Source organism: Histomonas meleagridis, assembly GCF_020186115.1.
Source record: "Histomonas meleagridis strain 2922-C6/04-10x chromosome Unknown contig_60, whole genome shotgun sequence".
Classification (NCBI taxonomy): domain Eukaryota; phylum Parabasalia; order Tritrichomonadida; family Dientamoebidae; genus Histomonas; species Histomonas meleagridis.
In genome coordinates, this window is record NW_027150903.1 from 39,672 (window position 1) to 183,850 (window position 144,179).

The 144,179-nt window shown below is 27.4% G+C and overlaps 35 protein-coding genes across 35 annotated transcripts; 17 read left to right on the forward strand and 18 right to left on the reverse strand.

Annotated features, from left to right (window-relative positions):
- Positions 1–5,800: 5,800 nt before the first annotated feature.
- Positions 5,801–6,112, forward strand: GO595_008148 (60S acidic ribosomal protein P2; the record flags this gene model as incomplete). Its single annotated transcript, XM_067921690.1, has 1 exon — positions 5,801–6,112. One exon carries the CDS (start codon positions 5,801–5,803, stop codon positions 6,110–6,112), a length of 312 nt encoding a protein of 103 aa, XP_067771627.1.
- A 146-nt stretch (positions 6,113–6,258) lies between these two features.
- On the reverse strand, positions 6,259–6,912 carry GO595_008149 (MBL fold metallo-hydrolase; the record flags this gene model as incomplete). Its single annotated transcript, XM_067921692.1, has 1 exon — positions 6,259–6,912. The coding sequence occupies one exon, from the start codon at positions 6,910–6,912 to the stop codon at positions 6,259–6,261; it is 654 nt and encodes a 217-aa protein (XP_067771628.1).
- Positions 6,913–7,729: 817 nt separating this feature from the next.
- Positions 7,730–9,346, forward strand: GO595_008150 (Alpha amylase, catalytic domain containing protein; the record flags this gene model as incomplete). The annotated part of the gene is made up of 1 exon (XM_067921693.1): positions 7,730–9,346. The coding sequence occupies one exon, from the start codon at positions 7,730–7,732 to the stop codon at positions 9,344–9,346; it is 1,617 nt and encodes a 538-aa protein (XP_067771629.1).
- Positions 9,347–9,823: 477 nt separating this feature from the next.
- On the reverse strand, positions 9,824–11,311 carry GO595_008151 (uncharacterized protein; the record flags this gene model as incomplete). Its single annotated transcript, XM_067921694.1, has 1 exon — positions 9,824–11,311. One exon carries the CDS (start codon positions 11,309–11,311, stop codon positions 9,824–9,826), a length of 1,488 nt encoding a protein of 495 aa, XP_067771630.1.
- A 1,933-nt stretch (positions 11,312–13,244) lies between these two features.
- On the reverse strand, positions 13,245–14,390 carry GO595_008152 (dnaJ-like subfamily B member 4-like; the record flags this gene model as incomplete). The annotated part of the gene is made up of 1 exon (XM_067921695.1): positions 13,245–14,390. The coding sequence occupies one exon, from the start codon at positions 14,388–14,390 to the stop codon at positions 13,245–13,247; it is 1,146 nt and encodes a 381-aa protein (XP_067771631.1).
- Positions 14,391–15,610: 1,220 nt separating this feature from the next.
- GO595_008153 (uncharacterized protein) lies at positions 15,611–16,189 on the reverse strand (the record flags this gene model as incomplete). Its single annotated transcript, XM_067921696.1, has 1 exon — positions 15,611–16,189. The coding sequence occupies one exon, from the start codon at positions 16,187–16,189 to the stop codon at positions 15,611–15,613; it is 579 nt and encodes a 192-aa protein (XP_067771632.1).
- A 2,044-nt stretch (positions 16,190–18,233) lies between these two features.
- Positions 18,234–18,896, reverse strand: GO595_008154 (Bromodomain containing protein; the record flags this gene model as incomplete). The annotated part of the gene is made up of 1 exon (XM_067921697.1): positions 18,234–18,896. The coding sequence occupies one exon, from the start codon at positions 18,894–18,896 to the stop codon at positions 18,234–18,236; it is 663 nt and encodes a 220-aa protein (XP_067771633.1).
- A 57-nt stretch (positions 18,897–18,953) lies between these two features.
- GO595_008155 (uncharacterized protein) lies at positions 18,954–20,756 on the forward strand (the record flags this gene model as incomplete). Its single annotated transcript, XM_067921698.1, has 1 exon — positions 18,954–20,756. The coding sequence occupies one exon, from the start codon at positions 18,954–18,956 to the stop codon at positions 20,754–20,756; it is 1,803 nt and encodes a 600-aa protein (XP_067771634.1).
- A 247-nt stretch (positions 20,757–21,003) lies between these two features.
- On the forward strand, positions 21,004–22,314 carry GO595_008156 (MBOAT family protein; the record flags this gene model as incomplete). The annotated part of the gene is made up of 1 exon (XM_067921699.1): positions 21,004–22,314. The coding sequence occupies one exon, from the start codon at positions 21,004–21,006 to the stop codon at positions 22,312–22,314; it is 1,311 nt and encodes a 436-aa protein (XP_067771635.1).
- Positions 22,315–22,963: 649 nt separating this feature from the next.
- On the reverse strand, positions 22,964–24,010 carry GO595_008157 (CAMK family protein kinase; the record flags this gene model as incomplete). The annotated part of the gene is made up of 1 exon (XM_067921700.1): positions 22,964–24,010. The coding sequence occupies one exon, from the start codon at positions 24,008–24,010 to the stop codon at positions 22,964–22,966; it is 1,047 nt and encodes a 348-aa protein (XP_067771636.1).
- Positions 24,011–24,817: 807 nt separating this feature from the next.
- GO595_008158 (uncharacterized protein) lies at positions 24,818–26,071 on the reverse strand (the record flags this gene model as incomplete). Its single annotated transcript, XM_067921701.1, has 1 exon — positions 24,818–26,071. The coding sequence occupies one exon, from the start codon at positions 26,069–26,071 to the stop codon at positions 24,818–24,820; it is 1,254 nt and encodes a 417-aa protein (XP_067771637.1).
- Positions 26,072–27,343: 1,272 nt separating this feature from the next.
- GO595_008159 (Clan SB, family S8, subtilisin-like serine peptidase) lies at positions 27,344–30,013 on the forward strand (the record flags this gene model as incomplete). Its single annotated transcript, XM_067921703.1, has 1 exon — positions 27,344–30,013. One exon carries the CDS (start codon positions 27,344–27,346, stop codon positions 30,011–30,013), a length of 2,670 nt encoding a protein of 889 aa, XP_067771638.1.
- Positions 30,014–30,619: 606 nt separating this feature from the next.
- GO595_008160 (aldo/keto reductase) lies at positions 30,620–31,642 on the reverse strand (the record flags this gene model as incomplete). Its single annotated transcript, XM_067921704.1, has 1 exon — positions 30,620–31,642. The coding sequence occupies one exon, from the start codon at positions 31,640–31,642 to the stop codon at positions 30,620–30,622; it is 1,023 nt and encodes a 340-aa protein (XP_067771639.1).
- A 6,474-nt stretch (positions 31,643–38,116) lies between these two features.
- Positions 38,117–38,848, reverse strand: GO595_008161 (Ras-related protein RABD1; the record flags this gene model as incomplete). Its single annotated transcript, XM_067921705.1, has 2 exons — positions 38,117–38,697; positions 38,845–38,848. 2 exons carry the CDS (start codon positions 38,846–38,848, stop codon positions 38,117–38,119), a joined length of 585 nt encoding a protein of 194 aa, XP_067771640.1.
- A 440-nt stretch (positions 38,849–39,288) lies between these two features.
- GO595_008162 (nuclear transport factor 2 family protein) lies at positions 39,289–39,708 on the forward strand (the record flags this gene model as incomplete). The annotated part of the gene is made up of 1 exon (XM_067921706.1): positions 39,289–39,708. The coding sequence occupies one exon, from the start codon at positions 39,289–39,291 to the stop codon at positions 39,706–39,708; it is 420 nt and encodes a 139-aa protein (XP_067771641.1).
- Positions 39,709–41,431: 1,723 nt separating this feature from the next.
- Positions 41,432–42,187, forward strand: GO595_008163 (uncharacterized protein; the record flags this gene model as incomplete). The annotated part of the gene is made up of 1 exon (XM_067921707.1): positions 41,432–42,187. The coding sequence occupies one exon, from the start codon at positions 41,432–41,434 to the stop codon at positions 42,185–42,187; it is 756 nt and encodes a 251-aa protein (XP_067771642.1).
- Positions 42,188–42,312: 125 nt separating this feature from the next.
- On the reverse strand, positions 42,313–42,945 carry GO595_008164 (OB-fold nucleic acid binding domain containing protein; the record flags this gene model as incomplete). The annotated part of the gene is made up of 1 exon (XM_067921708.1): positions 42,313–42,945. The coding sequence occupies one exon, from the start codon at positions 42,943–42,945 to the stop codon at positions 42,313–42,315; it is 633 nt and encodes a 210-aa protein (XP_067771643.1).
- An 80-nt stretch (positions 42,946–43,025) lies between these two features.
- GO595_008165 (RabGAP/TBC) lies at positions 43,026–43,919 on the forward strand (the record flags this gene model as incomplete). The annotated part of the gene is made up of 1 exon (XM_067921709.1): positions 43,026–43,919. The coding sequence occupies one exon, from the start codon at positions 43,026–43,028 to the stop codon at positions 43,917–43,919; it is 894 nt and encodes a 297-aa protein (XP_067771644.1).
- Positions 43,920–48,466: 4,547 nt separating this feature from the next.
- Positions 48,467–49,858, forward strand: GO595_008166 (AGC family protein kinase; the record flags this gene model as incomplete). Its single annotated transcript, XM_067921710.1, has 1 exon — positions 48,467–49,858. The coding sequence occupies one exon, from the start codon at positions 48,467–48,469 to the stop codon at positions 49,856–49,858; it is 1,392 nt and encodes a 463-aa protein (XP_067771645.1).
- Positions 49,859–61,940: 12,082 nt separating this feature from the next.
- On the reverse strand, positions 61,941–62,669 carry GO595_008167 (Rap/ran-GAP family protein; the record flags this gene model as incomplete). The annotated part of the gene is made up of 1 exon (XM_067921711.1): positions 61,941–62,669. One exon carries the CDS (start codon positions 62,667–62,669, stop codon positions 61,941–61,943), a length of 729 nt encoding a protein of 242 aa, XP_067771646.1.
- Positions 62,670–65,552: 2,883 nt separating this feature from the next.
- Positions 65,553–66,128, reverse strand: GO595_008168 (ribosomal protein L13e; the record flags this gene model as incomplete). The annotated part of the gene is made up of 1 exon (XM_067921712.1): positions 65,553–66,128. One exon carries the CDS (start codon positions 66,126–66,128, stop codon positions 65,553–65,555), a length of 576 nt encoding a protein of 191 aa, XP_067771647.1.
- An 8,067-nt stretch (positions 66,129–74,195) lies between these two features.
- On the reverse strand, positions 74,196–77,180 carry GO595_008169 (Clan SB, family S8, subtilisin-like serine peptidase; the record flags this gene model as incomplete). The annotated part of the gene is made up of 1 exon (XM_067921714.1): positions 74,196–77,180. The coding sequence occupies one exon, from the start codon at positions 77,178–77,180 to the stop codon at positions 74,196–74,198; it is 2,985 nt and encodes a 994-aa protein (XP_067771648.1).
- Positions 77,181–80,165: 2,985 nt separating this feature from the next.
- Positions 80,166–80,657, reverse strand: GO595_008170 (flavodoxin; the record flags this gene model as incomplete). Its single annotated transcript, XM_067921715.1, has 1 exon — positions 80,166–80,657. One exon carries the CDS (start codon positions 80,655–80,657, stop codon positions 80,166–80,168), a length of 492 nt encoding a protein of 163 aa, XP_067771649.1.
- Positions 80,658–81,083: 426 nt separating this feature from the next.
- GO595_008171 (CAMK family protein kinase) lies at positions 81,084–82,217 on the reverse strand (the record flags this gene model as incomplete). The annotated part of the gene is made up of 1 exon (XM_067921716.1): positions 81,084–82,217. One exon carries the CDS (start codon positions 82,215–82,217, stop codon positions 81,084–81,086), a length of 1,134 nt encoding a protein of 377 aa, XP_067771650.1.
- A 14,571-nt stretch (positions 82,218–96,788) lies between these two features.
- Positions 96,789–98,852, forward strand: GO595_008172 (Kinesin motor domain containing protein; the record flags this gene model as incomplete). The annotated part of the gene is made up of 1 exon (XM_067921717.1): positions 96,789–98,852. One exon carries the CDS (start codon positions 96,789–96,791, stop codon positions 98,850–98,852), a length of 2,064 nt encoding a protein of 687 aa, XP_067771651.1.
- A 3,783-nt stretch (positions 98,853–102,635) lies between these two features.
- GO595_008173 (uncharacterized protein) lies at positions 102,636–104,102 on the forward strand (the record flags this gene model as incomplete). Its single annotated transcript, XM_067921718.1, has 1 exon — positions 102,636–104,102. One exon carries the CDS (start codon positions 102,636–102,638, stop codon positions 104,100–104,102), a length of 1,467 nt encoding a protein of 488 aa, XP_067771652.1.
- A 551-nt stretch (positions 104,103–104,653) lies between these two features.
- GO595_008174 (Phosphatidylinositol 3- and 4-kinase family protein) lies at positions 104,654–105,757 on the reverse strand (the record flags this gene model as incomplete). Its single annotated transcript, XM_067921719.1, has 1 exon — positions 104,654–105,757. The coding sequence occupies one exon, from the start codon at positions 105,755–105,757 to the stop codon at positions 104,654–104,656; it is 1,104 nt and encodes a 367-aa protein (XP_067771653.1).
- A 3,635-nt stretch (positions 105,758–109,392) lies between these two features.
- On the forward strand, positions 109,393–111,174 carry GO595_008175 (ubiquitin ligase; the record flags this gene model as incomplete). Its single annotated transcript, XM_067921720.1, has 1 exon — positions 109,393–111,174. One exon carries the CDS (start codon positions 109,393–109,395, stop codon positions 111,172–111,174), a length of 1,782 nt encoding a protein of 593 aa, XP_067771654.1.
- A 274-nt stretch (positions 111,175–111,448) lies between these two features.
- On the forward strand, positions 111,449–112,828 carry GO595_008176 (Mannosyl-oligosaccharide 1,2-alpha-mannosidase MNS1; the record flags this gene model as incomplete). The annotated part of the gene is made up of 1 exon (XM_067921721.1): positions 111,449–112,828. The coding sequence occupies one exon, from the start codon at positions 111,449–111,451 to the stop codon at positions 112,826–112,828; it is 1,380 nt and encodes a 459-aa protein (XP_067771655.1).
- A 3,892-nt stretch (positions 112,829–116,720) lies between these two features.
- Positions 116,721–117,968, forward strand: GO595_008177 (uncharacterized protein; the record flags this gene model as incomplete). The annotated part of the gene is made up of 1 exon (XM_067921722.1): positions 116,721–117,968. One exon carries the CDS (start codon positions 116,721–116,723, stop codon positions 117,966–117,968), a length of 1,248 nt encoding a protein of 415 aa, XP_067771656.1.
- A 1,380-nt stretch (positions 117,969–119,348) lies between these two features.
- Positions 119,349–121,568, forward strand: GO595_008178 (DNA replication licensing factor MCM3; the record flags this gene model as incomplete). Its single annotated transcript, XM_067921723.1, has 1 exon — positions 119,349–121,568. The coding sequence occupies one exon, from the start codon at positions 119,349–119,351 to the stop codon at positions 121,566–121,568; it is 2,220 nt and encodes a 739-aa protein (XP_067771657.1).
- An 852-nt stretch (positions 121,569–122,420) lies between these two features.
- Positions 122,421–123,281, forward strand: GO595_008179 (uncharacterized protein; the record flags this gene model as incomplete). Its single annotated transcript, XM_067921725.1, has 1 exon — positions 122,421–123,281. The coding sequence occupies one exon, from the start codon at positions 122,421–122,423 to the stop codon at positions 123,279–123,281; it is 861 nt and encodes a 286-aa protein (XP_067771658.1).
- A 790-nt stretch (positions 123,282–124,071) lies between these two features.
- GO595_008180 (m7GpppN-mRNA hydrolase) lies at positions 124,072–124,785 on the forward strand (the record flags this gene model as incomplete). The annotated part of the gene is made up of 1 exon (XM_067921726.1): positions 124,072–124,785. One exon carries the CDS (start codon positions 124,072–124,074, stop codon positions 124,783–124,785), a length of 714 nt encoding a protein of 237 aa, XP_067771659.1.
- Positions 124,786–130,479: 5,694 nt separating this feature from the next.
- On the reverse strand, positions 130,480–132,555 carry GO595_008181 (uncharacterized protein; the record flags this gene model as incomplete). The annotated part of the gene is made up of 1 exon (XM_067921727.1): positions 130,480–132,555. The coding sequence occupies one exon, from the start codon at positions 132,553–132,555 to the stop codon at positions 130,480–130,482; it is 2,076 nt and encodes a 691-aa protein (XP_067771660.1).
- Positions 132,556–133,706: 1,151 nt separating this feature from the next.
- GO595_008182 (Pkinase-domain-containing protein) lies at positions 133,707–134,681 on the reverse strand (the record flags this gene model as incomplete). Its single annotated transcript, XM_067921728.1, has 1 exon — positions 133,707–134,681. The coding sequence occupies one exon, from the start codon at positions 134,679–134,681 to the stop codon at positions 133,707–133,709; it is 975 nt and encodes a 324-aa protein (XP_067771661.1).
- Positions 134,682–144,179: the final 9,498 nt, after the last annotated feature.

The following is a 144,179-nucleotide window of genomic DNA, read 5'->3' on the forward strand; positions in this document are numbered from 1 at the left end:
TCTATATCATTTTCATTAAAAACTGCTTCGGCAATTCCATTAAAAGTTTCTTCGCATTTTATCATTAAGTTGACGACAATTGATGCGACGTTTTTACCTCTATTTCTATCATTACCAAATGTGCGTAACATTTTTAATGAAGAAATTGCAACTTCTTTAATTACCTCTTTATTATCTTTGAAATTATTCACAATTAATTCCAAGAAATAAAGGTAATTAATGCAATCTATTCCTTCGATTCCATTTAACACTTTATTTAGAATTCCTCTTTTTAATAATTCGATACCAATTTTTGGTGCTTTTAATATTATGTTTCCAATAATACATAAAACTTCATTACTTAAATTATTCATGAAGAATGAAGCGACTTTATTAATGGAAACAAATGATTGGTTTCTTAAAATCGCTCTTTTATAAGCAATTATTTTAAACTTTGGCTCAATTTTATGTTCGGATTCGAACAAATGATAAATCACTGAAGGAATTGCATCATTTGATATTTCATATATTATTGTCATTAAAGCTAATGCTTCATTTACATTTATAATCTTTTCATATAATTCAAGTATGATAAAATCAACAAATTTACATATAGTTGGAATAATAATTTCTTTCGAACAATTCTTTAAGATTAATCCAATCGATTCAGCATTACATCGATAATTAAGTGCTGTGAATGCTAATGAACTCCAAAGTTTAGAGTTTTCTTTTGTAGTTCGACAAGAACATAATAAAAAGTCCGAAACTAATGAACTTAAAAGTAATGAGTTTTGTTTACATGAATTTACCATTGAACTTGTAATTAATTCATTTAATTCTGGGATTAATTGATGACCATAATAACGTAATATCTCTGTTAATGATGAAAACGCTGCAAATGTTCTCCAACTTTCAGATGATGATGTTAATTCATATAATAAAAATGATGAAAAACTGACATAATCAATGATATCATTAATATCAAATTTCTTCTTTAACCAAATATAAGAAGTTAAAAGATTTGTATAAAATGGTGAAATTTGTTTTCGATATTCAGTGATTTGTTTCCAATCTGTTTGTGATGTTCTTAATTTAATAGAATCAATGATTAATGAACAAAATGATTCCGGTAATGATTTATAAAAATCTTTAAATGTATTAAATATTTCATCATTATTCATTGATATTCGACATAAATTAGAAGCGATTTTATAAAATCCAGTAGTTTTATTCTTCATCATTCGTAAACCTTTAGTATAATTCTCAACAATCATTTCACATGCTTCAGGATTTTTATTATATTCTTCGAAACTAAAATCTAAATAATTCACTAAGAAATCAGATGATATTTCAACAGAATTAGGAAATGCAAAACGTGAAGCAACTGAAAATTGTGATTCATAAAGTGATAATAAACGAATACCATTTTCTGTTTTATAATTTGGAAAGTTACTAAATACTTTCGATATTATTGGATATGAAATCTCTTGTAAATCAATACGATTAGTTTCAATCGAACGAATAACAGATGTCATTATATCATCTAAACATGAAACTTGTAATGGTTCATATTTTACAAGAATTGGAAATAAAATAACTATTAATTCTAATGAACATTTTTTAACAGATGGATTTGGTTCAACTATAAATGTACCAAAACCAAACATAGAATTATTTGATAAAATTCGTTTCGTTAAATTAAACCAATGATTTAATTCTTCGGATGTAATTTCATTAATTGGTTTCTCTGTAAATAATTTTGCAGCTGAAATTATAAAATTATGAACTCGTTGATCTTGAGTTTTTTGTAATAATAAAAAGAATGATGGAATATATTTTAATAAATCTTCTGAACATGGAGTAACTTTTAATCGATCAGATAATGCACCACAAGCTGAAAGTTTAATCGAAGTTTCTTGATATAAAGAAATAGGAATTTTAATATCGAAATGTATTAAAATATCTTTCGAAAATGCTGCAACTCCACGATATAAATCTAAAAAGAATTTTTTACAAAATGGAATTTGTGAAAATAATAATAATTGTAATGATAAAGTTAATAAATTTGTCGTACTAATTGATTGTATACTTGGGAATAAAATCGGAATTAATTTTTCGAAACATGAATATATTAAATAATATTGATAAACAGATTGTTCTTGATTTTGATAAGAATAAGTTAAAATTTGTTGAAGTTGTTGTTCTCCAATCATCATTGATACAATTTGTACTGATTTAGTTTCATATATTACTGATAATTCATAAAGTCCATACTTTGCTATTGTTGGATTTGTTAGACGAATTGCTGCACCTACAAGATAATCAGCTAATTCTCTTTCACTTAAATTATTATTACGAATGATTGATGCTTCGATAAAACATGATGAAACATTATTATTTTGTTGTATATATTTATAAATTGGTGTAGAATTATTATATTTCGATATATGAATTCCAATACATTCACATATCATTTGTAATGATAAATCATTGTTTTGATTAAGATGATTTAATAAATTTAGATGTAAATCTTTTGGTATTTTCTCAAGTGATTCTTTATTCTGATATAATGTTAATAATATATATTGTATTGATTTATTATTTAATAATTGTTGGATTAAATTAATAAATGTTTTCTTGTTGCCTTTATCAAGTTTCACAAATATTTTTGGTATATATTCACATGAAAGTTGAAGTAACATCGATTGTGGAATATAAAATGTCGAATATTGTGTATTTGTAAGTTGATTTGGTTTTTCAAATATTTCTTCTTGTGTTTTCATTAATGTTGGAATTCTTTGTCGAACAATTTTATTAGAAACACTTAACGATGAAATTTTATTAAGATAAAATGTTAATAATGATAAAATAAATGATGAAGTTAATTCGATTTTTAAAGCAAGTTTTAATAATGCAATTAAACCTGAAACAGATAAATTATTTGTTACATTATTAAAACAAAATTCTAAATATTGATTAACAAAAGGATAATCCGAATCAGTTGATAAATATATTAATAATGATTCAATATAATTAATTGGGAATTGTGTTTTCGATTTTTTATAATTTGTTTCCATATAAAATTTTGCATATTTTTCTAAAATGGGTTTGACATCAATATTTTCATAATAATGTTTTGGCACAGCTTCAATAACTAATAATAATGGAATCAAATATGTTTGATCATTAGCGCATTGTTCAATTGAAGTTTCGATAAATTTCCGTAATAATTTAATATCTGTTTCTGGTAACTCAAATTTCGTCACAGAAAATAATATGTTTACAATTGTGCCCATTCCTTTCATTTGTTGCATTACTGTCGGTTCTCCATCAGGTGGCATTGCGAGGAAATGAATCGAAACATGTAATGTTTCAAATGCTAAACTTGGATATGATTGTGCTAAGTTCAAAAAGAATGAACGTGAATCTTTACGCTTTTCACCTTTTTCATTCCATATCATATCATTAAAAATTCGCGTCGCTTCACGTGCTGTATCATCATCATATGTCGCTAACATTAACATCTTTAAGTTTACATGTTTTTGATCATATAATGACTTAAAAAAGGTTAAGCGAACATCCTTCGAGAAAAATGATGTAAGTTTAGGGAAATCAGTTGGCGAATGTGTTAAAAGATATTGGAAAATTCGATTTGCATTTGAATATATATATTGCGGTGGACAATAATCCAAAAATCGTTCAAAAATTAATGAAAAATGATCTTTAAATTGTAATATGATATCAAATGCTCGATCTAAAGATGTGTCTTTCGTCTTTTCTTTGGTAATAACAAAATCAATGGTGGATGGATTGTCTGAATCTGTGATTAAACCACTTTTGCCTTTTGTAATGTGTAAAGTTGACAAAATTGAGACAAGTTGTGATGCGGCGCAAGTAACAAAAATGCTTTTGGAATGTGTAAATGCAAGTTGTATGTATGAAATGACTTTCTTTTGATCAAGTTTGAAGAGACTAATTAATGTTTGGACAAGACGAATGGATGCAATTTGTGTTGCTTCATCTGATGATTGGATTTGTGATTTCGAAAAATTAAAGGCAGAGTTAGAATAATCTTTAAGTACATCACCACAGACCTTAAATAAGGTGCGTAAGGCTAAAAGTGATGGATATTGAAGATTTTGTCGTTTGATGGAAATTAATGATTTGGTTACTTGAGTAAGAGAGGATTTGGAATATTTGCCGATTTTTCCAACAACACGTTTAAGTGCATATATGTTTGCTTTATTTGGCTTATCAGAAACTAATGATATTAAATTCCATAAATGTTTGTTTTGATCATGTTGATAAATAGAAACTAAAAGTTCTCCAATATATGTGGAACATTGTGGTGTAAGATCACCTCCGTTTACATTGAGTAACGAAAGAAGGATTTGTTCTGCTCTGGATAATATTTGATGATCTTGTTGATTTAATAATTCTTTATGAAGAGGTAAAAGTTGAGTTTGAATTGTTTGATTTGGCTGGAGTACTATCTTGGATTTTGTGATTAATTCAAGAGAATTAAGCAAAGAATCCATCGATTACTTGTGTTGGAATAATTTGCAGCACTTTTATAACTGGTCGAATAGATTTTTTATTACATAAAGCTGAAGCTAACACATTTTTAACGAAAATACTGTGCAAACATCAGATTAATAAAAAAATAATAAGTTTTTTGATTAATTAATTAATATTAATTTATATTCAAATTAAAGATATAAGGTAACTTAAAATATCAGAAAAAAATGTATAAATCTTATTTAACAAATTGCAAAATAAAATGTATGCTACATGTTTAATCCTGTTTAGCGTTTCATAAAATTATTTGACAGTAATTATACAGCAAATGTATACATTGTTACAACAAATTACTTTGAAAACAAAAAAACCAATTTTCAACCGCTATAATTCTATAGATGTCCCGGTTAATTTGAATGCATTCCGATCATCTACTGCACCAATTTTGTGAATAAAGCCGTCCAACTAAGAACCTAACATCATCATACTTCATGTTTGATGAAAATATGAATCTTAATCGAATAAATATCAAAAATGTATTACATGCTTTTCTTTATTTTACTAGTTTGATATGGTCAATTATTATTTTGGCATTATGGGAAAGCAATTCACCTAATTTTACATATTATTCAAAAGAAGGAGTAGCTTACTATAAAAAAAATTTTGAACCTTGCACAATAATTTTACTTGTTACCACTGCACTTGAAATATTGTTTTCATTTATTTCTTTATGTATACATTTTAGCTCATGTCATTTTAAAGACATTAGACCTTTTGTCTGGTTAAATGTCCTAAATACCATCGTTTCAGTTGTAGTACAGATTATATCTATAATTCAAACGTCGACCAAAACCTGCGTTGAAATTTTCAATATTTCGGAAGATCTTAGAAATAATGTAATTGGGGGATGTTTTGAAGCTGGACGAAATATTTCCCTTTTGTTTCCATATTACGTGTTTACTCATGTATTATTTTTAATATTTTTAATATTAATATTAAAGACAAACTATGGTATGCCTCAAGAACCTGAAATTTTTTCAAAAAATCCAATTAACAACTGTAATAATCAATACAAGTAGAATCTTTATGAAGCATAATTAACAATTTGCTAAAAATATTTTCCAATCAATGTAAATATATAGAATAAACCACATATACGGATATTAATAGTTTATTTGAGGACTTGAAATGTGTTATTGTTAAATATGTGGATATTAATAATGCAGCTATAAAAATGAACGAAATGCAACAAATTTCCACTTTTTAAACGATTAACCGTCAGCCATGGCTGACCTTTTCAAATATGAAATACATTGCTGCTTATCTTCTTGCACAAGCTGGTGGTGATGCTTCCCCATCAAAAGAAAAGATCACAGCAATTCTCGAAAGTGTTGGAATTCAAGTTGATGCAAAGGCAATTGATGCTCTTCTTGAAAAATTAAATGGCAAGAACATCGAAGAACTTATCAAAGAAGGATCTTCAAAACTCTCCGTTGTTGGTGGAGGTGCTGCTCCAGCTGCTGCTGCCACTACTGCAGAAGTTAAGGAAGAAGAAAAGAAGGAAGAAGAAGAAGTAGTTGAAATGACTGGTGGCTTCGATGATCTCTTTGATTAAATTACGTAAAAACTCCATCTTTATGCCTTCATAAATTTTTAAGAAATTATTTTTTTTTTTCATCAATAAAAAATATTTTTGCAAGAAGTACTTAAGACATATTTTATCCTGTTTAAGAAATTTCTTTTGTAATTTTACTCAAATGTTTAATAAAATAATGAATTATTTGCTGATTCAGCTGCTATAGTCGTTGACGGCCCATGACCAGGGAACACAACAGTTGATGGAGGAAGCTTAAATAAGACATTTTTAATGCTTTTTTGAATTTCTTCATGATTACCTTTTGGAAAATCTGTTCGCCCAATTCCTCCATTAAAAAGAGTATCTCCTTCAAATATAAGACCATTTTGTTCATCATACAGACCAGAGCATCCAGGGGTGTGACCAGGTAGTGCAAGAACCTTTAATTTGCCATTAATAATACTTTCATTATTATTAACCTTTTGAACTTTTGTGAGATCTTTAACATTAATAACTAGGCCGCCAAGTGCTGATAGGTTGAGACTAGGATCTGATAAGAATTCAAAGTCAGGTGAATAAATATACACTTGTGAATTTGGAAAAGAATCTAGAAGAGAATTAACGCCACCAATATGGTCAAAATGGCCATGAGTTAGATAAATATGAAGTTTTCCACCTTTAATATTCGCTGAAATCCAATTAGTTAAAATAGGAGATTGAATTGCTGGATCAATAACTACACAACCACCTTCTATTGGAAAACAGTAGCAGTTAGTTCCAAGTGCACCTAATTCAATTTGAGAAAGAAAAATGCCATATTTTTGTTCATGTGATTTCATTTGCAAATTAGCTTTCGAGTGAACCAATTTTTGAAAGAAAAACAATCGTAACATTGAAAGTTTTATCTTCCAAATCTTTAGACAAACTTAGTCAATTCAAATCAAGGGCGTGCGATCATTGACCAATTGATCAAACAAAATCAGATGGAAACACAAGAACGATATCCCAATAAGTTATTAATCTTTTTGCATTATGTAATTCCACTACATCGATGTACAGAGTGATTAGTTGACGTTTGGAAATATATTAAGACCAATATTGTTTATTTAGAATTTTTTTAAGTAATACAAAGATGTAATAGATATTGCACTAGATATGTTCTCTAGTGAAAGTGTTAAAAAATCACAAGAATAATTTTATAAAAGTAACAAATTTTTGGAATTGCATTAGTACTGCTGGTAGTGTAATTACATTAGTACTGCTGTAGCAGCTGATCCTATTGTTGTAGCTGTTGTTATTGTTAATTGCTATCAGGAAAAAATATAAAAAATATATTTGCATGTAGTGATAATCAAATGGTATTTAAGCATAAATAAAATTTATATGTAAATAATTTGTATTTACAACTACGATAGCATATCTAAATCTTATATTTAAATTGAGAAATTTTATTCAAAGTAACGATATTTAATTGTAACAACTAAGCAACAATACACAACCTGTTTCTTAGTATGTTTTAAACAAATTTGTTTCAAAGAATATATTGAATGCATTCGATAATAACCTTAGTTACGATGATTATTATTTTGTACAGCTATCGTTCGAAAATTTCTGAAGGGGAGTTTAGGTTTTGAATGCAATTCAGGTGCTCATTTTATGGAAGAGTTCCAGAACGAACCTCTCCTTCCCAGAAACCAAGAAGATAAAAAGAAGGGTAGGAGGATGCATTGGATTGCTGCATTATGTGTTGGCATAGGTTTAGTCGTTGGAATGGTTATAGGTTTTGTTTCATTTAGAAGCAATAAAACATCAACAACCACAACAACAACTAACACAGTTGGTACTTCCTCAAATTCAGTATCAAATGGATTAAACACTGATTTTAATTCAATTACAATTTACCAAGTTATGGTTTCATCATTCCAAGGCGATGGTTCAACATGCTATTGCACTGGTTATGGACCAAGCAGTCACAAAGGAAATCTCAAGGGTATTATTAATGCACTTGATTACATCAAAGGTCTTAATGTCAATGCTCTTTGGCTTACACCAGTTTTCGACTCCACTGGCGGCAGTGGTGGTGAAAAACTTCAATCCACAGGTTACTTTGCCACTGATTATTTCAATGTTGATCCAAAGTTTGGTACCAACGATGATCTTCGTAATCTTATCAAAGGCTGTCATGACCGTGGCATGTACATCTTCCTTGATGGTGTTTTCGGCCATCATGGTGGCAATGTTAAAGCATCACCAAATGGCAATTATCCGCAAGGAAGCAGTAATCCAGTTTCTTATCCAGGCAGCCTTGAATTTTACAAGGAAGTTGCCTTATATTGGATCCGTGAGTATGAAATTGATGGTTGGCGTCTTGATCAATGTTATCAATTATTCCAAAACAACCACAACTATTGGTATGAAATCCGTACCGCAGTTCAAGATCTTTGTAACGAACGCAAGAACCAAGGCAAACAATGGGGTACGCTCGGTTACATGGTCGGTGAACATTGGAGCGGCACAAGTGAAATCCAATCACAAACATATTCACAGGACGGCCTTAAGTCTGCCTTCGACTTCCCAGCGCGTTACAACCTTGTCCAAGTTATTGCGCAAGAAGAAAGTGGCGCTGGAGGCTATGGAGTTAGCACACTTACCAATGTATTTAAGACGCCAAGTGAAAAAGGATATTCATCTGATGTTTATCCTAATCTTTTCATCACGAATCATGATGTATGGAGATTTGGTAATTTGATCCGTAGTAAGTATGGCTATGATAGAAGTAACGAAGCATATTGGAAGCGTTATAAGATCGCATTGGGTTGTTTGGCCGCTTATACTGGACCAATTACTATTTACTATGGAGATGAAGTTGGTGATATAGCAGATTGCTGGCAATCTTATGGCTGTGGTGATGGTACAGCTAGTGATAACGTAGCGAGAACAGATGGCCATATTTCCGGATTTAATACTAATGAACAAGATTTACACGATTATACGGCTAAGTTAATGAATATACGTCTGAGCTATCCAGCAATGTATAGAGGTTCTAATAGTGTGTCTACAAAGGATGGCGCACTAATTAATGTCAAATGGGATGACCAAACCCAAACTAAAATTGTGTTCGTTGTAAACACAGGAACATTGCCAACAACTGTCTACGTGAACTGTGGTGGCTCAAGCTTCAAGGAATTGATCACAGGCAAAGAATATAGTGGTAACGGTGGATTCAATTTAGACTGTGATGCATTAACATGCTACATCTTCGAGGCTAAGTAAATCACCTTATGAATGAGCTGTGTAAATTAATGACTTTTGTATTTGTTTTTTGTGGGATTGAGATCTCATTATCGATTGTCTTTGTATAGAATGAATAAATTTAATCATATTATGTTTACGCACTACCATTTCATTAGCTATATAAGGTATTGTTTTAATGTTTGCACGCAAACTGAATTTAAATTTTTCTTGTAATAAAAATGACCGTTTAAATTTTTGTTCTTTCTTTGTCCAAAATAGAAATAGTAAAATATTAATTTTGATTTGTATTATTTAAAAGTTCAATTTATTAATGAAGTGTTCAAGATTGTTTCGGGTATTAGACATACAAAAATTATAAATTACTAATAAAAGAGAAAATAATCAATATCTTCTTAGTAAAAATATAATTTCAAGCTTAACATCATTTGTATATTAGTTTTAATAATTTTATTTATATACATACAGTGTTTATTAAAAAAAAAAAAATATTAAATATTATAACGCTCCACTTTCTAAAAGAGACTGAAATTCGTTTTCGTATACCCACTTTTTTCCATGAAGTTCCAATGGGAAACTTCGTTCGTTTCCTCTATTATCAGTTACTGTTAATCCTTTTCTCGTTGTAACATCCGTAATTTTTAACGGTTTCGAGTAAACGTGTTTTCCTTTTATGTAAATAATTTTTTCACCAATCACAGAACAACTTCGGTTTTTAGGAGACAAAGACTCTACCAATCTTGCAGGAACACATTGGAATGAGTTATCTGGTAATTCTACGTAGAGATGTTTATTATACATTTGAATGATTTTTCCTTCTTTTGTTTCGTTAAATTTTACTCTATCTCCAATAAATAATTGCGTTTTGTGACAATCAATAACTTTTGGCTGAGGAGACAATTTTTTGACAATTTTATCTTCAGTAACAGTTTCGATTCTATTGTTTTGTAGAATTATTGTGTCATCTGTTTCAGTTATATTAATAACAGTTCCAACTAAATTAGAATTTAGTCGAACTAAATCATACGGCCAATACTTTGGTTGTCTTAATTCAGTTTGTTTTGGTTGTTCTTGTTGTGGTGTCTCGTGTTGTTGTTTCATTTCATCTAGTATTTTATATATATGACGTAACTTTGTGATATCTTTCGAATTTTTGCAATACTCAATAAGCTTCTCGAGAGCTTGCTCTGAACTTGTTTCTGCTTGATCTTCTTCATTTGAATTAATTTGAAATTGTTGTAATGCTTCAGACAGTGTGTGCGAAATTTGTTGTTGATATAAAATATCTTCACATGTTTGTGGCATTGGTTGTTGTTGATTATCTTTATTTGATTGTTGCTTTTGTGGCATTTGCCGCTGTGATATTTTATGTTCTGTATGTGATATTTGTTGTTGTTGATTATCTTTATTTGAGTGTATCCTTTGCTGTATTTGTGGCAGCACTGTTTCCTGTACTGGTTGTAGTTTATGTGTATTTGCTTCTGCTTGAACATGGTAAAGAGTGTATTCTTCTCTATGTTGTTGTGGCATTTCTCGTGTTTCTTGCGATCTCTTTTGAATTTGTTGTTCAGTTATATCTTTGTTTCTTTGTTGTGTCAGTTCTTGTACTGATAGAAGTTGTGGCATTTGTTGTTGCTGGTTATCATGAGTTAATTGTCGTCTCTGTTGCATTGGTTGCTTTTGTGGAATATCTTTATTTATTTGTGGCTTTTGTTGTGTATTTGATTTTGCTTGAACATGATAAAGAGTGTATTCTTCTCTATGTTGTTGTGGAATTTCTCGTGTCTCTTGCAATCTCTTTTGAATTTGTTGTTCAGGTACATCTTTGTTCCTTTGTTGCATTGATTGTTGTGTCAGTTCTTGTGCTGATTGAAGTTGTGGCATTTGTTGTTGCTGTTGATTATCTTTATTTGATTGTGGTTTTTGTTGAATTTGTTGTATTTGTGGCTGCACTGTTTCTTGTACTGCTTGTGGCCTCTGTAACATTTGTTCCTTTGATATTTCTTGTTCTGAATGTAATATTTGTGGTATTTGTTGCCATTGATTATTTTTATTTGATTGATGCCTTTGTTGTGTATTTGCTTTTGCTTGAACATGATAAAGAGTGTACTCTTCTCTGTGTTGTTGTGAAATTTCTCGCTCATTATCTTCATTTGTTTCTCTTGGTTGAAATATTTGTTGTTCCTTGTTTTCATTTACTTTTTCTAATAGAACTCTTTGCTTTTCTTTGTCTTCATTTATTATTTCGATTATTTGAGATATTCGTTGTTCTTTATTTTCATTTGTTGTTTCGATTATTTGAGATATTTGTTGTTCTCTATTTTCATTTATTGCATTTCTTATTTGTGAAATTTGTTGTTCTTTGTTTTCACTTATTTTTTCTGATTGAACTCTCTGTTTTTCTTTGTTATCATTCGTTATTTTTCTTGTTTGCGATATTTGTTGTTCTTTGTTTTCACTTATTTTTTCTGATTGAACTCTTTGTTTTTCTTTGTTATCATTCGTTATTTTTCTTGTTTGAGATATTTGTTGTTCTTTGTTCTCATTTATTTTTTCTCTAGCTTGAGGCTTTTGCTGTTCTTTTGGTTCAAATTCTGTTTGTTGTGAAAAACTTTTTTGTGTTTCTTTTTTAATATAATTTTCTATTCGTACAGGTTTTCCTTGGTTATTTTGTGAGTGCCATAATATATTTGGTTTTATAATATTTTCTTCATTCACTTTTATCTTTGCTTCGGAAATATGACTTTCATTTTGATTCATTTTTTCTTCTGAATCGTTTCTAGTATTCAATAAAGAGAAATTATTTTGTTCAAAAGTTTTTTTAGTTTTCCTCATATTTTCATTAAAAATTGGGTCATGACCTTCAAAATCAGCTCTATTATTTTCGAATATGGAATATTCTTCTTTAGTTATGTTTAAGTTTTGAATTTGTAAATCTTCCATTGAAAAATATGAATATTGAAATATCCCAATAAACAAATCACCATCCCACTTGATTGCTTTTGCGACGCCATTGTGTGCATATGGAATTGGAATTTCTTCTTCATCAAGTTTGATTTTATAGCGTATAAAAAAATTTTTTACAAAATAAATTTTCTTAGGTTTGTAATCACTTGGCATTTTCATGTTAATATATTTTTGACTCTTTATTTCCGACGTTTTGAGCTGTTCATAATCAATGCATGGAAGATATTTTACCAGAATTTTTTGAGTTGTTGCATCAGAAGTAACAACTTGACCTGCTTCTTTCCCATAAATTCTAACTATAGTACCAGGAGGAAACTTCAAAAAACGAATAGAGGAACCAAAATCAATTGCATTTCTAAGAAAATTTTCAGAAAAATCAAAGTTATGTTGAATTAAACTCATAAAAGAACTTTTATCATTAGATTCAATAATTATTGTATTGGGCCTATTTGGTGATAACGTAATGGATTTGATAGAATTTTTTAAATTTCTTTTTTTAACATCATCAACCAATATCTTAAATGCATTATATGGATCTTCGTTATTGATTGTGATTTCAAATATTGATGAAATGTTATTAGAAATTAATTTTTCTTGTTCAATGTAAATATCGAGTTTATGAATATCACAAGTTGATGGAATTGAATAACTTGGAGAACACTGAGTTCTTCCCCTTGGTATGTTTGCTATTTGTTGATAAGAAGATTTTGAGAAAATCAACCTTTTTTAGTGAATTTTGGTAAGTGATGTCACTTGGACTCAATTTTTATAAACGGCCTCTTTATAGAGTCAAAAATACTAAAACCGTTTGTTTTGTTAATGAAACGATCATTATAATTTCAAAAATATTTTTATGTCAAAACATCCAAATATTTTGACACAATTATTCTCATTTGGTAAAAAAGAATTTATAAACAATTGATATTTACTTCAATTCTAGGTTTCATACAATTTAATTTGGAAGATATTCTCTTAATTTTGCTTTTTGGTCAGGTGATAAATATGTTGGATATCGAACATTAAATTTGACTATTAAATCACCACGTTGACCATTCTTTGTTCTCATACCTTCTCCACGGATTCTACGTTCAGAGCCATTCTGAATAACATCGTTAATATTTAATCTGATTACACGACCATCAATACCAACCTTGCTGAATGTGAATCCACAAAGTGCATCTTTTAAACCAATAGTTTCTTCGCAATACAAATCATCTTTGACACGTTTGAATACACTATGTGGAACTTCTTTCACAATGAATTGAACATCTTGTGGTGGAAGTCCTTGTTTTCGATCACCTTCACCTTCGAATGTAATCTTTGTTCCATCCTTCCACCATGGCTTCAACTCGACCAAAAGAATCTTTTCTTCTTCTTTTCCATATACATTTCTTCTTACCTTCAACTTCCTTGTAACGCAGTTATTCAATTGTTCAAGTGTACATGGTAATTCTATTCTGAGTGGTGGGATTGTTTGTGGTTGCCTTGAGAATCCATATCCTTGATTTCCATCATCGACAAATGAATCATCCATGCTCATATTTCCAAATCCAAAATGATTTCCAAAACCATCACCGCCTACTCTATGACCTCTTCCTTTATAAGGACTATCGCCCATTTGATCTTGGAACATATCAAAATCATCGAAACTTCTAAAGTTTCCATTTTGTCCACCTACGCGGTGACCATTTATTCGGACATTTGGATTTCCACCCATTCTTCTTCCGAATCCGAAACCTCCAAGATCGCCAAATATATTTCTAAATAAGTCTTCTGCTTGTTGTTGTGTAAATTCGTATCTAAAGTTACCATTTGGTGAACCTCTTGTGAATCCATCCATATTTGGACCAGATGGATTTGGATTTCCTCCAACTTTGAGACCTTCTTCTCCATATTGATCATATATTTCACGTTTCTTTGGATCACTAAGAACATCATATGCTTCTGATATTTCTTGGAACTTTGCTTGTGCGACTTCTTGATTATTAATGTTTTTATCAGGATGCCATTTCATTGCTAATTTACGGTATGCTTTTTTTAGTGTGGTAGCATCTGCATCACGTGGAACACCTAATATTGCATAAAAATCTTTTCCCATCTTTAAATAAAAATGATAACCAAATTCAGTTCATCTATTTTTTCAGTGTATAAGTGGCCGAAGCTCTGAAAATTCAATGAAAATTTAGCTGCCCAATCTTGCATACAAATAAACGTTCGACATGATTTCATAGTTTTTCTTTATGTCGATTTAATTTGAGAACTTATTGTTTTGTCATATATGAGTTTTGTTGAGCCTCCAGATATTGATACAACAGTTCCACTTAATACTGAGATTTTTCAAAATTATAAAGAAATCGATACAATGAAACATGAAAGAAAAATGGCATTGAATGCAGTTAATGAAAGAAATTCAGAATATTCAATGACTTTTAACTATGGAGATGAGTTATACTTTGACCCTTCAACAAAACTCGTTTTGGAACAAATGGATCAAGAAATTCAAAGATTAAAATTTCAGATTCAAAATTTAAACAAAAAATATATTCCAAAGAATGAAGATATAGATCAACTCAAAAAAAGAGTAATTGATGCAGATAACTTTGTTCAAGCACAAGATCCATTTATTCAAAAAAATTCTATCGAAGAAATTGTTAAAGAAACATATCAAATAAATTATACTGAAATTCCACAACTTTCTGCTACATATACAAAGCTTATAAATAAGAATCAAAAGCTAAGAAATAGGTTATCACGCTTAAGCGGAAAACATTAAAAATGTTATATTCTATTATAATCAAATACAAATTATTATGTTTTTATATATTTATTAAAAATTTGATTTTAAAGTAAAAAATCCAAAATAAACATTTTTTATGATAAATTTAGGTAAGTACAACTCACAAAATTTTTCAATAAATATTTTTATCATTCGATTTATAGAATAAGTTAAATATTTTGTTTGCATAACTTGTAAAAGAAATTTTCGGTGTTTTGGTTTTGCAGGATGTCTTGTTTCTCTTGAGAACAGCAAGGAAGTGATGCTTAACGAAATGAAGATTAACATTTTTAATGATCATTGTCCATAAATATAAAAATGTATTCTCAATTCATTAAAGAAATTTTTTAAAAAAAATGGAATTAGTTAAGGTTTGCGATTAACCTAGAAAATTAATGTGAACTCATAATGATCATTAAAATAGATGAAACTATGAAAGTCAATACTTACAACATATCATGATACATCGGAGAATTTACAATTAGCCTGTCTTATCTTTGATGACAATCCAACAGAAAATGGATATTTAAATGTGAAAGGAATCATGTTATCCTTGTAAAAATACTGTAACATTTAGGTTCTTCGAAGACAATTTTGATATTTGATGGGACTGAAGAAGTATCGATCAAATCTCTGAATCCATCACCAATACATAGTTTTAGTTCAAAGTTTTGGACATTTTGCCAGCTTTCACCCACAAAATTAATATGAATTGCAAAGTTTTCTATTTTAGATTTAATAGTTGTGAAATAAGATAAAGCAGAAGCAGATAAGTAACCTATTGGTGCGTAAATTGGATCATCGAAATATAACACTAAGTTTTGTGGTTCAGATACATTTTCTCCTAATGAAATGTCGATATTTTTAGCAGCACTAATATATGGATTAATTAGAAGTGATTTACCATCCTGAAAAGCACGTCCTTGAGTTGATCCAATTGAAGGAACATAAAATCCATCTGTGGATGCTGTGATTTGAAGTTGTGTCTGATCTCCAGTTTGAATAGAATAGAGAGCAAGTGGAGCAGTGCTTTGAGAAACAGTTTCAAAATCATATCCAACGAAAAGATTTGAAGAATATTCACCTTGATAATACATCGCTGTGAATTTGTTGAATGTCATTGGGCTATTTGAATTCACACGACCCATAAGTCCTACAAAACCAACAGAAGAAAGATCTGATCCTTTGATTTCCAAGCTTTTTTGGTTATTATTATTGTAAACAAGTATACCTTCACAAGAAATACCAGACAAGTCGATAGAAATTGCATAGTCAGTTGAAGTATAGAAATAGATAAGGTCAGAATTTCCAGCTATTTCTGAAAGAACAGGATTTGTATTATTGCTATGGAATTTACGAGTCTCGGTTTTATTAAGATCACTTTTAACCTGGGAAGAAATGGCCAATATTTATGTATCATTTCCAAGTTCTGGATAAGCTTTATTGATTGCTGTCTCAATTTGTTCGAAATACTGAAGATCTGATTGAGGGCCCGTAATGTCACCATAGTAAATGACAGTTTTGTTCGAACTTGTAATTAATCCAAATAAAAGGAAGAGAATAACAAGAAAAAATTGTGAAGTGAATTCACTCAAAATATATTTTCAAAGTTTTGATAACATTGAACCGACAAGAATTTCAGATTGACTTTTTAAGCACAGAACCTTATAAATTTATCAAATTTACACCAAATTGATAACATTGAATTTTCATTAAAAAGTTTTTAACTGATTTTTTTTGCTAACCCCCGAAACAGCGGTTATTTTTCTGTGAAAAACCGGTTTTCTGGTATTGAATTTTACACGTTAACCTTGATCAAGACAAGCAATGCATGAGACATTTTTCCACCATTTTTCAGCGTAGTAATTTCAAATTCCAAATATATGTAATATAATAAAAATCCTATTTTGTCATCTCGTATAAATCTGGTAATTCATTCAGATATGACAATATTCATATTTATTATGATATATCAAATTGAGGGAATTTTAACATGGAAATTAACTTCCATTGAAATAGCAAAGTAAAAAAACATGCCAAGAAAATGAAACTTATAGGGTAATCGTTTTTTATGACAGACAGACATTGTCAATTATTAAAGCAAAACAACACACAATTTCGTGTATCGTAAAACATTTATAATTCAAATTGAGGGTGTTTACGAACCTATTATTGAAAAAGTTAATTTAAATAATTTTATTTAAGTCAATTTATTTTATTTGGTTCTGAACAAAAGATTCAAGTTTAAGTAAAGAATTTCTTCCTAAATGAGAAAGATCAATTTCTCCGACCTCACTATATTCTGCATCTGGATTCACTTCCTTTAGCACAGCAATGATTTCTTTTGTTATCTTATTTTTTTATGAGCAATCTCCAAAATTTCAAAATGCTTTTTTGGGCTTTAGAATAAAATACAGAAGTTTGGCTGCAAGTTCTTGTGTTGAAGTAATCTTTGAATTTGAAGTATGCCTCGGAAAGTTAGGAAATTTAAAGGAACAATAACAATATCATTGCTTCTAGAAATGTAAAGTTTACAAATGTTACAAAGAAAAAAAAGTGATTACATTTTATTGTTATTGAATTTCTCTAACTTGTTCTTGATATTGAGTATTTTTGAATTGGGAAAAGATATAATAATTATTTCTGAAACAAATTTTCTATCAAAATTTTAAATATTTGCATGTATATTTTTATAATTTTATATTATGATAATTTCTTACTTACGTAAGGGTGTGTAGCTCAGTGGTAGAGCGCTACATTTGCATTGTAGAGGCCTGGGGTTCGATCCCCCACACATCCATTTTTTTGGGTATGGGATTTAATATCATATTTTAGATGTACCTGTTCAAAATAATTTTCGATTTATAGGTAAAATTGTGTTATCTTGTATAAATTTTTCGTTCCCTTTCCCATTTTGATTAAGGATAAAATTTTAATATTAATTCTTAGATTCATTTATTCTTAATTTGATCATTAAAAAAATTGTACCCTTTTATAGTAGTTAAATAATAAAAATTTTAAGATGAATTTACTTTTAAAAGAAAATAATAAAACCATTAAAACACGTTTACACCTTTACTATTGATAACACATTTTTTCCCTTATAATTTTTAAATTTTTTAGAACTAAATTTAAATTATAATATAAAAATCTGATTTATTACATTTATTTATTCTGGTTCTGAACAAAAGATTCAAGTTTAAGTAAAGAATTTCTTCCTAAATGAGAAAGATCAATTTCTCCGACCTCACTATATTCTGCATCTGGATTCACTTCCTTTAGCACAGCAATGATTTCTTTTGATCTGCCTTGTGAAGCGATTTGAGTCAGTGCAGATTGAAGTTCTGTTATTCGACTTATTGTGAAATCTTCATTGTCATTAGTTCCAAGATCTTCTCTAAGTTCAACATTTAATCCGAGTGGAAGATCTTTTAAAATATTTTCAAGGCGTTTACCAAGTTGAATTAATTGATCTTCATAATTCCGTAAGTTCATTGCTTCCAACTGACGTATTCTTTTGTCAAGCCTTTTACGCAAATAAACAGCAGCACCACCAATAATAGAAGTTTCATCATTAAAAAGTATAGCATTATTAAAAATGAGATACATATCATATGCCCATTCTTGAAGGTTAGAATAGCAGTTGTCTTTGAGTTTTTTGTTGACTGTTTGCAAATCCATTTGTTCTTTAATTTTAGATGTATATTCAAGTTGACTTTTTTTGTCAACAAAAGTAAGAGGATGAACAAAAAGCATACAGAGCGGATTGTTTATAAATTCTCTTGTGATCTTTTGACATTGATTCAGAACAGCTGATTTTTCACTCATTTTTATGTAAGACCGTTTGTGTCTCTTTAACGTTCGTATGAGACCGTTAGTTACAAAATGGCATCTGTTCCATATGGCTACGCGCTGCCAATTGCTTCAACATTTTTAGGCTATCAACTACTTAAATGTATTTCAAAGCGAGGAGGTCTTGATATTTTAGGAGCTTCATTCCCAGTTGGAATGACATTAACATCAATTATTTCAATGCTTAGTAATTTCATTGGTGTTACCTCATCATTTGTTGTTGCTCAAATATTGGGGGCTATTACATTAGGCGTAATTTTTTTTATGATTGGGAGAAAGCGAACAATTTATTTGAAATTCCCAAAAACAATCACTATTATTATTCTTATTATTTACATTGTTTTACTTTCTTATATTTCTTACATAGCATATGGTGAAAAAGGAAAAATCATTTCTACAGGATTAAATGATTGTCTTTTAGAATTTGCTTATATAGCTTCTTTTGCCAATGGCACAAACAAACACAGCAACTTTATCAATGGTGTTAAGCTTCCACTCTTTTCAGAAAACCAAGCCAAAACAGAGTATCTTCCATCATTTTATTCTGCAATGATGGTAGTCACAGGTTCTCTAACTGAGCATGCCGTACTTATTCAAACTGTTCTACTTTTTTCTTCTATTGTTATTCTCCAATATTATCTTACCTATAAAATATCTAATAATGAGTTTGTCTCAGTTCTTTCTGTCCCTGTTGCTTTCTTACTTGGTGGGTTTGGCTTTCTCAATTTCATCAACAACACTGAAGATAGGTACAATGCCAATCTTGATTTTGTTTTCAACTATGGTAAGAATAGCTACAATGTTTGGGGGCACCCCATACTTCACTGCTTTATTACATCTCGTCCAGCCCTTTTAACGTTCTCCCTTTCACTCACTGTTCTCAATTTACTTCAATCCAACGGCCTTATATTTTCTGGGATTTTAGTTCTTTTCTGCACAATTGTTCGTGTTCAATCAGGTTTTATATTAACAATAATGTATTTATTTTATTTTCCATCAACCTTTAATCTTAAGCATCTTCTTATCAAAGCAATTTGCATAATTCCAACAGTTTTATATATTATTTATACTGGATTTAAACCCAAAATTACTAATCAATATATGTTTAGTTTTCAATCATATAGTAAGTCCTTACTTCCTCCTGTTAAATTCTCTTTATCTGTATTTGGATTTCTATTTCCAGTCTTAACATTTAGTTTCTTTAATAAGAAACTTATATATCGAACCATTATAAGTTTAATAATCTTTTATTTATTTACATTTGTAACACTTCATAATGAAATTCGTTATAACTTCTTTGAACTTATATCAACAATCCTTCCATTAATAATATCATTATCATATTCAGGAATGATATCATTTACTAAATTATTTAAGAAAGAACATCGAAGTATATTCCATACATTGATATTCTTCATTACATTTTTCATGTGTATATCATCCATAATTGGAATATATCAAAAGATTCAACAGAAAATGCCAATTTGGGATGACGTCGACTATGAAACAGCAGAATATATCATGAACAACACAAATGAAACTGACGTTTTCGTGGGCGCTTCGCATTATGGATGTGGTTGGTCTCCTGCGATTGTCATTGCTGGAAGACAATCATTTTATGAAAATAGCGCTGCATTACATTCTTCGTTGTATGATAATAATGATCACTTTAATAGGATTACAATGTTCATGAATACGAAACAAGGAAAGTTAAACGCGAATTTCTTCATCGCAAGGAAAATGGACGAATGGGAGGGAAGACTAAACCAAATGATCGGAACAATTGTAGATGTGCTATACGCTAATGATAAGTACACTATTTATAAATATGTTTAAATTGATTTGCTTGAATTAACAATAAAAAACAAAATACAGAAAATGTTTTAAAAAGAAATAAATTATCAATGAAAAAAATTTAAAAAATGGAGAAACTGAGGAAAACGATCAAATTCAATTGAATTGTATCTCAAAAAGTTTTATCGTGTTTTGACGAAAGAAATGAGGTGAACAGATACGATCAGAAATTCAAAAGTGAAATGTCAGATACATTGATTTTGAATGGTTTATAAAAAGATGAATTCTAATGAAGTTAGCAACATTATTCCACAATGGATTGTTCGCGTTCACAATCCTTTGTGAGTGCCCTCTTTCATACTTGATAAGAAGGTATGTAACACCAAAAAAAAGACCATATTTCCATATATTTTTCGGTTTCTTAATTTGTTCATATTTGTACGGATTAAAATTTTTACTCGTTCTTGCAAGTTACTTAGTAACATATGCTATGCTTTTCTTACCTGGTAGTTACTGTTTACTATCCTTAATTATCCCGTTTGTTTCACTTGGTATTATTCATGCATATAAATACATGCATGTTGGAGAATGGGGAAGTGATATTTCTGGACTTATCATGTTTAATGCATTAAGATTTTGGACAATTGCATTCAATTTAGCAGATGGACGCAAAAAAGAAATCAAACGAAAACAATGGAAAGATATAGCTATTTCTCGTCCTCCATCTTTTCTTTTATATATTGCTTATTTATTTTCATACAATGGTTTATATTCAGGTCCAGTAATTCCAATTACCACATTTGATGAAATTATGCAAATGAGTAATGATGAAGCCAGTGCCAAGAGTGATTTCAAAGATAGTTCAATTATTTGGCTACAATCATTTATAATGTGTTTAACATATGGAATTGGCATTCGAATAATTCCAGCCGAATTCATTATCTCCGAAAAGTTCATAAGTTTACCATACATTATAAAGCTGTTCATAGGCTGTCTTGAATGCTTCCTCCACATCTCTCGCTACATGTTTGCATGGCTTGGAGGCGAAGCCGGATTTCGAGCTCTTGGTGCGGAGCACGTTAAAACTGTCGATTTTGAGAACTGCCGTTCAATTCGGCTATCGGTCTTTTTCCGTTTACGTTCAATTTCCGAACTTTCACGAGAATGGAATCATACTGTTCATTTTGTTTTAAAGGAGTTTATTCATGTTCGTTTATTGACAGCAGGGTTCCCATATGTAGTCGCACGTGCTGCCACATTTTTGTTCTCAGCATATTGGCATGGCTTCTTGCCCGGATATTACATATTGGCATTTGAAGAAATGATTTTCGGATATTTCGATGATTTAAGAAGAAAATGGTTTGATAAAGTCCTTGAGAAATATATTGGAGAGAAATATGTGTATTATTTCGATATCGCTTGGACACATATGCTGAACTTCTTCATGGGAGCGCCGTTCGACTTGTACTGGGCAGAGCCATACTTTAGGTTTTATAAGATAATGAAATTCGGACCGTATATAGTATTGGCAATAATGATATTGATCGGATACATATTTAAGCCAAAGCAAAATGTTGTGAAACAAACAAAAGTTAATTAGTAAATAAAATCAGATTTTTAATTTGCAATAATTCTTTTTCGTACTTATAAATATAAAAATCAATTTATTATAACGTAATTGCTTAAGCAATTCAATTGAATTAATAAGAAATAAAAATATCACAACAATCCAATGAAAAATATTATACTTTGTGAAATTTGAATTTGATAAAAATACTTATTTTTGATGAATATGGTGTATTGCTTGATGAAAATGGATTTGAATTGTTCAAAAGTGAAATGACCACTTCCTGTGCAGCGGTTGTGTTAAAAAATCAGTAACTTTTTGATTATGGTTTCAAGGGGCTTTTGAGTACTTTATCAAGGACAAGTCCGCAACATGGAAAATCAACAGAACTCAGCTCAATCCCAAGAGTGGAGAAAAGACAAAACAACGCCACTAGAAATTGATCCTGCCGTTCAGGCCAACCTAAGGATACCTACAGATTCCGATAATTTCAAAGATACAGATTCTGAACCTGATTCAATTCCAACAAAACAAACGCCACTTGCCACATCTCGCAGCTCTCCTCCTAACACTAAATCTCAGCCACCAAAAACGCAATCCAAATCTTGTTTTCTTTTGTGAATAAAAAACAAATATCAAAATCAATTTTAATGAACAAACAGCAAACACCGCAAATCAAACATCACCCAAACGAAGAAAACTTTGGGATTATAGATTCTGACCGCGGCTGCTTAAGTTTTCTTGTTCCAACCGCAAATACATATCCTTCACCACAAACTTCACCACTGATTTCCCTGACTGGTAGCAATGGGTTATCATTTGGAGTTATTGGTGGTTTAAGTTGTATTCGCACTGCCTGTGCACCTGTTACATATGGATGCTTCCTTACTTGATCGATATTATATCTGTCATGGATATCAGGCTTAAGCATATGCATTATCATGTCCCACAGAAGTGGGTCACATGTCTTAGGAGGTGTGAGTTCAGTTGTGATAATTGATCGAACAATTTCGAAAACACTTTCACCCTGATATGGAAGTTTTTCGAAGGAAAGAACGTACAGTGTAACGCCAAGTGACCAAATGTCTTCTTTGCCAGGGTCATAATCTTGATCATTTGGAGACCGATCGATCACTTCAGGAGCTTGATAGGCTGGTGTGCCAACAACTCGTGCACAGCTTTCAAAGGAGTGACCAATTCCGAAATCGGTGATGAGTGGAGTTCCATCATGACGCATAAGAATATTCTGTGGTTTTATATCTTGGTGAACAACTCCATTTTTATGTAAGTAAGAAACACCTTCTACAATTTGACTGAATATATAACGAATCTCGTTTGAATTGAATTTATGTTTGGTTAAATTCCCGCAATCAGCGTAATCCATAATGAGGTAAACTGATTGATTTTCTTTGACAAAAATTACTTCATGAAGACCAACAATATTTTTATGGTGAAGCTTATTCATCATTCCAATTTCTCGTTGAAGAAGAGAAACACCAATTGCTGTCTTTGCTAATTGACGAATTCGAATCCGCTTTGCTGCATATAGTTCTGATGTTTCGGTATTGAGTGCAAGAAAAACTTTAGAATATGAACCTTTTCCAATTTCAGTGAGGAGTTTGTATTGGTTAATTTTTTTGATGTAATTATGTTCGCCATATGTTGTATCGATTGCTACGCTGTGTGTAAATAAGCAGTGATCAAGGCTGATGGAACGTTTCGCCATCATATAGGCCAGAAAGACGTTTGAAATTGAAACCTAAAAAGCATTCAAATCTGAAACGATAACATTCAATTCCAACAAAAAGTGCGACATTTACGACAGTTATAACTTTCAGAAAAGATAGGCCATTCTGCCAAAATAAAAAAAATGAAATAATGATCATCGGACCTCATTTTTTAGAAAAGTTTCAAAGGATTATCGCCAGCCTAAGAACAAAAAATTTATTTGTGTCCCTAAAGAGATAAAATTTTTTGTTTTTATATATGCATTTAAATTCAATATTAAACTAGATTTTGGGGTTAAGGTAAAACATTATAATTTTATGAAAAGGAATCAAGTAAACAGTCCTGAATATTTTTTGAAGCTGATTAACATATTTACTTGTTTTGAACAAGAAGGAATTAATGTTAGTGCTAAAGAAATTTGTTTTGTAAGAAATTAACTTTGCAACTTAGCGAGGGGACCATAAATATAGATAAATTATATTCCCTACTAAAAAAGAAACAAATCCTAATGTCAAAGATGTAAAATTGTTTCACATAATTATCAATTTCTTAATTTGATGTATAAAGATAACCTAAGGAAATTAACCAAAATTTATAAATTACATGTTATAACAATGTATCGATTAGAAATTGTTCGATTGAACTAAAACAATTCATCATCTTTAATTAGAGATATTCCAAGAGATTTTTATAAAATCACAGAGAAATTTATATTTTTTTTTTTTTTTTGTTCTCACTTCCAAAAACAAATTACATTAAAATTAATAGATTTATTGACAAATTCCATGGAAAAGTTAATAAATCGAACTCAATTTCCCATTTGTTTTGTATCCAACTCGAACCAATTCATCAAATTTTGGATTTTCTTTTTGATTTTAGCACCAAACGGCGAATCCTCGATTCCCATTTTTTGCGTGTAAATTATTTCGTAGAACTTAATGAGCATAAACCTAAAGTAGAACGGCTCTTTATGGTCAAACAAATATGACAACAATTTCCGATGTTTGCCACCATAATCATCGATTTTCGGTAACATTTCCTCTATTTCGAGAACAAGAATTAATTTGTTACCGATGAAGTTATCAACAAGTGATTGCTTAATGTCACGTTCAAAAGATCGCTCAGTAAATATCATCAAAGATTGTAACTTTTGCGATGATATCGCTATTGGATATAAAATCGGATCTTGAATGATGTTATATTTGGTCGTTGACTCATCAAATAATGGTTCGACTTTAGATTTAATACGAACAAATTCTTTGATGTAATGTTTGGGATTGTCAACATCATTTGGGATAAGAACAAATGGATAATTCGAAAGTTTCTTGAATATTAAATAAAAATATATTTCGGTCATTACATTCATGAAGAAATTAACCTGAGAGATCATGGTCTTTGGTATCACAGAGTCATTGTATTTCTTTCCTTTGGCCGTGTTGTAATATGTTTTCCATTTATTGATCGTATCAATTGTAACTTGTGGAATAACAGAAAAATCAGAAAATGGATTCTTCCCTTTGATTAAGTTCGTAAGGTTTTCAAGTTCAGCGTCTTCAATTGTTGCTGCTTTTTCAGTTTCTAATATGAATTTAACTAAGTCACCTTTAACAAATGACTTAAAATATGAAAATGCAAACAATCCGATTTGAGTCATTACATATTCCTTAGCTGTTTTATTATCAGGGATTGTAATTTGATTTATATAAAGTCTAAATCTTAAGGTGAGAATGTGCTTAACGGATTCAATGGCCTCTTCAAATTCAGGGAAATTGTCGGCGGTTTCATACAAAAAGTCGTGTATCTCCTTTTTTTCAATCAATTTGCCGTACGTTTCATCGGACTTTTCCTTCTTTTCAGGCGGAATACGTTTAGAAGTAAAATGACAAAACCGTTTGATCGAAAATGCATCTTGTAGGACAGTCGAAAGATTTGGTGGTGTAACTTTCTTGTTTAATATCACAGTATATAACTGTAAAATAATTTGAAAGTCAAGTTCTGTTAAACTTAAGAATTGCCCATCTTTGAAAATTATATCACCAATTTGTGGAAGTTCCGAATACATTAATGGCTCTTGCAAGAAGACTCGAGCAACTTCTTCTATTTCTGACTCTTTTGGTGAATGTAAAATGTATTTAGAAAATAAATTATTAAATCCTACTTCGCCAGTATTTTCTTTGAACGTAGTGATTATTGTATTTGTTGATGATATATATGAATAATTCCATACTTTAACTGTGATTTCTAAAAAGTATTTAATGGCCGATACGAAATTTGCATGGTTTATTTTGTTAAGTTCTGAAATTAGTTTAAGTTGATGTTGAGTTAAAAACGATAAACAAAATCGAATTGATTCTAGAAACATACTTTTAATAGAATCATATTTAAATGTAGTATTTTGATCGAATTTTTGTATTAAATTTTCAAGAAGTCTATCTCTAAATTTGAAATTATTTGCTAAATAAGATGCAAGAAGTTTAGGAGCAAGAGGATCTCTTATGTTTTTCATTATGTAATTATAGCCTAATTGTGCATATTCTTCAGAACAAAAACTACCATAAATACTTGGAAAAGTAATTAAAACAAAATAATCTACTATCCAAGGTAAACCTTGATAAGCATTTTGAAGAATAGTAGCTATATCTTGTTGTGATTTATCTCTTGGTTCTGAGTCAACTTCAAATAAATTATTTAAGTAAACTTTAACTTTCCAGTCATCATCCTGATTGTTAGAGAATGTAAAAAGCTCTTTTACAACTGATGTTTCATTTGGATATAAACTTCGAAATAAAATGAGTGAAGATGATTTTGCAAGTGATACCAATTTATGAAATGTTTCTTTACCTTCGTCTATGTATACTTGTGATAACCTATCAGTATCAAAAGAATATAAGTTTTTAAGTATCTCATATGAACTTTTTTCTTCCATTAGATTTCATATGACATTTCGTTTCGACGCTGTATTATGTAAACTTATCAAAACCTATAACGTTTGATGGGGTACAATAATATACCACATCTTTTACCCATAAATCATATTTCTTCAAGAATACTTCAAGTATCATCAGGTTGGTATTACTTACAAATTCTTCTTACTCTTACATCAGTTACTTTAAATGATTATCAAGCAAAATATAACATTTCATTATCAACTTCGAATAGAGTTTCACCATATCTTCATAAATTATATCTAACTGAGAAACAAGTATCATTAATACTTAAAGATAAGACTATTAATCTAATACCTTGTCAACATAATTCAAAATCAATTAAATCTTCTGAATATGGAAAATATATCATCAAATCCACAAGCGATTGGACACCTACTGATTCTAATATGAAATATCGAAAATTCTATTCAGATACCTATGTTGTTGTTGGTGATAAATCTAAACTTATTTCAGATAATCGAATTCTTTCCATTGATGAATATCATCCCCCATCATTTAAGAGCCGATATTCAACAGGATACATCCAAACAGGCTCTGAGTCAGGCACCATCGTAAACGGCTCCCTCGTTTCCTATCGTCCATTGAATTCTGAGCTTGGATTAAATGGTGAAAATCAAGTCATAGGTATTATTGATACTGGTGTTGATTATTATCATCAATTCTTTTATGATCCAGAGCATCCAGTTCTTGAAGGTGTATTTCCGTTAACACATCGTAAAATTATTGGCTATATAAATTATGCTGAAATTTTAGATGGAGCAAATGGCCATGGTACACATGTTTCTGGTATAGCATCAGGGGAAGCATTAAATCCAGAAGATGGCATTTCATTATATAATGGTGTTTCACCAAAATCGAAAATATTTTTTGTTGATATTGGCGATAATAATAATAGTGGAACATTATCAGGGACGTTAGATCTCATGGAGATATTAAATGGGTATAGTAAGACAGGCGTCAGTATTTCATCTAATTCATGGGGCTTTGACGCAGGCCCATTTAATTACACGGCATATATTAATCCATTAACGACAATATTTGATTCTATTTCATATTTATATAACTCTTTACTCCTTATATTTGCTGCAGGTAATGAAGGTATTAATGAGTTAACATTTACTCTTTGTAGTCCTTCTGATAGTAAGAACATATTATCAGTTGCTGCTACTACTTCAACTTCTCTTTCGACAATAGAATATATCAGAAAATGGATATTAGAAACGCCGAATAATGAAAAATATGACTTGAATATTAATTCATATGGTAATGATCCATGGGTTACTACACTTTCAAGTCCAATGAAGAAACTTTGTAATATTTCGATTTTAATTTATAATGAAACAACACAATATTATAATGACACAATTGTAATTGTAAAAAATAATGAAAACATATGTAATGTAATTAAAAACATCGAAAATAAAAACGCGAATGCTATACTTCTAATTCCGGAAGTAACACTAAATAATTGTAACAAAGTTACAATTCCAATATTTACCTTATTAAATGATATTAATTTTACATCATTTAATAACATATCAATTTATCCACTTAATAATTATACGCAAAAAATAGAAAGAGCGTATTTCTCGAGTGTTGGTCCAACATATACTGGTATTTATAAACCAGATATATCATTACCTGGATATCAAATTGTTAGTTCACGTGCTTCATCACCAGATAAAAAAGTTCCAGGTCCAACAAATGTAAAAGAAGCGTTATTAACATTAAGTGGTACATCTATGGCTACACCATCATTAGCAGGTTTAACATCATTAATTCATCAATACTTTGAAGAAGGTTATTATCCTCATTTACAAAAAGATTTACAAAACAAAATAAATCCAACATCATCATTACTTCGAGCGATAATAATTAATTCTGCTAAACCAATTGATTCTGAATTAAGTGGCCCTAATATTTATACAGGTTTTGGTATACCAAATATATCGAATTCATTATTAGCACCTTTACGAGTTCTTGATAATGTTGAAATTAATTCTGATGATAAACATACATATAAATTAAAAGTTAATAATAATAACGAATCATTAAGAGTTACTATGGCTTATTTAGATCCACCAGTCTCTGAAGAATCAACACAATATTTGTTTGCGAATTTGGATTTGTTAATAATATCTCCAACAAAGAAGTTATATGTTGGTAATGGAATCGCGAATAATCAAACAGAACAAATGAATACTATTGAACGAATAATAATTCCGAAAGAAGAAGTCGAAATTGGAGAATATATAATTATTGTCCAATCGAATAAATTCGAAACTTCTTTATTAGGATCAGTCTTTTATTCGTTAGTTATTAATGGTTGTTTTAATCATTCCGATTATAATAATAATCCAATAATTTTACCGAAAGTTATTAATGATGAAAAATGTGAATTCGAATGTTTAAATGAAGGCGAATGTGAAAATGGTAAATGTAAATGTAAAGATGATTACTTCGGTGTTAATTGTCAATCAGAATTCAAGTCAATTAAACCGGATAAAGAAATACAATTCACTGCAAATCCGAACATGTTAAACTTATTAAAAGTTGAGTTAGATGATGATTATGATCAATATGTACCAATAATTAGCACTGAATTTGTATCAGAAGAAAATGTTAATGGTACATTTCAAATTTGTTTGTCACTTGATAAGCCATTTAAATCTTTGTCTGATTATTACGTAGTATGCGGTGTCCCATTACAAGTTCCATCTTTGACAACATCTGTCGATATCCCAATTCCTGACTCCGGCGATTTGCATGACATAACAATTTACATGAGCATTCGATTGATATATCACTCGAAAATCAATATGAGATTCAAAATGATTTTGAATCGAATTTCTCCTTCTGGTAAATCAGGAAATGCGAAAAACACAGTCGCGTTGGTGGTCATTTTGATTGTGGTGCTGCTCGTAGCGTGCGGAGCAGCGCTGCTGTATATGTTCGTGCTGAAGAAGAAATTGAAGAAGGAAAAGAAAGAAAACAAATCGGACTCAAGCGACGAAAGACAAACGCCTTTGATTGACGAAGCAGCAACGCAAATTTGATTAATAAAAGTGGTTTCAAGTTGTTTCATTGTCGATTCGAATTTTCTGTTTTACATTTGGAGAGAAAAGAAAGAAAAGAAATCGGATTCAAGTGATTAAATAGTGACACAAATTTAATAATAAAAATAGGTTTCGAGTTGTCTTATAATTGATTTGCATTTACAAGATTCACATATAGGGAGCAAAGGGGGAAAAAGAAATTGGATTCAAGTGATTAAATAGTAACACAAATTTAATAATAAAAATTGGTTTAGAGCTGTTTCATTGTCGATTCGAATTTTCTGTTTTACTTTTAGAGAAAGGAAATAAATTGGATTCAAGTAACAAAGCAGTAACACAAATTTAATAATAAAAATAGGTTATGAGTTGTCTTATTATCGATTCGAATTTTCTGTTTTACATTTGGAGAGAAAAGAAAGAAAAGAAATTGGATTCAAGTGATGAAATAGTGACACAAATTTAACTATAAAAAATGGTTACGAGTTGTCTTATTATCGATTTGAATTTACTGTTTTACATTTAGAGATCATAGAAAGAAAAGAAATTGGATTCAAGTGATGAAATAGTGACACAAATTTAACTATAAAAATTGGTTTCGAGTTGTTTTTATTCTCGGTTTGCATCGCCAAGTTTTACATCTGCAAGCTTAGCAATGTCGGCATCTGTGCGGTTACCGCTGATTGGAATTGTTTTGAGTCTTTCTTCGATGCTTTCATATTCTTCTTTCGTTAATGTGACAAATGATGCGCCGAAGTTTTCTTTGATACGTTCATCAGTTCGCATTCCAGGTATTGAAACCACGAAATCGCCTTTGCACATAATCCAAGCTAAAGATATTTGCGCAGGTGTTACATGTTTAGATGCTGCAACTTCTTTGATGTAATTAAGTAATTCTTGATTCTTTTGAATGTTTTCTTGTGAGAAACGAGTAATGACACGTCGAACATCATCACCTGTGTACTTAGTTTCGGCAGTGTACTTTCCACTAAGGAATCCTGAGGCTAATGGTGAAAATGGAACAAATCCAATTCGTAATTCTTTACATGTTGGAATAACTTCTTTTTCATACATTCGCTCCATAATTGAAAATTCACATTGAATAGCAGTAAGTGGAGTAATAGCATGGGCACGTCGGATTTGATCAGCATCTACTTGAGACATTCCCCAACATCGGACTTTTCCTGTCTTGATAATTTCACCCATAGCCCAAGCAACATCTTCAACACTTGCATGTGTAGGACGATGCCAATAATATAGATCGAGCCATGTGGTACGAAGGCGTTTTAGAGATGCATCAAGATGCTTAGTGATCTCTTTAAGAACTCCTTCACGTCCTGGTTCTTCAATTGGCCCAAAAAACATGAACTTTGATGAAAGAACAACTTTGTCACGTATGGGTTCTAAAGCTTCGCCAACAATTTTTTCATTTTCACCCATTGCATAAACTTCTGCTGTGTCGAAAAACGTACAGCCTTGTCTATATGCTTCATGAATTAAATGAATTGCTTGATCGTGTGGAGTTGGATCACCATAGCCATGAGATAAACCCATTGAACCATAACCAATGGCTGAAACTTTAAGATCACGGAGCATCCTTGTTGGAAGCGTGACTTCTTGCTTGATTTCCATTTAAGTGAAGTTAATGTTAAGACGAGTTTACGAATTCAAATTTATCGGATATTCAATATGAATTAGCACGAAAAAAGCAAATTGAATGATTATAGAATTCACTGAAATTATTCAATACCGTTTGGCTCAATTTTGGTTAAATTTAAAATCTTGAGCTGATTATTTCTTGTATTTTCATTTATTTGCATCAATTTTTTAAATAACATGAGTTTTTCAATTTTACATGATGGTAATCATTTGCTATTATTGATTTCATATATTTTTCTTTTTGCTAATTTATTTTGAATATCAATTGGCCCATATTGTTTTAGTTGCGTTTGGAGCGCTTGGTTATGTTCCTTATATATTTCTCGTGATAATATTTTTTGGTGTTCTATTGCTGTATTTATTTTACGCATAAGAATAAACATAAATAAAGAAAATATTATTGAAAAGAGTAAAGTTAAAAAGAAGGAATTTGATAAAAAACTAAAAACAACTGAAACAGGAGATAGAAAAATAAAAATGCTTTGATGCGTACTATCAATATCCCACTGCATTAGTTCTTTGTAATTGATTTTTTTGTTTTGTGATGAATTTTTGGAAAAGAAATTTTTAAATCGATTCTTCCAATTCATTGATGAATCAATTACAGCTTCTTTCTTTTGTATAATTACTCTTTTTGTGTTAATAGGACTTGAATAGAAAAGTTGTCTTTTTTTGTATTTGGTGAAAAATAGTATCATATTAATAATTGAAATTATTAAAAATCCAAAATTAAATTCTACTGGCGCAAATAGAAAAACAAGCCAAATAATATATAATGGAAATCCTGGGAATAATTGTGATTTAAAGTCAACTTCCATTCTTCAAAACGGACGTTTAAGATTAATTTGATTTGAATAGTTTATTAAAAAGTCACATTGGGATTATTATTAAAAGTGACGAAACAAAAAGTGACTTTGCAACGTATTCCAAGTTTTTGGAATGAATGAAAGCCAAAATCCTTTGATTGGTCCTAAAAACATGTCCAATCAAAGGATTGCAAGAGAACTCCAATGCAGGCTTGTTCCTGTTCAAAAGGTTCGTTCACGAGCCGTGACATTATCCGGAACTTTACGAAAAATTCCTCGTTTATCAAATCAAAAGCCCAATTATACTAAAAACATACTCTTGCCACCTCTTCTATCCAAAGAACCCGAACCTTTATATACACTTCAAAAAGAAATTTCAACTGATGATCCAATACAATTTATTAAATCTGCAAAAGCTCGAAAAATTAAAGATGAATATGTTTATTTATCACCATCAAAAGTTACAGAGGATTCTGACCATCCAACTAATCTCAAAATCATTCCATCAACTGAAGCTTCTCAAACAGAATTTTGGACCTTATCATTAAAAGGTCTAACTCATGTAAAAAATGGGTCTGTTGATTTCATACCTTTAGAACAATGGCTATCATCACTTCAAACATTTTCATTAATTATGCAGATACCATTTTTCAAATATCAGCGTCAGTGGCGTCTATTTCGTCAATGGAAATCATACGTAGTAATTTCTAAGCTCCGTAATTCGCGATCTTTAATCAACAAAGAGCTCTTTTTTGTAAACAATTCAATGCGGCTTTCATTCTTAAAAATTCGAAGTAAATTAAATGAACTTCAAAATAAGCGACTTTTTTCACTCACATCTGAAAAACCATATACCATTGATGAATTAATTAATGAGAATTTAAAATACAAAGAAAAAGTTTCAAAATATTTGGAAGATATGTATCAACAATTAACACAAATTGTTCAAAACTCATGTGAAAAGACATTAGAACTTATAAATGCACCTAAAAATGAAAAATATGAAATGAGTTCATCAATATATATTAATCCACAACATAAATCTAAAAAAAATCACAAATCCCAATTTGATGAAAAATCATTTCGTTTCACACAAAAGGCAATACAGAGTGCAATATGCACGAAACTTGTTCGATACATTCGATTGATTGATTATAATATTGTTTCATCAGCACGGAAAGTATGTTTTATATCATTTTTAGAATTCTTTGCTATCTTAAAGACATTGTATGATAAAGGAATCGAACAAATAGGTTACAAAGAAGACATTAAACTTGAAGATTTGCCAGTGGAATATTCGCAAATTTATTCGGTGGTTTACCAAAAAGTGTCTTCAACATTCGAAAAACCGATTTTCAGAATCGACGTAAACTATTCAAATGGAAACATCACTTTTACACCAAAATTTGATGAATTTAATGAGAAAGTTGATATTTTACGGGATTTCTTTATAGAGATATCAATGAAAATTCCAAGATTAATTACTAATCCTTTATTTGCATCTTATATTGATGGACAACAAATTACAGATTTAACACATAATGTAACAATTCCTTTACCTAATTTGGATAAAATCATTTTTGATGATCCGATTTTTAAAGAGACGCTTAAGAAGCAAAAGAAATTATTTGAATCCTCATTTGATATATTAAATTATTATTTAAATTCTTTATCGAAAATTTTTGATTTTTATAATGAAAACTTAAATTATAATTTTGATTTTTTAGAGTCAAATACTCTGAAAATTACTGATGTTAAAGATAAAATAAAATATTTTAATGAACAAAAAGAAATTGTACAAAATATTCCAAACAAATCTTTTGTTGGAATTTTTTGTTGTTATTTAAAAAATGTTAAAAATAAAATTATAAATTCCGCAAATAAATGTTTAAATATTATAAATGAATATATTCCTAAAATCATAAAAAAGTTATTTAGTGAATACAAAGAATTAATTATAAAAAATCATTCCGAATTAACTAAAGAAATTAATTATAACATTGAAACGTATTTTAATTTTATAGATTCGTGTGAAAAATTCGCTGAAGTTGAAAATGACCTAAAAAATAAATGTAATATAATAAATGATTTTTATTCTCTCGCATCTGATAAAAATATTATTTTATCTTCTGAAGAGAAAAAAGATTTTAATGAAATTCAACAAAAACATAAAATAATTGAAAAAGTTTACAACGATTCGAACGATACAATTATATCGTTATCGTCAAAGTTCTCAAAAATCATTGAAAATGAAATCAATACTTTACATAACGATGAAACCCAATTTTCGAAGGAATTACAAAATCAAGTTTTATCGAATCCTAAATCATCTTTGAATGAAATAACACATGTTATAAATTTTATTACATCCAAAGCAAATGATTTAGAATCACGTGCGAAAAAAATTCAACAATATCAAAAATCGATTTTGCATATTCAAACTCGTTTCGAAGAGATTGAAACAATAATAAAATACGTTAATAACATCCAACGACTTTGGGATACTCGAAAAAATTGGGAACAAACGATATCGAATTGGTTTTCATTAGATTCGAAATCAATTCATATCGAAGAAATGAATAAAATAATTCAGCAATATAAAGAAAGTGCATTATCTATTGCATCATCTTTAAGTGGAAATTTGGCTGCAGACGATTTGTGTTCACAAATTTCGGATTTCGAGAAACTTTTACAAGTTTTTGTGTATTTGCAAAATCCATTGATAAAGAAAAATGATTTGGAAAGAATTTTCGGAGGAGAAAATGTTGACGAATTGACGTTGAAGAAGCTGTTTGAACTTCGTGCATTTGAGTTGAATGAAGTAATTAAAGAAATTGCGGAACAAGCAAAAAATGAAGAAATATTAAGCGATTTGTAAGTAAAATGTAATTATATCATTTATTAGTTTATTCAAAATCGATTTGGAATTAATTCAAAAAAATTAAACATAAATTTTCGATTTTATTTTATATGAAATCACGAAGATTAAATGGTAATTGCATAGACTTTCATTGTAAATTTTCTGAAATATATTTATGTTGTTAGTCACACACCAAAACTAATATATTGATAATAAAATTAATAACATATATAATTATTCGTTTCTTGATACAAATATCTGGTTTATTTAAGTATGCATTAATTAATAAATTTATGTGTCCAAAATGAATGTATCAAACCAAAAAATTGAAAATACAAATAGTATTATTGTATACATAAAAAAATATGATAGAAATGAAACATTTGGGAATTTACTTGTTGATAAAGATCACAAAGAAAGAATTTGCGATCCACTTCCATCACATACATTTAGCATATCAAATACATTTTCACAATCAAAAATATTTACGTAATCAAATACATTTATCCGGTCAAATAAATTATCAGATATCATAAAAAGTGATTTCACAGTTTTGTTTTCATATTTATTAACTTATACATTAACAACATCATATTCATTAACTGTTTCTGAAACACAAACAATATCATTTTCATTGTCGAGAGTAAATTCAACATTTTCTTATATAGTAACAAATTTCATTTACTATAATTATACAATTCTTATATATTCAACTAATCAATATTATTATTCAAATTACTTTACAATGTTTTATTCAAGCGAACCACAATCAATGGAATAACAAATTCAGCTTTAATTGGAATAATTTGTGGATCAATTGGATTTGTTTTCATAATTATTGGAATTGTTATATTCTTAGTGAAAAGTAATAAGAAAAAAGAAAAATCGACTTCAAAATTACAATTTAAAGATTGGACTACATCAAGAACGAAACAAATTGAATAAGTAAATTCTTTGGTAGAAGACAATTGGCTATGATATATCTCTATAACAAATGATTTTTGATATATTTAGAGTAAACTTTACATATATCACCTGTTCTTCTATTACTTATTCGTTTTCCTAATAACCAAACAAAGTATTAGAGATCGTTCTTACAATGATAATGTAAATACCCACAGTAATTTTAATAAATGGTATTTGTATGAGTTATAATTTAATATCTTAATATCATTGAAAATGATCATTAGAACAAGAAGTTCATCAAATATCCTCTTTAACTATAGATTCTTCATCTGGAAAATCAAAAACATTTGTCACACATATTCATTTTTTGTTGTGTTCAGGAGAAGCGAACAAAGGTGCAGAACTTATAATATCATACATTACTGAAATCAATGAATAATAAAGTTTAATTCTAATTTATTTATGTTGATCAAACATCCATTCCTTAACACTATCAATTCCAAATGCCACAAACCATGTAACTCTATGATTACCTCCACTCAAATGCGTAAACAGCAAATGATTTCCTTCTTTTCTCATTTTATCAGCTTCTTCATTAAACTCCTCAGGCTTAAGATTCAAATTCCACGTTGCTTCAGACACATTACAACCATTTCCACGCCATTTTTTAACTGCTTTTGCTTGTAACTTACTTGAAGATACATCACCTTCACAAGAGATTATCCAAGTGTTTTGTTTTTTCAATGGTTCCATTACTTTAGGATTCCATTTACAGGCTCTATTAAAGCACCTGCAAATAAATTTGGCTTTTTTAGCATCATTACAATTGATGACATACAGCCCATGGATTGACCTGTCGTATAAATTCGATTCTCATCAATCGGATAACTTTTTTGTAAACTTTTCAATAGATATATCGTTGCGTCAATGTGATGACTATAGTTCCAATTATCATCAACTGTAACAAGGATATTCAGGAGCAACAACAAAGCATTTATGACGTGATTGGAATTCTGGTTCTGCAAGTGTGATAGCTCCATTACCTTGAAATAATGGATGTGAAATTGGTCCACTTGCTACACTTGCATCGTGGATAAACAAAACCAATAGATATTTCTCATTTGGATTATAATTCTTTGGTATGTAGATATTATACGGTAATATTTGACCTGTAATCGGAATTTATCGATAAATTCTTTTTGCTGAAATTCATCTGCTACAAGACATTTTTCAATAGTACTTTTTAAAAGTGTTTCACTAGATTTATATGTTTTACCATCTGTAGTTTGTATATCTTTCGTTTGAGTTATAATTGCATTTCCTGGATATTCATCATTACCGCCTGTGCTCCATCCTGCACGTAAACCAGGGCCGCCTTGCATGCGATCGCGTTCTTTCTTCTTTTCAGCATCTTGCGGCATTTCATCGCATGAATTTAGATTAACTTCTGTTTTAAGCTCAACGATCACATATTGACCATCAACACTAATTGAAGACGGTTCTGGTGAAGAGCTAGTATAAACACGAGTTATCTCTCGATTATCAACGTGATAAGAATCAATAAAAACACTTTTTAAACTAATGTAATTATCGTATTCAAGAATGATTGCTGACACCTTCGCCCATCTCCAAATACCTTACTTAATACAGTAACTGATTTAACATGGCTAGGGTTACTAGAGTTAATAGGCTCTGGCTGAGTCATTGTGAAGTTTTGTTTTGTTATAAAAAATCGATCTCAATTATCGACAACAGAAAGAGAAAAAACCGCCACATTTTGAATATGACCGGAGCGTCAAATTTCAATAAAAATTGATCGAAAACCGTTATGAGTTTATCGTAGTAAACGGTCGATGATGGATTGGTGTTTTTACTTTAGCAGCTGCAACCGCCATCCTGAACTTTCTTTGAGGCGCCAATTGGTACGCTTCCTCCAGACCCGTTTGCGGCTGGTCCGCCAGCACCCTGTTTCTTCTGCATAGCTTCTGCCATTTTTTGGAATGTCATTTCAATGTTATTATTGTCTTTAGCAGAGGTTTCGATGAATGCAACTCCGTATTGGTTGGCAAGGGCTTGTCCTTCTTCGGTTGTGACAACGCGCTTGTCTTCAAGATCAATCTTATTTCCAACAAGAAGTCTACAAACATCTGGGGTTGCTAAACGATCAATTTCCTTCATCCAGTAGTTTATGTGATCAAATGAATCACGATCAGTTACATCGTAAACAAGGATAATACCATTGCTTCCACGATAATATGAAGCAGTAATTGTTCTGAAACGTTCTTGACCAGCGGTATCCCATACCTGCATTTTAACTGTCTTTCCTTCGATCTCAATTGTCTTGATTTTGAAATCAACACCAATTGTTGAGATATAGTTATCACTAAAAATGTTTTCTGCAAAGCGGATAAGGATACAGCTCTTACCTGTGCCTGAATCTCCAATAAGAAGAACCTCTGATGTAAGAATTAAAATATACTAAAAAGAAGGTCAAAATCGGTGCTTGACATGTGAAAAATACCGAAATTTACCCTATCATTCAATTGAAAAATATTTGCCCTTTTGAATAAACGGTCGAAGACATCAGATGAAAACCCATTTACTCATTATAATAAGTAAAAAAAGATTCAAAATAAGTATTTTAAGAGTAATGTTGCTATTTCTATTTAATAATATTTGAAATAGGAATGAGAAATGTTTTCAATTATTAATCATTAATATTATATTTCTTTGATTATACTCATCATTAGCCATACAAAATATCACTTATATAACCTATAAGGAAAACATATTAATAATTATTTATATTAATGAATTTGTTTTGTTTTCAGGTTACTTTTCTTCCATATTATTTCTGTTGAATTTAATCGTTACAATTATTTTATTCAAAAGTCATCAGTTTTGTTTACATTTAACCGGAAAAATGACTTTTTCTATTGAGTACAGGTAAAACTGAAAATTCAAATGATCACCGGAGTTTCTTTTGGTGCAGCCAATCCGATGCTTTTTTCATGACATCATTTTAGTAAATAATAGGCATCTCAGAGATGGAAAACAATACAGCTGCTAAGAATTTCGAAGAAGCAATTCGTGATCGTCTTGTAAATGGATTTAAGAATTGGAACGGCGGATATGATGGTTGGTTAGAATGGTGTAACACACTATATGAACCAGATGCACATTATAATGTATACAGTCATCGATTAACATTACAACAATATAAAGATATGATGGGAAAACTTTTCCAACATTACACGATGGAACTTGGAGCATTTGATAATATGATCATTAAAGATGATTGGGCAGCAATACGTTACACTGTTAAAGTCAAGAATCTTGACACAAACGAAGAGATCTTGCAACACACAATGGAATTTGTTAACTTTAAGCAAAATCCAGATCCCATAGGTGTTCGCGTTGTTGAAGGCTGGGCGCTCTCAGATAGCCCTCTTTCAGCTAATCATTAAACAAGGAAAAACTTTCATTTTATTTGTTAGTTCCTTAAAAATTCACTCACACATATTACCCACTTCATTTGACGCAAAAGAATTAATAATGAAGGAATTGTATAACTTGTTAAACAATTAAAATCTTAGTTCAATTATGAAAGTTTGTTTTTATTGAGATAACATTTTATTTACATTATGTATTATACATGAGAAACATTTTTACTTATTATATTAAATTCGTATTCCGAAATTTATTTAAATTTATTGTTGAAATTTCCAGTGAGTTAAATCCATTTATCTTGATTAGAATAAATTGTATGGACTGCATAAGTAATGTTATATTCATCATTAATTTCTGTTGTAGAATCGACATTGAATTCAAATGTATAAATATTAGATGTGCCTTTGTGCTTGATCATTGAGATGAAATGTCATTCGATTCAAATCCTTCACTAAGTGAAATGGCAAGTATAAGCGCTAAACTCAAACGAGACAGGGGGTGGGGTTTGAAGGAATTAGGGTTTAAATCCACAATAACTCTTTATTAAGCTGGGCCTTTTATAATATCAGTGTCAATTGCTTTTTGCTCAAGAAGTAATTTGACTATTTTTTAATTCGTATTAATATTATTTTAAATTTCTTAATTGGTTACGTAATGCTTCATAAATTATTTCATGAAACAAATGTGTTTCTTTGGTTACAAATTGGTACAAACTAAATGCTTACATTGCTGTTCTTTTTCTTTTTACTGAAATATGATTATGAACTTATAACCCAAATCATTTCAATGTAATTTCAGTTCAAGTTTAACTTTTGGTCATATGAAAAAATTCATATATAATGATATTCATACTACCTTTATTATTACAACACGATGTACTTTTTTCTATAAAACCTGATTTTATATAATTTAACAAAGTTTGTTCGAATTATATGGCTGAAAAAAAATCCAACTTTTCTTTATCATTAACATTTTCTCCAATATTAAATCGAAATAGGCGACTTTCATTTGACAATGAGGTGGAAATTGATGAGTTTGATGTTTCAAGGTCTAATCTAAATTCAACTAAAAAAGATTTATTTTCCAAATTAATTGCTGGGAAAAGAGCAAATTCACAATGCAAAAGTCAGATTAAAAAATTTCAAGATCAGCTTAACGAGCTAACAATTAATGCAGAAAAAACAATGCGTACCTTGGAATCAAATAATGAAAAACTTCAAAATGAAAATGATCAACTCACAGACCTCAATAGGTCAATGCCACAAATCGGTTTTCTTGAGAGCCAATTAATGCTATTACAAAATATAAAAGAAACTGCAACATTTGATGTTATATCAGATGAACCTTTTCATGAAATTGGAATACTGCAAGACGGAGATGACATGTCAAACCTTGAGAGAAGGATTTCTGCTCTTATGTACAAGTTAAATAAAGAAAGAAATCCATGTTCAAAATACATTTCTTTACGGAAAGAAAATTTAAAACGCAGATACTTATATACATACGAAATAGTTGAATCGTCTATTCGTAAAACAGAAGAGGAGCGATCAAGATTAGAACAAGAAGTTGAACTTCTTCGATCACAAATTGCGAAATTAAAAAAATAATTATGTATTTATTTAATAAATGTTAATTAATAATTTTATGTTTTTGATGATAAGCGCTTTATCAGAAGGAAATTAGCGATTTTTTACTTTATGCTTTGTTCAACCAATTATCAATTCAATTCTGGTCTTTCTAATGGAGTCTCAGTCACCTTTTTGGGAAAAAAGCTGGAGTTGGTTTGGATTCGATGGCCCTCCAGAAGCTGGTGTTGATTACTCTTGGATACAAGTTCAGGAAGACTTAAATTTTATTGGTTTTAAAAATGTAATTAAATCATGCGTTCTTTACTTTTCTTCAAGATATCCAAATACTTATCTAATCAAAACAAGAGATGGAATTTTAGAACTTTGGAATGTATCTGATTGTTCATTTTCTTTGTTAACCAAAAGTTCATCAATACTGTTGGTAGCAAATGGTCCATACACATTTCATTTGGCAGATGCATCTTCAACCTTAATTGAACTCCTAATGAACACAAGAAAACTTCCATTAAATTCAATGTTAGAACTCGAAACAGAATCTATTCCAATCATATTCACAAAAACATCCGCAAGTAAAGAGATGCCAGAACCATCTGTGAACCTTTTACAACCAGCATCCCAACAGTGCAAAGTCGTTCTTACTGGCACAGGAGTTGAAAATGAATTTCATGGTGAATTTGATTATTCTAAATCAGAAATCAAAATAACAAATGAAGAATCAGACTTTACAATCAAAATGGATGACATAATCAATATTGATATTACAATAATAGGAAAAACATATTTAGTGGTTGCACTTAGAAATGAAAAAAGAATCGAAATTGCTTTTGATGAAAGCAATACATTCGAAGCAAAAAGATTTTACAGTAATATTTGTGAAGAAATTGGAAAACAAAAGAACGAAGATTAAACGTCCGCCAAAGCGATACAGTAAATTGAATTGTTTACATATGTTAGAAATGATAAAATGAAATTTCTAAATTATTAATTTACCATTTTTTTTACTCAACACCATGCTAAATGCAAAGATTTTTTTTATAATGGGTAATATGATCCTTTTGATGAATACATTATTCCCGTATTTTCCAATAAAGATATAACACGCTTTGCAATTTCATCCGTTCCACATATTTGTTTGATTTGCTCATATGATACGCCTTGAGGTTGATCACAACTAAGAATGAGATTTGTGACTTGATCGCTGATTTTATCGAAACCTGTTGAGATAGAAGCATCTGACGATAAAAATCGTTCTTGTGATTCATTTCTGAATTGTATGTTATTTCTGTGTATAGCTGCTTGTTCAAGAAGATGTTTGACTTCTTCCATTGGATCATTTTTAGTACTATAGCACTTCAAAATAATCATCCTTTCAACGTCGCCACTAATTTTACCAAGAACTTCGATATAATCGCCAACTTTTGGAATTGATAGTAAAGAATCAGTTGGAACTTCAACACAAATAACACCAGTTCCATCATCAATCAAAAAGCTTGTTTCATTGTTCTTAATCACAAGACCACTTATTCTTGCATTAATAAAAATAATTGGTCTATTATTTTCATCATTTAAATTTTGCTTGCAAAAGTATGCTTCATCTCTTTCTGCTGTGCTTGCAGAAAATATGTCTCTTATTGTAAGTTTTAGGTGTGAATTTGTTATTGTCATTAAAATGTGAATTCATTCCAAATTTTGGGGCGCCCCATTTACAAATAAAATTTGAACCACCCCATAAAAGTGACAAAATAATGGCACTTTCGGCTGAACAGTTCCAAGAAATCCTTGATGAAGATATTCTAGTTGATAGAGAAAAACTTTTTACAGCTGCAAAGTACGGCGTGCCAGAATCAGTTCGTGGGAAAGTTTGGATGTATTTATTAAATGTGTCAGATAATTCACACCAATTTGAAGGGAAAGCTGTTGAAGAAAGAACAAGATACTATAACAGTCTACGGCCAAATACATTTCCTTATATTAAAAATGCTGTTAACACGGCAATTCATAATATGATGGTTTCATCTTTTGCCGACAAACGAATTTACTTTAAAGACACTATGTCATCAAGTATTTACAATATTCTTTCCAACTATTTTTCATGCGAACCAAACATGCATTTTACTCCAGGAATAGTTAATCTCACAATTCCGTTATACATTGCCTCAGGAAGAGATGAAGTTTCATCATTTTTCATGCTTAGTAGTTTATCCGACAGAATTAACACTATGACTGAAAATAGTATCCATCTCAGATATGCGTCAAAGCTCTCAAAATTCATTAAAATCTTTATGCCTGAACTTGCTAATCACTTTGGTAGCGAAGCCATTGATCTTGATGAAATTTTTGTACATTGGTTCCAATATTTACATTCAACAGCACTTCCATTATCATCTTTGCTCCGTCTTTGGGACAGATATCTTTCAATTAGCGATAGCGAACTTCCACGAACAGTTTTATTTGTTTCTCTTGCACTTGTTGATCGATTAATGCCTAAATTAGTCAGAATGGAACATATTGAAATCAAGAATTTTTTATCCAATCTTCCCTTGATAGATATGGATGTTTTATTGGTTCAAGCTGATACGCTTAAATCACAGTTTGAAGCATTATATAGTTCCGAATTTGGAGAAGATGAACATGAATAAAATTTTTAAAAATTTGAAATTATCGTCTTGTCACTTTTGTATTGTGCAAAAACGGTGTTTGACAAATTCCCCTTCGAGGGTAATTTATGTTCAAAATTCAAATAAACCGTTATAAATAAAGTAATCGTAACCAAATGAATCTTGATCAACAAACTGTCAATTCATTAATAGAAGCACAACTTGCTTCATGTGAAGGACAAGAAAAAATATCTTTGGTAATCACTGGTCACCAAGATGATGCTGCTGCAAAAGCAACATTTTTCAATATCCAAGCAAAAAAGTATGATACTGGTGGTTCTGTCGTTAAAACATCTGAAGAAAGGTACCGTTATTCCCAGCTACTTGAATTCAATGAATCATTGATTTTGGATTATGGAAATATTAGAATCCTTCGTCTTTTCCCACCTAAGAAATTGATAGGAAATAAATCAACGGACTTTGTGACCCAAAGACAAGAAGCACTCCAAAAATGGCTCAATGAATTGGTCGAAGATGAAGAAACATGCTCAGATCCAAAAGTTTTGAAATTCTTCAAATTGATTGAATAAAATAATGAGGAAAATGATTTAGTGTTTTTTGCTAATCTTGAGCGAGGCAACTAGAGCTAGTTTGTGATAAGTCAACTAGAAGAAATGAATTTTGAAGATTTGCATCATTTGAGTTCTAGCAGAACTTGTATTTTGATTTTGCGGAAACATTAAGATTAAATGTTGGAGCTTAAGTTATTAGTCGATGTCTTAATCCGCGTTTGACATTTTTCTTCGTTTTTCTTATTTTTCACTATTGCTTTCTTTGTCAATTATTCCTTCAATACATTTACCATTTTCTTCTGAAATGCATGTGTGATCTTCAATAAATTTTAGTTATATTGGATTAATTTTAATATTGTTATGAGGAAATTGTCCTGTAACAACCACTGCACAAATTGTATCTTCACAATTCTCATTACTAAATATATGAATTTCATAAACACCTTCAATAACTTCATTATTATCTTTAAATAATATAATTTTTTCATTTGTTGAGCAATGTTCTTCTTGGTTGTTTTTGTTGTGATTACTATAATATACATTTCTATTTGGATCTACTACAACTAAATCTAAATCATAATATATTGGAATGTTTTTAGTAAAGTCATCTTCTCGTTCAAAAAATTTATCCATATATGATAATGTTACTTTTAAATCTGATCTTCTTTTTCTCAATATTATTTTAGCTGAATAATGTTATTTCCCTGTTATTCTTAATTCTTTACATATCCGAAGCCCAAAATTTGACAATCTTTTCACTAGAAGAAGTGTTGATAAATCAACAGAACCATGACCTATCTTATTATCTGGTGTTCTTATTCCTCTATTACTTACAGCTGATTCAATAATTGCTGCTCTAAGAAGTACACCTGAAGGTTTGAAATTATATTTCATTCAAAATAATAATATTAATTTATAAGTATTGAGCTCTCGATCTCCTGCCGCGTTGGATTGGGTGATGATAAGTTTGTTGTATGATTCCAAGATTTGTTTGTTTTCGTTCTTCATAATCATCTTCATTAATTGTTTGTTCAACAGAAGGAATTTCTTCTTCATCAATTTAAATATCTTTATATTTCTATATTTCTTCTTAAGCTTTTTATGCTTGCCGGATAATTTATCTATCTTGCTTTTTAGCTCAATTATGCGTACCATTAACAATTGATCATTTGAGAAATAAACTTTTCCTTCGTTGTTGATCATTTCAACTTAGTATTTCGTAATGCTTCTTCACAACGAACTTTATTTGCAAAATGTTTCATCGATTGTGTATAATGAAATACTGATTCGTATCTCGATTACATTGAGATATTTGTGCAATCAAATTTAAAAATTTTGTTGATTGTGGGTTACTTATAGAATATACCCCCGAATAATAATAACATTCAATTTGATCAAGCGTTTCATCAAATAATAAATATTTATGTCATTGTGATGTATATGATAAATAAAAAATATTAATCCCTTCAAATAAAAAACTACGAGCTGGTCATAGGTCATATTCAATAACATTAATAATCAATGAAAACGCAAGTCGAAAAATGATATATGGAAAAATAAAATTATGTGCAAAAAATTTCAATACTGTAAAGTTATCAATTTCACCTCACAATTAATAGTGACTTTTTTTATTTAATGACAGTTTATGTGAAAATTTGACTTAGTTTGCTTAAAATTTCCTTGTTATTTTTGACATAATCAATGGAGGAAATTTCTTACTTCGATGGTGCTTCATTAGCAGAACTTTTCAAAACTCACACACCTGCTGCGATTGGATTTTGTGAAATGGTCTTATGTCATTATAAGAAAATTGGCTCTTTTGATAAATTCATAGAAGATCTTAAAGAACATGATTTCATATCATCATGTCAAAATTCCTGGTCTCAACGCGAACTTGCTGTACACTGTAAAACGTGTGGCGTTTTTGATCAAAGTTGTATTTGTTTTGAATGTTATTTAAATGGAAATCATGAAGGGCATTCTATCATTCTAAGGCCTTTTAGCATTGGCAACTGTGACTGTGGCAACATGTCACTTTGGCGTCCTTCTGGCTTTTGCTGTCATCATCAAAATACATGTGAACATCCAGAAGAGAAATACATTGAAAAAGGTCTTAAAGACATTCTTGTTTCTATATTTACGGCAGCGACCTTACATATTCATGAATTAGCTCAAGATAATCCTCTACATCTACTCAAATTATTAGATTGGCTTATGAAATTTGTACCCTTAGGTGATGGGTCACGCCGTTGTGTTGTATTAGGTTTTTCAAACAATGATTCATATTATCATATAATGCAAAATGCCATCAATTATTCCCGAAATGTCAATGAGAAGTTTGTCGAACTCTTTGGCATGTTATTAACTGACAGCATTTTTGGTGAATATTTTGGATATGCTAATTTTCGAAATCTATTACAATATCTCGAATACAATTACAAGCATGTTGATGAAGGGGGCTCGATCAAGAACTTACAGCCCATCTGTCATTTTATGTTTCATTCATATTCTATTGATCCCATCACACGCTGTATCAAAAACCATAACTTACAATGGATTCCATTATATGTTGAATTTGTTAAGAATAATATCGATTACACATATTTAAGGGTTCGAACTGAATTAGCACGAAACAATTGCGCACATTTTGAAACCGAATTTTTAGGCTTAGTTAATTCTATCATTAAACTACCAACAGAAAAGAACAACTTAATTCAATTGTTTAATGAATTAACACCAGTTTTCTTACATAAAGAACATCTTGATCAAGGTGTTACTAATATATCTGATATCACACAAGCGTATCATTTTGCTCCAATCTTTTCTATTAATGTTAATTTCCATGTTATTACAAACATTATATCGAAAATGGAAGAAATTGATTATAAATTTATATTACAAAGTTTTGAGAAATATTATATTGACATTTATGAGAATCAAAATTATAATAAAATCTTTGATTTAGATAAGCCATTACTTAAACAATCCATTTTTGATGATTGTTCAATATATACAGAATATTCATCGATGTTATTATTATATCAAGTATTAATGCATGAGAAAGATACAATTAAAGAGAAATTGATCGAATCAATTAATGATTTAGATAAGTTCTTACAATATGTAGCTATTAATACACAACGTAATTTTATTTCTACTTATTTCTATTCACAATCGATCATTAAGAAATGTTTTGGACTTTTATATGTATTAGATTTTAATTGCAGAAGATTTCAACATGAATTTAATTTCCCACAATTCATATTATTACAATATTGCGCAGGATTAATGAACAATAAAGAACAATTCATTAATACAATTGCTCATACAATTGGTTTATATAATGATAACATTGAAGAAATGAAAGAATTAATACAATTTGATTTCATTTATTTAATTTCTACTTTGATAACTGATAGAATGTTAATGAGTAATGATACTAAAGCTATTACCACCCAAAAATTAGCACGAAAACTTTTACTTAGATCAAAACCTTTTCATTCTATTCAAAAACTATTAAATTATGAAACAAAATTATCAGAAACAGATTTCAAATATTATATCGATAATGTTACATCGACAATACATAATAATAAAGGAAACTTATATAAACTTAAATCTGTTAATCTTTGGGATCCTTTAGCACCTATAGCACCAGTCAATAAAATATTAACAACATATTCCGAATATATTGCACAAAATCCAGAACAATTATTACCATTTAAACCATTTTTACCTGAAATCAATAAATTAGATTTAATCTCAATATTATATACACCAACATTAATTGTAAATGAATATTTAATATTATTAGAAAATAAATCAAATGAAACAAATCATTTAATATTAAACTTATTAATGATTACATCTGAAAATCGAAAATCGACCGAAAAAGTTATAATAGAAGAACCAATTAAAGTTAATACAATTGATGAATTTATTGAGAAAATACCAAATAATAATTTCGAATCATTTATGTTACAAAAATTCATTTATAAAGATAATGAACCATATTCTATGGTTGATTTAATTCAACGCCTTGGAAAGATTGGTATTAATTGTTTAATTAAAATGTCAATAACATTTGAAGCCAAAGAAAACACGCAAAAAGATGACGAAGAACTTGCCAAATTAAATCATGAAAAATTTGAGAAGTTACGAAAAGAAATTTTGAACAATTTCTCACAACGACAATTACATTTTAAGCAAGACATTAAAGATAATCATGAAATAGATGAAGAAGAGCCATCAATACAAAAGGACACATGTTGTGTATGTAGTATTACTCGCGATGAAAAAGAAGAAGTATTATGTTATCCGGCGTTTGTCTTACATACACATTTACCATTAGAATTCGATGGTGATATTACTTGGAATAGTGTATTAGGTATATCAATCTGTAAACATTTATCACATTATGATTGTATACCGATACGTTGTCCTATTGATCGATCACATAAGAACACATTTATTCCACGACTTGATAATATCAATGATTTAAATGATGAACATTTACAACAAATATTACGGAAATTTAAGAAATCGATTTTAGATGAACGAGAAGAAGATGATAATAATGACATTGAAATATTATTACATTCGATTACAGCTTTAATTATTACATTCGAAGTACGTCTTAGATCTAATCCGGGATGTTTAGATAATGATAAATATTCGATACTTGCACGTAACTTATTTTTATGTGTAAGACAATTATATTTAATGGGTAATGTGTTATTTAATGAACAAACGAAATGGACAAACTTTAGACATTTCATTTGTGACTTAATATTATCACAAAACCCAAAGGGTGAGATCAAAGACATCTGTAAGAGACATTCGACTGATTTAACGGGAAAAGATTTAACATTATACTTAAAACGTGTTAAACTTTCCGAACATTTCTTATTAAATAATGAAACGGAAAGTAATCATTATTTGGATTGGGATGAACTTTTATCGAATGAAAATCTTTGTAATGAATTCGATTTCAAATTTAATGGAGAAGAATATGTATTCGATCCTTATAAACTAATTAACTTACCTCATAACTTCTTCGAGTTGGGTAAAGAGCCATATAACGCTGTGAACCAAATCAAAACAACTGCAACACAATATTACATATGTTTGAATAATGGTAAAATCATAAGCGAACAGAAAAAAATCGACTTGTTTCAGAAGAATAACTTCGACCCAACGGTGCTGATGGCCCTCAACAAACAGTTCACAGAGATGTCAATAGTACACGACAACAAAGGAAAGTACTACTCGGTGATACAGGAGCCGATTTACTTGGACTTCTTGGGTAACCCCGACGTGCAGCTGAAGAACGGCCATTTGCTGTACTTGTCAGAAGAAAAATATGAGGCGCTCGTCGATAGGCTGCTGTCTTCTGATTTCATATCTTAAAAAAGTAATAAATTTTTTGTTTTTTTCATTATGAACAAAATTACATTTTATATGGTATGAAAGTGTGTTTACTGTTTTTTGTGTTTTATTATTTACATATTTTTTTTTTTTTTCATTATGAACAAAATTACATTTGATATGGTATGAAAGTGTGTTTACTGTTTTTTGTGTTTTATTATTTACATATTTTTTTTTTTTTCATTATGAACAAAATTACATTTGATATGGTATGAAAGTGTGTTTACTGTTTTTTGTGTTTTATTATTTACATATTTTTTTTTCATTATGAACAAAATTACATTTTATATGGTATGAAAGTGTGTTAATTGTTTTTTATGTATAATTATTTACATACTTTTTTTTCATTATGAACAAAATTACATTTGATATGGTATGAAAGTGTGTTTACTGTTTTTTGTGTTTTATTATTTACATATTTTTTTTTTTTTTCATTATGAACAAAATTACATTTGATATGATATGAAAGTGTGTTTACTGTTTTTTGTGTTTTATTATTTACATATATTTTTCTTTTTGCTTTTGTTTTATTCCTAAATATTTTTACCAGATTCAAAAAGATTTTTATTCTGGTTACATATTATTTATTGATAAACATGTGATCGAACTTCAGATTATGTACTGTTGTCCTCAAAGTTCAAAACGTATTGAGAACGGCGGTTTGATGGTTCTAAATTTGATAAAAACGACATATACACATCCTAAAATCAATTCTGATAGTAATTATAATCAAAAGATATTATAATTACGGAATAATATCCGAGCAATTTCATTTGAATTTGCTCCCTCTTCAATTAATTCGATATAAACGACATTTTTACTTCGATCCAAATATAATCGTTAGTCTGATTTGATGCAAAGTTTGTAATGAATTTTGGACATATTATTTATGTAAAATATTTATCAATAAAGTTTTGATCAATTATATTTTCAACAAGTTAATATGTTTCATGGTATATATCAAATTGATATAGACATAAATGATTTCATAATTACTTTTATTAATTTCTTTATCCTTTAGATTGGTTTCAAATAAATAACATAAAAAAATATCACATTAACCTAAATGAGAAGAAAATGCAGAATAAATCACATATAATGGCGATAAAAACATACTGAAAATCTAAATCGAATAAAGTCGTTGTTTGTAGAATTGAACACAGGTGATGTTTTTTGGTTCACAAAGAATCAAATTTCAAAATTTAATATCATTGTTGTTTATGTTTTCCTTAATCTTCAGTTACCCATCTTTGCCCACAGAGAGGACAATAATGTGATCGTGTAGTAATTAACTGGATACAATCAGCATGGAAAGTGCATCCGCAACGACCTGTACGTGTTTCACAGTTACCTCTTTGACCAAAGTGTAATAATGCACACTGCAAGGACCATTCAAAGGCATTCTGCATATGGCACAATCACCATTATGGGGTGTTGGACTAGACACCAATGATAATTGTTCAAATTTGAATACAACCGTTGGGCCGCCCCTTTCTGGCATTTTTTCGCACTTTGAAAATTGATTTAAATTTGATCGTTACCATTTGTGAATCTAAAACGATGAAACTCATTTCAAAAAGTTCTATCGAAGTTCGCATTTGGTGCGAAACCGTTTATTTTCCATTTAAATTCATTTACGATACAATACATAAACGATCATCTAAGCCATGGCGAGTCCGGACTCCAATTAACCACATCTAAACCCAGTATATACGAGTATTGTTAAAGAAATGTTTAAAATATTTTTATTTAATGTTTAATTTTGTGATTTTTTTTATGAATCTCGCTCACAAATTTCCGAAAAGTTATTTTTTCTTCTAAAGATATTGAAAATCTTGTCTTCCTTAAAAACAGGATGAAAACTAGAGAAAAACTATATAAACTAGGCCTAATTATTATGGCCACTTATTTATTTCTTTAAATTTATTTCAGGTAGAATGAAAAAAAATTGGTTTTCTGATTTGAAACTACCGTTTATGTGGTTGGCTGGAATACTTCCCCAATTGCTAAGTTAAATTTAACAGAAATTTTACGACACGTTTCTTATCCCTTTTATAGGACCATTATTAAATCGAATTTTTTGGAAAATGATTTTAATCATAATAAACGCTTCAGATTTTGAAAGTATTCAAATATTGACAATGTGTGCTTGATTTCATTTTATTTTAGGATACAGCTTCGCCAATGCACATGCCTAGTGATGATATCAATACAATAAACACAGGAGATAAAAAATTGAATAATCTATCAACCAGCTTGAAATTCTTAATCGAGCTTGAGAAAACTATATTCAGTTTAAAAAAACATACAGCCATCCATTAAAAAAGTATTGGAATTATTCGATTCAAATTATCCCTATACATTTAATAGTATTATAAGTAACATGGTTTATAATGCATTTTCATCACTAAAACATGAATTTGATATTTACATAAATTTTTTAAAAACACTTCAAACGAAAGAAGAAGAAAATAATCAAAGTGTCGATAAACTAATTTCAATTTTTATCAAACGTATAACTGAAATCAACACACAAGAATCATATTATTTAATGGAGAAACTAATTGAACAAAATTTGATTGATAAAAATATTACCAAAAATATTAAATCGAGATATTTTTCTCATTATCAGGCAAAAGAAGAAAACCAAATCCACATAGCATTTGGAAATGATCCAAATTTAGAAGAACTTTCAAAGAATGATTGGGAACTTCATAAGAAATATGTTAAAGAAGGACATAATCCAAATGACATTGCGAAAATAATTCGAAATGATGAAATAGAAAAACTTCAAGAAATATCATCACAAATAAATTTTGATTTTAATCAAACAATTGAACCATCACTTTATGAAAGATGTTCATTTATTAATCAAAAGAATGTTTCATTAATTGATTATGCAGCATTTTTTGGATCAGTTAAATGTTTTAAATATTTACTTATGAATAATGCAAATGTAAATAATACAGGTAAATATGCAGTTGCAGGTGGAAATGAAGAAATAATTCATTTATGTGAACAAAATCATTCAACATTTGAAGGTGCATATGAAGCTTCAATAGAATTTCATCGAAATAATATCTTTAAATATATTTATGATAACAAATTAGAAGAAATACGACCAAAGAAAATACTTCAAACGCCTGGAGATGAAACTAATCATTTGGTAAGTTTTTGTATCAAAAAAGATAATTATGATATTTCAGCGTTTTTGGAAGAAATGGGAATTAATGTAAATGCTGATAATATAAATGAATCAGCAAGAAATGGAAATTTATTTCTCTTGAAATATTTCCTTCAAAATAATCAAATTCCAAAAAATATTTTGCCATTTGCTTCAGAATCAGGAAATAGTGAACTTGTGAAATATGTTTTAGAACAAAAAGAAATTGATGTTAATGCAAAAGGTATTCATTTGAATAATTTAGAATATGTTTTCATAATTTAGAATATGTTTTCATAATTTGGAATATGTTTTAATAATATTTTATATGATTCAATAATTTGGAATATGTTTTAATAATTTATAATATGTTTTAATAATTTTATATATGTTTTAATAATTTGAAACAGCACTTCATATAGCCGTAAGAAATAATAATATAGAAATAGTAAAATTACTTTTAGATAAAGAAGGAATTGATGTTAATGCAAAAAATATTCATTTCAATCATTTAATATATGTTTTAATAATTTGGAATATGTTTTAATAATTTTATATATGCTTTAATAATTTGAAACAGCACTTCATATAGCAGTTAGAAATAATAATATAGAAATAGTAAAATTACTTTTAGATAAAGAAGGAATTGATGTTAATGCAAAAAATATTCATTTGAATAATTTTGGATATGTTTTAATAATTTGTAATATGTTTTAATAATTTGAAATAGGTTTTAATAATATTTAACTGCAATTCAAATTGCACAAGAAAAAGGTTACACAGAAATAGTAAATTTACTCCGTGAAAAAAGTATAAACGAAAATTTTCAATCAAAATCTTCTTTTGTAAGCATCAAATCTTCATTTTCGATAAGAAATGGAAATGAAGCGTATATTGCTAATAATCAAAATCAACTTGAAGATCAAATTTTCGCAGTAAATACTAAAAAGAAAATTACAAAAAGTGTTGATGTAAACACTCAAACATATGAAAACAAACATATTCGTAAAGCAAAATATAAATACATAAAAACAATAATATTATAAAGTGTATTATAAGAAAAACTTCAACAAATAATTATAACAACAATAGTAAGATTTGATAAATTTTCACACAATTTAAACGATAATTCTCCAATCATTTGAGAATACCGCCACTGATAATAAACGGTCGTTTCAAAAACTTAAAATTCATTTTTCTTTTTTATTTCAAAAAATATTTAAATTTTAGTGAATATTTTAAATTTATCTATATGATGATAGTAATATATTTTAATGGTACTGAATAATTTCCAAGAAATCATTCTGAGTATCACATATTGGAGATCCAATTTCACATACAAAAAATAAAATTTAAAACAAATTTTTAAGTTCACACTCGCTTGAAATCAACAAAGAATAAAATAATTTTTGATCAAGAGGAATCTATTGACTGTTTTTGAAATATGGAATCATTGTGATTACTTTTGATATAAGCAAAATTTAAAAAATCTGTCTTGACAAAATTTTTAAAATTAGATAAATTTTGGGTACAAGTATATAATTTTGAAAAATATTTCATATTCATTTCATGAATTAATTTCCAAAATTTGAGAGCTTCCATCTTTAATTGAATAGTTTATTCGGTGTCAGATAGGTAAAAAATTGAGAACATTCGTCACTTTTGATTCAATTTATATCAAAAATTTGTGGGGAAAAGTGGACCCTTTCCAGGGTATAAAATAAAAATATCTTATCCTATAATTATTTATTTCTGTATCGTATTATAAGAAAAAAGTTTGCCTATGGAATGAATATATTTTCACTATGGTAATCTAATTTGGTATTTTTACGAAAAATACAAAATTTTAACGTTTTCACGAGAACGTTTATAAACGTTTATAAACTGATATCATCAAATAAAAAAAATAAAGATTTTCTTGTATAAATTTAATATTTAGTAAATTTAATTTCCATGCACTAAAATAATAGTAATATGCGCGTATTTGTTATTAATATCCAATGTTTTTCAAAAATTTTTGTAAATTTGTTGGTGCAATTATCTTCTTTAAAGATGTAGCATATCTTGAATATATATTCCTTCCAGCTTTACTGGAAAATCTCATTTGTGATGCTTGAATCCACCTCGTATAATAAACAGTCAAAAATATGTTCTTCATCATATCGTTGAACTGCAAAATTAAATTCAAATTTAAAAGTGACAGGAACAGAACAAAATTCGTCTTTGTTCTATTTGAATATTCAAATCGTTGGATTGGAGTAAAAGAAAATTCATTAAAATCAATCATGTGTTTTGCATTTCCAAAATTGGTCCTCTAAAGAATTTTTACATTTTTTTAGAAATTGAATAGTTTATTATATCGTTCAATTCAAACTTATTACACTTAAAATATTCTGGAGAAAAATTAATTTTATCTTATCATTTTTATTTAAAAAAAGATTAACTTTATGCATTCTATATGATATTATTGTAATATTTTTGGATTAGGTTTAATTTGTTTCTAACTTTTTGTTAATCAATTTAACAATTTCATTATGACCATTTTTAGTTGCATATGTAAGAGCTGTTTCAAATATTTTGATTAAATTCCAAGTATTATAACGAAACATTATATTATGAAAATAAATATTATCTTTAGCATTAATATCGATTCCCTCTTGTTCAAGAAGTAATTTAGCCGTTTCTACATTACCTTTATTAGATGCCTTAATAAGAGCAGTTTGAAACAATTTTTAAAAATTCCGAATATTATTTTGAATTTTCAAATCATAAAAAGAAACATTAAGCAATATAATTGAATATTTCTAGCGTTAATATCAATTCCTTCTTGTTCAAGAAGTATTTTAACCAATTCTTTGCTATTTTTGAATCCCGTCGATGCAATAATAAGAGCAGTTTCAAATAATTTAAATAATTTCCAAATATTATTTTGAAATTTGAAATTATTAAAATAAATATCAAATAAAACAAATAGACATCTTTAATATTTACATCAATTCCTTTTTGTTCAAGAAGTAATTTAAATATTTCTAAATTGCCACGACTTGTTGCCAAAATAAGGCATGTATTAAAAAAATTGATTAAACTTTAAATTTATCTTTAAAACAAAAAAATACATAAATAAACTAAGAATTTATCAAGTAAATATCTAATTCATTGATATCAATTCCTTCTTGTTTAAGAAGCATTTTAACTATTTCTTCACTACCCATCCAACATGCTAACATAAGTGCTGTTTCAAGTAATTTGAATAATTTCCAAATATTATTTTAAAATATCAAATTATTAAAATAAATTGAAAATAAATTATGTTAACATTACTTCTAACATTAATATCAATTCCTTCTTGTTCAAGAAGTAATTCAACTATTTTTGCATGACTATAATAAGATGCCCACATAAGTGCTGTATTAAATAATTTATATAATTTCTGAATATTATATTGAAATATTAAATTAATAAAATAAATATTAAGTAAAACAACCAAATATCTTTAGCATTAATATCAATTCCTTCTTGTTCAAGAAGTAATTTAACTATTTCTATATTTCCAGTTATTGATGCATGTATAAGTGCTGTCATAAATAATTTAAATAATTTCTGAATATTATAGTGAAATATCAAATTTTTAAAATAAATCTTAAATAAAACATATAAATATCTTTAGCATTAATATCAATTCCTTCTTGTTCAAGAAGTAATTTAACTATTTCTATATTACCGCTTCGAGCTGCTATTGAAAGTGGCCTAGGAAATACATTAAATAAACGCCAAATATTCTTTTGATATAAAAAATTATTAAAACAAATTGAAAATAAAATTTATTATCAAAATCTTCATTATTGATATCGATTCCTTCTTGTTCAAGAAGTAATTTAACTATTTCTGTATGACCATTTTTTAATGCACATATAAGTGCCGTTTCAAACAATTTAAATAATTTCCAAATATTATTTTGAAATAAAAAATTATTAAAATAAATTATAGTACTACCATTAATATCAATTCCCTCTTGTTCAAGAAGTAATTTAACTATTTCTATATGACATTTAAATGATGCCCATATAAGTGCAGTTCGTAATAATTTAAATAATTTCTAAATATTATTTTAATATATTAAATCATTAGGATATATATTAAATAAATCATATAAATATCTTTAGCATTAATATCAATTCCTTTTTGTTCAAGAAGTAATTTAACTATTTCTAAGTTACCACAATCAGATGCTTTCATAAGTGCTGTTTCAAATAATTTAAATAATTTCCAAATGTTATTTTAAAATATTATATTATTAAAATAAATTTTAAATAAAACAAATTTATATTTCTTGCATTAATATCAGTTCCTTTTCGTTCAATAAGAATTTTACATATGTTTTCTAAACCATTATTGCAAGCACATAACAAAGCTGTGGCAAAAAATTAATATAAAATCCAAATATTTTTTGAAAACAAAAAACATCACAATAAAACATTTTATAAAGCTTAAAAACATTAATTATATTTGTATCAATACCTTTTTGTTCTAAAAGCAATTGTGCAATATCTGTTGATTTATTTTGACATGCAATTAGAAGTGCTGTATTAAATAAACTTAATAAACGCCAAATACTTAATTAAAACTTCAAACAATTTTAATGAATTTTGAAATAATTTTAAAAATATTTTGTGCATTAAGATCAGTATCTTTTCTTTCTAGTAATAACTTAATAAGTTTAATATCACCATTTTTACAAGCCATCATTAATTGTGTATTAAATACTTAAAATCAATTCCAAATATTAATTTGATACATGAAATAAACAAATAAAATATCAAATAAAACAAATTAATATCAATTGTATTAAAATCAAAGTCTTTTCTTTCTAAAAACATATCCAAAACAGCAGCAACCTCCTGTTTATCTCTATGTCTTAGCTTTTGCAATGCACTAAATGCTGTTTCATGAATTTATAATAAATTTCAAACAACATTTGAAAACTTTGAAACATTTAAACTTATTTTATTTCTAATATTTACATTAATTCCATCATATTTTAAAAGTAATTTGATGACATCAAATCTACCATATATACATGAATAAATTAGAGCAGTATTAAATAAAATGAAGATATTCCAAATATAAATATCAGACTTTAAAAAAGAATAACAAACAGCAAAAAGCAAAAATTAACATCTTGAGCATTTACATCAATTCCTTTTTGTTGAAGAAGGAAATTTACAAGTTCAAAATGTTTATTAGGTGAAAAACAATTAATTGCTATAATTAATGGTGTTTCAAATTGATGAAATAAATTCCATTAAAAAGAAATTAACATAAAATCATAAAAACATAAACAAAATAAAACATAAAAATATTTTTCTCATTTATATCGAAATTATGATTTTCAAGTAATGATTTAACAAGATCAATATTGAATTCTTGACAAGCAATCATTAATAAAGTATTAAAACATGTAAATAAATACCAAATATTAATATGAATCATAATATTAATAAAACAAACATTAAGTATAATGATTAAACATCTTTTGGATTTTCAAAGCCTTCTTTCTTCATGAGATTTTTAATAAATTCATATTTGTGTGAATAACATGCAATCATAGAGAATGTTAGAAACGATTAAAATGATTTCCAAAATTGTTTTAAAAACAACTTAATATTATAACAAAAATTGTTTCTTAAAGTGTAATCGATTTCTTTTTGTTCAAGTATATTAAGCATATCATCAGGAAAATGATTAAGTGCATAAGCATAAGCAGATTGAAATATATTTATGGAATTCCAAATATTTATTTTAAATAGTTAATATAATATAAAAACATTGAAAAAATTTAAAAAATATCTGTTGCATTAACATCAATATCATCTTTTTGAAGAAGTAATTTCACAGCTTCATAAAGCCCTTTTTGAACTGAATATAAAAGTGGAGTAAAATACCAACAAAAACAACTCCAAAAAATATTTTAAAACATAATTAAATAAGAAAGGTTAATATCTTTTGTATTTACATCAATTCCCTTCTGTTTAAGGAGAATTTGTATCATATCAATAAAACTATTTTTACAAGCATATGAAAGCACTGTATCAAATTAAATAAAGTAATTCCAAAAATTTAATTTTAACATATAATAATATAATGAAAAATACTTATTAAAAAATGTATATTTTTAGCATTTATATCAATTCCTTCAGTTTCAAGGAGTAGTTCAACAATTTCTTTATGATTAAATCTACAAGCACATATGAGAGGTGTATTAAATATTATTAATAATTTCCAAATATTTACATTAAACATAATATAATTTACCAAAACATTGAAACATTTTAATTAATATCTTTTGCATTGACATCTAATCCTTTTGACAAAAGTATTTTAACCATTTCAATTGCACCAGAATAAGATGCCCAAATTAAAAGTGTATTAAATATTAAAAAGAAATATTAATTATTTTAGAAAAACTGCAACAACAAAAAACAAACTTTAATAAAACATATAAAATATCAATTACATTAATATCAACATCTTTTTGTTCTATAATGTATTTAAATAAATTTAATTGATTATTCATACATGCATTCATTAAAATCGTACGGAATCATTAAAATAAATTCCAATTAATAAAATAAAACCATAAAAAATAGAATTATACTTCAATTAAATTATATTAATATCTTGATGATTAATATCAATATCACTATTCTCAACAATATATTTTACAATATCAATATTTCCAGAATTACCAGCTTCTATTAATATATTTATTGGTAATAAATCAGTATTATAATAACGCTTAAAAAGATAAAAATTACATTGACTTACAGTTGTTGTCAAAATAAGCTCATTTGCTTTTAATCCTTTTTCTTCTAAATATGAAAGAGCCTTAAAGTTATAATATTTAATACTAAAAACTCCTAAATCAATTAAACTAATTGTTTTGTTTTCATTTTTAGGTGGAAAAAGAAAGAAATTATTTACAGGTCCAAAATTGGAGAAATTCCCTTTCTTTGGTTGCATAGGTTTATTGTCTTCATTCTTTTTTTCAATTTTCTTTTCATAAATATATTTAAAGATATCATTATGATGAAACTTAATTGCTGCTTCATATGCACCTTTAAATGATGAATGATTTTGTTCACATAAATGAATTATTTCTTCATTTCCACCTGCAACTGCATATTTTCCTGTGTTATCTAATTTTGCATTATTCATAAGTAAATATTTAAAACATTTAACTGAAGAAAAAAATGCTGCATAATCAATTAATGAAACATCTTTTTGATTAATAAATTCACAACTTTCATAAAGTGATGGTTTTATTATTTGATCAAAATCAAAATTTGTTTGTGATGATATTTCTTGAAGTTTTTCAATATCATCATTTCGAATTATTTTCGCAATTTCATTTGGATTATGTCCTTCTTTAACATATTTCTTATGAAGTGCCCAATCATCTTTCTTCAACTCATTAATGTTATCAAAGAAATCTTGATTATATTCATTGTGTAATGGTCCTCGAAAACATGATTTTTCGGTCTCGTGATGGGAGAAAAGTAATGACTCCTTTTGTTTGTCATAGCTTATATCTATCAAATTTTGTTCTGCCATCATTTCGAGAAAATAATTTGATTCTTTTGTTTTTTGTGAACAAAGTGTAGAGGCCAATGAATTTAATATTTGGTTTTTATTTATTAAATTCTCTTTTATCAAATATGATTCTAATATGTTTAAATAAGATATGAATATACTTAATTCTTTCTTTTGTGATAAAAAAGAATAATAAACAAGATGGGAAATAATAATGAAAAATGAATCTTTATAATTAGGGTCAAAAAGATTAAATGTTGATTTAGCAGAAATTTCGATATTTTCAGCATTGAGACTAAAAATAATTTCCTCAAATGAAATAAGATATTTTTCTTCTTCCATTTTTGTGGTGGATGGTCAAATTTTGAGTGCGTTTTAATCGTTATTAACTTCAACAAATGGAAAATCAAGAAATTAAAATGATTCAACTTTTACTTATTGGTTCATCTTGTAATGTGAAAGACGATATTATGGGACCGTATTTTGGTTGCAATCCTTCGGAAGAAGAAATTGCATTAAAATTTGTCGAATTGAGAGAAAAATTATTAACCATTGATGGGGAGTCGATCAAGCTTAAAGTTTGTACCGAATGTGGGCAAGATTCGTACCCTGTTATTACAAGAGGTTACGTAGCTCACGCAGATGGAATTGTTTTTATTTTTGACTTTACAGATGAATATTCTTTTGAGAAGTGCAAGAAATGGTTGGAATCATTCCAGTTTGATTCTGTAAATGGGGATGTTTTCCTTATTGGAAATCATTGTGATCTTGATAAAGTTATTCCAGAAATTGAAATTACCAAACTCAGGAGTTGGTATAAAATACGATTCTATGAGGTTTCTGGTTTAAATATTGATGAAACTTTTTTTGATATTGCCAAAACGATAAATGAAAGAAAAGAAAAGAAAAAATTCGAAGTACACAAGCAACAAGAACCAAAGGAAAAACATTCCAACAAGGAACTATGCGTTATTTTTTGACTGATATAACATAACGAGTACAAATATTTTGACGAAAATAATATATTACATTACAAAACGGATTTTTTTGGTGAAAATTGTAATACAATTCTGCAATTTCTCCAAAAATAGCATCTTCATTAATCATTGGATCAAACTGTCCGTTTAAAATTTCAAAGCGAACGTTTATTTAAGGCGTTTCTTTGTAAAATTGTTAAACTTCGAATAAATCCCCAAAATTTTGAAGCTGCTGTAAAGAAAGCGGAAGGAAAACCAATCAAATCATTCAAACTACAAAAACATTATCAAAATAAAAACGAATTTAATTAATTTTAATTTTTTTTTTTTTTTTTTAGTTTTCTCTTTTCGAGTTCTTAATGTCATTCAACGCTTCTTCGAACATCAACGACGGCAACTTATACACAGTCGAGGTCAATTTCCTTGCCGCTCTATCACTAAATATCGAAGTCCAACGCACTAACTCAGGCAGTGCTCTCATTGACACAATCGTTTCACCTTGTAAAGGCCCGAACAAATACGCCTCGTTTTTCTTATATATTCTAACTCTATAGAATCCATTTTTCTTTGTCGGATGTATTATCACATGGGCGTCATTAAACTGCGACGAAATTGTTGTCGGGTCATATTCGAGTGGGTTTTCAGTCCATACGATGTGAATGTTATCATTACCGATGTGTCTTTTCTTATAAATTTGTTGGTCATCTTTAGGATCTGTTGGAATTAAAGGCGCGACATGATATAAAACTTCAAATCGTTGATCACTATAATATAAATGATAACGACCATTCGAAAAATTAGTAGAATCAAGTTTCCCATTAAATCCTGTATGTACTGATAAGTCAACAATTGTACCAATCGATTTAACAAAGCTTCGGAATGATTCTGATGTGTCATTCCAACTATTTTTTAATATATCATTTTGTGATAATTGATCATTCTTAACATATAAAAACCCAATTTTTAATGTTTCACGAACTTGTGATTGGAATAATTTCGAAGTAGCAATATTAATCAATGAAGATGGGTCTTTAATACAAATCGCAGAATCAGAATTTATCATTAAATTAAGTTGTTGATTAGGGAAAATTGAATAGTAAAAGGCAGTTGCCGATAGCGAATTGAACAGGGTGTTACTTTTGTGCTTCGTTTCAGGTGACATTTCATTCTTAGGCTGCTGTATCGTGTCTATCGTAAGGAATTTCACTTCTATTTGTTGTATGTCAGGAATTTGAGTTTCTTGTTTGGTGAAGAATTTGACTTCTTGCTCAAGGAAATCATTAGCATTTTCATTATTAATACATTCTTTTACACATTGGGTAAAATCGTCATTAAATTCATCAACAATGTTTTCTAAAGGTTCGAAAATTTCATTATTTAAACATTTTGTTTCATTATTAATCATTGGCGGCTCAATTGATATTTCATATTTAGATGAACCAGTTCTATTTTTAGTCGTTAAGATGAATTTATTATTATTATCTAATTTTAATGCTTGTAAAGTATGGTTTGTAATTAGATAACAATTATTTTGTTGTTCAGGTGACGTTTCTTCAATTGGTTTATTATAATATGAAAGGAATTCATATATTGCGTTTTTCAAGATAACTTCATTCGTTTTATCATTAAAGTTAACAGAGTTCACAAATTTGATAAATGTTGAGCCACTATTATTATATTGTAAACATATATCAACAATAGTATTTATCATAAATTGGAATAACTCTGTACTACATTTAGGATTATTTAATATTGGTATAATGAAATTATATATTAAAATATCATAAAAATATGTTTCACTTTGTTCTTCAACTTTAAATTTACTACATATGATATCAAAATAATTCGGTAACATTGATACAATTCGAATTTCTTCAGTGGGCTCTAAATTAGATTCATCTTTCTTAAAGAAGTCACTGATTAATTCGATTAAGTTATCATTAATCTTTTCCGAATCAGAATATAATTCTTCAAATAAAATTGTGACAATAGTATTTAATAATATTCCATTTCGTTGATTTTGGAATAAATAATTACGTAATAATTGTACAATTTTATCTAATATAAAATCACGATTTTCAAATTCATTGTTATGATATACATTTGTATATAATGTAATTAAAATTGGAAATTCTTCATTATTATGAATGCTATTAATTTTAGATAAAATTGGAGAAATTAAATAATCCGATAATTCGGATACACGTGTTAAACAGTTTTTGGCTTGTTTCTTACTTTCTTCTATAAATTCTGGATTCCCACTTTCGATTCCTTTTAATATTAAATTGATCCATTTAACTTTTTGTTCATGTTCAATAAACTCAAATGAGGTACTTTCAATAATCGGTAAAATCGATTTAAAGATTTCATAATCATTAGTACTTTGATCTTCAAAACATTTGTTCATGAAGTTTTTGATTAAGAATTTATGATTAATATTCGGTAATTGTGTTATTAATCGTTTTTGTATCTTTGATATAATGTCAATTATTATATTACGTGCACTAAAATCATTATTTAACATTTCCATGATTGAGTTGATATATCCTTTGGCTTGCTTCTTAGTCCACTTTCGTTTTTGTGAACAATGAATTCGCATCGATTGAAAATCACTTTGATTAGGTTGCATAAAGCGTGAAAATAAAATAGGAGACTTAACTATTAAATATACTAACTCAATAAAGTCGGCTTCACTACCATAAGCTTTCATTCTTTTGTTACGATTCCGAAATAAGGACGATAGAGATTTGAGAGACTGGTAGAGCGGTTTCTGTGAATCGTTTTGCTCCAGAAAAAGTGGAGTCATGGCAACCGTCGCGTACGTTAAGTGCGATAGAAGCTCAAGCCAATGAAATGAGCTCTTTTCGAGGGGTGTTTGAGGATAATCAACATATTTTTGAAGGAGAACTGTTTGTTTTGTATCAAAGCTATAGGCAAAAATCATAATAGATTTTAATGGCTCATGAAGTCCATTTTGTGAAATTATTAATTCTTTAATCTTTTCATCTTTGTTTGAATTGTACCTATAATGCATCCTACAAAGCTTTCGGAACGCAAGTACATGTTTAAGCTTTTCAGAATCAACAGATATATTATTACTTAATTCAATTTTTTCAGAATTTATCATTTCTACATAAAGTTCCAAAATTTCGAATTCAAAGCCTGGTTCATTGCTTAACGCTTTAACAATCATTTCTGGTTTTGGTGTAACAAATTTGGCTTTCATTGCTGGAAGTGAATATAAACAGTTTTCGACAAGATCTTTTCGTTGCTGTGATGCATTTGAATCTGTTTCGTCTTTTTCTTTTTCTATAACAGATTTAACTTTAACTTCGAATGATGGTAAAATAAAATATTTGAAAAATTTCATTCGATCTGAGATTGCATTTGGCTCGAACCCATTTGATGGTTTTTCTGTGTTATATTCTTTTAATACACGAAATGTAGAAATAATAGTATCTTCAAATGGTGGATAAATTATGTCACTTGTCACTTCCATTTGGTTATTTATATAAATGTCAGCTAATCTTTTAAGCCTTTCTGTGTTATCTGCATAAAGGAACCAACAAAATGGGAAACAATCATAAATTTTATAATCTGAAAGTGCATTAAAAAACATTTTAAATATGTTATCCTGTTTGTTAATTCGTATTCTTAATTTTTTGAGTTTTTCTTTTGTTGAGTCTGATATATCAATCGGGAGTTTAATTAAATTTAATGAATTTAATTTATGGAAAAAATCACTGGGAAAGTTAGATGATGACTTAGGTATCTGTTCATCTAGGAATCTTTCTAATTCTTCTATGTGTTCATTAATTTTATTGTCTGTGATTTCTTCTGTTTTGTTTTCCATGGCATCTGTCAAATGACGGTTTAATTGAATTTACACTCTTTAGCCAAACTTAAGTTTTGGAAACGAAAAACCAGAAAGATAAGAGTTTCATTTTTATTTCTTGTGCTTAGCAGCTTCTTTAGCCTTGATGGATGCTCTCCATGCTTTATGTGCTTGTTGCTTGGTCTTAAATAATTCTGCTTTCTTTTCTTCATCCTTAATTACTCTCCATGTGACCTTTTGGTCAGCCTTTGGAAGTGCAAAGAGTGATGGAATGGATTCTCCAGCTGGTAATTTCTCTGTCTTTGTATGAACACGAACCATCTTGGCTTTATAAGCCTTGAGACGCTCAATGTTAGCTTGTTTGATTTCATCTTTGGTATGAACACGGAATTTGTCCATGGCAATACCCATGAATCGGGCACGTGATGGTTCAAATCCTGCAGCTTTAACTTCTTCAACTGTGAATCCACGACCAAGTCTAACTTTGCGATTATAACGAACTGTTGGACAGTGAACAAGTGGACGAAGGGGACCTTCAACTGGACGTGGTGCAATCTTCTTAGCACGAATTGCTCTGGCTATTTGACGCCTCTTCTTACGGGCTGGATCATCAAAATAAAACTTGATACGGCGGAACCAATCCTTACGAAGGTGGTCATTTGGAACTTGGTTGTTCTTGCAAACCATTTCAGAAAGGCCGACCAAACCGTTTACATAATAAATTTGAGCGCTATCGTTTATACAAAAATCAAGTAAACGATCAGATTGCAATCAATTAAAAAAAGAGGTCATGTTGGGGTCTGATTCATGACGGTTATTGGTTAATTCAAGGTTGTGCCCAAAACAAGACAGATGAGTTTTTCGGACTTTTTTTAGTATAGTATTTCCCATCATGTGTATTAAAATATATTTTGAACAATTTTATTGATTTTAAACAAAATTAGTTTTCTCATCATAGTAAACCATTGAAATTCTTTTTTGTGTGCATAATCAGCCGGCCAAATATTACAATACGATTGTTTCGACTTAAAAAACAACTTTTTCATAGAAAATCTATAGGGTTTTTCCTGGAAAGCAGAGCTCTGCTCTTTTGATGGCTAAGTTCATCGTACGCAACCGTCTGACTGGATTTCATGTTTTGTGGTGTTCTAGAACACTTTTCAAATGTTAATTAACTTGAAAAGGTTCAAAAAATTATTAACATTGTTCATGATGTTACTTAATTTTGTTGTTAAAAGTATTTTTATTATAAATATTTTTTTTTTACTAAAGTGATGAACATATCAGGTAATGCATTTTTAAATTGTAACCAGGAAAAGATCTGAGAAGGATGAAATTTTGAGATATTTATTTGTGTTTCCCATTAATTGCTGTTGAACAAAAACGAGGGATCAATTACACAACCGCACCCCAAACCTCCAGATCCTCTGAATCGATTTTTAAAAAATAAATTTAGACCGATAGAGCACGATCCCACTTTTTAAAGGAAAATATTATTTTTTACATTTGATTTTCAATTAAAATATAAATGACACCTATTTTAAATGTAAATAGAAAATAAAAAATGGTTTAACAAAATACAGTCCGATTGAAAAGCATCAAAAAAGTGATGCGTGTCACAATAATTTATTGAATACTTTATATTAAATATCAAATATCCAAAATACAAATTTTTATTAAATTAAATAAATAAATTAAATTAAATAAATAAATAAATTATTTAAACAAATTTTAAATAAAACAAAGTAATAACAAAATATTAATATCAATTCCTTCTTGTTCAAGAAGTAATCTAACTATTTCTGCAAATCATATCAATATTTCCGAATATAATTTGAAAACACCAAATGATTAAAATAAATACAAATTAAAACAAATAAATATCTTTAGCATCTATATCGATGTTTTTTTGGATAAAAAAGAACTTTTGCAATCGCATAATGACTATGTCGTATTGCACAATGAGGTGCTGTTTCATTAATTTCATATAAATTACAAAATATATTACACAGTAAATATTTAATGGAAAACATTTTTACTATTTTTATATTAATACATAGTGAAGAATTATTAAATATAACAATTTTATTAGATTAAAAAATGACATATTATTAGAACTTTAAGAAGCATCCGACTTCTAATTTTAGAGTAAAGATTTGAAATTTATCTATTATTTTTATTGATAAAAATTACTTCTCACATTATGTGAACTATTATAAATACAATCTATATTCACTATCATGACACATAATGTAAATACTATAGAATAAGTTATATCAAATGTAAAATCCGAATGAAACAAAACATATTTAAAAAAAATTAATAAGAAATGTATTGCTTTGGAATATATATAATATTCGAAGTTATCGAAAATAAATATAAGCCCTAACATATTATTGATGTAAAACATGATTTCTAAGGTCACAGAACATTAACGTTTATTAAATATTTTTTAAAACAAAAATCGAAAAGCCATATCACTCACTTTGATTAGTGAAAGATCAAAGAATAGTTTACACATTCATAAAGTATTCAATAAATTATTGTGACACGCATCACTTTTTTAATGCTTTTTAATCGGACTGTATTTTGCCAAACCGTTTTTCATTTTCTATTTTCATTTAAAATAGGTGTCATTTATACTTTTATTGAAAAAATAACAATTTCTTTTAAAAAGTGGGATCGTTTTCTATCGTCCTAAATTTGCCCTTTAAAAATCGATTGAGAGGATTTGGAGGTTTGGTCTGCGGTTGTGTAATTGATCCAAAACAAAAAGCCGTTTTATCTTATTCAAAGACCATTGTCACTTTTATTTCAAACCATTGGAATTTCTCTCTTTCATATCATATGATGAAATTTAGCGTCATTTCATGTTTTGTGTTACACTTTTCAAATTTGAATACTTAATTAACATGTTGATTGCTAATTGCAATTCAATTTATCAAAAAAAGTTGGTCGTTCGAATTAATTCAATTTTGAATATGAAAACCGTTGTTCTCACCATATTGTTTTATGTCGAAACAAGAGATTACAAATCAAGAAAATTCTTTAAATAAGGTAAGCAAATCTAATTACATGGAATTACTAACTTCACTTGACAAAATCATATTTAATTTAACTGAAGAAAATATTGAAACTTCAATTCAACAAACAATGAAATTATTCGATTTAACTTTCCCATATTCATTTAATACCGTTATATGCAATTTAGTTTTTTCTTCATTTTGTTCTCAAAAATCTTTATTTGATAAATATTTGAATTATTTACTCCAACTTCAAAAGAGAGAAGAAGAAATTGACAAAAACATCAAAATCATTGATATTTTCGTTAAATGTATCATTAAAAATAAAACACAAGAATCATATTATTTAATTGAGAAAATGATTGAACAAAATTTAATTGATGCAAGCATTACTAAAAATATTAAATCGAAATATTTTGCACATTATAAAACAGAAAAAGAAAACAAAACATATCCTCTTGGTTCTGCAGAAAAAAATTTTATAAATGATTATGAAAAACTTTCAGCAAATGATTGGGAACTTCATAAGCAATCAATTAACGAAGGAGTTAATCCAAATGAAATTATGAAAATAATTCGAAATGATGACATTGAAAAACTTCAAGAAATTTCATCACAAAATGATTTTGATTTTAATCAAACGATTGCACCATCAATATATGAAAGATGTGACTTTATTAATAAAGAAAATGTTACATTAATTGATTATGCAGCATTTTTTGGATCAGTTAAATGTTTTAAATATTTACTTATGAATAATGCAAAATTAGATAACACAGGTAAATATGCAGTTGCAGGTGGAAATGAAGAAATCATTCATTTATGTGAACAAAATCATTCATCATTTGAAGGTGCATATGAAACAGCAATTGAATTCCATAAAAATGATGTATTTAAATATATTTATGATAATAAATTAGAAAAATTGGATGAAACCAATCAACAAAACTCAGCTCCAAAAATTGGATATCAAAATCTACGAACGTTTGGCACTTCAATTTCATTTGGAAACCAACCATTTAATTTAACTAGAGGAGGAACTCCAACAACGAATATAAATGATTTGAGATATTTTTGTGTTGATAGTAGTAATTTTGAAATTTTATCATATTTAGAAGAAAAAGAAGTGAAAATTAATGATTCTATTATTAATGAATCTGCTAAAAATGGTAATTTGTATCTTGTTAAACATTTTCTTATAATAATCAAATTCCAAAAAATATTTTGGAGTTTGCTATTGGATATGGAAATGTTGAACTTATTATATATCTTTTAGAACAAGAAGGAATTGATATTAATGCAACAGATGTTTAATTATGTTGTTTAAATTTTAAATATTTGATTTGATATTTTAAAATAATATTTGGAACTTATTTGAATTATTTAATACAGCACTTATGTTTGCATCTAAAAATGGTTACACAGAATTAGTTGAATTGCTTTTAAAAAATGAATTCATTGATTTTGATGCTGGAAATGTATATTTATTTTATATAGAATTTGTTTTAATATCTTGATGTTTTAAGATAATAATTAGAAATCATTTAAATTGTTTGAAACAGCACTTATATGCGCATGTAAATGTAATCAAACTGAAATTGCAAAAATGCTTATTAAAAATGTTCTTGAAATCAATTCTCAAGATAATGTATATTTTGGTGTTTTAAATTTTGTTTTAATCATTTAAAATTTATAAAAATAATTTCAAACAGCATTACATTATGCAGTTAAACATAATAATATAGAAATAGTTAAAACACTTTTAGAAAGAAATGATATTAATGTTAATGTAATGAATATTTATTTTATTTATACCAAATATGTTTTTATAATTTAACGTTTATAATAAGAGCTTTATGTTTAACTTTATGATTTATAATTTATTTGAAAAATTTATAATTTGTTTTATTCATTTTTAATTTGTTTTATTTATTTAATATTCGTCACAACATTTTGGAATATGTTTTAACAATTTGAAATATGTTTTAATAATTTGTAATTTATCTTGATGGTTTGTAATTTCTTTTGATAATTTAAAATTTGTTTCAACAATTTAATATTTGTTTCGATAGTTTATAATTTGTTTTAACAATTTGAAATATGTTTTATTAATTTTGTATTTGTTTTAATATTTTGATATTTGTTTTAATAGTTTAATATTCGTTTTATTAATTCAGTATTTATTCTAAAAGTTTTATGTTCATTCTAATAATTCAAAATTTGTTTTAATAATTTGGTGTATTTTTTCATAGTTTAAAATTTATATAAATGATTTGATATTTATCTTAATAATTTAAGATTTCTTTTAATTATTTTATATTTCTTCTCAGTATATAGTATTTATTTTCATTATTTGAAACACCACTACATTTAGCAGCTAAAAACAATGATATTGAATTAGTTAAATTACTTTTAGAACATAAAGATATTGATGTTAATGCAAAAACTGATATTTTTATTGATTGTTTGATGTTTATTTATATAGTTTAATTTTCATTTATATTGTTTGATATTTATTTTGTAAATATGATGTTTATTTAAGTAATATGATATTTTTTAAGATAATTTTGGATTTATTTTTTGTATTTGATTTTTATTTCTTTGATTTCTAGTTTGTTATACTAATTTATAATTTATTTTGATGATTTGAGGTTTGTTTTAATGTTTTAGTGTTTGTTTATATGTGTTGATATTTATTTTGAAAATTTTATATTTGTTTTTGTTGTTTATAATTTGTTTAAATAATTTTATGTTTGTTTTTATAATTCATGATTTATTTGAATGTTTTTGTATTTGTTTTAATAATTTAAAGTTTGTTTGGATGATTTTATGTTTGTTTTATTGATTTTATATCCATTTTGATCATTTGGAATTTGTTTTCTTAATTTGAAACACCACTACATTTAGCAGTTAAGAACAATAATATAGAAATAGTCAAATTACTTTTAGAGCATGAAGAAATTAATATTAATGCAAAAACAATTTCTATATTTAATTTTATATATATTCCAATAATTTAAAATTTGTTTTAATATAATATTGTTTGTATTAATAATTTATGGTTCAACTTAATAACTTAAAATTTATTTGGAAGATTTTGGATTTGTTTTAGTAATTTATAATTTATTTTATTAACTTGAAATTTATTTGAAAGATTTTGGATTTGTTTTAAGAATTTCTTATTTATTTTAGTGATTTGAAATTTATTCTAATAATTTCCGATTTATTTGGATAATTTGAAATTTATTTAAATAATTTTATGTTTATCTTGTTAATTTGGTGTTTGTTGTCATTATTTTATGTTTGTTTAAATTATTCGAAATTTATTTTAATCATTTGATATTTGTGTTAACAGTTTGAAGTTTGTTTTAAAAATTTAATATTTAAATTGAAGTTTCAAACTTTATTTTGTTAATTTGTAATTTATTTAATATTTTTAAAGTTTGTTTTCACTATTTTATATATGTTTTTTGTATTTAAAATATGTTTTAATAATTTTCAATTTATTTTAAGTATTTATAGTTTGCTTAAATAATTTTATATTTATTAAACAAGTTTGAAATTTATTCGAATGATTTGGAGTTTATTTAATATATTTAAAACACCTCTTCACATTGCAGTTAAAAATAATAACATTGAAATCGTGAAATTACTTTTAGCACAAAACAATATTAATATTAATGCAATGAATTTTTATTTTACTAGTTTGATATTTATTTAAAACATAATTTAAAATTTCTTTAAACAATTGGAAATTTATATTAATATTTTCATGTTTAACATAATGATTTAGATTTTATTTGCATATTTTAAAATTTGTATTCATAATTTTTTGTTTATATTTATGATTTGAAAATTGTTTTAACAATTTAAAGTTTGTTTTAGTGATTTGAAATTTATTATTTGAATTTTATATTTCTTTACCATATTTGGAAATTATTTTCATTATTTGGGAATTATTTTATTAATTTCAATCACCATTTCATTTAGCAGTTAAATATGATAACATAGAAATTGCCAAATTACTTTTAGAACATGAAGGAATTGATGTTAACGAAAAAGGTATTTCTTTTAAATATTTGACATTCATTTTAATAATTTTATGTTTATTCCAATGATTTGGTATTTATTTTCAGTGTTTAGAATTCATTTTATTCATTTAAAGTTTGATTGAATGTTTTGATATTCATATTAACTATTTAAAGTTAATATAGTAAATTTAAAGTTTACTTAAGTAATTTGGTATTTATTCGAATCATTTGACATTTGTTTTAACAATTTTATATTCATTTTAATAACTTGAAATTTAATTATTTGTTTTAAACTTTGTTTTCAAAATTTTATATTTGTTTTAATTGTTTTATATTTATTGCAAGAATTTCGAATCGATTTTAATAATTTTTAGCGCCATTACATATTGCTGTTGAGAATGATAACATAGAAATTGTCAAATTACTTCTTGAACAAGAAGGTATTGATGTTAATATAAAAACTATTTATTTTAATTATTTGATATTTATTTTAATAATCTGTTGTTTATATATATGATTTAGCAAAATTTATTGTTTAAGATTTATATAATTTACTTAATATTTATATCAATGATGTGGTGTTTATTATAATAACTTGAAACAGCACTTCATATCGTAGCTAAACACGATTATATTGATATAGTTAAATTACTTCTTGATAAGGAAGAAATTGATATCAATATCAAAAATATTTGTTTTCTTTACTTAATATTTATTTGATTTATTTAATGGAAATTATTTATAATATATGAAACAGCACTTATTTTGTCTGCTTTAAATAGATGCATAAAAGTAGTACAATTACTTCTTGAACAAGAAGGAATTGATGTTAATGCTAAAAATATTTTTATGTTTTATTTAATATTTGTTTTAATTACTTAAAATTTCAAAATAATATTTGGAATTTATTGAAATTTTTTCAAACAATACTTATTATAGCATAAAAAAAAAAAAAAAATCAAATTGTTGAATTACTTCTTAAAAAAGAAGGAATCGATATCAATGTTAAAGATATTTCCTTATTTTTGTTTTATGTTTATTTTAGTATTTTTAAAATTTCAAAGTGTTATTTGGAAATTATTTTAAATATTTCGAACAGCACTCATTTGTGCAGCTGCATATAATCGCATAGAAATAGCCAAATTACTTCTTGAACAAGAAGGAATTGATATTGATGCTAAATGTGCTGTTAATTGTTCATATTAAAAGTTTATTATTATAAAATAAAATATCAAAAATAATATTTGGAAATTATTTAAAATAAATTGGAATGCACTTATATATGCTACTAAAAAAGGTCACATGGAAATTGCCAATTTAATTCATGATAAATGTGAAGCAATTTAAAAAAAGTGATTCCACACTTTAATAAACAAAAAAGCAATAATTTTTATTTTTCATTCATAAAAATTAATAATTTTTATGATGACCTGTTTATTGTTCTGATTCGTAAAAAGATAGAAGAAAAAGGTTTTGAAAAATATACGTTTAATTGTTGATTTATGGATTAAATATTGAGTTTCTATAGTAAATGCAATATTTAGTAAATGATTTTAAGATTCATTTGCACTTTAATTAAGATTAAAACTTTACATAATTTATGTGATTCTGTGATATGCATCATAGTATTATGTAATAACCAAATGACAGTTAAACAGTTCAAGTATAAAAATATTTTTAAGTAAAATGTGGTATTTATTTCAACTTGTAGCTATCAAGTTTTTCTTTTTATTATGTATCACTATAATTATAATAGCAATAACGATTATGACAAATGCAACACAACCAACAATAATTCCTATCAAAGCAGCATTACTCAATCCAAAGTGTTTATAAGAAATACTTTCATTATCAATATTAATTACATCTTTAAGGCTATCATCAACTATAATATTACTTCCATCAGAGTTAGTTGTGATAATTGTAATATTAACACCATTAGGTAATTGTAAATCACCTTTTTGTCCTTTAACAACAGTTAAAATAGATTCTTGTGGACGACTTGTTTGTAAAACAAATTGCGTGCCAACTAATAACTTAACTTTTTTAGAATTACCAGAGGAAGTTTTTAGTAAAATTTCATGATTATATATTTCCATTGTTGAAACTTTAATGTAATCAAGTAATGTTAAACGATTTGTGTTAATTTTTTCGCTATAAAATTCAAAATCAATAACTAATTTATCAACATCCAAAGAATAATCATTCATAATTAAATTAACGTTTGTAAGATTCAAATATTCGAATTTAATAGTTTCTGCTTCTCCTGCACCAAGTATTAAAGTTAAATCTTTCGCTGTTAGTTTCATTTTAGATTGGAAAAAGCGAGAATCAGAAATATTGAGTAACTCGACAGTATGTTTTTGACCATTAAGTGAGTGTAAAGATAAATTGGTAAATGATAAAAATATTGCTGGAATTCTTACATCCATATCAATATAAGTAATCGTCTTATTAACATAAGGTACTAATCCAAATAATTTGTTAATGTTATTGTAAGTGTTTTGCTTTTGACATATTCTTGAATTAGAACATTTGCTATGATCACAGAAACAAAGTGGTCCATCATAAGGTTCATTAACTAAGTATATTAAGAAATCAGTTTGCATTGCAAAATTGTTTATAATCATGAAATATTGATCTTCTTCAGAAAGAACTATTGGATAAGTTTTATTATATGCAAATTGATAATAAGAGAATGGGGAAACTTGACCAAACATTGGATAATTAATCTGTGGAATATATTGATTATAATTTGCTAATGCTGGAATATAATTTTCTGGTGAACCCATATTCCAAATCATTGAAATATTATTCCAACCATTTAATGCAATTGTTACAATAATCATTTTATCATAATCATCAATATGTGAGAATTTGAAATATCGAATTTCATTTGGTGGAACTGTAATTATGGTATGATTATCAAATGACTCCAAATTTTGTATATATTGTTTACATAATTGACCTGTGTAAGATTCAGAACAGACAAATCTTCCAAGTTCACATCTAACACTATTATCTACATGAGTTGAAACACATTCTTCTGTAGTGTTTAATTCAATATAAATTGGATTTGCTGTAATATTATCTTGTTCAAATGGTCCAACTGCAGTTATAACATAACGTACCTTATCATCTTTAATATTAAGATTTGTAACTACATGTATCTCATATTTTCCGACCTCAATTTCTGATTTAGGAATTATAACTTTTTCGTTTAATGTTAAATGTTCTGTATCATATGTATGATTGTTACCCATATAAATTTTACCAGTTGGTGATTTAACAATTAAATCTAAATCATAATAAATGGGGATAAATGAATCTAAACTAAGAGGTATATCAACTGAAGATAAAGCAATTCTAAGAGATGCTGTTTGTGATGTTACTGTAATATAGCCAATGTGATGTGTTTGGCCAATTTCCATTTTATGGATTTTTGAAATACGTAATCCAAAATCTGAATCGTTAAATGGTAAAATAGAAGAAATATTAATTGCTCCATGTCCAATATAACAATCAGGTGTTGAAGTTCCATCATTTTTAGAGGCAGAAAGAACTAATAATGATCTTAATAAGAATGAATTTATTTCGACTGTTTGATTTAGATAATGACCATCTGTTAAATATTGTGAAATTAATGCTGAAGCACCTGCAGCATTAGGTGTTGCCATTGATGTACCTGACATCACCGTTATATGTTCTTGATAATCTGTTTGGTTCGAACCATGGTTTTTGATAATTGTTTCTGAGGAATTTGCACTATAAATATTAGAACCAGGAGCCATTATATCTGGTTTAATAATTCCACGTAATGTAGGACCTACTGATGAAAAGCCAGCCTTATTAATATCTTTAAGTCCTATTATTTTATCATATGTTGTATTCACATTGATTTCTTTACCAACATAATTAAGCAAAACACTATCTTGATAGGTAAATAAGAAATTAGCTTGAAGTGTGATTAAAACATCACTTAATTTTTTCACTGATTCTTCTTTTATGTCAAATATAATTGCAGGTAATGTATATTTCTTTATTTGCTGTAATACTTGTGGCATAATACTGATATAATTTTCAAATTCTTTTACACCAAAATAAAGTAATTTTTCCGTACCTTTTGTTGCATTAAAATCATTTACATCTGAAAGAAAAATTTTATTTGAAATTTGAACAATAGAAGTATCGGGTTGGCCATACAAGAAATGTAATGAAATGTTTTTGTCATCAGCTAAAATGGAAATATTAAAGTTTAAATACCCATAAATTCTCTCTGCTGCTGCAATAGAAAGAACGTTTTTACCTGCTGAAGGATAATTAATAGAATAATATGGATTTGTAACTCCTTCGTTACCAGCAGCATATAAAAATAGGCAACTTTGTCCTGATTTGTTATGATATATAAGAGAATCAATATGTGACCCAGTAACTGTTCCCATATATATCAATGCTTCCTCATAACCCCATGAATTTGAAAATGAAATTGCTTTTCCTTCATATAATCTTTCATCAAGTATACTAGTATTAAAAAGATGTATATTCGTTGTATTTTGAATATTCCCTAAATACATTAATTTTGATTCTGGTGCAACACCATTATATGAACTAATTGTACTATTTTCATCAAACGCTTTACCTGAAATTGTTCCTGCAACATGCGTACCATGATTTTCTTTAGTCATTACTTGATAATATTTTGACTCATTTTGATATTCATTGTAAAAATATGTGAATTTTCTATGATTTGAAATATTTTGATTAAATAATAAAGTTTCATTATCATAAAATGATGTATGATAATAATCGATTGGTGAATCAAATAAAGCTACTATTTGATCTTTTCCATTAATGCCTTTACTTTCTAAATATCGGGGAATTCCTAAGATTTCATATTTATCTTTAGTAACATTATCAGTATTTAGTTGGGTAAAACCTGCTCCCATATTATTGGCTAATTTTGGATATGTAAATTTACCAATATTTTCAACTTGGCTTAAATGGGATAAATATTTAGCTGTTTCTTTGGGTTTATCAGTTTCAACCACAAGTGAATTTGATGTTTTGGATAAAACTTTAAATAGTTTTGAATCAATAGGTACACCATTTTCAAATGAACCTTGTGCATATATATATTTCGCAGTACTAACTTCATTACGATCATAAATCTTGTCTTTTGGTGTGATAATATCTAATAGTGCAACACTTTTAAGATAAGAAATTTGTGCTGAATTCAAATAAAGTTTATAAACATTTTTATACACAAGAGAACCTGAATCCAAATTAATTCCATGTGCTTTGATTTTATCAAAATTTGAAGTTTCCTTAAAATATGCATATACCCATGCATTTTGACCTGATTGAATTCTTTTTTGATTTTTAGAATCAAATGTAATTTTCTTTCCCATGGCAGTCAAAAGCTTAATGCTATTAGTAGCAAAACATGGATAAAGTAAAAGAGATAACATTTTCTTCAGTGAAGTAATTCTTGTTCGATAAATTAATTAACAAATGTTATCTCAAAAATTAAAAACAGCACTTAAAAATAATCCGTAAAACATAAAATTGAATGTAAACAACGCTGAAGTATCGACCAATTGTTCTGAAGACAAGTCAATTTGACAGTTCACTGAATATATGTATCGTATTCTTTCAGGTTCTCTTGCTTTTAATTTCTTTTGATGTTATTCAAAATAAAGTTTTTGATGCGAACATGTACCAATTTCTGTCCAAAATCTGTAATATATAAATAAATATTTTATTTTCTATTTGTCTATTTCTAATTTTGTAACATTCGTAGTGTTAATCACAGGAATTCTTTATATATATAAAATTGTTCTCAAATTTATCTGATCAAGACAATGAAATAATCAAATTAAGAATTACCATGCATTGAAAGTACTTTCAAGGAACTGCATTGCATTCAAATAAAAATGGGTTATAATGTAAATTTAACATGGACCCCCCCCCCAACAAAATCTTATAAATTTATATTGCATTTAAGAAAAAAAACATTTATATTTTGTTAATAAGATATATTTGAAAATGTTAATAAGTTATCTTTAATTAGGATGAATATATTTTATGTAATCATTAATATGGTTACATGGAAACATTAATATCAAATCCTTTTTGTTCAAGAAGTAATTTAACTATTTCTGTATGACCATTTCGAGATGCCCACATAAGTGCTGTTGCAAATAATTTTAATAATTTTCAAATATTATTTTGAAATATCAAATTATTAAAATAAATATTAAATAAAATAAAAAAATATCTTTAGCATTTATATCAATTCCTTCTTGTTCAAGAAGCAATTTAACTATTTCTGTGTGACCTTTTTCAGATGCTCTCATAAGTGCTGTCCATAATAATTTAAATAATTTCCAAATATTATTTTATATTAAAGAATTAAAATAAATTCTAAGCATAACAAATAAATAATATTAAATAACATAAACAAATATTTTTGGGATTAATATCAATTCCTTTATTGTCTATAATATATTTTATAAATTCAACATTGTTTGATTCCGAAGCAAAAATCAAAATATTTTTTGGCATTTGATTTTCTTTCAGGAAATATTTCATAAGAAATATGTTTCCATTTTTTACTGATTCATTAAATATAACGTCATTAATTTTCATTCCATTTTCTAGTAAAAAAGAAAAAATATCATAGTTATTATATAAAACACAACATTTCCCTAGTTCCATTATATCTTCAACTTCAATATTTTTCTTTTCATAAAAATAATGAAAAATATTATTTCTATGATATTGGATTGATGTTTCACATGCAACTTTAAACGATGGATTATCTTGTTCACATAAATGAATGATTTCAATATTTCCTCCTGCAATTGCATATTTTAACGCATTGGTTATATTTGCTTTATTCATAATCAAAAACTTAAAACATTTTATAGAGCCAAAAAATGCTGCATAATCAGCAAGTGAAGTCCAAGAATTGTAAGTGATTGAATATCTTTCATAAAGTGATGGTCGAATTGCTTGATTAAAATCGAAATTTGCGTGAGATGATATTTCTTGAAGTTTTTCTACTTCATCATCTCGAATTATTTTTGCGATTTCATTTGGATTGACCCCTTCTTCAATTAATTTTTTATGAAGTTCCCAATCATTCTTTGATAGTTCTTCATAATTTTTTGAAAAATCATCTTCTATTGTGTCTATATAAAATATTTGACCTTTTTTTGTATGACGATGTGCAAAATACAAAGGATTATTATTGTATTCAATAATTTTTGGATCCATGTAATTATGTTTCATAATGAACTCGAGAAAGTAATTTGATTCTTGCAATCCAAAATTCAATTGAAGAAATTTTACAAAAAACTCAGTCATTTTGTCCACATTCTCCTCAATGTTTCGTAAAAAATTCATATAAATTTTAAAATTCTTCACTTGAGAAACAATAGATGCGCATAATAATTGACTGATAATAAGTTTGAAAGAATATGGAAAATGATTATCGAAAAGGGTTGTTACTGTAGCTTGCGCTGTTTCCTTGAAATTATTTTCGTTTAAATTAAAAATTGCATGTTGAACAATTTTTAATATTTCCAAATAGTTTTTACTTTGCATTTGCTTTCAGGAAAATAATTGGATAACGATACATAAAAATTGAATTCGTTTCAGATGTTTACTTAAAGCTTGATACTAGAGATCCACTTGGCAACATCCGTTTTACCACTTCCAGAAACCCACTGTGGATCACCAAATGCTTTTCCATATACTACGTTTGCACCAGGTGCGAGTTTTTTGATTTCCTCGACTGTTCTTCCAAGTCCACTTCCACCATGAGTAATGAATGGAATAATTGTTTTTCCACGAAAATCGTGTGACGTTATGAACGTTTCCATAGGGCATGCGATTGTTCCCCACCAACATGGTGATCCGAAAAAGATTACATCATAGTTTGAGATATCACCTTTGGAAACAATTTCAGGTCTGAAACCAGCTTGCTGTTCTTGCTTTGCTTGTTGTGTTGTTTGATGATAGTCTTGGGGATATGGTGTTACAGGTTCAACTCGAAATTCATCACCACCAGTGATTTCTTTGATAAAACCAGCAATGTTTTTTGTGACATTTGTCTTAGAGTAGTAGGCAATAAGAATCCTTTTTCCTTCAAGAGACATGTATAAATGTGATCTGAAGAAATAGTTAAACGATAAATTTTGAATGTTGCGATAAATTTGAATTCAATTCCTTCCAAATTTCACCTCACCTTTAAATCTTTATAAAATTTTTGCATGTATTTATCTAAAATTCAGATGATTGAGTTAATGATTCAGGGCAAAGTAAACGCACTTAAATAGGCTATATTGAATAACGAATACTAAAATATTGAACGATTTTTTAAAAATCATTTCAAATAGTATCTTAAATAATAAAGGTTTTTTCCTTCTTCATTAATACAAATATTATGGGAGCCTCTTTGAGTTGAAGCTTTTGCCCCTTGTGTAGAAGTTTTGAAACAAACAAAATTTATTAAAATGGAATTCATTAAAAAACATAAAAACAAATTAAATTTAACAAATAATACACCTTAGTACAGCCGGTCATTAGTCAATTTTTGGGTCCAGTAAAGGTAACAGATTTTGGATTAGTGTATCAAAAAATTCATCACTGTCAGCCCTGAGACGAGTTATAATTATAATGAGATCTTGAGCTTGGCTTTGAAAAGTAATTTTAAGCCCAGTTAAATGAGGTTCATGAATTAGAATGTTCAATGTTTCACCACCTTGTACAGTTCCCTTAAAGTTAGCAAAATACTGCTTTATTATAGCCTTTGCCTTAGTCTTTTTGTATGAAGTACGTACCTGAATCTTTGTTGCATAATGTTGGCCAACACTAGTGTTGTTGAATTTGGGGTACCCGCGACGATAGCTCTCCCTTTTGCGGTTTGAAAGCCAAGGCGATTTCAATACTTCAGCGGCCGTTAGACGATCGTCGGGGTCGATGGCGAGCATTTTCTTGAGGAGCTCAACAAGATCTGTAGGGAAAAATGTTGGGTAATCGAGCGGCCTGTCGAAAATTGAGTGTTTAAGGTTGTCAATATCAAGGCCTTGAAAAGGCATTTCATATGCAAGACATGTATAAATAAGTACACCACAAGCCCATATGTCTGCTTTTTTAGCATCGTAAGAGCCACCATCACATGCCTCCGGTGGTTGATAATTTAAAGTGCCATAATAATCTGAGGCATCTTCATTGCGTGTGCTACGGAAAAAGTAGCCGAGCTTGAGATTGCGCTGTGTGTTAAAAAATATAGAATTTGGATTGATGTCACCATGCGCAATTCCATTTGAATGAAGATATGAAACTGCTTCCATGAGTTCACCAAAAATATGACGCGCATGTTCTTCATCAAGTGCTGTGTTTTGTGTATCAAAGATTGAAAAAAATGGATTAGCTTCGAGTTCAAGAACAAGAAATAGATCATCATCGCGAATTACTGTGTCAATGTAGCTTTGAATTGATTGATGATAAACTGAGCCTATTGTCTCTATTTCGTTTTCCATCTCTTTAAAGTTTGGACTTCCTTCTATACCTCTTCTATCAAATCGATATGCTGTATATAATTGATTCCCTGAAGAACGGGCAACATAATATTCAAAAAGGCCGTAAGGGTTTTGTTTTTGTTGTCTTGTAAATTTATAATTTCCGATTTTTTCTTCTGATGGTGTTTGCTTCATTAGAGGCTGTCACTTTTATGAATGATACACAAGAAGTTAATGTGATTATTCATGGATCAAATGATTTAGAACCTATAGTAGATGTTTTTATCGAAGGAACTCTTTGTAGCGTTGAACTTGCAGAATTAAAAAATAGTTTTTGGACATTTTGTTTAACAGATATCAGAGAAAACGAAAATCCAATTGACTTGCATATTACACCTTCACATGGTAGCACACAAAAATTTACATTATCTTTCAAAAAACATCAGCCATTTTATTTTATTGATTTAAATGATCCATTATTATCATTTGATGAATTTTCTGATTTCTTTAAATCACATTTTTCATCTGGATACATAAATGTTTCGTCAAATACAATAGATATTTTTGAAAATATCAAAAATTTTATTATTTCATTTGATGACAAATACATCATTTGGGCATTAATTTTTATAGCAACCCAAAATTTTCACTCATTATTAAAATTCAACGAGTCTCTTAGTCAATTTATCCTCAACATCATAACCAATTATTTATTGAGAAATTTTCTAAAAGATGGGAATGAACTTAATCCAAACCTCAAAAACTTGAATCAACATGGAATTTACTTTCAATCTCTTAATAACTTCAATTATAATACTTCACTCCCATATATCCATTATCTGATTATTTTTCTTAATGCTCAAATTGGCTATCAAATCACCTTTCTTTTTCTTAATTCCATTGGTATTTATGATGATTACCCCAAATTTGCAATTCCAATTAACTACAAAAATGATTCTCTTTATGCCAAAGAGTTCGATAGACTTATTCAATACTTTATCGAAAACTCATTAACGCGTGACCAAATCAAAAGAATATTACTTGTTTATATATCCACATGTAATTCTCATAATACTATATCTATTTCATTTATTTCGTCTTACTTAAATGATGAGATTGATTCTTTTCTATATGCAAGAATAATTCAACGAAGACTTCTAATGGCAAAACCAACCAATTTAGAGAATCTCAAATTCATTCTTTCACAGATTTCGAACGTTGATTCTATTTTTGAATTGTTTTGTGAAGAGATTTGTTATATTCCATTCGAATGGGTACTCCCAATAAAACAAATAATCAATAGTGATAATGATTTGCTTTTTACTATAATGGCTCAAAACTCACTTAAACACTCTATTTCAAGTCATCTTCGTCCTTATTTCGCAAAAATAACACCAGAAGGGTCACTTTTCCATAAAGCATATAAACTCAATACGGTCTCCATCGTTGACGGTTGCGTAGAAAACGGTCTCCCAAAACCTTCAATTGATCCACAAGCTGTTATTGAGCAGCCTTTCACTATTGAAAATGGTGTTTCTATTGGAAGTGGAACCCAAATAATCCAAAACTGCGTAATTCAAAAATGTTCAATAATTGGATCCAATTGTAAGATTGGAGGAAATGTTCGAATATTAATGTATTCTGTTATTAACGATAATGAATGGGTTCGTCCAAGCATGGAAATTCCCATTGGATTTGAATATAAAGCTTCAGTAGTTGAATTATCAAAATATATTCCATCAATAATAACAAAAAAATTTGGGACTTTTGAGAAGCAAAAGTCTGGATTTGTGAATTTGTCATTAATTCTTGACACGTTTCCATGTTTATTTTTTGAGTATTTTGAATTTTTCCAAGATTATCCAGCTGAATGTGGGAAACAATTTGCACTAAATGACGAAAGGATAAATGAAATCGAATCATTTAAGGTCCATTTTGATTATATATTTAGAGAATCATCATTGTTGTTTGTTGTCAAATATTGGCAAACGATGGGAATTAATCTTTCAAAAGTTCACGAAAACGACTTTTTTGAGCTTGCGAACTTTTCAATAGCAAAACTGCAAAATAAACTCAAAAGTGGCGAGTGTAAAATTTACACGATTTTGATCGTCGTAATGGAAATTGTATTGAATTTGGAGGTTTTATTGAAACATGGAATAGAGCAAGAAATAATAAGAGAGTTCAAAAATATCATATTCGAAAAATGTGATGAAATTGGTGTGCAGCTAAGAATAAGACCAAAGTCACAATTCGAACTTGAAAAGGTTCAAAAAATTATTAACATTGTTCATGATGTTACTTAATTTTGTTGTTAAAAGTATTTTTATTATAAATATTTTTTTTTAAATTAAAGTGATGAACATATCAGGTAATGCATTTTTAAATTGTAACCAGGAAAATATCTGAGAAGGGTGAAATTTTGAGATCTTTCTTTGTGTTTCCCATAAATTTGCTGTTGAACAAAAACAAGAAGCCGTTTTATCTTATTCAAAGACCATTGTCACTTTTATTTCAAACCATTGGAATTTCTCTCTTTCATATCATATGATGAAATTTAGCGGTATTCTAGAACACTTTTCAAATTTGAATACTTAATTAACATGTTGATTGCTAATTGCAATTCAATTTATCAAAAAAAGTTGGTCGTTCGAATTAATTCAATTTTGAATATGAAAACCGTTGTTCTCACCATATTGTTTTATGTCGAAACAAGGGATTACAAATCAAGAAAATTCTTTAAATAAGGTAAGCAAATCTAATTACATGGAATTACTAACTTCACTTGACAAAATCATATTTAATTTAACTGAAGAAAATATTGAAACTTCAATTCAACAAACAATGAAATTATTCGATTTAACTTTCCCATATTCATTTAATACCGTTATATGCAATTTAGTTTTTTCTTCATTTTGTTCTCAAAAATCTTTATTTGATAAATATTTGAATTATTTACTCCAACTTCAAAAGAGAGAAGGAGAAATTGACAAAAACATCAAAATCATTGATATTTTCGTTAAATGTATCATTAAAAATAAAACACAAGAATCATATTATTTAATTGAGAAAATGATTGAACAAAATTTAATTGATGCAAAGCATTACTAAAAATATTAAATCGAAATATTTTGCACATTATAAAACAGAAAAAGAATTCAATGATATATTCACTGGCTTTGGTTTTAAAAATCCATTTGAGAATAAATTTTTAGGTAATTATAAAGAAATCTCAAAAAACAATTTCGAGCTTCATAAGAAATATGTTAAAGAAGGAGTTAATTCAAATGAAATTGCGAAAATAATTCGGAATGATGATATTGAAAAACTTCAAGAAATATCATCGCATGTTAATTTTGATTTTAATCAAACGATTGCACCATCAATATATGAAAGATGTGACTTTATTAATAAAGAAAATGTTTCATTAATTGATTATGCAGCATTTTTTGGATCAGTTAAATGTTTTAAATATTTACTTATGAATGACGCTAGATTATTTTTCACAGGTAAATATGCAGTTGCAGGTGGAAATGAAGAAATCATTCATTTATGTGAACTAAATCATTCATCATTTGAAGGTGCATATGAAACAGCAATTAAGTTTCATCATAATGATATCTTTAAATATATTTATGATAATAAATTAGAAAAATTGGATGAAACCAATCAGCAAAGTTCTGATGGTAATTCTTGTAAATCGCCATTTGGTAGTTTTTCTTTTTTTGGAAATAGATTTCAAAATCAAACAAATTTTGGAAGCTTTGGAATATCTTCTATGTATAGCAGATTTAAATCTGAAACTCCAACAACGAATATAAATGATTTGAGATATTTTTGTGTTGATAGTAGTAATTTTGAAATTTTATCATATTTAGAAGAAAAAGAAGTGAAAATTAATGATTCTATTATTAATGAATCTGCTAAAAATGGTAATTTGTATCTTGTTAAACATTTTCTTATAAATAATCAAATTCCAAAAAATATTTTGGAGTTTGCTATTGGATATGGAAATGTTGAACTTATTATATATCTTTTAGAACAAGAAGGAATTGATATTAATGCAACAGATGTTTAATTATGTTGTTTAAATTTTAAATATTTGATTTGATATTTTGAAACAATATTTGGAACTTATTTGAATTATTTAATACAGCACTTATGTTTGCATCTAAAAATGGTTACACAGAATTGGTTGAATTGCTTTTAAAAAAAGGAGCAAATTGTAATGAAGAAAATCTTCATTTTAATGATTTAAAATAATTTACTTTAAATGCTTGAAATTCGTTATCATAAAATAAAACTTATATGCATAATTTGAAACAGCACTTCATTTGGCAGTTGAACATAATAGAATTGAAATCGTTAAAATTCTTTTAGCTCAAAAAGGCATTGATATTAACCCAATAAATGTTTATTTTTTTGATTTTATATTAATTTTAACAATTTGTTATATGTTTTAATGTTTTGGAATTAATTTTAATGATTTGAAATTTGTTATAAAAATTTGGAATTTGTTTCAAATTTTTAAAATTTGTTATAATAATTTTATGTTTATTACAAAAATTTGAAATTAATTTATATGATTTGGTATTTTATACACACATTTAAAACACCGCTTCATTTGGTAGTTCAACACAACAATATTAAAATGGTTAAATTACTATTAAAATATCCTGAAATCAATATTAATGCATCAAATGTTTGTTTTTATTGTTTACTATTCATATTACATATTTAATGTTGTTATTTAAAATTTGATATATATTTTTATAATTTGAATTTTTTTCAAATGTTTTTGGGTTTTTCTAATCAAATTAATGTTTATTTTGACAATTTGATATTTACTTTTATAATTTGAAATTTACTTTTATAATTTGATATTTACATTTATAATTTGACGTTGGTTTGACCAATTTTATATTTAATTTAATCTCTTCCGATTTATTTTTATAATTTAATGTTTATTTTGCAAATTTACTGTTTATTTTAAAGATTTGAGATTTATTTTGAATATTTGATATTTGTTTCACCAATTTGAAATATATTCAAATAATTTTATGTTTGTTTTTATAATTCATGATTTATTTGAATGTTTTTGTATTTGTTTTAATAATTTAAAGTTTGTTTGGATGATTTTATGTTTGTTTTATTGATTTTATATCCATTTTGATCATTTGGAATTTGTTTTCTTAATTTGAAACACCACTACATTTAGCAGTTAAGAACAATAATATAGAAATAGTCAAATTACTTTTAGAGCATGAAGAAATTAATATTAATGCAAAAACAATTTCTATATTTAATTTTTATATATATTCCAATAATTTAAAAATTTGTTTTAATATAATATTGTTTGTATTAATAACTTAAAATTTATTTTATTAGTTTGGAATTAATTTTAATAGTTTTGGGATTATTTTAATAGTTTGTAATTCGTTTTAAAAATTTAAGATTTATTTGTATAATTTCCAATTTATTCCAATAATTTGAAATATATTTTGAATATTTTATATTTGCTTAGACAATTTGGCATTTATTTGATTAATTTTATGTTTATTTTCAAGATTTGGTATATATTTTAATGATTTCAAATTTTTTTCATGAATTTGATGTTAATTTTTATAATTTTGGATTTCTTTTGTTAATTTGTAATTTATTTAATATTTTTAAAGTTTGTTTTCACTATTTTATATATGTTTTATGTATTTAGAATATGTTTTTATAATTTTCAATTTATTTTAAGTATTTATAGTTTGCTTAAATAATTTTATATTTATTAAACAAGTTTGAAATTTATTCGAATGATTTGGAGTTTATTTAATATATTTAAAACACCTCTTCACATTGCAGTTAAAAAATAATAACATTGAAATCGTGAAATTACTTTTAGCACAAAACAATATTAATATTAATGCAATGAATTTTTATTTTACTAGTTTGATATTTATTTAAAACATAATTTAAAATTTCTTTAAACAATTGGAAATTTATATTAATATTTTCATGTTTAACATAATGATTTAGATTTTATTTGCATATTTTAAAATTTGTATTCATAATTTTTTGTTTATATTTATGATTTGAAAATTGTTTTAACAATTTAAAGTTTGCTTTAGTGATTTGAAATTTATTATTTGAATTTTATATTTCTTTACCATATTTGGAAATTATTTTCATTATTTGGGAATTATTTTATTAATTTCAATCACCATTTCATTTAGCAGTTAAATATGATAACATAGAAATTGCCAAATTACTTTTAGAACATGAAGGAATTGATGTTAACGAAAAAGGTATTTCTTTTAAATATTTGACATTCATTTTAATAATTTTATGTTTATTCCAATGATTTGGTATTTATTTTCAGTGTTTAGAATTCATTTTATTCATTTAAAGTTTGATTGAATGTTTTGGAATTTGTTTAAATGATATGATAATTTTTTTATGAACTTAATGTTTACTAAATTTATCTGGAATTTATTCTAATAATTTGACATCTATTTTGTTAATTTTATATTCATTATAATAATTTAAAATTAATTATTTGTTTTAAACTTTATTTTCAAAATTTTATATTTCTTTTAATTGTTTTATATTTCTTCTAATGATTTGGTATTTATTTGAATAATTCCAAACTCCATTACATATTGCAGTTAGGAATGATAATTTAGAAATGGTTAAATTACTTCTTGAACAAGAAGGAATTGATGTTAATGCAAAAACTATTTACTTTATCTATATCATATTTATTTTAATAATATGATGTTTATTTATGTAAATTTATATTAATTTTTCATACTTAATATTTATTATAATAATTTAATAAAAACATTTATTTCAATAATTTAGAATAATTTAACTTAAAAACTTAAAACAGCATTTTATATAGCAGCTAGAAATAATAATATAGAGATATTGAAATTACTTTTGGAACAAAAAGATATTGATATAAATGCAGATTATTTTTATTTTGATAATTTAAACTTTATTTGAATAACTTGGCGTTAATTTTGATTATTTTATACCCCATTAATGATCGCATTTTTATTTGGTTACACAGAAGTTGTAAATTTACTTCTTGAACAAGAAGGAATTGATGTTAATGCTAAAAATATTTTTATGTTTTATTTAATATTTGTTTTAATTACTTAAAATTTCAAAATAATATTTGGAATTTATTGAAATTTTTTCAAACAATACTTATTATAGCATCTAAAAAAGGGAAAAATCAAATTGTTGAATTACTTCTTAAAAAAGAAGGAATCGATATCAATGTTAAAGATATTTCCTTATTTTGTTTTATGTTTATTTTAGTATTTTAAAATTTCAAAGTGTTATTTGGAAATTATTTTAAATATTTCGAACAGCACTCATTTGTGCAGCTGCATATAATCGCATAGAAATAGCCAAATTACTTCTTGAACAAGAAGGAATTGATATTGATGCTAAATGTGCTGTTAATTGTTCATATTAAAAATTTATTATTATAAAATAAAATATCAAAATAATATTTGGAAATTATTTAAAATAAATTGGAATGCACTTATATATGCTACTAAAAAAGGTCACATGGAAATTGCCAATTTAATTCATGATAAATGTGAAGCAATTTAAAAAAAGTGATTCCACACTTTAATAAACAAAAAAGCAATAATTTTTATTTTTCATTCATAAAAATTAATAATGTTTATGATGACCTGTTTATTGTTCTGATTCGTAAAAAGATAGAAGAAAAAGGTTTTTAAAAATATACAATTAATTGTTGATTATGGTTCATAAGCGAATTGATTCCAGACTTCATTTACTTTAGTGTTTAAACTATGATTAATGAAAACCCAATCATTATTTTAAAAAAAATAGGTAATTAATATTTAATTAAGAAGATTAATTTAAATATTTAATACCAAAAAATGAATAAATTTTTTGGTAAAAGCCAGTTGTTATTTTTATGAATTGTATAAAAAACGATCGTTATGACATTTTTTCTATATTTTATGTAATCGGTTTTGAATCCTTTCTTGCATCATTTTTATGCGACTTGAGGTTTCCTGGTTTCACTGATTTTGTACATTCATTTGTAATAAATTATGAAATAATGAATCACCAATGTAAAGTTCCAGAAACGTGACTACACTTTTAATTAAATGCTAAAGTTATCATTGCATAATTTATTTTATAATACACATAATATTATTGTAATCATTAACATTTTAAATTGATGGAAATCCATTGAGAGTTATATTTTTTCACTAAGAGATTACGTTTAAAAATTTGGTCGCATGTTTACGGCGGGGAAGCCGTTTACCGCAATAAAATGAATTTCTTCAAATTTCTTGCACCTGAAGCAGAAGAAACAGATGAAGAATTTGTTGAACACAAAGTCAATGATTTAATAAATGGCATAAACGAAAAAGATACAATTATTGATTTATTACAATTTGCAAAAACTTATTCGAATTTAATTGGTTCTAACGCATGTCCAACGCTTATTCACAATCTAGATAAATACATTAAAGATGATAATGTTGTTTCTAACATTTTATTAATTTTGTCTAATTTGATTCAAGAAGAATCACCAACTTCTGTGACTAATTCTTTAAATATTCTTGATTCTGAAGGATCTCTTAGCATTATTTCTACATGTCTTAAATCACAAAAGTCTTCAATTCGAGGACAAGCTCTTTCAATAATATCACGTTTAGTTAAACTTCAAATATCAAACATACAAAAATCATTTCTAGAAGACAATGATTTTAAGTCAAACTTATTATCTCTTGAAGAAGATTCATCTGAAATGATAAAATCAAATTTTCTTTATTTAATTCCAGATTTTGTTAAAGACAATGAAACCGTTCAACAAATTTTCTCCTTTAATCTTATGGATTCACTTATTCGTGAAGTTCAATCTGATCCATCCAAAATCATTCCTGTCATTTATTCACTTCTCCAAGATAACTTAATCACGCAAAAGATGTTTGTTGAGATGGGGCATCTTTCTATCTTTCTTCCATCGATTAAATTAAAAGATGATAAATCCATTCAATTACTTTCTATGCTTTTTTCATCGAATGATTCTTCGTCATTTCGGAAATTTTTGATTTCTTCGGGTTTATTTCAACCAGTCTTAGAGTATTCAACAGAACCTAATGAAAAACGATCTGATTTTCTTCGACTTTTAGGACTTTTCATCAAAGGAAATCCAGAATTATGTTCGAAGCTAACAGAACAAAATGATTCCTTGGAAAAGATTTTAAACATTTCGATATTTTCTACTGATGAAAATGAACGTAAATCAGCTTTTTTTTGCATTGAATCATATCTCTTTAAATCATTAACAACATCGAATTCACTTTCGAACATAATATGTAAGAACAATGGAAACAAAACTTCATCATTATTAGGAACATTTAATGAACATATCAATGAAGTTATTTCATTATTAAATATTTCATGTAGTTGTATATTAGCGAATCATGAAACGATTTTAATATTTTTCGGTCCTAATTTACCAAACACAACAAAATGTTTTTTAACGTATGTAATCGATATTGTTTTAAATGTTAATGATATTAATTCGAATATTTTAATCAATGCGTTTCAATTTATTTGTGGCACAATTTGGGAATCGACTTCAGCTACAACGCATTTTATTAAAACTTTATCGAATACTAAAATGAAAGATTCACAAACAGGTATAGTATTTATATTAAAACTTTGTTCTACTGATTCACCACCATTAACACGAAAAATCGCTTCTTTATTACTTTTAGAATGTTTGTTATTTAAAGATTTGAATGAACCTTCTTTTAATGAATTAATAACAGCACTTAAAACAGGTCAAATAAAATTTGCACATTTAATATCAATTGTAAATGAATATTTAATTGATTTAAATAATTGTGAACAAATTCTTTGGAAAGAATTTGCTCATGAATTAATACATTTAATAAAAAAGAATACTGATATCCTTTTAATTAATGAAGTTATACATAGTGATTCAGTACAAATTGCTTCGTTAAAAAATACTATTGATAAGTTAACTAAAGAAAATATTGAGCTTACAACAGAAAAAGAAAAATTATTAAAAGAAACTGAATCACATTACCAAGAAATAGAACGATTACAAAAAGAAAACGAAGATATTACTTCTGCTATTGAAATATTAGAAAATGCTTTAGCACGACAAGAAAATAATGATGAAAAAGTTAAGACTAATAAAGATTATGAAGAATTATTAAATATGTTTAATGAAAATGATACTGAACTTCGAAAACAAATACAAATTCTTCAAGAAGAAAATCAAATTTTATCCGAAAAAGATAATAAAACAGAATTAATACAAGAAATTAATCAAATGAAAAAGAAAATTGATGAATTACAAAACGAAGATATTAAAATTCTTCAAGAAGAATTAAATAATCAAATTGAAATCCAAGAAGATTTAAATAATCAATTACAATTAACGCAAAAAATATCAGAAGAAAAACAAAGTAATCTTGAAAAAACTGAAAATGAATTAGTTGAAGCTTATAATACACTTGATGAATTAAACGAAGAACTTCGAAAGAAAAAAGATAAAATTAAAGAACTCAAAAAATATTTAAATGAAAATTCACAAAATGTAAATGATGAAAATGAAATTAAAGAATTACGTAATGAATATAATAATCAATTACATTTAATGGAAAAACTTAATCAACAATTATTAGAAACACAAAAAATTTCGGATGAAAATAAAAAGAATTTACAAAAAACTGAAGATTAATTAGTTGAAGCTTATAATACTATTGAAGATATCAAACAAAAACTACAGAAGAAGAAAGAAAAAATTAAAAACTTAAAAAATATTAATAATAATAATAATAATAATAATAACGAAGAACAAAAAATGATTAAAACTTTACAAAATAAAATAAAACAACTTCAAAATGACATTGAAAAACAAATTTCGCAAATTAATTTGTTAAAAAATCAAATTGATGAAAAAGAAACAGAAATTAAACAAATAAAATTAACAAGCGAAAGCGAAATTACAAATTTAAAAAATGAAATTCAAAAACTTCATACATTAAATAAAGAAAAAGAACAAATAATTGAAACACTTACAACGAAAATAAATAATATTCAACAAGAAAAAGAGCAAAAAATTAATGAACAAAATTCAATTATTAATTCATTAAATGATAATATAAAAGAATTAGAAAAAAATAATAACTTAACAAAAGAATTACAAGAAAAAGAACTTTTGGAATTCGAATCAAAAAATAAAAAATTAAATTTGCAAATTAATGAGTTAAAAGAACAAATTAATTTAATTGCAAATAATCAACAAATCGAATCATCGAAAAAGATATCAGATTTAATCGATAAAAATAATGAACTTTCAAACAAAATACAAAAATTCGAAAAGCAAATCGAAGAATTAAATGATCAAAAAAGTAAAATACAAAATCTTCTTAATAATAAATATAATGAATTCGATAAACTTCAAATAGAAATTAAAGAATCGAATGAAAAAGTTGAAAAACTTTCAAATCTAAATGAAAATCAAAACCAAAAAATTAAAGAAAATAATAAACAAATCGAAAGACTAAATAACAAAATCGAAGCATTAGAAAATGAACAAAAACTTAATAATAGTTCGAATAATAATAAAATTCAAGAATTAAATGAACAAATTAATATAAAAACTAAAGAAATAAATAAATTTAAAGAAGATATTCAAAAAATTAAAGAAGAAAATCAGAATAAAGAACAACAAATTACAAATTATAAACAAAAAATTGAAGAAAAAGAAAAAGATTTAATAAAATTAGAAAAAAAGAAGCAAAAAATTATAAAATTTAAACAACTAATTGAAGAAAATAATAAGAAAATCGACGAAAAAGAAAAAGAAATTCAAGTTTTAAATGAAAAGTTATTAAAGTTAGAAAAAACATTAAAAGAATCAAATGAAAAACAAAATTTAGAAATTAATAATTCGAATAATGAAATAAGTAAATTAATGAAACAAAACAATGAAATTCAACAGAAAAACAAAACGCAAAAAGAAGAAATTAATGAGCTCAAAAGTAAAATTAAAGTTTTAGAAGAAATTGAAGAAAAGCAAAAAAATGAAATTAAAAAATTAAAAGATTCAATTGATGAAATAAATGTACAAAATCAGAACTTAATCAATAAAAAAGAAGAACAAATTAAAGAATTACAATGCGAAATTAAAGATTTAATTGAACAAATAAAAAATGATTCTGATTCTAAAAAGGAAATTATAAAAATATCTGAAACATATGAAAAAAATATTGCGCAACTTGAAAAGCAAAATGAAGAAAATGAAAACAAAATTAAAATAATTTTAGAGCAAAATCAAAAAGAAATTCAAAAAATACAAAATGAAAACGAAAATAAAATTAAAATAATTTTAGAGCAAAATCAAAAAGAAATTACGAAAATTCAAAAAGAAAAAGAAGCTGAAATAAGAAAAATACAAAATGAAAACCAAACAGAAATAGATAAATTGAAAAAAGACAAAGAAACAGAAATCGAAAAAATAAAAAATGAAAATGAAAACAAAATCAAATCAATTTTAGAACAGAATCAAAACGAAATTATTAAATTTCAACAAGAAAAAGAAATAGAAATCAAAAAACTTCAACAAGAAAATCATAAAGAAATCAATAAACTACAAAAAGATAAGGAAATTGAAATTAAGAAATTACAAAGTGAAAATGAAAGTAAAATTAAATCAATTAAAGAGCAAAGTCAAAAAGAAATTAATAAACTTCAACAAGAAAAAGAAACAGAAATAATAAAAATACAAAGTGAAAATGAAAGTAAAATTAAATCAATTAAAGAGCAAAGTCAAAAAGAAATTAATAAACTTCAACAAGAAAAAGAAACAGAAATAATAAAAATACAAAGTGAAAATGAAAACAAAATTAAATCAATTAAAGAGCAAAGTCAAAAAGAAATTAATAAACTTCAACAAGAAAAAGAAACAGAAATAATAAAAATACAAAATGAAAATGAAAACAAAATTAAGTCAATTTTAGAACAGAATCAAAAAGAAATTAATAAACTTCAACAAGAAAAAGAAACAGAAATTAACAAAATGCAAAATGAAAAAGTTTATTATACAAATGAAATAGAGAAATTACAAAACAATAACAAAACAAAACTTGATAAACTTCAAAATGAATTAAATTTAAAAGTCGAAAATGTTGGCCAAATAATTAATGAAAAAGAAGAAGAAATCAAAAGACTCGAAGAATTACTCAACAAACAGAAAACAGAATCGCAAAATGAAATCAAAGAAATGACTCAAAAATTCGAAAACAACATAATCAAACTTGAAAAAGAAAAAGAAAACAAAATTCAAACAATTGAAAAAGAAAAAGAAGAAGAAGTTAATAATAATCAAATTCAAATTTCAAATCTTAAAAAGTTATTATCCGAAAAAGATAAAACAGAGGAACAATTAAACAAGAAAATCATCAAAGAAGGAAAAATAATTTTATCATTGAAGAAACAAATCGAAAGTTATGATAAAGCAGAAAAAGAACAAATTTCTGATGAAAACGAAATCACGAAATTCCAAAATCAAATTAAAGAAAATGAAACCAAAATAAATCAACAACAAAAATTGATTAATGTACTAAAAAAAGAAAACAAGAAACAAAACATTGAAATCATTGAACTCCGTAAATGGATTGAAGCTAAACAACAACAACAACAAAATAATAATAACAAAACGCAAAACGAAAAAATTCTTCAAATAGAAGAAATTAAACATTTGAATCAAATAATTAAAAATCAACAAAATGATTTAAATCAATTTCGTTTAATTGTTGATAAATATAATGAACAAAAAGTAAAAATTAAAAAGTTAACATCAATACTTAAGAATACATTGCAACAAAACGAAATAATTCGAAACGAAAATGAAACATTAAAAAATAAAATTGAAACACTTTCAACTGCACCAACACAAGAAGCAATGATACAATCGTTACTTAGAGATAATTCTTCCAAATCTAAACAAATATATGAACTTCAACAACAAATTGAAACACTTAAAAACTCAAAACATTCAAATGATAAACAAAAAATTGAACAACTAAAAGCAAAATATGAAAAGAATCGAAAAGTTGTAATCGATGCATTAAATTTAAGTGAGAAATTCCAACAGAAAACAGAAATAACATTAAAAGAAAATGAAGAACTGAACAGAAAAGTCGAAATTCTGGAAATGCAACTGAAGAATGAAAAAGAAAAAAATAAAATCCTAAAAGAAAAACATTCTGCAGCACTCAGATTGATTGGAGAACTATGGCAGAAGAAATGATAGAGTATATAAATATTTTTGTAAATTTATTTTTTTATTATAATGAGAATTAAACTGTGAATTGTCTCAAACATGATAAAACAGACAAAAAAATCAGCGATCTCATCCAGAAAATCACTAATAGGAAAATTTCCCTCCAGAAATTTAATTTTTCTTCCCGGGATTGTTTTAAATTGAATCAATAAATTCGAGTTCCATGATAGTTTCCAAAAAAAATCACATGCCTTATATATACTTGCATGATTTCCCCGAGTTCCAGCCCAATTTTTAAATTTTTTGGTGAAGAGATCCTTACAAAAATTCATTATCAAAATTGATTTACTGTTATACAAGTATTTTAACTGTTGGATATCACCTCTTTGCTTTGGCACTTTTGTGGTTCAGAAAAAAACGTTATGAAACATTAACGTTTAATTTTTGGAATGTCCTCGCGCGAAGCAGTAAAAGTTGCTGTTAGACTTCGTCCAATGAATTCCAAAGAAATAGCAAAAGGTTATAAACAAGATTTGAGGATAGATCAGAAAAATGCAAGTGCATATATTACAAATCCGCAAGGAACAGAAGTACAATTTACATATGATTTTGCATTTCCTGATAATTGTTCACAAGAAGATATTTATGAAATCACGGCTGCACCTATAGTTAATAGTGTTTTAGAAGGATACAACGGTACAATTTTTGCTTATGGTCAAACAGGTACAGGTAAAACCTTTACTATGGAAGGCGATACCAAAGGTAAAAATCGAGGTATTGAATTTCGTGCCTTTGAACACATTTTTGATTATATGACAGCAAATTCTGATTCTCATAAATTTTCCATAACAGCCACATACGTAGAACTTTACAACGAGCAAGTTCGTGATTTATTAGTTCCAGCTGATAAAGTATCCAATTTAACAATCCATGAAGATCCAGCAGCCGGCTCATTTTACATCAAAGGAGTATCCTCACGTAACATACAGACCATGGACGATCTATTAAACCTTCAAGCCGAAGGATCCAAGCATCGAACCACACGCGCTACCAATATGAATGAGGACTCATCACGTTCACATGCGATATTGTCAATAGTCATTGAGACATTAACACAAATCGAAGGTGGACAACATGTTCGTAAAGCGCGCTTAAACTTAGTTGACTTAGCAGGATCCGAACGTGCATATAAAACAGGTGCAGAAGGCCAAGGGCTTAAAGAAGGCGCATCGATTAACTATGCGTTAATGATATTAGGTAATTGTATCTCAGCTTTGACCACTCGTGGCCATCATCATATTCCATATCGCGACTCATCGTTAACTAAGTTATTACGTGATTCACTTGGCGGTAATGCTAAGACATTAATGATTGCAACGTTAGGTCCTGCTGATTATAACTTTAGTGAATCATTAAGCACATTACGTTATGCTGAACGAGCCAAAAAAATCGAAAACAAGCCTAAAGTTAATATGGATCCTAAAGATGCACTTCTAATGAAGTATCAAGAAGAACTTCAAATGTTACAAGAGCAATTAAAGAACGGCGGAAATGGAGGCGCAATAAATCGCGCGCCTACAGAAGAAGAAATTAAAGAAATGGAAAAGAAACTTGAAGCGCAACGTAATCAATTAGCACAAGCGTCACATTTAGCACAAGAAGAACGTGATGCATTACAAAAGAAACTTGATGAACGAAAGAAGAAAATCGAACTTGAGAAAGCGAAACAAAGTAAATTCCTTGGAAGGTTACAAGAGTTAAACAAGTTTTTAGTTGGCGGAAGTCAGAAACTTATGGAACAAACGAAGAAGAATGAAGAAGAAATTAATGCAATTAAAGAGAAATTAAAGAAAAGAGAAGAAAGAGCATTACAAATGGAAAAAGAACTTCAAGAAAAGAAACAAAAGAAACATCAAATGATTGAACAATGTAAAACAATTAATGAGAAAGTTACATTAATTAATAATAAGTTCCATGAAACTGTACATGAATATAAGAATTTAAAGGCGAAGAAAGAAGAAGTACAAAAAGCTTTTCAAGAAGACTCTGAACAACTTGCGTTACAAATCGATTTGTTGAATCGACAAGTCGAAAGTTATAAATTAATTTTGAAGAATTTCGTTCCGAAAAACGAAGTAAAACGTATTAAGAAACAAGCTGTGTATAACAAAGAAACTATGGAATGGGAATTACATGAAAAAGATAAAATACAATTGACAAAACAAGTTATATCTTTGGAAAGACCAAAATCTGCAATAGGAGCAGTCCATCCAACTGCAGAAAAGTTGAAAAACTCGAAAAATAATTTGCAAATTAATAAAGTTATAATGACCCCAAACGAGCCGCCGTCGTTCTTGAAAATAGGCCCAAGAATTATAAACATGGACGGAATAGAAGAGGAAATAGAGGCGGCGTTTGAAGATGACGATGAAACGGGTTTCTCTGTGGATATACCACAGGAATTACCAGGAATCGCATCAAATAAATTCTTAAGAATACAAAAAAGTAAATAAAAATATTTTTAATGAAATTTTTATGTTTCAACAAAATAAAAAATATTTTTTTTTATACTATTTCATTTCATTGTTTGTGTTTGGATACCAAATGAAAAATCGACATTCATAGAACATGTCTATAATTTTCTATGAAAAAGTCGGTTTTTAAGTCGAAATTAATCTTATTGTTGTAATATTTGGCCGGCTGATTATGTACACAAAAAATTTTCAATGGTTTATTATGATGAAAAAACTAATTTTGCGCAAAATCAATAAAATTGTTCAAAAGATATTTAAATACATATGCTGGTTAATGTTATGTCAAAAAGAAAGTCATATTTCGAGAAACCTATTTGAATCTAAAATTCGTTAATAAAAAATTCAATCCATTTTGATCATCTTATGAATTGAGAAGATAATTGGTTGGAACTATAACGGCTTACGATTAAATGCTATTCAATTATAAACTTTATCAAGTTGCCTATTTATCTTTCATTTCATTATATATGTAATTAATTAGATTTTCAAAATAAATAGAGTTTTTCATTTTGGATAAAAAATCTATCAAAATGTACAGGGTGTTACGATCGTTCTGATTCAATAATCACTAAACAGCACAATTAATGTGCCTCGGTGGGCAGCAATCTGATGAAAAACACTACAAATTAAATATTAATGTCTGTATTAACTTCATGATTTATTGAGACAATGTAAATTTTCTATAACTTACCATAAATGATACAAAATGAGATTCCAACTTCAAATGATATGTAAACATCTCAAAATTTAATGAAAAAAAAGGTTTTTCTAATTTCATTTTTTGTAATGGGAAGTTTTCAAAGTCAAACAAATAAAACCTACGAAAATCTCCAAATGTGTAAGTGCCTTGAACAAATCATTTTTGAATTAAATGATGATAATATATTGGAAACAGTGGAAGCAACATTAAAATATTTTGATCAAGAAAATTCATATTCATTTAATCTTATCATTTGTTCAATTACGTATTCATATTTTGTTAAAAAAGGCTTTTGTGATATATGTTTTGAATATTTGAAAACTCTTGAAATAAAAGAAAATGAAATTTATAGTAATTTGAATGATAAAATCAGAAATATTTTTGTTACGTTTTTAGAGAAAAAATATAATACACAAGAATCAAATTATCTTTATGAAAAGTTGCTCCAAAACAAAACTATATCAATTAATCCAGAAATTTTAAAAAACAAAAGAACACCATATTTTTCACATTATATTTCAGAAGGAAAATATAATGGAAATTACAAAAGCTTTTATGACAATATAAAAGAATTAAAAAAGAATGATTGGGAACTTCATAAGAAATATATTAACGAAGGACATAATCCAAATGAATTAGCTAAAATAATTCGAAATGATGAAATCGAAAAACTTCAAGAAATGTCATCACTAAAAAACTTTGATTTTGATCAAATAATAAAACCATCACTTTATGAAAGATGTTCATTCATTAATACACAAAATGTTTCATTAATTGATTATGCAGCATTTTTTGGATCAGTTAAATGTTTTAAATATTTAATTATGAATAATGCAAAAGTAGAAAACACAGGAAAATATGCAGTTGCAGGTGGAAATGAAGAAATCATTCATTTATGTGAACAAAATCATTCATCATTTAAAGGTTCATATGAAGCAGCAATTATTTTTCATCAAAATGATATCTTTAAATATCTTTATGAAAATAATATTGAAAATTTTAATAATTTAAAAAAATTAGGGAAAAAATGTATTGAGTTTTTTGCTTATGAAATTTTCTCATTTTTATTAGAAGAAGGAATGGAAATCAATAAAAATATAATTAATGAATCTGCAAAAAGAGGAAATTTGTTTCTTGTTCAAAATTTTTTGGAATACAACAAAATTCCAGACGATTTTTTGTTTTATGCTTTGGAATCATATAATTTAGAACTTGTAAATTTTATTATTAGACAAAATGGATATGATATTAATGAAAAAAATGTACATTATTTTGTTTTAAAGTATATTTAAAGTATTTATATTCGAGTTTAAAACTTTGGCTTTATTTTTTGATATTTTTGACTCCACTTATTTGGGCTTCTTGGCATAATCGTGTAGAAATAGTTAAAATACTTCTTGATCAAAAAGGAATTGATGTAAATGCTAAAGCTATAAATTTATTTTATTTTATGTTTGGTTTAATGATTTCAGAATATTTCAAAATAATTTTTGGAAATTATTTAGATTATTTTGTACAGCACTTATCTATGCATCTTGTAATGGTAACATAGAAATCGTTAAATTACTTCTTGAACAAAAAAGAATTGATGTAAATGCTAAAAATATTCATTTGTTTTATTTTGGATATATTTTAATAATTTGATATTTCAAAATAATATTTGGAAATTATTTAAGATATTTGAAACAGCACTTATTTTAGCATCTCGAAATGGTCACACAGAAATAGTTAAATTACTTCTTGAACAAAAAGGAATTGTTATTAATGCTAAAGATAAAATTTCTATGTTTTAATTTGGATTTATTTTAATAATTTTTTATTTCAAAATAATATTTGGAATCTATTTAAATTATTTAAAACAGCACTTATTCACGCATACGAAAATGGTCATACAGAAATAGTTAAATTACTTCTTGAACAAGAAGGAATTGATATTAATGCTAAAGATGATATTAATTTTGATAATTTGATATTTCGAAATAATATTTGGAAATTATTTGAGATATTTAAAACAGCACTTATGTGGGCATCTACATATCATAAAATAAAAATCGTTAAATTACTTCTTGGGCAAAAAGGAATTGATGTTAATGCCAGTGATAAAATTTATTTGTTTTATTTTGGATTTATTTTAATAATTTAATATTTCAAAATAATATTTGGAAATTATTTAAATAATTTAATACAGCATTTATGATGGCATCTTGGAATGGTCATACAGAAATAGTTAAATTGCTTCTTGAACAAAAAGGAATTGATATTAATGCTAAAGATGATATTAATTTTGATAATTTGATATTTCGAAATAATATTTGGAAATTATTTAAATTATTATGGACAGCACTTATGAAAGCATCTTGGAATGGTCACACAGAAATAGTTAAATTACTTCTTGAACAAAAAGGAATTGATATTAATGCTAAAGATATTTCTTTGTTTTATTTAATATTTATTTTAATAATGTTCTATTTCGAAATAATATTTGGAAATTATTTAAATTATTTAAAACAGCACTTATGAAAGCATCTGAAAAAGGTCATACAGAAATAGTTAAATTACTTCTTGAACAAAAAGGAATTGATATTAATGCTAAAGATATTCATTCGTTTTATTTGAATTTTGTTTTAACAATTTAATATTTCAAAATAATATTTGAAGATTATTCAATTTATTTTATAAAGAAATTATGAGAGCATCTAATAAACAGAAATAGAGATATGCTTATCAAAAAAACTCATAAACTAATATAGACTTTACACAGTCAATAATTAGGATGTTGGTTCTTCATTATATAAAAATAATTATTTAAATCATAACCTGCAACCGCAGAAAGGCTTACTAAACCCTTCAGTTTTTGAATATAAATTCGACAATTTTTCATTCAATTTTGATTCAATCATAACAAAGCAACTTTTGTAAAAACGATCAAATTCATCTCAATCATCTTACAAAAAGTTGTTTCACAACATCCGATTTTAACAAGCTTTGTTCCGTTCGTTACAGTCCACTTTTCAATGAATTGAAAGCCGTTATGAATTTTGACAAGAAGTCAAAAAAGGAAAATGATTTCGTCCATTTTATTTTTCATATTTGGAGTCATCATAGCAATACTCCTTGCTGTTATTATTATACTTCTAGCTTTCCCATTCCCAAAGGATCGGAACAAAATAGTTAAAAACGAAAAGAATACAGTAACAAAAGAAATCGACGAAACAGCTCATTGGGTGAATCACATACTCAAAAATGTATTAAAAGGAATAGACATTAGTACACACCTCCCAACTATTCTTCAAAAATCTTTCAACGAACAATATAAACCAGATCCAAAAAACACAATCCAAAGAATCTCAGTTGTAGAAGCTTCAATGTCATCTAAGCCACCAATCTTCCAAGATGTACATACAATTGATGGAGAAGATGGAACAGCTACTTCCACACTTGGAATCAAATATGATTCCGAAATTGTAATCGACCTTGATATTGAGTGCCTTATACCTATGCTTGGAGTTAAAACCATTGGAGCTATTGCTAAAGTCACCAAGATAGATGGTTTTGCTGATGTATCAGTTCCATATGAATACGGTCCAATTGTAATTAAGTTCAGAAATGGCACACAAATAGACATAGATGTTGCAATGCGCTTTGGTCAAACAGCTATTGGCACAGCAAATCTCGGTTTTGTATGGAAAGGCATTCAGAAATTAGTTGTTGCAATGCTCAAACAAATGCCATATCGCATCGAATTTCCATTTGAGAAATATGCGGCAACAACTGCTGAAGAAGAAGAAGAAGAAAAGCATGAGGAACCTAAGGAAGAAGAGAAAGAAGAAAACGCTGAAGATGTCAGCGCATCAAAAGACGATAAAGACGCATCAGACAAGTCCGATGAAAATGAAGCCGATAGCGACAAGGAAGAGTCAAATAAGTCTGAAGAAAATGAAGCGAAGTCCGAAGAGGAGTCAAAAAAATCTGATGAGAATGACACAAATAGTGATAAGGAAGAGTCAAATAAATCCGAAGAGGAATCAAAAAAATCTGACGAAAGTGCATCCAAAAGCTCCGATGACAAATCTGATGATGAAGAGTCAAATAAGTCTGAAGAAGTCACTGAGCGTAGTGTATCAATTGATCCAGCCGAAGGTGTCGTTCCTGATGACACAACGTCAAATAAGTCAAAGATCAGTGCGACAGCGTCACTCCTCGGTAGCATATTACAACTCGATGCTGATGACCTCGACGAAAATGGAGAAGAAGATGACGAAGTTGTATATGATGAAGTTAAGTCTACTGAGAACACATTGGACGTAGCAGCAACGCAAGTTAAAGTGACATCAACAGAAGTTACAACTGTTACAACGAATGAAGTTAGCACCGCAACTGCATCTGTGAGTGTGCATACAACTGTTGAGCAAAAAGAAGATGGAACAGTGCACACAACAGAAGAAAAGAATGTAAATGCTTCTATCGAACATTCAAAGGATACAACAATACAAAAGGAGAATTATACAAAGGTCGAAGAGATTAAGTAAATAACACATTTATGTGAATATATATAATGTTTTAATAATAAATTTAAACATGAAAAAAAAATGAAATATTTAGCGATTATCATTTTTTATAATAACTGAAATTTGTTTTCAGTTCCGGCTTCGTTCATCGGTTAGGATATACGGTTCTCATCCGTGCGAGCGGGGTTCGACTCCCCGAGCCGGAGATTTTTTTATATTTTTAGAGTTGGTGACCATCGATTGTAAACCATTATAACCGCAATGCATTAACGGTCGACTTGGGCATGCTGAGATAAAAAATTTTTGCTTGGTTCAATTTATTATATATCTCATTCGATTAAACATGTGCATTCAAATGTATTCGGTTTTCAAATCTAATATTGAATTCGTGATCAATTTTTTGAGAAAAAGGCAATATCTAATTTCGAAAACAATTTAAAAAATGAAATTGTTAACAATTCTTACTATGCATCATATAAATTTGTTTTTAAGTGCAAGATGATTCGCGTTTTTCAATAGAATTTTCCATTTATATATATTTTTTTTAAATAATTATTATAAAAGTTATTTTACTAGTAATAAGTTCCATTAGTTGTCATTTGGAAGAAGTCGTAAATCCAAGTTGTCTTTGATTCCAAACTTTCTTTGATAGTTGTTCCTATCGCATTTAACAAGTCAGCTCCTCTTAGTTCCAAGAAGAGTCTTTTTCTGAGGTTTACAAACGAGTTTTGTGTAAAGCATGGAAAACCAGCGTTAACCATCAGCTTAGCGATTGCCTCAATTTCATCGAATCTTGATCTAATGGCTATGAAGCATTGAGTATATAATTGCTTAAATTGTTTAAATTCAGGTGCAGTTGTACTACCTCCCATTAATTCCACCATTTCATTTGTTAGTTTAAAATGAGCTTTTTCGATACCTCCTGCAGGAGTAATATCGAAAATGAATCCGAAGTCGATATGTAATATATGTCCATCATCATCGATCATAATATTTGCGTTATGTCTATCTTTAATTTGGAATATATAACATAATAATGAATATGGTGCCATACTTAATATGAAGTTTTGTTGTGCCTTATTAAATTCACTTGTACCAATTTGTCCATATTTATATACGTAATAACTCAACAACTTCTTTGGGAACTCTTTACCTATTTCATGTCTCGATTTTGCGTTTGTAATACATTCGATAACACCACGTTCATTACCTGTTGCTATAACTTTATATGGTTTCATGTAACATTTAATTCCGGCCTCTTTAAATATACGTAAAAACTTATCAATGAATTGGATAATCATTGAGTCCATTCGTACGTCATCTTGAATTTTGAAGATACATCCGAAACTTTGTAATGGTCGATAACGTGAAATATTTATATTTGTTGAATTATTATTATTATTATTATCATCTTTAATCACTTGGAATTTAATTAACATCGGTACTTTGGCATGTGATTTAAGTGGTATTGATTCAGATGAAATTATTGATATTATTTTATATTCGGGATTTGTCGGTATATATAAATCATTTGGGATTTCAATGGTATTAAGTCTTTTAATTAATTCTTCTTTACGATGTTCTGGTGTTATAGGTAAAAGTTGTTGACTAATTTTATCAAATGTTTCTATCATTCCCATTTCATGTTCATAATGTTCTCGTTGTTCTTCAGTCATATTTGCTAATATTTTACCTTCGACTTTAGGTAATATTAATGGTAAACTATCACGTATAGATACATTTGATTTTTCACAATTTATATTCCATAATAAATAATGTGAAAATAATTCATTTTGTTGACAATATTCATATAAGAAATGTCGTAAACATTTAGTGTTATCAAATCGTAATGATTGGACTAAGTTTGGTATATATTGAATGATTTCTTCTTCTTTAAATTGTTTAAAACATCGTATTAAATAATTAGAAGCCATTTTATTATTTAATACTTTTGGTACTAATAATACTATAGCACTTGAAGGTGGTAATAATTGATATAATACTAAATCATTTTCTTTAATCCGACCAATGGTAGAAGCTATACGTGTACAAAATGCTAATTTATAAGGGAATTCTTGTATTAAATTATTTAATGTATTCGTAATTAAATCAGGTAATAATAACATCTCCGAAATTGCTGGTATAATTGATGGACAATATTCCCAAAATAATGGAACTAATGGAATGACATCATTTAGACGAATTACTCCAACGTTATTAACTTTTTCCATTTCAATTAATTCGGGATGATTTTCATTAGGTGACATATAACCAATAAATAATGTATATAATTGATATAATGTAAATGATATAATTTTTCGTAATGATTCAAATAACTTTGGATTAATATTTAACATATTATTATTGTTGTTTAAACGTATTAATATTTGCGCTAATTCATTCGAACATGAAAATTCATTGAGGATTTTGTTGGTATCAATTTTAATATTTAATGATAACTTTTGGAAATTAATAGAAATATCATTAAATATTAATATTAATAATTTTAAGTCATCTTTTTGTATATATTTAAAAATTGTTGGTGAAGTTTTTAATGTAATAATTTTTAATAATGATTTAATATATAATATAATAGCTTTATCATATAAAAATAATCCAAAACTCTTTTTCTTAATTAATGTTGAAATGAATAAACATAAATGTAATAATGCTGATATAGCACCAGGTTCTTCAATTAAATCTAAATCTGAAATTGATGAAATTATTTTTACTACTTCATTAATATTTATATCAATATATAATTGTTCTAATAAAAATTTAAGTGTCGCTTTTTGGAAATTAATTATTGATTCATCATATTTAGTTGAAAATATTCCTTTTAACTTCTTCGCATATATTACAAATTTAGAAATTAAATTATCATTTAAATGTTTTAACATATTCGAGTTATATGATGCTATATGTGACCAAGATATTAACATTGATTGAATTTCGGCATTTAAACATAATAAATTTGGTATTAAATTAATGTTTTCTGTTTCTGTGATTTTATAAGATAATGAAATTATTCGTTCATCAATACTTTGGTTTTGTAATATTTGTTCAATTGTAGCTTGTCTAGAAATACATAAAAAATATGGTTTAACAGTCATTAATTTAATAAAATCATCTTTACAATCATTAGGTAATAAATCAATGATTTTTGAAATAGATGATAATGAATCATTATGTAACATTTGACCATTTTTAGGAATAAAATAATGGGTCAAATAAGCTAAGAATAAATTCGGTGAATAATAATATGAACGAATAATTTTTTCCCTTAAAATTGTTTTATATTTTTCTAATCGATCAGGTGCTATTTGTTCAATATTATTATAACTTTTTACAAACGCTGAAATAGTTTCATGTGAAAACAAAATCGCCGAATTCTCATTAAAAAATGGACCAATACAATTCTCGACAATTTCTAAGAATTGTGGATTTAATCCATGATATTCTAATATTAAACGAACAGCAAAATTCTTTATAGCTGTTTGTTTCTCTTCACAATCAAGTAATGATAAACTTTTTTGAAAGATATTAAAAAATGGTACAATAATTGCACTTAAACATTGTGAAAATGTTTCATTATACATTGATTCGAAATAGATAAAAATGGTCGAAAAATCACCAGACATTGCTCGGACCTTTTCATGTACGACAATGGAATATAATAATACACTTTCTTTAACATTACAATTCGCCGTAATAGTCTTAGATGGTATTGATGGAACAATTTGATTAAATCGATTACCAATTATAACACTTGTAATGTTCGATAATTGTGGTATAGTTTGAAATAATGATTCGACCATTTTTAATGCGTTTTGATAATTCATTATTCCGGCAACCATTGGTAATGGATCCATTTGTTTTGCAATTAATATTAACTTATCGGTACATTGTGGAAATGTGTTAACAATATCACCAAATAATATTATAAGTGTGATCCAAAATTGTTGTATTAATAAACTATTCTTAGGTAATAATTGGATTGCTTCTGATATAACTGGTAATAATAAATTTACATATCCATGATATATAGTTTGCGTAGTAACATTTTGTAAATCTAAATGTGGAAACATAATTGGGACAATATATTGAATAAATGTTAATATAATTTCTTGCGCTAAAAGTTTACCATTTTGTTGTAATAACTTCTTATGGATATATAAACGTACTAAATCAAGTAAGGTGCTGTTAAATGTTCGGAAGAAAAAAATGTCAAGTGATTTGGATGCTTTGGAATTGGTGGGGAAAAAATTTACAAGCATTTTACAAAGATTCATTTGAAATAATCGAATTTTGTCGTTGGGTACATGCCGATAAATGTCTGGAATTGCTTTAATTAAACCATAAAATCGATCATCTGTTGAATGTGTATCATGAATCCCTGGAATAATTTCAAAATCACTAAGCTCCCCAGATGCTAACCTTGAAAATGAAATTGAATTCATTAATTCTTGTGAATTTTTCATTGAATTAATAAAAAATTGTATTATGTCATTTTTGACTGAACTAGATCTAGTCATATGTATTAGTTCAGCAAGAGCAAAATAAGCACTTGAATCATTACAATTTCTTGTATATTGATCAATATTATTTCCTGTTGAAATTTCAATATCTGGTAATTTGGATTCATCATCTCTAATAAGTTTGAATACAGGAAATTCAAGGGTTTCTATATTTCGTTCTTCTGAATTTAACTGGAAACAATCCAGCATCTAACCTGCCCCAAAAAATTTAAATTTATATTCAATTCGGCATAAATATTTCAAAAAAAGTGCGTTAATTATTCCAAAGAAAAGTGTTACCACTTTTTCAGAGATTAATATAAGACGATATCGGTTTGATGTTTGACTTTGGCTATTTAAATTAGAAAAACTGGTCGGCTTAACTAAACGGGTTCCAGAATTCGTTCGGAACGGTTATTATTATTCTTGTTCTATCTTAACGGGCATTAATGAATGAAGAAAACATCATGAAATGCTTTGAATATCAATTTATAAATGGTTGCAACCTAATAAAATGTCAAAATATACAATGTAGGAAATGTTCAGATTTCATTCTAAAGGCAGTTTCAAAGGAAGAACTTAAATCATATGCAAAAAAATACGCAATCCTTTATCAAAATAAGTCAAGTATTTGTGACCATTTGCCAAGGCATGTCTTAGAACCTAATGTTTCAATTATACATGAACAATTTAAAAATTTTGTATTATTTTTTATTGATACTCAATGTATTAAAACACGAGAAGTAATCACTTGGATTCGACGTATTTTTGATGATATATCTTTGTTTTCAGAAATGCTTCTTTCCAACGAAAAACCTTTATCACATTCTAATTCAGCTATTGATGATAACTTAATGAAAGAATTTTCATCTAAAATATCATCAATAAGTCAATTAAATGCGGTTCTTCTTGATTGTATCAATAAAATTAAGGATGATCTTCTTAAAGATTCAGAAATTGATAATGATCTTTCTAAAATTCGAGCACTTCTTCTTCTTTTTTACTTCCCTGCTATTCTTACGCCTCAATGTCACTCAAAAATACTTAATCCAATCCTTAAAACAATATCAGAATTTCCATCTCATACTATAAAATATATTACAAATTGGCTTTCTAAACTTCCTTTTCTCCTACGGCAAGTAATTGGTTCTGTTCATTTTTCGATATCAATGTATTTTGCACTTAATGCTAAACCATCAATTCATTCATCATTTATTTTCCAAAACTTAAAAGTTTTATCCACACTTCATACTGCCAATGAGCTTCAATATGATCCATTTCCACCTTCATTATTATATAATCATCATATTGATGAACAAATTGATATTGAAGATGAACTTGAAATATTTAATACTAATAAGCCTCAGAGTATTCTAACATATCCATTTGCACTTTCAATACAAACTAAATCAGATGTCTGTAAAACAGAATCTCATCGTTTGATGGGAGTTGTCGCATTTCACTCATTGCTTCTTAACGTTCTCACGTCAAACGGTCAACGCATCAATGATAGTTCAATGTTTTTAACTCTTCATGTACGTCGTAACCACTTACTTGAGGACTCTATTAATCAATTCATGAGAAAGGATGCTTTTTCATTTTTGAAGAAGTTAAAAGTTGAATTTGATGGTGAAACTGCTGTAGATGTTGGTGGTCCATCAAGAGAATATATGTATTTAATGGCAGAGCAATTGTTTTCACCAGATATGGGTATGTTCGTGATTAAGAATGAAAAATATTGTTGGTTTTCACAATGTACATTTGAAACTCAACAATCATTTTTCATTTCTGGTATTATCGTTGGACTTGCTGTACATAATTCTATTGTTTTACCGATCCGATTTCCACTTGTTTTGTATAAGAAATTAATGACACCAAAAAAACCACTTAACCTCAGTGACCTAGCATCACTTGACCCTGACATTTATAAGAGTTTACGTAGTATTCTCGATATGAGGGCAAATGGTCAAGATATATCTGATTTGGAACTTACATTTGATACAACGATTGACAGATTCGGAGTGATGGAAACTGTTCCAATCGCTGAAGGAATGGGTGGAGTCCTTGTTACGAATGATAACGCAAAACTTTATGTTAAGTCATATGTCAAATATTTACTCAAAACCAGTATTGGGAAACAATTCCGATGGTTTAAGAAAGGGTTTGAATTTGCGTGCCAAGAACCATCTTATAAATTATTGGAGCCGAAAGAATTAGATATAATTGTAAGTGGTGAAGAAGTCTTAGATTGGGATGCATTACAAAGATGTGTTACATATTCTGATGGATATACTTCTGAATCAAAGGAAGTCAAATGGTTTTGGTCTATTTTTAAGAACTTTTCTCAAGAAGAGAAATTGATGTTTCTGAAGTTTACAACGGGCACCGATAGGGCGCCACTTGGCGGTTTGGGAAATATGAACATTGTTATCCAACGAGGTGCTGATCCTAATCGATTACCTGTATCACACACATGCTTTAATACATTTATTTTACCAGAATATAAAAGCAAAAATGTGATGAAGGAAAAAATTATGGATGCAATAACACAGACTGAAGGATTTGGTATTGTATAATTTTATGTAATTGACTTTATATATATAATAAATTATTACTTACGTATAATTTTTTAATATTGGACAATGATCTTTACTTTGAGAATTGACAATGTTTTTGGTTTCAATTCATTATGATCGTTGTTAAAAGAAAAATGTGATAACGGTCGATTTTTGTGACTTTCACTTTTTGAATTTGTTTTAATCGTACTGAAAGTTTCTCTCTTTTCTTCACATAAAAATGCTAATTTTCGCAATCTTTTTAAATATATTTTTACAAAGTGACAGAATTAAAATGGCTAAAATCAAGAGCGCATTTTATGAGGCATGGGTTGGTTATAAAAAATGTGCTTTTGGTTATGATTTCCTTAAACCAATATCTTGCACTGGCGAAAACTGGATTAATGCTTCTCTTACTTTGATTGATAGCTTAGATACACTTTGGCTGATGGGGCTTAATCATGATTTTGACGATGCCGTTTTTTATCTCGAAAATTATTTTGAATACAATGCATCTGGTGCAGTTTTCGAAATGATAATTCGTGTTGTTGGTGGCCTTTTATCAGCTTATCAATTGTCTGGTCGTCAATCTCTCTTAACAATTGCAGAAGAATTTGCTAGTAAGCTTTCTTCTTCTTTTGACACTCCCACATCACTCCCAATACCCAACATAGACATAGCCACAGGCAAAGCCACTACATGGGCCTGGGCTCCACGTTCCACATTTTTATCACATGCCGGATCTTTAGCACCCGAACTTTTAACTCTTGCACAACATACAGGTAATGATCTTTTCTTTAATATTTCCAACCATGTTCTTCAATTTTTCTTTCGACAACAAAGTTACAATGGTTTATGGCCACTTAAAATCGACTTTTCAACTGGATTTTTTGGTGATTTAGACCTCAGTTTTGATGCATATGGCGATTCCTTTTATGAATATCTTCTTAAATTATATATTCTTACTGATGGCCAATGTCGTAAATGTGAAGAACTTTACTTAAATGCGATCCATGGGATGGAAGAATACCTTTTACGCGATGGCCAAAACGGCGCATATGTTAGTTCTGTTAAATCCGGAATTAATGTTGAACGCATTACTCATTTGTCATTCTTTATACCCGGGATGTTAGCCCTCGGCTCCCGATACTTTAACCATGACGACTTAAATCTTGCTATAAAAATGTGTAACATATCATCCAGGTGGCATTCTTCTACTCCATCAGGTTTAATTGGCGAAGAAATGCATTTCATCAATGGATCGATATATTTAACTGATGTGAGGTATAGACTTCGACCTGAGTTTATGGAAAGTCTTTTTTATTTATATAGATTTACCGGTGACCACGTTTGGAGGGACATTGGTTGGAAACTGTTTAAGAATATAATAAAACATTGTAAAGCCGCAAATGGGTTTGGAGAACTTAAAAACGTCGAAAGACCCGAATTAGGTGTAAACGATATTCAAGATTCGTATTTGCTGTCGGAGACATTCAAATACGCATATCTGCTGTTCAGTAACTCGAGCTTTGTGCCGTTGAATAAATACGTGTTTACTACAGAGGCACATCCATTAAGGAAATTGGACCAAAAATGGATGGAAAGTAAGTTCGCAAATGTGTACGGGTTTAGGCTGAAGAAAGCAAAGAAAAAAGCAAAGAAAGAAGAGTTGTAATTTAATTGTTTTAGTTTGTAAAAAATGTTTTTGTTAATAACAATTTTTTTACAAGAATGCTTGAGCTAACATATATTTATATATTATCAAGAAGAGGAAATTGATTTTAGAGAAACAGTAATATGTGTTTGATTACTTGAAAATGTGATTACAAAGTAAATGATTAATGAATGATGATCTCAACATGTAAAGGGTTTTTCTATGTTTCTTGTAACCATGTTTATTCAATATCTCAGTTTTCTGCACTAATGTTGAACAGTAAAAATATTTCCAAATATTAAATTTTGATAGTAATTAATAGATTAAATACGATAGCTTTTTATTAATGTTACTTTTTAACCTCTCAATAATATTTAAAAACATTCATTTGTTAATCTAACTCTTTTTTAACTGGTATTCTATATTTTAATAAAAGAAATTCAAAAGCCTTGAGTCAATGTTATATAAAAACCTATGGAAATTTACTGTTTTGGAATCCGTTACCACCTTGAAGGTTATGGCATTAAAAATTAATGTCTCAAGATCATTCCAAAAACACAGATTTTAAGAACCAGTCAATTATGGAATTACTTCATTCACTTGAACATATCATATTTAATTTAAGTGAAGAAAATTTTGAGGAGTCCATTGAAAGAACTATGAAGTTATATGATTTAAAGTATCCATATTCATATAATTTGACATTAATTCATTTAGTCTATAATGCATTTTGTTCCAAGAAGGATATAACTAATATATATTTCAAATATGTTGAACAAGTTCACATAAAAGAAGAAGAAATAAACAAAGATAATAACGATGTCATGGATCTTTTTGTCAATTATATAAGTAATATATATACACAAGAATCATATTATATAAAAGATAAAATGATTGAGCAAAACCTGTTTGATAAAAATAAAGCAGCAAGAATCAAAACATTCTATTTTTCACATTATAGAACCAAAGGAGAAAATATGCAACTTGAAACAAAAGGACCAGTGTATTCATTTTTTGGTATGTTTTTTGTTGAAGATCCATTAAAAACATTTTTAATATCTAATTATGAAGAACTTTCAAAGAATGATTGGGAACTTCATAAGAAATATATTGAAGACGGAGATAATACAAGTGAAATTGCAAAAATAATTCGAAATGATGAAATCGAAAAACTTCAAGAAATATCATCACAAAATGATTTTGATTTTAATCAAACAATCAAAAAATCAATATATGAAAAATGTTCATTTATTAATAATAATGATGTTTCTTTAATTGATTATGCAGCATTCTTTGGTTCAAGTGAGTGTTCATTAATTAAATGCTTTAAATATTTGCATATAAATGGTGCTAAGATAAAGAACACATGGAAATATGCAATTGCTGGTGGAAATTTAGAGATAATTCATATATGTGAACAAAATATTAAAAAAATTCAAAAGCTCTTTTGAAACAGCAATTGAATTTCATCAAAATGATATCTTTATGAAAATAAATCGGAAAAATTTGATGAAATTAATTCAGAAAATGTTAATGATTTTAAAGATATTTGTATTACAAATGGGAATTTTGAAATTTTATCATTCTTAGAAGAAAAATTTGAGAAAACTGATGAAAGTATTATTAATAAATCTGCAAAAAATGGAAATTTATATCTTGTTAAACAATTTCTTTAAAATAATCAAATTCCAAAAGATATTTTAGTATATTCAATACAATCAAATAATTATGAACTTGTTAATTATTTCATTGAACAAGAAGGAATTGATATTAATGCTAAAGATATTTATTCATTAAATTTGTATTTATTCTAATTTTTGTTTTAATGTTTTAATATTTTGTAATAATATTTCAAGATTAATTAAATATTATAAAACAGCATTAATGATCGCATTTGCAAATGGTCAAATTGAAATAGTTAAACTAATTTTTGAACATGGAGGAATTAATATTAATGATAAAGATATTGATTTCATATATTTAAAATTTATTATAAAAAATATTATGTTTCAAAAAATTAATTGGAATTTATTTTGATTATTTGAAACAGCTCTTATGGGATCATATAGAAATGGACATTTAGATATATTCGAGTTACTTCTTGAACAAAAAGATATTGATATTAATACTATTGATATTTATTTATATCATTTGTTGTTAATTAGAAAATGTTTTGTTTCATCATAACATATGGAATTTCATTATAATATTTTGGACATTATTTATGAGGGCATCAGCAAATGGTAATATTGATGTTGTTAAAATACTTCTTAAGCAGAAAAACATTGACATTAATGAGAAAGTTTATTTTATTTATTCAATTTTTGAATTATAAATTTAATATTTTAATATAATATATGGAATTCATTCATATTATTTTATAATGCATTTTTATTAGCAGCAGAAAATGGTCAAAAAGATGTTCTTGAATTACTTATTGAAAAAGGAGTTGATATCAATTCAAAAGATATTTATTCATTTTATTTAATATTTATTCTAATAACTTAGAATTTGAAAATAATATTTGGAAATTGTATATAATTTTTGAAACAGCACTCATGAAAGCTTCTGAAAAAGGATGTGTTGAAATTGTAAAATTCCTTCTTGAACAAAAAGGAATTGATATCAAGAATTTGTTGTTATTATATAATTTTTATTTCATTAATTTAATATTTCAAAGTATTATTTGGAAATTTTTTATATTATTTCAGACAGCACTTATTTTAGCAACAGCATTCAATCGCATAGAAATATTTAAATTACTTCTTGAACTTGAAGGAATTGATTAAAATGCTAAAGATATTTCTTTGTTTTACATGAAATTTATAATAATAATTTTGTATTTATTAAAAAAGCATGGAGTTTAATTAAATTATTTAACACCGCACTTATTTTAGCAATATTAAATCGTAATCTAGAAATAGCTAAATTACTTATTCAACATAAAGTAGTTGATGTAAATGCTAAAAATTCTAAAGGGCAAACACCAATTATTATTGCAGCTGCTAGAAACGAAGAAGATATTGTTAAAATGCTTCAACAAAAAGAAGGAATTAAATACACACAAAAAGAATTAGATGATGCATCAAACATTTTCCAAAATAGTTTTAATGATTCTGATGGCCAGGCCAGGCCATTGCACATTTGAGAGCACAGGATTCAAACATGTATATCATAATCGCATATACATTTGCCAAACATGCAAAATTTTATATCCATATGGAAGTATTTGCGAAGAATGCGCAAGAGTGTGTCACAATGGGCATGATGTAATTCAAATGGTGCCAAAGAATGGTGAAAGTTATTATTGTGACTGTGGAGCAGGTGAATGTCTTTTCCCATGCAAACTTATGCCAAAGAAACAAAATGCATAAACAAAAAATCCAATTTTTTTTAAACCAACATAGAATAATTTACAGAAATTTAGTTATACTGCTGATATAAGCTGTATCACACGTTTTTGATCATGTTTCTAATGTCTTCGAATTGTTATTAATAATCCATCTGTCTTTTTTAATAAGGACATGAAGTTTCATATCAAAGGTCTTCTCTTGAAATTTTTGTTTCAGCATAAATTATACAAATAATATAATGGAATATTTGTATTATCTTTTAACCTTGAAGTGAAGGTACTTTTTCGTGCCCTAGAATTTTCAAGTACAACGATTATTAATAATCAATATTAATATTGTTAAAAAACATTTCAAATATGAATGATTTGACTCTCTTCTATTTGACGATTATATTGCATTCAAAATATTATTAAACCAAATATATTCAAAATTGAGATTTCTCAATCGATTTATAGTATGATTCAAAAGATGTGTATCGTAGTATGGAAAAGGTTAATCACTGATTCAAAATTCCTTATCAACCATTCAAATTTATCGTACACCATTAGCCATTTCTTTTTATGCTTCGTTCATTGGTTGGCTTTGAAACTAAATTTGCAAATCCTATTGTTTCAAATTTTATGCAACTTGCGATCAAGTTTGATAATACAAAGTCTGTTCGTAAATCTCTTGACAATTTCCAAAAGATATTTGTTGGACTAAGAACAAGCGTTGTTAACAACAATTTCATTAAAAACAGAAAAGAGAATGAACCTATAAAATTACCTCTTTGGATCCAAGACTGTAAAACTGCATGTGAATGGATCTTGAAAAACCACACTCCAGATATTACTCATTCTCTTGCTAACATTGCTTTCAATGATAATATAGTTGTTGTGAATTCTTGTCATGCAGTCAGTGATGGAGGTTTCTTCATTAATTCATTAAAACATTGTCTTGATGACATTGATACAAAAGTTGACATAACAATTCCACCAATAGAAGTGCTAAAAGATGTCTTTAGTGAAGCTTATAAAATGAAACCTGAATTATATCCATTTGACAAATGCAGCTATACACCTCTTGAACTCAAACATCCACATCTCCATCCAAAGGGCAGTCCAGCCACTACAATTGAAGACCAATTTCCAGTCGAGAAATTAATGTGTTATGATCCGAAAACAAAACGACCAAAAAGTCTCACAGAATCACTTCATGTGTCACTTTCACTTGCATTAAACGCAATGAAAAATGACATCCATATGCCTCTTGCCATGCCATTAGTGTATGACATGAGACGATTCAATCCAAATCCAAATGTTAATTGGCAACATGGAAATTTTGTCTCTGTTTTAAACATCGCAACAAACGTAAAAGAGAATATGACAATTAACGAAATATTTGGATTGATAAGAGACGAAATGAATCGAAGTGGTAAACATCACGTCGCATATGCAGTCGATAATAATTCATATACACCATTACCGGAAACAATATTTGGCACTGTTTCTAACGCTGGTCCAATTAGAATACATAAGCCAATTGTCGATTTCCATATTCAGGCAAGATATGTTCCATCAGATGAATTCCAAGATGACGGAGCAAATGGAGCTGAAATTGCACTGTTTTCGCTTTCAAAGGTTTTCGATGATCGAAATATTTTGTTCACATCATTTAATTATAGACCAACCGCAATACCTGATAAAAAGGCACACATAATTAAAGACTCGATAATGTATTTCCTTAAGGAAATTCCACTGGATACAAAATACAAAGAAGCTTTCGATTCAATTAAAAACTTACAAAATAAGTTGGATAAACAATATTAAGTTTTATAGAATAAATAAATAATTTGATATATTAATGTATTAGTTATTGTTGTCTTAATTCTTATTGAAGTTCATAAAGTAAATATTTTTGATCATTTTTTCTGTAAAATTTTCCTAAACTATCTTTTTAATGCTTGTGGTGTACTTGGTTTCTGACCAAATCTGTGAGAAATTAAATAAAAATTTTTTCAATACAAAATTTTCCTACTTAAAAATTAAGGAATATTTGCTAGTTGTTTTTACTTTCTTCATCTATCTCTTGTAATCACCTTTTCTTTGGATAACTTCCAAATGTATTTTCCATTCCGAAAGAGCATTAAACAGGGTGCCCAAAAAATTTGGCTTTGCAAACTTATGAGTCAATCTTCTATTAGTGAAGAAGAAGAACAAAATGAACAACATGTAAACATAAAACCAACTATATTAGTTAACTTTTATATTCAAATTACTGGATTAACAGATGGAAATGCGTCTCACTTAATTTTTTTGGTAAACCCAACTATAATGGCAAATATATCCAGTTTGTTTAGAAGAAAATTTATGGAAGATGGAATAAAATCAAATAAAGTATTAATTGAAGGTTTTATAAATCCAAATGGAATTAAGACACCTCTACATATATATGATATATTTTTCAAGCTTTCTATGGGACAATTTGTTTCATTTGATTTAGATGAATTTTTCCAATTACTCAAACTTGCTCATTATTTTGAGAGTCCATTTATTATTAAAAGGCTTCTTAAGTTCGGACAAATTAATCATTCAAGTTTGCTAGGCTCCCAACGAAGTGGTAATTTTATTGAAATACCACAAAAAGAATCATCAATTCTCCTCCGTGAATTGGATCAAAGTTTTCTTCATTTGCCTTCGGTTGAAAAAATATCCATCTTTCTATGTGATATATTAACAGACATATCTCCATTTAGTAAATTTTTGAAACAGAGAATGTGTACACTTTCGCCTCAAGACATCATCAAAATGCTTCTCAGCAATTTTTGCAATTGGCCGAAAACAGAAATATTTGAACAATTTGTAATTTATTATGTTGAACAATCCGCAAAGAAATCAATGAATATTTTCTCAAAAGCTTGTAAACTATTTAAGTTTGTTAATTTTAAGTCAACAAGCATGTATAACCTCGAGAAAATTCATTCTTTGCTTCATGGAAAAGATCGCTCACAGCCAATATATGAGTATTGCGCATTTCCCGATTTTGAAAAAATTTATAAATCTCGAAAACATGATATCTTAAATTAAACATAAATCATATTTAGAATATTTATTTTTTGTTTTAAATTGGATTTTTTAGGTGAAAAAAAAGAAAAAATTGTAAACGGTCTCCGTGACGGTTTCCGCAATTGTAAACGTACTGCAATTTTTATGACTGAGCAAGTAACTCAATTCTATCAGCTTAGTACAATAGAAAGCGAACAGAATCGTGATGAATTCATCCAGTTTTTGGATGGAACTTCAAAGAATTTATCAGATGGAAATTATCGTGATTTGATTGAGAGAACACTCAAAGCCAATAAGAAGCGTGTTATTGTTAACCTTGATCACTTCAAAGATTATGATCAAAATTTAGCTCAAAATCTCATTCGAGAGCCAAGAAAATATCTTGAACCTCTTGAAAATGCAGTTAATCAATTTGTTAGCAATATTGGTCTTTCGCAAACAGCAAAACTATCAGTAGGTATAACTGGGTCACTTGGAGAAAGGTGTGTAACTCCTCGTAAACTTAGTTCCAGATTTCTTACTCAGCTTATTTGTCTTGATGGTATTGTTACCAAGACATCACTTGTTCATCCTAAGCTTCAAACAGCTGTTCAATATTCAGAACAATCTGCAACACATTTTTCAGTTCGTCAATATTATGATGCTACATCACTGAATGAACTTCCTTCTCGTGTTGCTCTTCCAACCACAGACATTCAAGGCAATCCTTTAGAGATGGAATTTGGTCTTTCTACGTTTGTTGATCGACAATTAATTACAATCCAAGAACGTCCAGAAACCGCACCAGCCGGACAAATGCCACGTAGCTGCGATGTAATCCTTGAAAACGACCTTGCGGACACCTGTAAGCCAGGGGACCGAGTGAAAATATATGGAGTCTATCGAATCATGTCTGGTCGACTTACATCGAATCCCACCGGCATTTACAGGGCCCTTGTCATTGCCAACAATGTCGAAGTCACAAATCAATCGCAAGGTGTTGAACTTACAGATGATGACATTAGTGCCATTCGTCGGGTCTGCAAAGAGAACGAAGATAACATCATTGACCTTCTTGGCAGCTCATTAGCGCCATCAATTTGCGGTCATCTAGAAACCAAGAAAGCTCTCATGGCGATGTTAGTTGGGGGCAATGAGTGTAATCTCGCAGATGGAACGCACATCAGAGGCGACATCAATGTGCTAATGGTTGGCGATCCATCCACCGCCAAATCGCAACTGCTACGTCGCGTAATGTCCGTTGCGCCATTAGCAGTGCATACGACAGGCCGCGGGTCATCAGGCGTCGGACTTACGGCATCAGTCACATCTGATCCCGAAACAGGCGAACGACGACTCGAAGCAGGCGCAATGGTAATTGCAGACCGCGGCGTTGTGTGCATTGATGAGTTTGATAAAATGGACGAAACAGATCGAGTTGCCATCCACGAAGCGCTTGAGCAACAAACAGTTACAATCAGCAAAGCAGGAATCCATACTTCGTTACATGCGCGATGTTCAGTTGTTGCTGCAGCTAATCCTGTTTGGGGCACGTATAATCCATCGAAATCTCCAATGGAAAACGTTGGTTTACCTGATTCATTATTATCACGTTTTGATTTGTTATTTATTGTTTTAGATTTACATGATCCACAAGTCGACGCGACAATTGCTGATCATGTGTTGAGGTCGCATCGATGGAGAGGCCGTATCTCCGAAGTTAATAATGGGGTATATATCCAAGCTGATCCATTATTACATGGAAATGACCAAACCGAATTATTGACGATCGATTTCTTAAAGAAATATATTGTATACGCAAAGAAATTACAGCCCGAATTACAACAAAGCGCTATCGATAAATTGGTATCGGCTTTCGCCGATTTGAGAGCTATCGGCAACAGAAAAACTCAGCCGATAACGCCGAGAGCATTCGAGACGTTAATACGGTTATCGACGGCTCACGCGAAGTTGAGGTTATCCGAAAAAGTGACAGACGTCGATGCCGATGAAGCGATTGCTTTATTGAAGTATGCGATTTTTGGTGATGTAGAAAGCGAACAAAAGAAGAAAAAGAAGAAGAAATCAAGTAAAAAGAGCAATAAAGAAGAAATAATCGAAGAAAAAGAAGAAGTGAAAATTGAAAGTAGAAAACCAAAACAAAAACAAAAAATATCATTCGAAGAGAAAAATAATAAAATGATGGAAGTGGTGAGAAAAATTGCGTCGCTTTCAACAGATCAAATGTCAATTGAAGAATTTATTAAGTTGGTTGAGAAGGAACAGGGATTCGCGCCGAATAAAGACGATGTAAAGAAGTTTATTGCGGATCATTCAGATAATGTAATGCTCGATGAAAAAGAGAAAAATATATTTTTCTTCTGAATAAAATGAAAACTAAAATTTTAATTTAAATACTAAAAAAGTTTCTTGTGAAGAAACAGAAAATTTGTAATATAAATTTTTACATATTCATTACAAAATAAATCAAAGATTTAACACATAAAGTTTATGTAAAATTATATTCATAAAATGTGGTAAAAGTATTCAGACTCATAATATTGCGCAAAGATATATGACGATGGCGATCTCCAATCAAGGAGATATTAGGGTGAACATATTCAATCTTAATCTTATCATCAGAGAAAATTAATTATAATTTAAGTGATGATAATATTGATTTATCAGTTCAAGAAATTATGAATTTATTTGATGAAAATATAATAACTTTTTGTTATATTCTATGATTGCATCTAGAGAAGGTTATATAAAGGTAGTTAAATTACTTCAAAGAAGAAAGATTTAATACTAAAGGTATTTATTTGTCTAATTTAAATTTTATTTTAATAATTTAATGTTTCAAAGATGTGCGTGTTTTTCTATTTCATTCGTTATAACAAGCTCCTTTTTAAAAATTCAATGGTTCGAACTGTGAGAATTTTTTTGACGGTGACGACATTTTTATTTTAGCTCCTATCGTTTATCGTTCTTAAATAAACGGCGCCCTCACTTTTTGAATATATTGTTGCGGGGGTCTTAACCCAAGTTTGACTAAGAAAGAAAGTTCTAATTTGAAGAGATAGATTGAATAGTTTATATTGATCAATTTGAATGTAACGTTCATACAAATTTCCAATTACGATGGAAAATCGCATCACTTTTCATATTGGATCTGATGATTACCTTGGCAAAATCAAAATCAATTTCTTAAAATCACCAGTAGCCTTCAATCAAATAATGTCCGTACCATTTCAAAGCAAAAAAGCCACAAAAGGTAATCCATCGATCAATATTCAGATTACACCAGACATTTTATCACAATTTCCTAGTTGCTTTGATATAGAAAAGTATTTTAAGCACACTATTACATTTCTTGAGTTCAATCCCCCATTACCACCTGGATATGTCAATAGTACGCTTTCATTTTATGTTTTCGATAGAGAAGATGGAGGTTGTGCACGTCGTGTTCCAAGAGATTGTAACAATGATAACTTTGGCATTAAAGTCAAGTTTCCTATTTCCCAAATATCGCCAACTGGATATACACCATTTTTAACATTTAATGCGAATACTATTCAAACACATTTTTGCACAGACATTCAATTTTATTATGTACCTGTTGTTGAAATTCTTGATAATTATTGTGGAGTAGTAACATTAAAATGTCTTTCATTTGATGCCATCGGTAATAGTTCGCCAATGATCTTATTCCAAGATGTTTTCCAATTTAATGGCAAGGACATAAAAAGTAGTCAATATTATCTTCATGTATCAGACAGCGCTTCAAATCCAACTAACAAAGCTAGACTAGGTAACATTAATGTAGCGCGTCATGGAGATAGTATAACTTATTCACAATTCAATAACTTGTTTGTATTTGGCGATGCACTCAAAGCGCAAGTATTAAAGCCCGAAATATGTAATAGAAAACTTTTCCATCGCTTAGAACTAAATGTAAATCAAGCTATCACTATTGAACATGCAGCATTGCATCATAATCGAAAGGAGCCTGAAAATATCATTTTATTTGGTGATTATCAATCTATATCCGGTTGCCCACTTGATTTAGGTGTTGAAGCATATGATGATAAATTCTAACCAAGAGGAAGAGTTTGTAATAATTATGATTCTGCTTTAGATGGAACTATTGAAAGGAAAATAGACTATGATAAGAGATTTAATCATTTGGTTGATATTGGTAAGATCTACATTGAGATAAAATTAGGTAAACTTCCGCCATTTATAAGATATTTAATGGTCGGTGTCGCACAATACAATAACATGGAGTTCCCAATGAAAAAAGGAGGATTCTTCAAATTATATGATATGGAATTGTTCGAATATATGAATTTCACGGTAAGAGAAAAAGGTTCGGGATGTGCAGTCATGATGTCCGTGTTATGGAAGATGGATAATGGAAAATGGGCTTTCTTACCAATGCATAAATCATTTAAGATACCTCTAACTGAAAAAGAAAAAGGATTACCGCCATTGTTCGAAAGAACGAAGAAATATTTAGAAGAATCAACGTATTTGGAAGAAATGAAAGCTGCAATGGATAAATATTATTAATTAATCACATTTATTTTTAAGATTGAATATTATTTTGGAAATAGAAAGTTTTTCGATTTTTTTTTTTTTTTAATTAAAATGAGTTTGTTAAGAGATCTGTTAACAACATTTTTTTCATTGATAAAAGTGGAAATGTGTAGATCAGTTGAAGAAATTTCTTAATATCTCGAGTGACATTAATAGTTTTTTGTAAACTTTATAGAAATGCATGGGAGTACGTTAAATATGCTCGAAAAGTGCTCTATCGGAAATAGAAAAAATGATTTGAAAAAAGTGTCGTGGATTTGAACGTTAAAATATATCCATAGTTTTGCAAATGGAAACTCATTGTCAAAAGCCAAGAACATTAAGCACAGCTCATGCAGAAGAATTATTTGCAAGGTTCTTCCTAAATGCACCACAAGAAATGCTATCAACTCCTCTTGATTTTTGTATTCTCCTTGAAAATGCATTTTATTATTATCATGATTATATGATCCATCAAAGGGCTTCACCTAAAGCATTTAAAAACTTTGCTAAAATCTTTTTAAAAAAAATTCCAGAATTTTCAAATCTTGTTCCAGAAATAGACTCATTAATTAAAATCCATGAAAACCATAGATTTTCTTCTAACGCAGCTGGATGTATTTTATATAATTCTTCACTTACACGTGTCATTGTTGTTCATCATGCGATCAAACCAAATTTTTTTTCGTTTCCGAAAGGGAAAATGGTAGAAGGTGAGTCATATATTGAAGTAGCTGCACGTGAAGTTCTTGAAGAAACTGGTATTGATGTATCTGGATTAATTAATGACGATCTTACTTTTACATATTCCAGAGAAAAAGGATCCATAGTACACATGTTTCATGTTCTGGGTATCCCTGATGATACTAAGCTTGAAACGCCTTCACCACTTGAAATATGTAAAGTCCGATGGGTAAATATTGAAAATATTGGAAAAGAAAAGGATTACTATCCTGATAACCCAACCCAAAAAATGCTTCCTCAGATAAAGAGTTTTATTGCTTCACAGAAAGAAAATTTGTAAATGTATTTAAAGTGATTTTTTTCCTTTAATCAAAGCCGAATTATGCTTATGAAAATGTTAATTAAATTACTTAATAAAAAGTTTTCGTGATGTTTTTTGTCAACTTAAAAAACATCAAATAAACTGTCCTTTGTAAAGAAATTATTTTTATAACCAAAACGTTTATCTTTATTTATTATAATCCGAGTTGTTTATGCCTCTATACCGCATTTTTTAAATTAAACTTATGCAAGTTCTAAAAGAAAAATGGGTTGTAAATGTTGCGAAGTTGTGAAGTTTCTTGTGGATTATTCCTTAAGATTTTCCTTTTCTTTTTAGATTGAATGCCTTCCGTTTGAGTACTAATGTCAATTTTCTGCTTATTCGAAGTTTTATGTATTGTTTCTTTTTGCTTTTTTCCAGCAATAGGTTTTGATTGTTCATGAATTGTTTGCTCAATTATTTGAAAAACCTCTTCACCACCAATACATAATTTTACTTGTTCATTATATAATTTGTCAATTCTTTGAAAGGCTTCTTCACCACCAATACATAATTTTACTTGTTCATTATAAAACTTACCTTTTTTTTGGAAGATTTCTACACCAAGGCATAATTTTAGATGTTTATTCTCCACAATTTTTTGTTGATTTTCTTCATTCATATCATTAGAAAATTTTAATTGTTCACTATTGTTTTGTATCATCTTTTGTTGGTTGGTTTCTCTTTCCACAAGTGGTTTTGTTTGTTCGTTTTTGTCTTGAATAATTTTCGTTTGATTTATTTCTCTTTCAATTATAAATTTTGGCTGCTCGTTATTCATTTCTATTTTATGTTGATTATCTTCTTTCACAGCATTCGGAGATTTTGTTTCTTCATTATTTAATGAAATTTTTTGCTGATTAGTTTCTTTTCCCAGAAGTAGTTTTATTTGTTCATTATTGTCTTGTACAGTTTTTGGTTTATTTTCTTCTTTCGCAATACCAATAAGTTTTGGTTGTTCATTGCTTTCAGAGAATGGTCCGCTTAAACCTTTTGGTGAAGCAGTAATTCTATTTCCAAATTGGTAATATTCTGGTTGATATCTATATGGAACAGGCTAATAAGTTAATAAACTATAAATGATTTTAATAAATACGAAATCATTTAAGAAAATATTTTGTTCTCTCAATTCATTTATGCGTTGCTCAAGTAATTTCACTATTTCTTCATTACCATTAGCTCTTGCTTTATCAAGTGGTGAATTAAATTATTTAAATAGTTTCCAAATATTTAATCAAAATTCTTTATATTTTGTAATAATATTATATAAAGCATATAAACAGTTGGAGTAAAAACATTAATTTCCTTTCTTTCAAGAAGCAATTTAACAATATCAGCATGATCATTTTCACATGCCCATAAAAGTGCTGTACTAAATATTACAAATAAATTCCAAATTAAATTTAAAAATTCCAAATAATTTTAATAAATTTTAAGCAAAAAGAAATAATATTCCGATAATTAACATTAATCTCTTTTCTTTCAAGAAGTAATTTAACAATTTCTGTAGCACCGCTTTGAGCTGCCAAAATAAGTGGTGACCAAAATAAACAAAACAAACGCAAACACTGCATAAAAAACACCGAAATTGAAAAAGATACTCCAATTGAACAAAATAAGCATTTGAAGCATTAATATTAATATCTTTATGCTCAAGAAGTAATTTAGCAGCTTCTGTACACCTATTTCTAGCTGCTATCAAAAGGGCTGAAAAAAATATTTTATATAATCAAAAATTATATAAAAATTTGAAATAGTTAAAATAAAAGTTAAACGTAAAAAGTAAACATCTTGTGTATTAACATCAATTCCTTTTTCTCCAAGAAGTAATTTGACTACTTCATAATTATTATATTGTGATGCTAAAATAAGTGCTGTACTCAATAATTTTATAGAATTCTAAATATAATATTGAAACATTACATAAATAAAACAAAATCTATAAATGAAAAATAAATATTTCGATCGTTGATATAAATTTCATTATGTTCAAGAAGTAACTTTACTATTTCTTTATAATTGTTTATTGATGCAATCATAAGTGCTGAATATAATAATTTAAATAATTTTCATATATTTAATTAAAAAATTATATTAATGAAATAAAATCTATATTAAATAATTGAACATCTTTTTTGTTAATATTTTTAATGTTATATCCCGTTTGATCAAGAATATATTTTACAAGTTCAAAATTACCTGATTCTGATGCAAAAATTAAAATATCGTTTGGAATTGAATATTTTTGAAGATAATGTTTCACAAGATATAAGTTTCCGATTTTAGCTGCTTCATTGATAATATATTTATCAATTTGCATAACTTCTTCTTCCAAAAATGAGAGAATTTCATAATTACCATAATTATTACAAACTACCCATAAATGATTATACTTTTTTGGAAATAATTTTGTAAGAGGAATTGTATGGTACTTGGCGACACTTCCTCTAAATCCTAGAAAATTCATATCATTATCATATTGTTCATGTTGTATTTTAACATCTTCATCGATTATTTCTAATTTATTTTCATAAATATATTTGAAAATGTCATTTCTATGAAACATAATTGCTGGTTCATATGCATTATCAAATTTAACATGATTTTGTTCACATAAATGAACAATTTCAATGTTTCCTCCTGCAACTGCATATTTACCAGTATTATCTAATTTAGCGTTATTTAATAATAAATATTTAAAACATTTTATCGATCCAAAAAATGCAGCATAATCAACCAATGAAACCTTCCATTTGTTAATGAATGAACATGTTTCATATAAAGATGGTTGAATTGCCTGATTATAATCAAAATTAGTTTGTGAAGATATTTCTTGAAGTTTTTCTACATTATCATTTCGTATTATATTTGAGATTTCTGATACATTAATTCCTTCTGCAATATATTTCTTATGAAGTTCATAATCATTAGCTATAAGTTTATCATAATTTTCTTTAAAATATCCACTAAATGAATCGCTATAATAATCTGTTTTATTTTCTTCTTCTGTTTTATAATGTGCAAAATATTTTGATCGAATTTTATTTGTAATATTTGAATCAATTAATTTCTGCTCAATTAACTGATTAATTAACCACCAAGATTCATGTGAGTTGATTCCTAACAAATATTTACTTAAAATATCAATGGTCTTTTCACTGCTATTTATTTCCTCTTCCTTTGTTTGGAGTATTTTTATAAAATTTATGTATAGTAAACCTTTATTTTTTTGTGAAATAAATGAAGAATATATTAAATTACATATAATAGAATTTAATGAATATACTGTATTTGAATCTACAAATTTTAGTACTTGCTCTATTGAGACATCCAAATTTTCTTCTGTTAAATCAAATATGATTTGTTCCAGATCATATAGAACTTGCATATTGGGAGATTTCGCCTTTGCGATGATATCTTTTTGATCTGATGAATTTCCTGTGCATGCTGATTCTTTTTTATTGTTATTGGAACTCATTTTTGTATATCGAGATGATTATTTTATTTTTGTCAAGGTGACTTAATTTAGCGGTTATGACTATTTCAAAAAATTCGTAACGGAAAAATAAAGTTAAGAATTTGCTTTGAAAAAATAAGGTAGTCAAATGACAAATTTCGATGATGCCGAAGCTTGTTCATAAGTGTAATTTAATGGGGACGCAAAGATACAAATGTTAAGGTCGATGTTATTTTTTCATCGAACTCATTATTTTCATAATCAAATTTTACTGAATCAATTTTCGTTTCACATAATAAAATCTTCATATTCTTATAATATATTTTAATAAAAAGCAAATAATATAAAAAATGTTTTTGTAAAGACATAAAAAATTAATTGTATGCTGTTATTCTTCGCAATTTTGGAAACTTCTTATTCCAAGTAATATTACTTAGATCTTAAACACTAAAAATATTATAAGAATCAAAATAACATAAATTCTCAACAGAAAATAAAAAATCATAATTTTATTTTTAACTTAGTATTTATCAAAACAAATATAAGTATTATATACATGTTTATTATTACTGAGGTTTGCATAATTCAGGATGCTTTAAATTTTCAAAATAAAAATGAACATTATCATCCTTAACAGCAAAAATTTGTTTCGATGTTTTTATAATTTCATTGATACCGCCTTCAACATGATGATGTAAGAAAACCACATTATTAAGTGGACCATTAAACACACCGCAATGATATAAATTTTTAGGGTATTCTACTTTAGGACAAGTTTGTATATCACTAAAATTATTTTTTTCTATTCTCTCTAAATCTTCTTGTCGAAATGGATGGCCCAAAAAACTTAAAGATGTTGCATCGATCATAGTAATATTTAACTTCTTTAAAAACTCATCATGACAAACATCCTCAGGAAGTTTACAATTAAATATTATATTTTCATATATTGGAAGCATTAATTCTACTGCTTTCCGTGAATAAAGATATCCGACTCCGCCTTGAAGAAATCCTAATGTTTTTGGATGTTTAACACAACAACCAAGAACAACTGGTTCTTTTAAAGGATCATATTCTTCTTCTATTGATTTATAAAATGATTCTAAGCGCTCTAAATTAATTGTATTATCATCAGTACTTCGATGAACCCATCGATAGTTTGTTTCATAATAAAAATATGAAAGTCCAAAATATGATTTTCTAAAAATATCAATACTTTTCCGATTGTATTCTCCATGTGGTATAATTTTAGATGCTATTATTGCGTATTGTTGTGGTACTTTAAGATTTAATATGTCGTCTTTATTCGTTTGAGTTGTCTTATTAACACTACGCCAATCAAGATATATAGCTTTATAACCATGCATTTGATTTAAATCATTGACAAAGTAACGAGACATCTCTTTTGGTTTGTTACTTTTTGGCATTGTGATGATGAGAAATAGTATTTTATTTATGTAGCCAGTTACGTTTTTATGTGTTTTGATTTTTATTGTCGTATATGTAATGTTATAATTCAATTTTAACATAGAATTGAAATTCCAAAGCCCCATTAAAAATAGAATGAGGTATAACACACGCAGGTAGTGCTTTGGCATTTCTAATTGAATTGGAATTGTTGGTCTGTTTTTCAAAATTATTGTGCAAAAATGGGCCAGTATCACCAGCCTCTGAATAATTGAAATAAAATTGGCTGAGTTAACAAAAATTAAATTGAATACATTTGAACACTTTACATAAACCCCTATCAAAAAAGGAAAATTTTTACGGGCCATCCCGTCACTTTTCAGAAGCCGAAAAAACCACATAAAGATGTTCCAAAAAATTTATTTACTGACCGAAAAGCTTTTTCCAAAAACTATGGGATACACCTTGTTAGAAATCAAATGCATTGAATAAATTCCTAATATAGTCCCTATATCTTGATATTAAGCTCGTGTTTTATAGTAATTGAAAGATCTTAGCGGTTATTTCATTGAAATTTGATTTTTTTTCAGGCAAAATTAACGATAAATTTCAGGCAAAATTCACGATAAATTTCATTTGATTAATTTGGTATTTTTCATTCCCAATCGAATGTCATTAAAAATGCTCTTTTTAATTATTGAAGCTTCTAAATGTTATAAACATCTACATAATTATAAAAAATATATTTACGTATTTTAAATTTTAATATATTCATTTATCCATATGCTAACGAAACATAAACATTTAACTTAATCTTCTTTTGTATCCACATCCTCTTCATCCGGCATTGGTTCGAAATGGACATCGAATCCTTCTTCTATATTTTTATTTTTATTAGTTTTCAAGCTATTTACAGATGGTTTGAAGCTTGAAATTTTTTCCTCTGGACTTCTGCAGCAGCAACAACAACATTTGAACCATTTATAGCAACAACTTCTTAATATCAAAGACGACAAGAAGAACAAAACATAACCCACCAAAATCAATGGCAAATATGGCTTCACGTTATCAAACAATTGTACGTAATGATTAACATCAACGATTTTCTTATTATCGAAATGAAATTCGTTCGACCAAGTTTTACCATCCAATGAAATCGATATGAATTCTTCATCTATTTTAAGCGTATATGGAACTTTACACTCAAGTGTTTTACTTTCGATATCTAATGCCTTTGCTTGGATAATGGTAAAATTACCAAACTTACAAAGTCCAGTGTTTGGAAGATGTTGAAAATCGTTTTTGAACTTTATGATCGCGGAGTTACTAAACATCGACTTCTCGACTGATTCAATAATTGGGAAATTCGAATCATTGTTTATTTTGTGTTCTTTGTCAGATATAATTTCTGTCGCTTCAGATATCGTATCGTCGTCAAAATCAGATTTCGTTTTACCATCATCAATTTCTTCTTTCTTTTTGGTGTTACTCGTTTTATTTTCATCAATAGTTTTGTTCTTTTTATTTTCAGCATCAAATATAAAATCGTCAATGTCGCCTTTCTTTTTGGTGTCATCTGTTTTTTGTGTTTTATCCTTTTTCTTATCAAACATAAAATCATCAAAATCAAAATCGAAGTCATCTTTCTTTTTCTTATTAATTGTTTGATCTTTATTTGTTTTCTCGTCATATATTACATCATCTTTTTTCTTATCTTTATTCGTTTTGTTCTTCTTCATATCGTCAAACATAAAATTATCAAAATCAAAATCGAAGTCATCTTTCTTTTTCTTATTAACTGTTTTATCACTATCTATTTTCTTATCATATATTACATCATCTTTTTTCTTATCTTTATTCGTTTTGTTCTTCTTTATTTCATCAAACATAAAATCACTAAAATCAAAATCGATTTCATCTTTCTTTTTCTTATTAACTGTTTTATCACTATCTATTTTCTTATCATATATTACATCATCTTTCTTCTTATCTTTATTCGTTTTGTTCTTCTTTATTTCATCAAACATAAAATCATCAAATTTAAAGTCATCTAAGTCATCTTTCTTCTTTTTATTCGATTTCTTATCATCGAAAATAAAGTCGTCAAGTTTAAAATCATCGGAATCTTTCTTTTCATTACCTAATTTTTTACCTTTTTTCTTATTGTTATCAAACATAAAATCATCAAATTCGAAGTCACCTAAATCTCCTTTTTTATCTTTGTCTGCTTTTTGTGTCTTCTTTTCATCCATAAAATCATCAAGTTTGAAATCATCAGAATCTTTCTTTAATTTTTTCTTATTGTCATCAAACATAAAATCATCAAATTGAAAATCGTCCGAAAATTCTTTTTTTCTTTTCGATGTTTTACCTTTGTCAAGATCAAATATAGAATCATCAAATTTAATATCATCTAGATCTTTTTTCTTTTTCTTTTCATTTCCCGCCGTGTCAAACACAAAGTCATCGAATTCCAAATTATTTCCTTTCTTCTTTTCATCGTCAAAATTTAAATCATTTTGTTTTTGAGTTCTTTTTGGATTATTAAAATCATTAGGAAATGGTGGGCCAATATCTTTCTTCTTGTTATAAATGTATGCACCTCCATTTTGTAATAAAGTCAATTTTTTATTAGGAATAATATCTTCCTTTTGAATTGAGTTTTCTTTTTTTATACCGGAAATTTTTGGCCTCTTTTCGCTTTTATTGGTATTTATTTTGTCTTCAAGTTCTTTCATGATTTCTTTTTGGGAATTAATCTCTTCATATTGTTTCTGTGAAATTTTTCCTTCTTTATGGACTTTAAATTCAGTGTTAGCTCTTGTCTCCTCTGTGAGTGAATTTCTTGATAATGGTACTGCAATACAAAAAAGGAGGAAAAGCATAACAATAACGTTCGATTTGCAAATCAGAGTTTTACGACAAAACAATAAAACGACGATACAAAAACCGATACTTAAACGTTCCTTCCCCAATCATTGGCGCCATTCATTTTCAATACCATTTGCAAGGAAATGTGAGGTGACCATCGAAGTATTCAAAAAGAGGGAAATAGAATGAATTTTGATCGTTGTTTCAATGGATCAAGAAAGAAAAGATATTTCTTTCATAGCACGGCTATACCATGAAATTTTTAGACAAGATGATGCAATCGAATGCATCAATAAGCTTGCGTTTCGTTATCCTGATTTTGATGAATCTGAATTAAACTTGTTTTTTTCAATCTATAAAGATTGTTTTGATTCTCTTCGTCAAACAATGAAAACATTAAAACATTCACAGAAAGTTGAATTCAAAGCAAAACATCGTCAAAAATGTATGTTATTACAAACACATTTACAGAAAACATATGAAAAATTTGTAGATCTGGTCGAAAAATTTTGTGACATTATTGACAACAATCTTTTTAAAGCCGCTACTTCCCCAAGATCAATTGCATTTTTACAGAAAACGAAAGCTGATGCTTACAGATATCTTTCCGAATGCAGTCCAGCTGATTCTGTTCAACAAAATATCAAAAAATCAAAGGAATTGTACGCTCAAGCAATGGAAACATGCGAACAATCCCTGCATTCATACGACTCATTATGCATGGAGACTGTTATGAATTTTGCGGTATTCGAGCATCAACATATGCAAGAGAGAGAAAAGGCAATTGAGCTACTAAAAAATGAAATTGATAAGATCAAACAAATTCCGATTGATGAAATGGATGATGAACAAAGAACAAATATAATGAAAGCTCTAAGCATCATGGAAACAAATTACAGTGCTTGGACCGGAAAATAATTTTTTTTTTTGTTTCTTGAACGTTTTTTTAATATTATTTCTGATAATAAAAATCGCTCTTACAAAAATATTTGTTGATGTTAAGAAGTCGCTAAGAGGCTAGGGAAAGTATAAAATGAGAAATCCACTGGTTTATCAATACTAAAAACATTAAATAACATTATTTACAAACTAAATGTTTAGTTTGGCTTTGACAGTTTCCAATTTTAATTCAATAGAAACAGTTATTAACCGTTTATGGCAAGTTTTACTCATTTGAATCATTTTCCCCTTCATAATGTTTTGCAGCTTGTTGAGCATCCTTGAATGGTTCGCAAAGCTTTTTAATGTAGATTGTTTGTTCAGAGAAAAAGTTTTTGAACCAAGGATGATCAAGAGCTTCAGCAGCTGTTATTCTTTTAATGGAGTCCATTTCCGTCATTTTCATTATTAAATCCTTTGCTTCATCTGATAGATTATATTGGTTTAGAAATTCAGAACTTATCCCTTTTAGTATCATTATATCTCTTAAATTTTCATTTTCTTGGTTAAAGGGGATAGCTCTTGTTAAAATATATATCATGAGAATACCAGCAGCCCAAATATCAACTGGATATGAGTAATTATCTCCTTTGACAATTTCAGGAGCCCAAAAACAAGGAACGCCACATTTCCAACTGATAGCAGCTGTCCCATCTTCCATAAGAGAAAGCCCTGTCAAACAAATTTGCGGATAATTATTAGCGTTTGATATGAGAACATTAGAAGGATTGACGTTCCGATGGACTAAAAATTTTTGATGGATAAACTTAATAGCATTTAAAACCTGATACATGATTAGGCATGCTTTTCCTTCTTCAAATTCTTGCCCATATGAGACACACTGGAAGATGTCTTGATCTTTCAGGTCAGTTACAATACCAAAATACGTGCCATCTTCGGATACAATTATATCAAGCGCATGAATAATGTGAGAACAGTCCATGCAAAGTTGCATAGCATTGATTTCGTTTTGGAAAAAAATATTGTTTGGGTGTTGATTTATAACAAACTTTATGGCAGCTAAGCATTGTTCATCATACAAAGCATAAAAAACCTTTGCGTAAGATTGATCTTGCTCTTGATCCTGATCCAAAAGATCTTGTTGATCATCATTTGAAAAGTAATCAATTCTTTTGATCTTTTTGTCATGTATGCTTAGGTATTTTTTTGTTTTTGGTCCAAATTTGATTGGAGGTAACATGCTTCCTGGAAGAATTTGAACGAAATGTCATTTTTTAACAAACCGATAACATCCTGTTTTCGAAATCAAAACCGTTATATTTAAAACGAATTTGAATTGTATAACCGATCAAATCACAAAATAATTTGACAATAATTTGCCATGATTTTAAACTTTGAAAAATTAAAGATATGAAAAATTTTCACATCAAATATTTCAACACAATTAAAATTTTTCTTTTTAAAATTAATGATAAAATTTTCGTATCAATGGTCATTTGTGCTTCATCTCATAGATAATTATTTTCAAATAGAAATACTTACAAAAGTTAAGGAAATTATTATACATGATAATTATAGAAAAAATATAAATGTTTAGATCAAGAAAATTAAACAAGAAAATTCATGTGCTTAGATTAACACAATAAACAAAAGCCAGAATGTAAATATTTTGTCATTTAATAGGTTTATTTTTTTTTGGAATGTTGGTACGAAATGGTCTCACTTTTACTCACACCACTTTTTGTATAATTTACATAATCGGGCACTCAAAAGAAATAACCGTCGCTATACTCATATTTTTTCAACACAATATTTTGACAACTAAAATTAACCAAAAAATCCATTATGTCAAAATATCGATATCTTTTCAATAGTTTACGTCATATATAAACCATTCAATTAAGCTAAAAAGAAATGACATCACAAAATAATTTTGATTTTAATAAAAAAATTGAGCCATCGCTTTATGAAAGATGCTCATTTATAAATCAAGGAAATGTTTCATTAATTGATTATACAGCATTTTTTGGATCAATTAATTGTTTTAAATATTTACTTATGAATAATGCAAATATAATAAACACAGGTAAATATGCAATTGCAGGTGGAAATATTGAGATTATTCATTTATGCGAATAAAATAATTAATCATTTGAAGATGCATATGAAACAGCAATATTGTTCCATCAAAATGATATCTTTTATTATGCTTATGAAAATAATTTAGAATATCGATATTTGAAATGTGCTCAATCCAACATGTCCTGGGGGGACCTACCTAATCAACAATTAGGTTATCCTAAGTTCCCTCAAAACATTAATGGATGGGAGGTATATTCAAAAAAACACAATGGGGAAGTTCATCAGCAAATAATAATAATCAAAATTCGGGGTGGGGAGATCCATCTACATCACAATGGACAAACTCTCCTTGCGCATCACAGTGGAAAGATACCAGTTTAAGTTCTTCCAAAGCACGAAAACGTATTACATTAAGTTTATCGTGCATTACAAGTGGAAATTATGAAATCCTTTCATTTTTAATCAACGAGGGAATGGAAATCAATGAGAATATGATTAAAAAAGTGATGGTAATTTATGTCTTGTAAATCACTTTCTTGCAAATAAGCAAATACCAACTGATGTTTTATTATATGCTTCTGAAACAGGAAACGTCGAACTTGTTAAATATATTCTTAATAAAAAGGAATTATATGGATATAATATCCAAGAAATTCATATGCTTTGTTTAAAGCTACAATCATGAAATCATTAGAAAATAGTAATAATGAAATAATTAATATACTTATCGAGCAAGAAGGAATTAATAATATCAATGATTTGATTTATTTGCATTGCTTAAAATTTGTTTTAAATATTTCAAGTTTTAATCAAAAATTTGAAATTTATTTTAAGAATTTCAGGCAACACTTGTAAATGAATTGGATATGTATCATACTAAAATGCTTAAATTACTTTAGAGGAAAAAAATTAATATTAACTTTCAAGGTATTTAATTCGATATTTTGGAATTTGATTTTATCATAGAAAATTTATATAAATTATTTAATAAAACAGCACTCATAATTGCAGCTAATAAAGGCTATACAGAAATTGTTAAATCATTTCTTAAACAATCAGATATTAACATTAATTCCTATAATTTTTTTTCAATATGTTTATGATTTGCATAAATAATTTCATATTTCAAAATTAAATTATTTGAAACTGCACTCACACTTGCAATTAAAAGGTTATATAGAAATAGTTAAATTACTTCTTGAACAAGAAGGAATAGATATTAATTGTGGAAATATTCCAAAATAATATTAGGAATTTATTTAATTGATTTAGTGGAAGGATTGTTCAAACACCTAATGGTAGAACAATGGTTTCAAATGAATCACCACTTCTTTATTTGTACGATATAAAACTACTTTTTATGTATGCAATATCAAAAGATCATTTAGAAATAGTTAAATTGTTTCTTGAACAACATACAATTAATATTAATGTTAAAGATAATATTTAATTTATTGATTTAAAATTTATAATATTTTTTTTTTGAATTTGTTTATGTGATATAAAACTGCTTAAATGCATGCTGCATCAAAAAGTCACTTAGATATAGTTCAACTATTTCTTGAATATGAAGGAATTATTAGAATTGATATTGGTGATGTTTAATTAAGTAATTTTTTGTTCTATAATAATATTTAATGTTTATTTATATTGTTTAAATCAATTTTTATTTTAGCTATAATAAATGGTCAAACAGAAATCGTTAAAATATATATTAAACAAAAAGGAATTTATAGTTTGAACCAATATATATATATATATATATATATATTAATAATTTGAAATTTCATTCAAATATTTAGAAATTATATATAATGTTTAATGCAGCACTTATTTTAGCATCATTAAATGGTTCTATAGATATTGTTAAACTACTTCTTGTACAAAAAGGAATTGATGTTAATGCAAAAACTGTTGATTTAAAATGCTTGCTACATATTTTATTGATTTAAAATATCAAAATAATATTTGGAAATTGTTAATTTTATTTAAAACAGCACTCATGCTTGCATATGAATTTGGTCATATTGTAATAGTTAAATTACTTCTTGAACAAAAAGGAATTATTAATATTGTAGACAACAATGGTAAAAAATTCACTAATGAACTTGACTCAAAGGATGAAATTAACACATTACCTAAAATCCGAGATGAAAATAATCAAAGAGATAATTTCATACCAGGACATTGCACATTTGAACAAGCAGGTTACAAATTTGTACAACATAACAGGTTATACACATGCAAAACGTGTATGAAAAATTCAAGAAATAATTTATGTTTTTGTGAGGAATGTGCAAAGGTATGCCATAAAGGGCATGACGTGAGGGTAAAATCCACCAGACAACAAGGCTTTTGTGATTGTGGAGCTGGATATTTCCTACATCCTTGCAAGCTCAATCCAAAACACCACGAAGTTAATGAAGAGTGATATATTTTATCATAGCAGAGGGAAAAAATGATAATCAAAGAGTAAATTCTTCATGAATGAAGCATGAAAATTTTCTAAAATATGAATGAATTAAATTTTAAATTTATATTCATATGGATTTGTTAATTTATTTTTCAAAATTATTCTGCTATCGATTGTTGAGTTACATCATTTAATATTAACTTTTTCCTATATTTCACATAAAATAGTTACTGCATTTTCATGAAAATTTTCGATTTGAATATTAGCTGTTTTATCTTGTACCGGCTTATCATGATCGTAATTAATTGAAAATATTTTCTTATATTATTTGGCCATATAACACAATATTGAATTTCTTTTGATCGGCAATGTGAGGGTATTAAGTACCAAAATTTTTGAGAAGTTAATTTTTTGAGAATTTATAAATGAAACCAAAAACTAAGCACATAACAATTACATATGATGAATGGAAAACAGAAACCCTCATGTCAATTCATAATCATACTCTTAATCCTTCATATTATGAACAATTGCTTAAATTAATTAAGGATTTTACAAATAATCAAACTCTTTCACCTCCACTTACAGAGCGCGGGCCTGACTTTGTAGATTCTTATTCTCCTTTAATAATTGAAGCAATTCTTTCACAAGATCATTTATCATCAACATCACGTTCACAATATCTTGCAATTCTAAAGCAATATGTTTCTCTCCTTTCAGTACTTATACTTTCAGAGTATAGTAATTTTATAGAAGCAGCTTCACAAATTATCAAAAATCCTCGATCTCCGTTTTATTGTATTGTTACTCATAGTATGCTTCAGCTTAGTCCAACAACTTCAGCATATGAAGAAATTTTAATGACCTTTGTTAATTCAAATGTTCTTGATAATACCATCTTAATTATAAACACAATGCAAACTATTCCATTTCCAAAGATCAGACAAATCACATCAATATTTAGCTCATGTTCAGCATTTTTTGAGCCATTAAAAATGCAATCCTTAATACGCATGATCTTAAATAAAGTTTTTGAGTTCATCCAAACCCAAAAATTAAGGGAAATAAATGAAAAAGAAATCGATTCAGCAATAAATTCATTATTAACTCTTGATCGATCTGAAACCATTCAACGAGAAATCTATTCAAAGTATATTAAATTTTTAATGGACTTAATTAATGTTGATAACTTATCAAAACAATTCTCAGCATTAGGCCTAATTAAAAAATCTCTTAAAAAATCGCGAGATGTAGTTTCTAGATTTTTAATCCAATATAAATTTGTGGATTATTTTCTTCAAAAAGGAATTCACTCTGAACTCATCACCGACTTTTGTGAGGTTTACAGCGATCTCATTCAATTTTCATATGATTCTGAGCAATTGAAAAAGATATGGGAGATGGCATTACAACAAGGCTCTAATGATAAATATATTAATGGGCTATATAAAATCATTACTAATATGCCAAGTTTAAATCCATTTTTCTTAATCATCATTGAAGGAGATCAAATTCCAGATTCGATTTTACCATTTTTAAGGAAAATTTCATTTAAATGTCCATCAAATATTAAGCCACAAATCTTTAATAAGTTATATAACTTATATTTAGAAAAATCGGAAAGAAGATCACAATCATTAATCTCTACATTAGATATGTATATTGAGAAAAGCGACAAAAACTTTTGTAAAAACTTACAAAAGAAATGTTTAAAGAACATCCAAAACAATGAGAACATTGACTTATCGATTAATTTATTAAACAATTCATTTGTTAAGCTCAAACAAAAGAAAGCAAACAAATTCTTTAATTTAATTATTAAAAACATAGAAAACATTAATACTGATAATGATAATGATATTTTAAATGTATTAATAAAAATTTTACGAAGTTTTAAAAACGAATTATCAAAAGAAGACTTTGATAAAATCCAAATACTTATGAAGAAGATGATAACGAATCATAAAATTAATGAAGTTTGTCAATTTTATCGAGAATTATTTGATCAGAAATCAACTCCAAATAATTTATTAAGTAATGAAATGACATTACAAATATTTGATGATTTATGTTCATTAAATTATAATGAAGGAATCTTTTCATTAATACAAGAACTTTATTATCAAATTAACTTCAAAAACAAAACAAATTATGGAATCAAATCATTATGGAAATTATTAAAGAATACAAATGATTCATTAGATGTAATTAATTATATGATTCGATTATATATTAATTCGAATCAAATTAATGATTTCATTAAAGAATGTTCAGAAGATTTTAATAATCGAAATTTATTATTAGCAATTAATCAATTAATACATTATGTTGAAGATGGTTCATTAAATCCAAAACCTAAAAATAAGTTTTATTTTGAAAATGAATATTATTTAATACATTTATATGGTTCATTTGAAATGGAATTAAAAGTTATTAATGATATTAGTTTCCATGGATTTATACGACAAGTTTCTGAATTAATGAATATCAATGAATATTCATTAGAATTTTATGTTGGTGATGATATAATTTATCAAGATAACTTTAATTTATCGCCTGATATGAATATACGAGTAAATATTATTGATACTAAACCTAAAGATAATAATTTAACAAAAATTATTCCAACTGAAATATTATTTAATAATTATCAAGAACAATTATATGATATAATGATTGAAAATAATGAGTTAAGTGAATTCGTATTAGATATATTAAATCAAATGCCAACATTAAAAAGTCAATATGATAAATTAAATGAATATGAATGGGATGAATTCATGTGTATTGATTCACCATTTTTATTTTTATATCGAATGAATTTCATATGTAATTTATTCTTAAAGAATCAAAATGATTTCATTAAAACTTTTTATAATACGAATGGATTAATAATATTTTTAAACATTTTAATTAATGTATCACAATCAATATTTGATATTGATAAAATTATTTTGTTGATTAAAATGGAACAATTTTTATTATCGAAAATTCCATCGAAAGAAATTAAAAAAGAAACTTTTGATCAATTCGATGAATTAATTCCAACTTTATTACAATGGATTCAACAAGTTGCGAATGATTCTAATAATGAAGAAATCGATGATGATAATAAACAAAAGAACATAAATCTTTGTAATGAATTAATCACATTTTCATTTAATTTCAAAGATAAAATCATTGAATATAAAGAAGAATTTAATGATTTAATTAAAGCAACAATATTCCATAACTCATTAGAAATTAGAACAAAAATTTGTGATATTTTAACTAAGAAACAAGAAAAACTTTTAATATCTTTAATACCTTTAGCTAAAAGTTCAAAATCTGAACAATTCTTTAAAGTTTTCATAAAGATCATTAAGAAAACAAAGAATTCACAAACAATTTGGGATATATCAGTTAAATCTTTATATAAATATTATTTAATGCCTAAAGATGATAATATAATAAAAATATTAACATTTAAAACTCCGTCGTTAATATATTTACATGGATTAATTAACATATTAAATTTATTAATAGATAAAATGAATGGTAAAATACCAAAAATTAAGAAATTATTCGAATTCTTAATTAACGATATATTATTTAACTCTTATAAATATTATCAACCAACTAAAGATTTGTTTAATTTATTAATAAAATTAATAAACATTAAACCTAAATTATCAAAAATTTTAAATCCGAAATTAGCAACAATACAAAAATTCCATATTGAAAAAGATAATATTGAATTGTCATTACCTAAACATCTTAGAGGTATTAGAAATTTAGGTTCTACTTGTTATATTAATTCTACAATTCAACAATTATTTAATATCGATGAGTTCAAAAACCGCATTTTGCATTCAAATTTTGAGGAGAAAGATTGGTTTTACGAATTTCAATACATTATTGCAAAACTGCTACTTTTCCCATCAAAATATATTGACATCTCCAATTTTACTACTAAATGGCATGGATATGATGGGGAAATCATTAATCCTCATGTACAACAAGACTCAGTTGAGTTTTTACAATTATTATTAGATCGATTAGAAACTAAATTTGAATTTATTAAAGATTTATTTACAGGTATAATTAAACATACAATAGTTGGAGTGAATGAACAATTCGAAACTATCACAAAAGAAACATTTAATATCTTTCCAGTCGAAGTTAAGAACCATAATTGTTTAGAAGATTCATTAAAGTTCTTTTTAGAGCCCGATCATTTCGATTATATCATTGAGAACAAAAAGAACAAAAAAATCGAAGCTTTAAGATATCATAAGATCGAGAAAGCACCAAAAATATTAATAATACATTTAAAACGTTTTGAATTTAATTTATCAACAAATGTACGTGAGAAAATCAATGATTATTTCATATTCCCAATGGAATTTAAGTTAAATAATTTAATGGATAATACACAAAATGATACAATTTATGATTTATATGGAGTTGTACAACATACAGGTACAGCACAAGGCGGACATTACTTTAGTGATGTAAGAAATGATAATTTAAATCAATGGTTTTGTTGTAATGATACAAATGTTAAAAGAATTAATGGAAAGAAATTACCGAAAGAAGCAGCTGGTGGAATGAAATATGTTAATATGATTGAAGATTATTCTGGTAAATCAGAAAAACGAAAAATCGAAAATAGTTGTAATGCTTATTTATTATTTTATAAATTACGAAATACAAATGATGAAGAAAATAATGAAATTGATATTAACCCTAAAATTTTAGATCGATTAATTAATGAAATTAAAGAAGCAATATTAAAACAAATTTCATCACAACCAGAATTCTTAGATTTAGCATTAATGAATTCAAATGAAGATGGTTCTTCATCGGAATTTATTTATTCACATTTAATTAATCAAATTAGAACTACAAATTTCGACGTAGCTAATAAAGCATTAGAAAAATGTTTACAATTTTTAGATAATAATAAATTTTCATCTTTTATCTTATCAAAAGAAAATGATTTCCTTGAATTTATAATATTTAATAAAAATGTTAAAAGTAAAGAAATATATAAATCATTAATCTTTAAAGCATTTGAAAATGCGGATGGAAAAACTATTGATAAATTTTATCAATTTATCTCCGACTTTTTATTAATAAATTCGAATATTTTATTAGAGAACTTCCATTCGATTCCTGACATATTTGATATCTTTGAGAAAATAATACCTAAGATACAAAACATTGAAAGTTTTGTTTCGATATTCATGAATTTCATTACAAATCAATTAACGGAATATTCAGAATCACATAAAAACGAAAACATATATCAAAAAATCGACTTAAAGCCAATGTTTAATATCTTAAACTCCATTAAATTTAATGAATCAGCATTAGAGACATATAATTCATTTATCTTTAAAGACAAATCATTAATCCAATTAATAAATGTTAATACATATTTTGATTCATTAAGTTTATTAATATCGAAATTATTAAACAAAGACTCGACAAAAGATTTTATTAATTATATCAAAAATAATTTCATTGATATCTCTATACCAACGTTATCTAAATTCTTTATCATTTGTTTATTAAAAGAAGACTCGAATTTAATAAATGAATTTTTGGATGTTATGAACTCTTTTAAAGAAAAGAAATATTCGATGTTCTTTAATACATTATCTGATATGAATCCTACGAAATATACAAAAGTTTTCATCAAGAATTCATTTAATTGGATTCAACGCTTTTTATTATCAATCGAAAAAACAGAACGTGAATCATTCCAATGTTATTTATATGATTTATTCCCAATGTTTCCACGTAATGTTAATCTTCAACAAGAAAACAATAATTTACCAAATGAAGATTTACATCTTTTATTTAATAATTTAATAAATTTATATCAAATCAATGTAAAAATTTCGGAATATATTACTAAAAATGATAAAAAATATACTGTTGAAAACTATACAACTAAAACTTATTTCGATACATTAAAATGGGTAACATTATCAGGTAATTATAAAGATGAATTAAATGAAAAGAATTCGATTTTCATATCATCAATTAAAAACTATTTAATGTTACCAGTCATTGAGAAATATCCATTAAATCATTTAATCGATTTCTTTTATGATGTATATAAAGAACAATTCTTCGATGTTATCCCATTAACTAAAGTGATCAGTATATATGAGAAAGGTAAACCTTCATTACAAACTTCATTACGATTTTTATCATTAAATTTCCCAAATGATACAATTTCATTATTCATAA